Here is a 121,500-nt window from a genome sequence, read left to right as displayed (position 1 = left end):
CCTCATGTAGTGTTTCACGTCATTTTCTAGGTTTATCCTCAAGATTTTCTTTATCAAAGTTTTGATGTTTCTGTAGATAGCTTCTACCTGTCCATTAGCATTAGCATGGGCATAATATGGGAATGAGTGGATCAACTTAATCCCAAATTGTTACAAAGGCCACCATTTTGTCCACAATGAAATAGGGTTGCCATGAGCATGGGCGGGAGGGGAGGCCGGCTAGGGCTTCATTTTTTTAGATACACTAAAATTATTATTTTTACTTATTAGTTAGTATGATATACATATATTTCTTTTTATCTCGCTTTGATTAATTTTATTGAAAATATATTTTTAGATAACTTTGACTACGAATGAATTTTATGCAACAAAAAATGAAAAAAAAAAGGATATTCAAATAATTAAAATGGCATAACTTTATTGATTCGTCCAAAGTTTCAAAAAATTTAAGACTGACCCTAAGTGAACATAGCGTCTTGAATAGTTGTTATGATTTCCTGAGTGACATGACAAACATAGTATTTAATTGACTATAAGTGTAAAACTAATTTTCTCGGTTCATATTCTTAAATCCTTAAGAGGATATATGAAGCTAATTATTCTTCAAAAGAAAATATGAAGCTAATTATATAACCTTTATTTTTTTTTTAATGGAACATATAGTATACAATGTATTATTAGCATTTAGCATAGATGACAGAATGCGGATCTATTTCATTTTCTCCTAGTAAATAATTAATTAAGGTACGATGTTAGATTGTTGTGCCAAAATTGTAATTGTTGCCTATAATGGAAAAAACTACTGTTAACAGTAACACTCAGCATCATGGTCCACCATGTAGAAGTGCCCCACGCTTGCTTTGCAACAAAACAGCTAGGCTGGCTCAAACCCAGAGGCCAGAAGTGGTCCACTTGTGAGAAAAGAAGCATGCTTGGTTTGGTTAATTAGAGGGTCACAATCTTTAGTTACACTTTTGTAGTAAAATCTGTTGAGCAAGTCAGAAGAGAGAAAAATAGAGACAAGAGAAGGAAAAGGAATAGGCACCATCACAACAACCCTATGTAAAGCAAACATTGATTTTATTGCACCATCTAAAGCCAAAAAGATTTTTCCATTCTTCAGTTACATTATATTTTCTGTCACATGTGTACTCTACTTTTTGATGCAAAATACAAATGTCCTAAATATTGCTACAAGTCATTTTTCATTCCTAGTTGTGACGTGAAAAGTAATACCAACAATATGCTAAGTATCACAAGTGATTTTTTAGAACCCTACAATTACATAGCATAAGAACACTATACATGTAAGTGATTTTTTTAATGTAAAGGAGAGATTCTGGTCCCTGTTAAGGATATAGCAGATATTGGGAGGGGGAGAGAAATAAGTAGAAGTGTCATGTGAGTAGAGTGGTCCAAAGTTGCAGCTACTAAATGCACTCTAGTGTAAAGATGCCAATACCACATATCAACTTCCAAATTCCATTAGCAGCTAGGAGATTAAGTATCTGCTCTGAAACCCCATAAAACAAATTTAAATAATTAAGAGTACAAGCTGTCTGAAGATTGTGTCATTCTACAATGCTGTGTCCAATAAAAATCTCCCTAATTAATTGTTAATAGTTAGATTAGATGAAAAGGACACCAACTTTTTCTTTTGGTAAAAGATTAAAGAAGTGTCATTATGACATATACCAAATGCTGCATGTGAAAGCAAGTAAAAAATTAGATAGGATGAAATATAGAGCTTGATGGGTCATAATTATTCGTGACAATTAATATTATACTTGCTCCAAGCTAAGAGTCTAAACCAAGGTAGAACAGATTCATTTGAAATGCTCTCAGCATTTCAAAAATCAACCTGTTATAGGTTCATCCTTCCTTTCCTGCCAATGAACAACCATCCAAGACTATCTCACTTATTTTTCATCCTATTTTTATCCAACATGAAATAATATTATGTCTGGTCCAAATTTTGTCTATTAAATTTTAAAACTATACAAAGGTCTGTCAAAAATATTTACAGCTGATTCTTCAACACGAGAAGGCAAACATTGCATATTTGCATCTGATGCTCGTCAAAATATTTCAACAAAGTTGAGCATAAATCATATGCATCCGAGGAAACAATCATGCGTACTCTTATCAAATTTATTTCTAGAAGCAAAAATACAACCAACAAACCCATGGATATCTTGCTTGACAGTACAATTGTGAAAAAGAAAAGGATATGCTGCTTTGAACCAGCTTACAATTCAAGTCAATAAATTAATCAGTCCCACTTGCAGAATGTTTGTACTATATAAATAATTGTCTCAACACTTGCAACCTGAAAAGAGACCTAGCAACAAACAATTAATAATTGTCTCAACACTTACAACATGAAAAGAGACCTAGCTACAAATAAAGATCTCAATCAGATAATACTAGAGCCGCATGGATCTAAGTCTTAAAACTTTTACAAAAATACAACACAACTCGCTGAAGACTAAAACCTAGAAAGAAGAATTATTCTTGTGTAAGATGCAACACACTATAAAGAATGAAAAACTTTTATTCTGATAATATAATCCACCGGGAGGGACACTTCAATAATAGCTTGCCTAAATCTCACTAACATTTTGAACTTGTATGCGACTTGTGTGTCCAAGCAGCATTTCATGGATTTCTTCAGCTGTAGGTCGTTCATTTGGATTTTCTTCCACGCACCTATGAAACAAATCAACAAGGAACTTCAATGTATCTGCCTCAGCATCTGATTTTTCCAGCTCTTCACCAGATTGAATCATTGTGGGTTCATTCATTGAGCTCAATGCCTCTAGCTCATCAGTTAGTTGTGGTCGTTTACCCATCTGTATCAATCATTAGAAGAAATATTAAGTAAAACAGGGGTTGCAATGAACGAGCGTATGCCCGTAGAGTTCAAAAAACAACATCCATCTAGAAGAAAATACAACCATACCTGCAGACTATCATGGACGTGTGAATCAGGTACTCCAAAATATGGAATTTGCAAAGTTAGCATCTCCAGAAGTAAACATCCAAATGACCAAATATCAGCTTCCTGTTGCAAAATAAAGTAAATTAAGATCAAAGATAAATACTATGTCTGGTGACGGCAAAAAGAATTATTTTCACGATACAGCTATGCTTATTTGAGGACAAGAACAAGAGACAGATCAAATTACTCCTTTTCTAGACATAATAAAATCAATGGCAATAAGCAACATGAGCACTTATGCTTCTAACCCAAAAAAAAAAAAAAGGAACAGGAAATTTATATTGGTTAGGTATATATGACAAAATGACAAGGAGCACAATAAAGATCACAGTTTTGTAAACACGCCAAAAATTGTTTTTATTGAAACCAAGATGAAAAATTCTAAAATTATTTTTATTACTTTAGCTCTTCACCAAAAGTGATTTGAAATCTCTTCCATATTATTTACGTGCAATATGACCTGCCCAACCCATCCAATTTAGTGTTCAAAAACACACTCGAAATTATGCAATTGGGAATACAAGAATAAAAGAGGAACCAAAGATTATAGAATATTATCTACAGAATAAGAAACTGGAATAGGCATTTTATCTATAAACCCTAAGGCTTTGTTTGGGAGTTTGAAGGGGAGGGGAAGGGAGGGCTTTGGGGGGTGGGAAATAAAAGGGAAAATGGAGAAATCTTTCAAAAAAATTGGAAGTGTTTTTTTAAAGACTGGTAAATTAATGTTTATGATTAATATATTTTTTATTTTAACAATATTATAACAACATAGATTAAATTGGAAGAATTCATGTAAACCTTCCAAAATGATCAAATAAATGGCTGATAAGTTGAAGGATCTTACCAATCCATAAGTGTTTTTCTTGTACATAGTTCGCATGACCTCTGGAGCCATCCACCGAGGTGTTCCCACGCACAAAGAAGGAGGAGGTGTTCCTACATGAGCAATACAGCATGCATGTAGAGGTGATCTTAGTGGCACTGCACTATCAAAATCACAGAGCTTCACAGTGGGAGTTCCATCATCTCTCTTCCTATCACAATCGAACAGAATGTTTTCACTTTTTATGTCACGGTGAATTATGTGCTTTGAATGCAGCTCCAACAAAGCGCATGAGACATCTTTGGCAATATACAACGCTAACTCCACAGGAACATGCTTTTCACCAGCTTCTGACAACTTCTCTAGATAGGTCTATAAGAAAATGAAGTGTTGATTTAATAAAACAACCAAAAATACCTTAGCAATAACATAGAAATGATATAGAAAATCTTACTTTTAAGGAGCCCCCTTTCACATATTCCATAAAAATTGCAGATCTCAACACTCGATGCTTCGGATTACCATCAGCTGAGATAGTCCATATGCATGATATTTGGTGTCCATATATTTCCACTATACAGGGGTGTTTAAAAGCACCAAGAATTCTGATTTCTCCCAAAGAATTATATTCAAAGTTTTTTATTTTGTCTGCTGAATTTTCCTGTACTTCCAAAGTACGCACCTACAACACCATAAAAGATATTGTATAAAATTGCATTAAATTGCATGATATCCAAAAAATCAGAAGATCCGGAATAACAATTAAAATAAAATAAAACATTAAGGGAACCATGTTACTATCATTCATGGATAATTAAATACCTTCACAGCAGCCTCAACTGATCCATATTTGCACCGAACTAATGTAGTTAAAGCTTTTTTCTCAAGTTCATCACAATTAGAGAGAGATGGAAAGGAATTATCAGGACTGGGAAGAATGCTAGTTGAAAGAGGAATTTGGGTTCGACGAAGAGGAATGTACCTGGAAATACCAAGTCATCAGACCCTGAATAATCCCATATAATACTACAAAAATAGAAGAGTTTAAAATGCTTTCCGGGCAGCAAAAAAAATCTCTTGCAATGTTTGTTTCAGATAAAAATTAAAAGAAAACAGGAGATATAAACGAAAAATATCATTTTTACTCATTTAGTTGAAGAGGGAAAATAGAGAAAAGGGTGGGAAAACTGTCAGACCCAGATAAAACATCATCTCCATTGCAAGAAAGAAAACTAGGAAGGAATTTTGTGATGAAATGAAAATATATTCATCCACACATTCATAGCATGGCCATGGACTCATTTTCTTTCCTCTCATTCCATCTAGTCAAACAAGAAAAGGGAATCTATCACACTTCTTTCTTTCTTTCAATTTTCTGTTCATCCAATGAAATATATAAATTCATCCGTTCTTCAATTCCATTTTCTTCTAAACACTTTCTTTCAAACCATTTTTTCTATCATCTCATTTTTCCTCCCCGTCCAAACAAAGCATTAGTGTTACAGACGAAATTTAACTTAACACCAAGAATTCTTTTGAACACCTTAGATGCACTGACAGTTTGGAGACAACAACACAGTATTTAGAGTCACTAATATCTTTCTAACTTTAAATGAGGTTAGATTTCAAAATACTTTTTGACTAATTGGAGCCAGATTTGCCGTTATTGGTTTAGCATAAGCAATATTCTTTACATGGTACAATATGAGATGAGATCCAATATTCAAAAACAAACCCGGGTTCTAAATTTCTAAACGAATTTTGATTACTTATAAATAATAGGAGCAAAACTAATAACAATCTATATTTGAACAAGAAATCGAGCATAATTAAAGTGAACTTCATCAACTACAAAATCAGCATCCAATAATTAAGCAATATTCTTTGTATGCTACAATATGATATCAGATCCAATATTCAAAACCGAATCCAAGTGCTAAACCACCAAATGATTGTTGATTAATAATAAGGGAAACAGAACTAATAACGAAATATATATTTCAACACATCAACATATAAAATCAATATTAAATATGAAAGCAATATTATATAATATAACCAATTCAAATGATAGAAATGTTATAGAATGTAGCAAGCCAAGCTGCTTATTTATAATAAGAAAAGGACTAGCACATCCATTTTTACTAAGCGGCAGTAAATACCTGCAGAAATATTCGGTGTCTTTCTCTTCTCTAATATCATAAGGTCGGCAAGCATCAACAAGCATTCGAACCCATGTATCACTCCTCTTTATTAAAATGATATTCCAGGCATGTGGTGAAAAATCCAGGTAACCCCTAACTAGCTCGCAAGGTACAGGTGGCTCCATGTGATCACATAAATACTGTAAACAAAATAACTTGGATTAGATCCTTGCAATAAGAGGCAAAAAAGAAAAAGTTACACTAAAATATGTATATAAACAAAATTATATGATGAATATAACAACACTGCTCACCTTAAAAAGAAGAGCTCTGTGCCTACAGACCCCGTACTGAACAGAGCCAATTGGAACAATGATTGAATTTCGCCTTTTTTTAATAGAATCAAGAGATTTTTCAGAGACCATAGAAAGATTGATATCTTCTATGGCATTAACAACTGGTTCAGTTGCAGCATTTATACTCGTGCTGCTTCCGGTCGAACATGTACAGACAAAAGGCTTACTATAGTTTGAGCCAGAAACAGATTTGCGTGCCCTTTCTATAATAGCACCTCTATCACTTCCGCCAAAATGATCAGATACAAAGAGTGCAAGCAGTGATGCTGTCTGCAAGTTATCAACTTCATCCTGGCTCCCAGGTTTGTTTAAACCATTTAACTGCTTCAAATTAGAGACCAGTCCCTGAGCAGATAGCAGAATGGCATCCAATTCTTCATCCCTTTGTCTGAAACACAACAAAATAATCCAATCCAATCATATTATATAAAAATGAATCGCAAAAAAGATACCAATATATATTACTATGACTACTACTATTACTATTACTAATTTACTTGTACCCTCAAAAAGAATCACAAATATATATATACTAGTAGTAGTAGGAATAACATACCTGTCTAACAGGATGACTTCACGAGAAGCAAGACACTGATTTTGCTCGTAATTCTCAAGAGGCATAAACGGACGATCACGCCCCGCATCATAAAAGCCATCTGATAGATGGTCCTCAATGCCACAAAATGAAATTTTACTGTACTTGGAAGACAATAATGAGCCATCACCAATCGGTTTTCTAGACTTGCAGGGTTTAGGATTATCAAGATCCCGGTCTGAATGCCTCTTTGTTTTAAAACTACACTTCGAAAAATCTGAACAAGATGATCCATCCTGTTCACTTTGCCCATTGTCTAAGGAGCATGAGGATGCATCTCGTTCGTCTTTACTTTCTGCAGTGCAGCAATCTTCTTGAGAAAATTGCTTTTCAATGATTACCTCATCATTGTCGATATTATCAATTAAATTGTTTTGAGCTGCTTCTTCCGAGAATATTTTTTTATGATTGTCATCCAGGCTTCCATTGTCTGAGACAGTTTCTGTGCAGTTTTCAGAGACAAGAGTATCCAGATTTTCTGGTTCAGAAATTCTGTGGATCTTCTTGCTTAACAACTGGTCATGATCTATACCTTTCCACTTCCTGCTGTTATTCAACCGCTCTTGACGAGCTTTCTGCTCTTGACGAGTTTTATGCTGTTTACTGTGTCGCCGCTTCCACCGTTTACCTGATGACTTCCAGGCTGCAAAACATCTACTGTTAGATGAGGAGTTTGTTAATACGCTTGAAGAGATGGTATCAGGTCCTGCAAAAGAATGCATAGAAAAGTGAAACTCCAATTTAAACACATGAATTTAATCATCCACAATTCAGAAGGGAAGAGCGTACACAAAAAAAGGAGGGGGGCAAATATGGAAAGGTGCCTCACCATGAGAAAAGGTTTCCTCACTTTCCGGCAAATTGCTTTCATAGACATCCATTTCAACAGAAGAACTGCTATAACTGTCTTTGCATCCATCACCATCATTTCCTTCCATATTACAGCATATCCATGAAGGAATTTGAAAAATGCTGGGCAGCTTGTTGTGCTAAATGTAAAAACAAATATGTTAAAAACAACTTTACCATATGAAAATCATAGGAAATTTTCAAAAAATCCTGATCAATAAATTACACAGTTAGAACCTAATAACACAGAACAAAAGTTATGTAAAATAGAGATATATGTGCACGACTGCAAGCAACCACAATCATAATAGTTTAACCTACTCACACAGGCAAGCTACATCTACTAAATCAATACCTTGGATGCACAGAGGCACCTCCAACGCGGTCCCTCCATGAGAAACACTGTCAGATGTCACCAAATTAAATACATATTAAACGTACATTCAGGTAAAGGAAACAGAACATAGGTTGCACATCAGATTCTAGCAAACAAAATCAGCCATTTGGGAATGCACTCTTAAGGACTTTATTGACCCTTAAGGTATTTGATCAGACGAAGCCTTTTGTCTTTTCTAGTGCACTCAAATCCTAAATTGGTTGCGGTCTGTTTGGTCTACTATTGATTTGTTTCCTATCCTATTTGTATATATAGAAAAGGATGTGTTCTCGTCTCATTAGCATGTTCAACTACTTAACCAGCAAAACACTCTTGTTGGATCAATTTATGGATCTCTCAACCATTGCTATCGTGAACTCAGTCTATCATTTGCAATCAGCTACAACCCTGTGATCTATGTCTGTTTGGTCTACTATTGATTTGTTTCCTATCCTATTGTATATATATAAAAAAGGATGTTCAACTACTTAACCAGCAAAGCACTCTTGTTGGGTCAATTTACGGATCTCTCAACCATTGCTATCGTGAGCTCAGTTTATATAGCAATCAGCTCAACCATATTGCCTTCTCTTTGCCTGTGTCGGTATGCATGATCAACCCAAGAATCTGGCTTTTGTCATTTTTTTTTTTTTTAAAGTTTGATTAGTTCACCCTTTTAATTTGATATTTTCCCCTACAACACAGGTTTTACAGGCATCAGTTTCCTTCAATGTTGCTATATAAACAGCTTACAAACTTAATGTCATCTAGGATTCTGTTTTTATGGGATTCTCTATACCACAGTACTTCAAGAAATACATAGCACTTAATGGCTATGGTCCTTGGCACACCAAATCTAGATTGGTGCACAGTTTCTCATTCTTTCTCTCTTAATATTATTCTTCTATAAATGGTTATTGAACTTAATCAAGTTATATTTTCCCGTTTTACATTTCAACAACGTTATAAATGTCTCTCTCTCTCTCTCACACACAACAGAAGCATTAGTTGCTGGCTCGATGGTGTTGTTATAGGATGACACGTTGCACAAGAAAGGCAGAAAAATTTCATAAATATATACTATTTAATTAATTTAATTAATGGGGAGGAAGATTAATTAATTAATTTAATTAATGGGGAGGAAGATTAATACAAAAGGAAAGAACCAAGAAAGAAGAAGCAGCAAAAAGATCCTTGTGTCAAACGGACATTAGATCTAGGGGATAAAGTGTCACGTCATTACAAGAACAAGGGTGGCGAGTGTTCATTTCAAGTGAAATTGCACTCTAGTCCTCTCTTTATTCATTTTTAAACAAGCATTAATGTTATTGAATTTTTTCAGTAAAACTTTCAGTTTCACTCTCTTCTCTCCCAAGTCCTACTCCTACACTATACTCTAATCCACTCTAATCCCCCTCCCTCTTCACAACGAATTTGTAAAAGGGTACAGGGTTTTAATATATATTCTTCATCCCATGATAGAAGCGGGAATATTTAAGCAAAACCAGTATATACATAAAAACCCACACACAAAGCAAAGTCAGAAGCAGCAAAAGCACCATCTAAGAACGCAAATACTTAAAAAACCTCATTTTTGCAGAATTAGCACGATTTACAAATCAAAGCAAGGTACCTGAAGACTTAAGTTCTGAAGTCTATGCATTGAGCTAAGTTCAAGTGATCCTAACGAAGTCAACCTATTATTTGACAGGTCCAAACTCTCCAACCTTGATAGTGAGGTCAAAGCCGGCGGTAACTCCACCAACTTATTATTCGCAACTTTCATCGATATTAATGCTTTCAAAGAACTAATCTCTGAAGGCAATGTCTTCATTTTATTGAATGAAAGATCAAGATATTCCAGATTCGTTAAGCACCCAATTTCCGGAGGAAGATATCTACAGTCAAAAACAGAAGACAATCACAATGTAAGACACTACCGACATGTGAATTCTCCGTAAAAAACACATTTTTACAACAAAATTTATAACATCAATAACAAACACTAACTGGTAAACTAAAACCCTTCAAAAAAAAGTGAGACGGGTTAAATATAACATCATAAGAGGGCAAAAAAAAAAAAAACACAAACTTTATATCAAGGTGACAAGTGCAAACCTGAAATAACACATTATTTGCAACAAAATTAAGACACTACTGACTACACACAAGCTAATTCTCCTTGAACATTTTTTACAACAAATTTTATAACATCAATAACAAATACTAACTCAAACTAAAACCCTCCAAAAAAAAAGTGAAAGCAACAAACACAGTTAAGTTGAAACAAGTTAAAAACATAACATCATAAGAGGTAAAAAAAAAAAAACTTGCAAAAACAGGGAACAAGGTAAGACACTACACACAAACTATGTCTCCATAGAAGACACATTTTTTTGCAACAATATTTACAACATCAATACCAAATATTAACCTAAACCCCTTCAATAAAATTGAAAGCAACAAACACAGTTAAGTTGAAACAAGTTAAAAACATAACATAAAAGGTAAAAAACACAAACTTTATAAAAACAGAGAACAATGTATGACACTACACACAAACTACCTTCCAAAAAACAGAGAACAATCAAAAGGTAAGACACTACACAAAAACTAATCCTCTATAAAAAACACATTTTTCCAACAAATTTACAACATCAATAACAATTATTAACTTGTAACCTAAAACCCTCCCAAAAAAAAAAAACACAAACCTTATATTGAAGTGACAAATACAAAGCTTGGTCAAGCACGTGAGAGCAGCAATCTCAGTCAAAATAGGAAAAGCAGAAGGTCTAGAAGGACCCTTAGAAAGCTCAAGCTCTTTCAAACCCTTCAATTTATGCAACGGCAACCCACCAATTCCCGGCGACGATACCTTCATCTGCAACCTCTCTAACCTCGTCATGTTCCCAAACTCCGGCGCAAATAAGTTAATCTCATTTCCAAAGAATTTCAGCGTTTTCAAACGCATTAAACCACCCACCGACTTCGGAATCAAACTGTAAACGTTCTTGTACATATACAAACTCTCCACTGCATCATCTGAAGAATTCTCCGGTACCGGAAGTTCCAGATTTTTACCCGATACGTCGAGGGTTACACCTTCTTCGATTCCGGTAGGGTTTGGGGAATCATCGATCGGAGTGGTGGGGTTTTCGGGAATAGCGGCGGTTTCCGGTGGGGTTTCGTCGGAGGGGAGAATTTCCATGGCTCCGGCGATAGGGTTCCGATGAAAGTTTGAAAATTTGATAAGGATTGAAGAGAATTGGGAAGAAAGGGGAAAAGAGAAACCCTAGAATTTAGAGGTTGAAGTAGTGATGGGGATTTAGAAAGACGAAAATAGCCCTGGATTAGGCCGTTATTTACTACTCTAGGGTTAATATTTGCAAACAGGAACTTGCGTGTTCTTTACACGTGCTCTTAGTTTGAGTGAAGGCTTGGTCTTAACTAGGTTTTGCTTTTTAATAAATAAACTTTTGATTTTTTTTTTTTAAGGAAAATAAACTTTTGATTTAAATTTTGATTTGGTCATAAAGTATCTCTCCAATTATGGAAGAAGAAGAATAATATAATAGATTATTTTTAATCTTTTTTTTTGTCGAAGATAAATTTTAATCCTTAAAGGTGGTCATAAACTATCATTATCTTTTTTTTTGAATAAAACCATATATATAAGAGAAGAGAATTACAAGATCATATCTTTTTGGATATGATAGAAAACGGGCCTAGGGAAATTACAAGTCCAATATCTATCCGGTTCTATCCTAGCCCATCTAGCAGCTTCATGTGCCGCACCATTTCCACTACGCCTAGTCCACATAAATTCTATCTTTTCCAGACAGCTACACAGAACCACACAAGACCGAATCAGCTTCCCCCAAGGAGATTTGTCGAACTTCTGAGAGTGGATAGCTTGAATACAATTTTGAGAGTCTGATTCAATTATAACAGAGTTCAGATTATGATGTTGGATGAGCTTGAGCGCTTCATAGATCCCCAGAGCCTCAGCCATCTTTGCGTCTTCTCCGCTTCTAACAACCCTTGTAGCCACCGCAACCGTGCCCCCATCCTTCCGTCGAAGAATCATCCCCAAACCCCAACGGCCATCACCTATAAGGTGAGCATCCACGTTGAGCTTAAGAAAAGATAAACTATCATTATCTTTCCTTTTAAACAATCGTGGGATTCCTCAAAGAAAAGAAAAAAACCAATTGTGGGACTAATTTGTTAAGAAAAATAAGCTAATATATATTTTAAAAAAAAGAAGGAAAAAATAAAGCATATTTGCATAAACAAAATAGATGGAAAAAAAAGTACATAGTACATGAGGATCAACTCAATAACATATTTTTTTAGAAGATCAATAAAAAATATTATGAGACTATCTTTTAGAGCGGAAATATTTATATGATTTTGCTCTTTGATTTGTTTTTATTTTTTTTAAATTTAGAAACATTGTCGATAGAACTTCGATTATCTATAGTGTTCGACAGTTTTTTAAGATGTGCAAATCATGAACAATAATTGGATGTAAGACCTAACGAAGAGTAAGATGATTTTGAATATTGAATTATGCTTTAACATAATATCACTGCATGAATCTACGATACAAATTTTGGGATATTGATAATCATTTCTTTGTTGTTTTGTGTTAGTTAAATCATGTTAGTTGGATACAAATACCTAATTGATAACATTATGAGTGTTAGGAACACTCTATCTCTCTATAACACTTGTTTTTTTATTAGATGAAACTCATATGGTCTCTGATAGATATTTAGCAAGTGTACTAACAATATATCGAAGTAATAAAATTTATAAGTTCATATCCACAGGGACTGTTTCAATTTCTACTCGGCAAAAGCGTTAATATAAAGGATGTATTAAATTCAATGGTGCCCTAGGCAGTTGATTTGATTGCATAAAAATAAATAACATAAAATAAAGATTTGTTTGGAAAATATATGGAGAGATGAGACTAGGTCTTTCGGATCCTCTGGTTTCCCTAATTGGTATACTGCACCTACTTCTTACGAATGATTCTCTAGTTTCACGATGATTAACAAAATAGCCCTAATCAATCCCTTGACTTAGGACCCTCTTCTCAGATTACAGACCCTAATTCCTTAGGTGGTATAATATTCTTTGAAGGTTTTAAGAACGTTAACCTATTATCACTAATAAACGATTATCTATTCCTAGACTAACCTTGTTATCAGAACAATTCAATTAGGTCTAAGTTGAAAGCTATGGTCAGTAGTCATTCATTCTCACTAAATCATATTTATATTTGATCAGGATATAAAAAGTATTAAGAACAATTGAATTGAATAAAACTAGATTGTTATTCACAATAAATAGAGTTTCACATCAACGTGTTTCAATTAGGGTTACATCAGAATCATCTCAGACCTACTCTCTAAAAATTAGCTAGACATAATCAAAGGAATAAACAACATAGTAAAGAAAATAAACCGATAGAATTCCGTCGTTGCCGGCGTTGCTCTCAGTTTCTTCTCAATTGGTGTGGCTGTTGTTTTCCATATGCAAGCCTTATTCTTTTTCTCCTTTGCGTGAATGTCCTTCCAAAATTGATCCTGTCCAAATCGTGATTCCAAGATCCAGAACGTGATGCCCCTTTGTTTCGTGTGCTTCTTCTTTCTTTTATATCCCACAAAACCTAATTCCTTTCTTTATTTCTTACGGGTCAAACAAACACAATTGGCAAAGGCCCATATATTTAATTTAATTTTCTTCAACTAACATATGCAAAATTGTGCCTTTTCTCATAGACCAATACACCAAAGATACTTGCTGCTATGTTTCTATTCATGCCTCCTTTTCCTCATTAGATTAGCCAATTAGCACATTAATTTCTTCACATCCTCTGTAGCCTTAAAAACATGTTACACTAATTGACCAATAATAATAATAATAATAAAACATTATTTGACTCAATAAATCAAAAACGACAATTTATTCAAATTGACTCTAAATTAAACACTAAACTAAAAATAATAGACTAAAAACTTAACTAAAAAGACTCTAAAAATAGTGAATGACTGACTGTCATCAGTCTCACCGTTGTACATGAGACTCATTTCTAAAGTGTAATACTCACCTTGATTTCACCTGATAAAATAGTACTAGAAAGAGAGTGTTCATAACATACCATTTATAGAGCTTTGAGCAGTAAAGAAACTCACAATCTAATTTGAATCACTATTTATTACACCTCAACGTATGCGACTTCAATCAGTTGAGCACACATGTCTATTTAATTACGAACCGTGATCTATTTCATTAACATACATTCAGGCTTTTCTCGACGAAACACTTTCTCTTATTCACTTTTACATTAAACTTACAAGAGGATAAGTTATGACTAATGCTATGAAAATTTGAATAAAGAAAAGGCAAACTCTCATGTTCAACTTGCCTTTCAACCCAAACTTTATTTCTAAAGCAGACAAGTCAACATGTATTAAAACTGTAGTAAAATGGCCAAAATATCTATCAAAGGAACCCTTGCATGTAATAGCATCCAAAACTTATCGATGTTCCAAATCTATTAGCTATCGCAAAGAGAATTTTTGAATATCGGTATTGTTGAAAAACAAAGGCAAATATGCACGCACCCTTGGTGCGTTGAGTCATATGATCTTGACAGTTTTTCTGTACAATGAAATATGTGTTAGGGTTATTCCCTAAAAATGGAGAACTAAAAAATGATGTATTTATTGTGCTTGCGGTGTCAACTCTATCACTTACTATCATCTCATGTTTTGTTATGAATGTACTTACAAAAGTGTGACGACGAATAACATTTGTCCTTAAAAAAGATATCATTTCTTCTACATTTGATGTTCTACTATTGTCTAATAACTCTTCGAGTTTCCAAAAAATGTATTAACTTCTAGCATACATGAAAGAACTCCGATCAAGACTTACAATACCTGGCACACCGTGGGGCGAGATGAAGATTAATTCACTAAATGCAAAGCGTCCATTTATATGAATCAAGTAAACATAAAGCCTAATATTCTTATAGCAAATAAATGTCTTACCAATAAGGATGAAATTAGAAACAACAGTATGATAGTTGCTATTAACCCTATAAGATCGTTCATCACCAACCAACCCTGTTATAACGACTTGAGCAGGTGATGGGGACAGAGTGCGGTGAGGAAGATTAATCACATCTGCGTTTTGTAACTTCCTTTGATAATCGCTGAGCTCCAAATGTTAATTAAGAAATTGATTATTTCGTTGGTATTAAAAAATTAAAAGAAACTGAAAAGTAAATACTGACGAAACCATTCAGAAAATTTGTTTTATTGTTGGTACTACAAAATTAAGAGAAATTAAAAAGTAAACTCAAATGAAATTATTACAAAATATTATTTATTTTATCGGTACTACAAATATAAGAGAAACTAAAAAGTAAACATAGACAGAAATCACATCTCGCCTCCCTATTCTCTATCCACCTTTTGTATCCACAACCACTTATCATCGTCCTCTACCACCACACCATCCCCTTCCTTCTCAACTATATAGAAGAGAAAGACGTGGAGTATAGATCTGAACATGACGACCACAAAAGAGAATAAGTGGGATACTGTTATGTCTATCTCATTAATTAATTCTTTAAATTTATTTTAAAATTATAAAGTAAATAATTAAGGATTTGATACAAATCTCGTTTGGTATATTTTGCTTGCACACAGTTTTTTGTTCAAAGTTGAGCTAATTGTAAAACAACCACGAGTATATATAACATTCTTTTTCTTATAACCTTAATAGAGGGATATTGACAGTATTTGTCAAAAACAAAACAATAGAGGGAAAGAACGAGAGAGAGTAACAATATGATAAAGTATAGTACGAGAGAGTTGTTCTAAAAGTTGTTAAAAATTAGTTGTACAAATATGTAATTTTTTGTACAAACATCGTTTTATGTTACGTAAGCACATAATATTTGCAACGAGTGTGGTGCAAATATTGAACAGTGTTTTGCATGTCGAATAAAAGTTTATCTAATCGAAACACTACATTGATGTTTATATTTTGAAAATAATCATGAATTTTCAATATTTTATCGAACATCGTTTTATGCTACGTAAACACATAATATTTGCAACGAGTGTGTTGTAAATATTGAATAGTGTTTTGCATATCGAATAAAAGTTTATGTAATCGAAACACTACATTGATGTTTATGTTTTGAAAATAATCATGAGTTTTCAATATTTTATTATATTTATTGTCTCATCATAGCACTTACATGGTAGCAGCATGCCTAAACTATATATATATATTCACCAATACAACATAAAATAATAAAACCACAAAATGTTTCAATAAGGCTACAAGTCATCTCAAGTGTAGAATGTATTATATGTAAAACAAGATGCAAAATAAGACATCAATGTTAATTCCAATTTATTGTAGCGTGTCATAGACAGTTTTAGCTCTCCCTTCTTTTTAAGAGGATCAACATATTCAGCCACACTGTATTTTGTTTCTTCCCTCTCCTTTTCATTTATGTAAACATGTGCAATAATATAATTTTGTCTGTGTTGTTTAACCCATTCATACTCCCTCAGTGAGAGAAAAAACCAACATTTTCCTATTACATTAATGGACTTCACTTCAATATAAATTTTTGACTTATTTTTCTTATCAAAACCGAACAAATCGTAGGGTTGAAATGCTTATTTATGTTCATTCATCCAACGAACATCATCGTATTTGTTGGAGAAATATGTTTTTGCATGACTATCCCCTAATTCTCTAATACGCCGGGCTTCCTATTTGTTTTTATGGTTTTTTCCCTTAGCCTACAACAACAAAATAAATAAATAAATAAATAAGATTTTCAAAAAAGATTAAAATTGTAATCTCCACGTAATGAACGAGCATACAGTAGGTCTGACAACGAACTTTCTTCTTTTCCCAATTTTCTCTTAATTGTGCTACTTTCATGATCCAATTTTTGAATAAGTTTAGTTTGTTTTCGACAATACTTCAAAAAGCTTTGCCTCAATACGGTGTTAATGAAATAGCATTGGAACACAGAGCAATCATTTATTAACAAACTCTCATCAAACGTCAGTACACGTTTAAGTGTCAATTTCCCAGTTAACTCTTGGATAGGTAAGTAGTTCAGTTGTGCAACATAACTTAACAATCCACAAAGATTACCCATTATGTGAAAGTCATTCTCACCCGCTTCGATTAAAATAGGTATCTTTGATTTGAAGTTGAATAACATTCCAGAATGAACGATATCCACCATCAAATGATCCCCTTTACAACGACTCAATAAGTCCTGCCCAAAGATTTTTTTTCTTTTCAATATCAACTCGTGACTTGCATCTTTCAAATAAATGCACATATATCACAGTGATTTCAGCATGCTGCCAATTTAAGTCAAATTAAACACACAAATTCATAAAAGTATAAAATCTCATCTATGTATATAAAATTTGTTTATGCATATATAATCATTTAAAATCTGCAACGAGAGCGGCGTAAACATTGAACAATATTTTACATATAAAATAAAAATTTATATAATAGAAACACTATATTAATTGATATTTTGAAAAATAGTCACGAGTTTTCAAAATTTTACCATATCGACTATCACATATCAGTATGCAAAATTTTTCTTCTGCATATATAAGCATATAAAACCCTTCACGAGTGCGGTTCAAATATTTAACGGTGTTCTATTAAAAAACAACCTTTACTAGTCCTAATGTATTGGCACATATGATTCACTGTTGTTCATTTAACACATTTTGTGCATCTTGCAATGTAAAGTTATTTTTGAAGAACATTCTACAAACATGGAGAATCAAAAGTAGAAAACAATTAAAATACACAAAAAAGACACACTTAATTTAATACATTTTATGCATCTTGCAAATTTGCTTATGTTAAAGAACTTAAACACTTGCAAAGTATACATGTACAATTTTATTTTGTCTATGTATAAATTAAAACAGTGATATATGACAATTATAAATTGTTGTAGATAACATTAGAAATTATGGAGTTATGAAGTCTATTTGCAAATAAATGTTTGACAACAATAGTTAAGTTTAACAGTGATATGTTAGATTTAATTTTTGACAGTATATGTAATAATCTATTTTCCTTATTTACTAATACCAACTAGAAACTATATATTGAAGTGAAAATCTGTTATTTTAATAGTGTTGAATCAATTATATCTACATGTCCAAGAGATGCAACATACTCTTTCTTATAGAATTTTTTTTTTAACAATCTTTGACTCTTTTAAGCACTTGTATTAACAATCTCATAAAACATAACAATCTCACCTTTATCATAGGCAAATTAAACGACATTTACACATGTTTATCATAAGCAAAATTAAACACAACAATCTCACATTTATCATAAGAAAATTAAACAACTTTAACTAACTACAAAAAACATATTAAAAACCTCAGACAACTACAATCTCACAAACTCATTTTAAAAAACACAACAATCTTATAAACTCATTTCCGAACAACAACAAGAATGAGGTAAGATGGTGTACTTAATAATAATAATTTTAAGTTTAGTTTAATTTTTTTATTGTTTTAATTTTTAATTTGAGCCAGTAAAACACAACAACGAGCTAAAAAAATTTATGATGTACTATGTAAGAGATCCTTTTATCATATTATGTCTAAGACCCGTGAAACTCTAGGAACGACCACGTGTTTTCGGCGATGATGAAAGAGTGCACTGTTATTCTTAATATAATTTTCTATGTTGTAATTTCATATATGGAATTGATTCACTGGGTCGTCATGTGAGGCAAATTCCTATTTTTGCTAAACACCCTATCGTTTGAAAACATAATTGCAGCTAAAAATATGTATGACAAATTACTTTAAAATCGATGGACTATTAATAAGCAATTTGAACAATCACATTAAGCGATTTTGTCCAATCCATAATGCTTAACATAAAATTAATAGAAGATTAATATATTTTCTCTCTTTAAGTCTAATTAAATAACCAAATCTTTGAAAATGTTATGTGCGCAACAATCTTTGAAAACTGTAATTAAATAATATATCAATGGTAAAAAAACACATTTTTGTATGTTACACAAAAAGTTTCACTTGTGTGTCTTAAATGTCACTGTAAACAAAAGGTAAACTTACTCGTACGTTCGCGCACGGGTCACACACTAGTATTTATACAATATAACTATACTTATATGATATTATTGTTCTCACATAATTCATTCATTGCACTACAATAAACTATAAATATAATAAAAATTATAATGAAGCTATAAATGCAATAACACTACAATAAGAATTCTCCACTCAATCACCAAACCAACTTTATGTTTCCTCGTTGAGCTAAAAGTTATTTTTTTTAAGGAAGTTAAAAGTTATTTACAAGGTTTATGCCTTATCAAGAAACATTTATGTATTTCGTTGGAGCTTAGATAAAATGTTTAGGGTTCGGTGTTATAGATTTTTGTTGGTTACCTATGTAAGGAGATCAGTTTATGAAGTCTTTAACTTGCCTTAGTTGCGATCAACATTATTTTCTTTGGTTACATGTGTATCTGGAGCATGTAGAGTTGTGGTTTATATTATTAGATCATATTTTGTCGTCATCTAGTGTGTGTGTGTGTGTGTGTGAGAGAGAGAGAGAGAGAGAGAGAGAGAGAGAGAGTGAGTGAGTGTTAGCCTAGATTTTTGGAGTGTTTGTTTTCGATAGGTAAAGCTATAGTTGAAGAGGAGTTTCTTCAAGTGCAAAGTAGGAGCATTTGTATTCAACAAAGTCTAGCATTTGTAAACCATTTCAAGTCTTTTGAATTCAGCTAGAAAGAATTCAAATTCTCTCTGAAGAGGCAATATCATAGGTCCAAGTCTTTTGAATTTGACTAGAAAGAATTCAAAATGTCGAAGTCATATAGTTAAGGACCGTTGGTTTTTCAGTTATTTTCTTATGTATATATAGTAGTTTCTCATAAGGAAAAAGGGGTCACAAATAGCAGAATTCACAAACTCGAATTGATGCATCTTTAAAGTTAAGTTTTCTTTCATATTACTAAAAAATTGTTTGATTCAGTCGAATCAAGCATTGATCTTCATCTTCTTCGTATTTAATTTTATGATCATGATGAACATTCAAATAATTTATGGGAAAACATTGCATAACATGTCCTAAGATTTATAGTTTGATCCTGCAAGTAACCTTTTAAAACCATCACTTTTCATGTATCTCGCGTTGAAAAAAATGAGATGTGTCCACTTCTTTAAACATGGAAAAACACTTGTGAGTTAATTCACGCTGAGTATAACAACCGCTTGAGTTAACTCACGTTGGTGTTAAACATGAAAAAAACATCCGATTGAGTTAACTCACGCTATGTATAACAGTGCATGAGTTAACTTTCGGAAGTTTGGTTGGAAATGAGTAAAACGTGTTGGGAGAATAGCAGAATTCTCTTCCAAAAAAAAAAAAATGGGATTTGAATGGGCCGCAATCGTTATGGCCCATGGTTGCAGTCCTTAAAATCTAAAGAGAAATCACAATCACAAAGCTGAAGCGTCGGGGAATTGAAAAACCCTAAAAAAGAGAAGAACAAGGTTTTACGATCGGAGAAGAAGGTAGCGATCATGTTTCCAGGAATGTTCATGCGAAAACCAGACAAGGCTGTGGCTTTGAAGCAGCTCAAATCTCATGTCGCCATGTTTGGAACATGGGTTCTTGTTATTCGTGTCACCCCTTACATTCTTCATTTTCTCAACCGCGAGAACGAGGAACTCAAGCTTGAGCTCTAGATTCTCATATTCATGGTAATCTATCACCCAATTACGATTTAAAGTTTTGATTTTTTTGAATTATTTTGTTTGGTTTTGTATGATTGAATATTTTATGCGGTTTAAAACCTGTCAATAAAATTTAAGCTGTTCTGCTTAATTTGACTGTATTACTATCTATTAAGCACGGACACGGGACATGACACTGACTGACTACACCAGTCAAATTTGAATTAATTGATGTAATCGCATTTGTCGGTGTTGGACACCAGACGTGCTACATAGATTACTATAGCCGTAGTGTATTGCGGGTCATTTGTGTCTAGGTTTTGATATTGGTATTTGTGTAGAAATTATTAGGTGATAAGAGTTAAATGTGTTTGTTTTGCTGAGTCGAGGGAAAATCATACTAGCTATCGGAAATTCATATTGTCAGTGGAAGTTTCTTGGTTGTAGCCTTTTTTATTGGTCAAATTTGCTAGATTGGTAATCATTGAAGAAGTTGTGGAGACTTCCCTTTAAACCTAGCTATCAAGCCACTAAAATATTCTGCTGAGTATCTCGTACTACTTGATGTGGGATTTAGGCACCTCATAACATCCAAATCCCTATAAGGTTTGAGCATAGACTGTACTTGCTCCATGGAGCTTGCCGTCTTTTCTTTGTGATGTATTTCGTGTCCAAAGCATAATTTATGACAAATTTGCACCTACCTTTGCCAGACTACCTTGTTGGAAAGGAAGAATCTGAATCCATTCCCATTCCTGTAGGCTTAGTGATTTATTGAGTCCAAAATCAAGGCAGTAGCCGTCCTGTCTCAGTGCTGGTCAATTGATGATGTTGGACACTGGGCACTGTTGCCATCCTTAGAGAGGTAGAGTTTGGAAACTGAGGTAAGACTTTCATTCAAAATAGGGTGTAACCCCATATTGAACGGCACCGTGTTGTAGATGACACAACGCCAAACCCATAGTGAACGGAACTGTGTTGTATGTGACGCAAGACCAAAAATCAGCCATATAAACACGCCATTGCGACCTTTGGTGCCGCCATGGTGGACATTCCTTCACAGATTTCCTATGTCGGTCGTCCAAGAATCTGCCACACCATTCCACCGTGTCCACCATTTAACTTCACTGATGACACCAGATATATTGAGAAGGTTGACAGCATCCCTTTCTCATGCTTTCCCGGGTAATTTATTTTCAGTGACAAAATGGTAGTTGATTTATTGTTGGAAATGTTACTTGAGGGGAGTTGAACTAACAACCCTTATCCTCCTCCCCCAAATCACCAAATCACTCCTTTCCGGGGTAACTATTGAAGCTTCTTATCTGCTTGTTCTTTTAGCCACCTTTTGTCTCTTGAGTTGTCTCTGTTTAACGAGTTTTGTGGTCTGCTGCTTCTACAACCTGTCTTAGCGTCCTTAGGCCAGTTCACACTTCCAGATACAACTGTTCACTGTTCAAAGCAGTTTATTGGATTACCCGTTCTGTTTGCCATTGGCATGGTCCACACACTCATGTGATGTTTTAGAAGTTTCCTGTTCGACTGCGCCTGAGGGCCACATAGTGCATTTCAAGCCTTGTTTGGTGTTGCTATAACTGGTTTCATTCTTGCTCGTTAGTGCCCCCAGTTCACATTTTGCATCAATATGGTCATTTGTTGCAATAATTTCAGTTTTGTCTCGGTTGTGATTAGGCATTTGTTCAACTTTATCCCAACTCCCAAGTGCAGTCTAGATCCCCATATTTTGTGCTATTTAGGCCTGACACCATTTTTATTTGCCCAACATGCAATCTGACCCCAACATTTGTGTCAATTACCGTTTGGTGTTGGTGTCTTAGATGTGGTTTGGCCTCGATATTTGTTCCACACATGACATGCCTTGCTGGTTTTCTATATGTTACTTGATTTTTGATTCTCTGTCAAAGATTTCACTTATAACAAGCTTAAAGCTTAGTAAGCTTTGGCTTGAGGTAGGGTATTTAGATGATATGAAAATATTTTGATATTATTTGAGTATGTTGATTATCTTAGGGTTAGTTCTGTTCACTTTATTTAAATCCATATAACTTCAACACTAGTAACTGATATTTAGTGTATTTGCAGTCTCAATGTTGTAATACCGTATTTTCTTTTTTGTCCTCACTTTTCTGTATATTCCATTTTTCCTGGCAATCAGACATTTTTTCCCTCCAACCTGTGGCAAACAAAAAATATGCAATGTTTTTATTTTTAACCGGTTTTGCAAACTTATGTCACTTATTCTCTGATATTGTTTCTGTATATCCTTACACTTTTTTAATTGGTGCAGTGTTCGTCAGGAGGATATGTGCTGCTTGGGGGTTATGGAGAGATTTCGTCTAATTATGCTTTTATGTAACCCTGAGAATTGTGAGGACATGATACATTGTTAGTTTCTTGATATTACCGTTCATATGTTTCTACATTGACAAGCTTATGAGAAATTTTTCATGATGTTTGGTTCAGTTTGTTGTTGTACAATGATAAGCTGTTAGCCCAATTCCGAAACATAAATGCTTGTTTTACTGCCTTTATTTTTGTTAGTTGTAATGAGTGCTGTGAAAGACCTGCAAAATGAAAGTTTTAAAACGAAAGGACAGGTAAGGTGTTAATGTGACTGTAGAGTTATCTTGTTTATCAAACACAGCAAACCGAAGACATTAGCTTGAAAATTTGGGATAATAACGCTGTATTTGGGAGTTAGAGGAGAAGCGAAGTAAAGAATTTTGAGAGAAAGGAAGGAGAAAGCGAAGGGTTAATAGTCATCTATTTTGAATTAGTTTTATTTTTCTTCATAGAACTAAAACTCCTAATCTTTGGTTGGGAGAGGTACCTCACATTTGCATCAAATAAGACTACTTCAAGTGAAGGGAACTTATAGGAGATGAAAAATACTCCTAATAATGGGAAACTCTCAACACATCAGTAGGGAATTTTGACATTTAAAATCCTTCCTTTCTATTATATCAAAACAAAAGAATAATTGTCATAATCACTACAAAAGAATAATTGTCATAATCACACTCCTTATCTTTCCTTATAATAATCTTCTAAAATATAAACATGTATTCTTACCCGCAAAATTCCTTTTTCTATTATCTCCCAAACAACCTAAACCATACACAGGTCAAGATGTTACAGTGTTGTGTTGATTGTTTTTATTACTGAATGAAGTATATAGATTTTGGAAGCCGATATTTTGACACTGCATTAAGCACATGCAAGCAAAGCCTGGAGAATCTTGTAAAACACGTGTATTTGTGGTTTAGGTCGCATTTAATATCAGCCATTTCAGTTCATCACATGCCAATATATTTTCAGAACATTTCACCAGTAAAAAGAGACTGTTGTCTTAAACTGAGGCTATTTAGTTACAACAAATTACGCACCAATAAATCACCAGTTCAATCCATTCATGGATTCACTTATCAAAAAGATAATAAACAGTTATTTTACACACACGATCCTTTGCCTTGTAATAATCATTCTCTGAAGAAGAGGTATTCCTTGAATAATTGATATGCACAAGCGGGTGAAGTATAATATATCACACAGAGGATAGATAGATGTTGCAAAACTTAAGACTCTTCTTCAACCGAGAGGGCGAGACAAGATCCTTTGGATTGTACCATTATTCGGATGGAAGTGAAGTTAAGGAATCAGATACTCCTGGTACTCTTTGGGAAGGATCTCTGGCCGGTGTTATAGGTACAGAGGAATCAAATTGGCCCACTCTCAGTTTTTGAAGTGCTGCAAATGACTCTCTTTTGGCTGACATGGCTTCAAAGTACCGAGTGCAAGATGCCAATGCTACAGGAATTGGTCGAAGCATCTCCTGGAAAAAAGAAAAAGGATTTTCGTTTCAAATGCAAGTAGAAAACACAAACTTATTGTCTAATATTCTACATAGAGATGTCCTCAATGCAGTGCCTCTATGCACTTTGTTGCCTTTAAAAACACACTGAAATGTGGTACAAATACAATGCATATGGTTCTAAACAAGCAACGAATACCAAGTTTAGTTTCTAATATAATAAAATATAAAAAATAAAAACTAGAAGTTCACAGGATTATGTTTCACATGTCAAAGTTTCCCTCGTAACTATTTTCAAAATTCATTTGTGGTAGGCATTTGCAGGTTAACTGATGACTTAGAGCCATTTTAGTATGTCAAGTAAACTCAAATACAGATCCAATTATTCTCAGTTTTTCAAGTAATAAAGAAACAATGAATAAAAACTAAATCCACTGTCACTAAGTTATGTTATTGGTGCATCCAAGCAACCACGGACAGTAAGGGTAAGGCAACATACAGTAAGTGAAAAACTAGGTTCCAGGAACGAAAACTAGTTCAAGTTAAAATGGAAACAGAAAGTCCTAATATCAATATCAAGAAACAATGTAATGATCGTAGAAGCATACCCCCCAAACTGAAGGAGGTTCCTTAAAATTCTGACTCCATTGGAAATCTGCCACTGATGCTGTCAAGGCACCATAATCACTAGCTGCCTTCATCAGTAGTTCGGAGAATTGTTTCTGCATAAATTAAAAAACATATGACACGAGCATTACAATCTATCTTGCATTGACTGAAAATTACACTCAGAAATATTATAATAGTTTATCATTTACACCAATTTTCAACTAAAGTTCGGTGTAAGGATATACTGTAATATTTGAAGCAACTTATGCTTACCCCAAGATTAAATTTGTGTCCACTGGGAAAAATAGGTTGAGTAGCAGGGACAAAGAAGACTTCAACAGTAAAAATTCTCAGATTTCAGAAATAAATTTAAATATAATCCTCATATTAAATTTTGTTGTAGAAAACATTTTGCACGTGTAAATTTCAGTTCAACGGCTTAAGTTTTTTGAGAATGATTGAATGAAATCACGTAGATCAGTATCAGATACTGCATAGTGCATAAAAATATTTAAGCCTGTTTACAAACTACATAGGTATTATTTATAGCAGATGCCCTTTTTGTCAAAAGTTTTTTTTTTTTTTTTATAACAGATGCCCTAATTACACTTGGTTGATCTTCAATGTGGTTAACTGTATTCCTGATTTCCAATGTATAATAAAAATGGTGAAGCAAATAGAACAAATCCTTCAATTTACATTTTTTAATGCAGAGCATAATCTTTGATCTTCTTACTTCTAAGTCTAAGAGCTTCCATTGAAGTCATTTTATCAAGTTTTTATCTTGGACACCACATTTTATGGTTAACATACTTCATTCAAGCAAAGTAATACAATTATCACGCTATAGACTACATCTAGTAAAATCAAGAACTAAATACAACATAGAAAATGTTTACCAATGTGTAATGCCACTAACACAACCAAAATATTACATGTCCAAGCGTTCATCAAATCAACAAATTTGTGTGACTTTTCTAGTTTAAGTAGCTATTTTCAACAACAAACTATGTTCACCAACCTGATATTCTGCTTCAACAGGAATGCAATCCAGGGAATATGGCTGCTGCAGACGAGCAATTATGCGATCCTGCCAAATTTTAGAGTCACCAAAACAGGAATTAGGAACTAATTAAACAAAACAGAAAAGAAGAGGAAAAGAAACCATAAAATGAGACAATACTTTCTAGTCTAAGTAGCTTATTTCAAGAACAAACTATGTTCAACAACCTGATAATCTTCTCTTATTATTGTTTAATTTTTAATACGTAATAATAGCCGGAATTCAATGTTGTCAACCGTGAAACGCAAAAAATAGGAATTTGTTCAAATTCCACTTTGCTACATTGATATAGCTGCGATTTGGCAATACAACAGCAAAAGCTAGCCTTCTACTATTAAGTGGGATCGACTTCATGGGTCAAACGACGCTATAATGTTTTATCATATATCATATCCCTATCCAACTCATTAATCACCAAATCTTACTTAACAGTTTCTCTTATGGTTTTCTAGGTCTTCCTTTGCCTCTAATGATTTGACCACCCTCCATTTGATCTACTCTACTAAGTACTAACTACATAATCTATAGGTCTTTGCTCTCTGTGTCCAAACCATCGAAACCGATTTTCAACCTTTTTTTTTTCTTTCTAAGATAGGTGCTACGCCAAACTCTCTTTCTATTGTTTTCATTTCTAATCATATCAGGTCTAGTCTTACCATACATCTAACACAACATTCTCATCTCTATTACACTATATGACAATACTTTGTACTAAATCACATATCAAATAATATCCTGTTTTGTTAAAATTCTGCTAAGAAAATTAATCAACAACTGAAAAATGAGAACAATAATAGGAGGAAATTACCTTATTATGAATAACATCTTTAAGAATAGTAGTAATCCTATCCAAAGTCTCAATCTTTTTCTCCATTTCACTAACATGAGTCAAATGTGCAACATTTTTATCATCCTAAAAACACAAAAACAAAAACAAATACACAATTCAACAAAAAAAAAAACCCAACAACATAAAAATCCATCCAGATCCAATCCATACAAAAAACAAAATGCAGACCTTTCTCCCTTGAAGTTCAACTTGCAAATCAGCAATTTTTCTTTGAACAGAAGTTAATTCTCTCAAAACCCTGATCAAGTCTTCACCTTTTTCACCAGTTGTTGTTGTGGATGGATTATGAAGTGATTCGTGGGTTGAAGATGAAGGGGAGGAGACGGAGAAACCGAGATCGGCGGCGATTGAGAGAGCATCGGACATTCCACCAATGCGTTTGACGGCTTTTCTACCAACCCAACTTGATTCGTTTGTCATTGACATTTTTGAATTTTGTACACAAATTCAAACACCACTATAAGAACCAGAAGGAGAAGAAAGGGAACCAGTTTCAAATTCTCAATGTCTGTTTTTTTTTTTTTTTTGAGGGAGGTTTTGTCCTAATTTGTTTTTGATAAATGAAAAAACATTTTTAATGCATATGCCTTGTAAAACATTTTACTATCAACAAAATGATATTTATATAACTAATTTAAATTAAAGTAAATAATCACTTTGATCTATGACTAAGAATTAAATACAAAAAGTCTTTGAATGTGCATTTCCATTATCATTCTAGTTTTGACGTTAAAAACTTCTATTAACGGACAAATGACTTGCATGAGTTGTCAGATAGACTAAAGTGAAAGTAGAAAATGGTTACTTTGAAAGTATAAAATATTTAGAAATTTAGGAATTAAATTCGGAATTTAGGAATTTGAGATTTAATTTGGGGATATTGATTTTCGGTTCAGTGACCAAAGTTACCATTTTATACTTTCACTTTAGTCCCGTGACACGCCATACACGTCAGAGACTACTTTGTAATTTAATCATGAGTCAGCGACTTTTATAACTGCGAGGTGAATAGGAACCAAAGTGACCATTTACTCTTTAAATTAAATGTCTCAAACTTTTTCTTGAAAGGAATTCCAAATTATATTTTTTGAGGTATGCATTGATAATTGGTCAAGTTTTGACAAAATTGATCTTTTATAATTGGAGTAATTGTTGTGTGGTCACAACCACATATATAATTGTGTTAGACACATACAAATAGAAATATGTAAAAAGAGAAAAAATTAATTTATTGTTATTATTATTGAAAGCATTGGTTAATGTATATTGTTGTGTGTGCTTTAATAATTTGAATTTGTGTCTGTGACTATGTAAGAATTACCCCAACCTACATTTATACACTTAACAACGGTGTAGCTTGCGGCCAAGACTTACATAATCACATATTCCCTTCAGTCATATTTATAAGCAAAAAATAACTTTTTAGGTATATTGAATAATTAATGTATCCGGTCATATTTATAGGTTAGATACATTAATTATTGGATGTATCTAAAAAGTTGATTTTTGCTTATAAATGTGACCGGAGGGAATACGTAGTACAGTAACTATTTTACATTTAGGCACGCACATTAACAATAACATCATTCATTTATTTCAACAACAAAAATAAAATATTATTTTTTACCTTTTATTTTTACTATTAATGATTGTGGGACTAACTTAAAAAAAAAATTGGTTGTGTTGTGTCCAATCAAGTCTAGCTAGTGTAGGTTGTCTAAAAAAAGGGGAATCCAATGCATCTTTTATATTGGACTTATTTCTAAATTTTCCCTTGTATAAACTCAATACATCTATTGAAAAATGTCCCGACTGTTAATTTGGCAGTACTCATGTTATTTTAATAAAGTTTATTTTATTATAAAAGAAAAAACTCAACACATCCGTTGTATATTTCTTATTGGGCAAAAAAATAAATAAATTTAGATCTATATTTAGCTAATTTACAATTTCGGTCTCCCATTTTTAAGTAAGCAGTTTTTTGAAGACATTCATCGGTAATAAAAGAAAATTACAAGTTTCTTAACCATTAATGTAACTAAATATTTTAATAAGAATATATCGTTTGTTTATTTGTTGATCCAACAACACTTAAATAAGGTAGTTTAGATTGTTTCACTCTTGATTTGAAGTCTTGAGTTCAAATCTAACTTAAAAAACACAGCATAAAAAAATATTCAGTTGCACGTAAAGAATACATGGTTTATAATAATGTCATTGTTCCCTTCTAAATACACCCTTATCAATTTGTTTCTGATTTGCCCATGTGATGGGATATACAAAGTTATGTAAGCTTATTTCAAAAATAAAATAAAACATAAAGGTACGTAAGGTTCACCAAACTTCCCCAGCCAAAATAAATGCATAATGTGAATGGCTTGGTTACTCAAAACAGGCAAAGTCACAGAACAACAGAAATGAGGCTAATAATAAAAACACCTCAAAGAAAAATAGTTATATTCATTTCCAAAACGTAATGTTGGAATTTAATGCTTCAATTCACCTCAACCAACTCTGCTAACACCATCCCTTGTTAAATTCACTCATATCTATCTATCTATCTACTTCCCCACAGAGATAGACTTTAAGGTAACAAAAAAAAAAAACTTCATTTGTTGTTCATCATAGCTGAGAATCACAATGGTGGATGTATACACTGTGAAAGTGGAAGAAGCAAGAGCAGCAAGTCATGAAAAACCATCAGCAGGTCCCGTGTATAGATGCATCTATGCTAAAGATGGTTTGTTGGAGTTACCTTCTCATTTTCAATCTCCATGGGATTTTTTCAGGTACTGTATCAACTATAACTACTCTTTTTCTTTCTCATCAAATACAAAATTAGCATATGTAAAAAAAATTAAAAAAAGTGGCCCATGCAGGTTTCGAACCTGCGACCTTCGCGTTATTAGCACGACGCTCTAACCAACTGAGCTAATGGGCCATTTGTTAATCTTTCGATTTGTTTTAGTATTATCGTGAATCCTTTGATTTTGATGGTTCTTCTTTGTGCAGGGACTCTGCAGCAAGGTGCCCTAGCAAACCAATGCTGGGTCAGCGGAAAAAAACTGATTCAAAGGTAACTTTCATTTTTTTTTTTTTTTTTGCATAATTTGTTACTAAATTTACTTTGGTTAGAGTAGCTTTGTTTTGTTTTATTATGTTTTTTTTTTTTTTTATATATAAAAAGATTAGAGTAGCTTTAGCTCAGCTATTGTTGTTTAAAAGTGTATTAAATTTGCTTATTTGTGTATTATGTTCCAAAATTTCATTTACTTACTTTTAGGTAAACAATGACACCAAAAAATAGTAAATTAATTTTTTTTTTGTTACAAGTAAATACCTTTTGTGAAATAATAACTAATGGATCTAGTAATTAATTGACTTATATATTGTGATAATACATATTTGTTTGTATCAAAATAAGTTTATAATTAGGGAAACATACTATTACAATATAATAGAAGAGTGATTGAAAATTGTGTTGAAGATGTTTTTTGATTCAATATTTTTTTTGACACAAGCAATCTCAAGGCATTTGATTGATAATAATAGAAGAAATACAATCAAGAATGTAAAGAAAAGTAGTGCAAGGAAGGAGTGTAAGGGATAGATGCTCTACTACTCTAGCTAGTGAGTGAACACTAACATTTGTTGTTGGACAAATTTTACTATTGTGTTACATTTGTTGGATATATGTTTTTTTTCCCTTTCGAAAGAACATTTGTTGGATATATTGAATAGGCACATGCTGATTGCTGACACATTAATTATTCTAATTGATTAACACATTAATAATGGACCCATATAGAATTTATGACAAATAGCCCCCCATACCCCCACCACCACCAAAATCAGTTTTGTGTTGAATTAAGTAAATTATGAAAGAATTCAATTGAATTTGCAGGCTGGTCCCTATGAATGGATCACATATGAAGAGGCTTATGATGCTGCCGTCCGAATTGGATCCGCCATGAGGAGCCGTGGCGTCAATCCTGTAACTGTTCTTCCTCTATTAACAGACTATACTATGTATTAAGAAATTTATGTAGTTAATCTAACTAGTGTTTCTTGTATCACAAGGGTGACCGTTGTGGCATATATGGATCCAATTGTCCTGAATGGATAATTGCAATGGAGGTATAGCACTCTATCTTTGTAGGGACAATTACAATTAAGCAACCATTTAGTATGTTAAACATGTTATAAATATGATATGATTTGCCTTATTAAGTATTGCAATAGTACTTTGCTGAATTGATTCAAATTTGGTGTTTGCAGGCTTGTAATAGCTATGCAGTAACATATGCCCCATTATATGACACCCTAGGTTTGTGTTTTTGTACCTTTCCCTTATCAGTCTCAATAAACTTAATTTTACTATTAACTGAATTTAAGAACTCAATTTTTTTTTTTATAAGTGTCTCATATGTTTATGCATAAACAGGACCTAATGCTGTGGAGTTTATCATAAACCATGCTGAAGTTTCTATAGCATTTGTACAGCAAAGCAAAATTCCTTCTGTAAGTTTCATTCTATTTCATGGAGCACAATCTTTTCCATTCTGGCTCTTCATTATTGTTTCCTTGGAGCACAATCTTATGTTAATTTTTTAATTTATCCCATTGAATATTTTGAAGATAATTAGCTTATCATTTTAGACATCTTTCAGCATCTTTTGTTTAATTGTTATTTTTCCTTTTTTGTTTCCACAGATTTTGTCATGTCTTGAGCGGTGTACAAATCTTAAAAGTAGGTCTAACCTTTCTATGTTCTTTGTTACTAAGGTTTTTTTATTCCATCTTTTAATGGTAACTAACCAATTAACTTCTATGATAAAATTGATTAGCTATTGTGAGTTTTGGAAATGTTTCAACCACACAAAAGAAAGAAGTTGAGGAACTTGGTGCATCCTGCTTCTCATGGGAAGAGTTTCTTCAGTTGGTAGGAACTCTGATTTTCGGTTGGTTATTGATGTTAATAACTTATAATTAACAAGATGAACCATTGTGATCAAATAGGTGATTTTTCTATTTCGATATAATTTTATCTTGTTTCTGAATTTCTCCAGGGAAATCTGGATTTGGATCTACCATTGAAAAATAAGACTAACATCTGCACAATCATGTACACAAGTGGAACTACTGGTGAACCAAAAGGCGTCGTTATTAAGAATGAAGCTTTCATGTCTGAAGTGTTGTCGGTTGACCAAATGCTTTCTCTAACAGACAAAGGGGTCAGATATTTCATTTCCTCTATGATTCACTTGTTTCATCTAATAATACTTTTACAAGTCCTTCATTAATTATTTCATTTGTTTTTCGTTATTTATAAGTGTGGGAATCATGCTATGCGACGATAATCTTCACGTTTCAATTTCTATTGTAGAAGTTTCTCTAGACATCTAACATGTCATTCTCAGTATTGACTTACATGCTATGTACTATTTATAGGCAACCGAAGACGATGTGTACTTCTCTTTTCTTCCTCTTGCTCATGTATATGACCAGATAATGGCGACCTATTCCATCTACAGGGGCGCCTCAATTGGATTTTGGCAAGGCGTAAGCTTTGGATTCAGATTCAGTTCTTAATAGTAATTCCTGTCTCTTTCTCTAAAAGCATTTCCTTCATGGAATTTTTTGTGTTGATTCTTGCAGGATATCAGATTCTTAATGGAAGATATTCAGGCACTGAAACCAACTATTTTTTGTGGTGTTCCTCGAGTTTACGATCGTGTTTACGCTGGTAAGGCTAGAATGCTTCTCGTGCTGATGCCTACTGCTATAATCTTGTTGTACTTACCTTATTTAATAATGTTCTGAGCATTGAATTTATCCTAAATGTCATTTGAAAATTGACTATAAGCTTAACTTGCACTTGAAGGTATCAATAACAAAATTTCATCAGAAGGATCAATAAAAAAGGCGTTGTTTCAGTATGCATATAACTAGTATGTTTTGCCATTGAACTCTCTTCTGTGACACTTACCTTTATAATTTCTATCCTATTGTATAACTAATCTAGAATGCTTTGACAGCAAGTTGGGATATCTAAATAATGGTCTTCCACAAGACAAAGCAGCACCTTTCTTTGATAGGCTTGTGTTTGACAAGGTACCCCATTATATAACTGATTTCGACTTTTAGTTCAGAAATTTTGTTTGAAACTTGAAATGCTGATTTTACTGATAGATAAAACAAGCATTGGGTGGACGAGTTCGAATGTTGTTATCAGGAGCTGCTCCTTTGTCTAGGCATGTAGAAGAGTTTATGAGGGTTACTTTTGGATCTCCTTTGGCACAAGGATATGGTATACTATAGTATTTGAATCTTTGGTTAAATAGAGGTCGATTGTTTTATATCAGCGTGGTGAAAAGACTCAACACAGAATAACTGTTGTAGCATGATGATTTGGTTTCACTTTTTTATTCTCGAGGAGTGTATTCCATTGAAGTGGCTACATGATAATCCATTATTATCATTTGATGCTACAGGTCTCACCGAATGTTGTTCGGGGTGCTTCAGTGCAATATCGAATGTGTTTTCTATGATGGGAACGGTTGGAGTTCCCATGACAGCCATTGAAGCAAGGCTTGAATCCGTGCCGGAGATGGGATATGATGCACTCTCCAGTCAACCACGTGGAGAAATTTGCCTGAGAGGGAATACCTTGTTCTCCGGTTACCACAAGCGTCAAGATCTTACTGAAGAGGTTATGGTTGATGGTTGGTTTCATACAGGTAAGTCCTCATGTTGTCTTAGTAGATGTTTGAATTAATGGCGAGTTTGTCATGACCTTATATCTTTCCGCTTTTTTGTTCTCTCTCTAATAAAAGCTGCATTAGAATCGTAGATTGTTAAAGTTTGTAGTTTGCCTATAAATGCCGGGTGTTTTAGAATGCTTTGAAAAATCATTACAGGTGACATTGGAGAATGGCTGCCAAATGGAGCCATGAAAATCATCGACAGAAAAAAGAACATCTTCAAATTGTCTCAAGGAGAATATGTCGCTGTTGAGAATATTGAAAACAAGTACTTGCAGTGCCCTCTTATAGCTTCGGTATGTTTCTGCTTTATTAATCATATAATATTTAGTTTGATTGCAAGTTTTTTATGCGAAAAGTTTAATTAAGATTTAAGAATGATCAAATTCATGCAATTCCATTAATGTATGAAGTTTTTATTTTGCGCGCAGATTTGGGTCTATGGAAATAGTTTTGAATCTTTCTTGGTGGCAGTTGTGATCCCTGAAAGACAGGCCCTCGAGGATTGGGCAGTGAAGCATGAACTGTCTGATGATTTTAAATCTTTATGTGGAAATCTAAAAGCAAGAAAATATATTTTGGATGAACTCAACATCATTGGTCAGAAACATCAAGTATGTAAATACAATGTCCACCATGTGCTTAATTTCTGATATTATGCTACCTTTTTTATCTTAGTGATTATATTTGACATGTTTGATTTTCTCAGCTTAGAGGTTTTGAGCTGGTAAAAGCAGTTCATCTGGAACCAATTCCCTTTGATGTGGAGAGAGATCTAATAACTCCAACATTCAAATTGAAGAGACCACAGTTGCTAAAGCACTACAAGGTTTGTCTCTTATTCTCTGGTCAATATTGTATAGCTACTAACTTTTTATTTCATCATGGTTCAAATTTATCTTCATTAGAATTAGTGATATGATTCACAATTTTTACCAAAATATGCATTTTTTTGCTATTAGCAAATTAAATAAATTGTTACTCATGTACACAAATTAATAAAATGTTTTTCCTCGCCAACAATTTCAGGATTGTATTGATCAACTATACAAGGAAGCAAAGGGAGCAATGGTGTGAGTCAGGTGGCATGCAGGAATTCTATAAATTATACTGATATCTGGCCGTTTTTCAGAATCCATTTTAATTTGTATCAAGTGAAGTGAAAAAGCTATAAGCAAAACATGCAGTATATTATATGAACTGCATAATATGCTCATTCAGTCATTCCTATAAGATTACAAAATAAGATTATCTGAAAAAATTGAAAAGCAATATATTTTCTGGACCTTGCAACTACTGTTCTTTTACTTCTTTTGTTCTTGTGAAGTTACTTAGGCCCTGATTGTTTGTTTGTTTGTTCTGTCATCTGATCCATAATTTTAGCCATGAGAATATGACAGATTGTGGTACTGCAGAACCAAAACTTAATTGTATTTTCACGACTCAAGAGAGCCTACGCTTGTTAAAAATTCTTTGATTCTATTAGGAATCCAAGGAAGAGAAATGAAAACTAATTATCTTAAGTTAGAAGTTCAGTAGAAATTAAAATTTTAAATTGATCTAGATTCTAGTGCATACTAGAAACAAAATGTTGAATAATGCGCAACAGCAGGAAATACAAGGATCGACGCGAATCATCTATATCGTGCCAACATACAAGAAGCTATGAAGAAACTATGTCAATCCCCTTCATCATTCTTATTTCATAACATTCAATGAAGCCAAAAAGTGTCTCAATGAGACTTGATTCCATATTTTTACACATGCAAACGAAATAACAAATGTGATACATCAAACAATGACAGAGTAGTTGACATCAACATCTAAACAATGAATGATTACAGAACACACCAGGTTTAATTCACACTTAACAATCAAATTCAAACACCGGCGCCTAAAAAAGTATGGTGAGGAGTGCCCAAATGGGGTAGACTAACAGAAGAATTATGCCAATGGAATTTGATACGCCATTTGCTCTAGTGAAGGAATTTCTGAAACCACCAGATGCACGAATATGCTCTTGTAGCAAATAACATGCAATGACAAGACACACAATTACTCCAACAAGATCGTTTCTAAAGGTGCTTGCAACTAGATCAGGAGATACAACAATCAAAAGTACCAAAGCACCCGGCAACTCCAACCAATCTGCAGAAACAATCAGAGAGAGTTATCATGTATATTCAATATTTCCTCGTGCGTTTTTTTTATAAAGGATGAATCGAACCAACAATGGATGAATCTCAGTGGATCGTGACAACAAGGTCACTCTGTCACTTACATAGTCTGCCGAGTATTGAAGTGGATCGTGACAACAAGGTCACCGTGTCACTTACTTTGTCGCGTATATACTTAGTTTTAGCACATACTAGCATATATGACTGCTTAACACGAATGTGAGAAAGCAGCGCAATGTAAGTGAAATTTTCTTTATTAATAGTGTGACAATCAAATGTTAAAGTTTAATTAGCACGCACATTCAGTGTAAACAAGTTTTCCACATGCATCCAATCATATTTGTAGATAATGACAGGTATTTTAGGAGCTAATATAACTTTTCATAGAATCTATCTATTATGCCAAGAAGGACTATACTGTCAAGATTAAGTAAAAGTGTAACATACCAGGGAAATGCTTTGGAATAAAAAGCCTTAAAACAACAGCAACTAAAGCAATCCATTTTCCAATCTCTCCTCTGCGTAGCCATGAAAATAATATTAGACAGAAATGAAGGTACAAATTTGATAACATCAAAGTGTGAAAGATAAATCACCTGAATACAGCGAAAACAAAAGAAGGCAAGCTGAAGAAAATGTATGGAATGAGTAGCGATGTAAGAATGTTTGTCTTCCAGTTTGTGCGATCCAAAACCAACAAATAACTGCAGACAACATATTAACATAATCAGTGTAGTCATAGAAAGACTATAGTTTTCATTCTTTCTTAGTTTCTTGCACAACAAAACATGTGAAACTTTGACACTGATAAAATTTCAGTATCATTCTTACAGTATTATATTTTTCTTTTAATTAGAAAAATGACACTATTTTTAATTTATTTCATTCATTCTCATAGAACAGAACAAAATGAAAACATGGTGACTAGCACTAGCAGTAGCCGGTTATCCTAGAATCACTTGGTTGAAACTCGACCTTCAACCTTAGTGACCTAGGTTCGATACTCTTGCACACTGAAAAAAACATTGTGAAAAATGAATTATTCAAAGATGTTGGTCATAAAACAGTTTTCTTACTGCCGTTGGCAATTCAATACATTTTTTTTAACAGTGATAAATTCATCTTTTTGTTGGGACAAAGACAGTGACAAGAATTCAAGAGTAACCACTAAAAAAATAACATGACAACTACCAACTTTGTCATGAGAATAGGCTGGCTCTCCTACCCTACCATTAATATTAATATCTTGTCTAGAAATGGATCTTCTCCACACACCAAGATTAAGATCTATTGTCCACTTGTTTGTTTCTTTTAAAGGAAATTATATACTATAGGAGTATATACTTTTTCTATCATATCAATGAGGAAATATACTTTAGGCATACCTCTAGATATATATGTGTATAACTTTATATATATTTTTGTTACAGATTTAACTTTATATTGTGTGAAGGTGGAACTTGTCTTTGTATTATATTCGGACCAACTTCAAATTACCAACACCATATTTTATTTATCTCCTAACCAGACTAACAATAATTTGTTTCTTTTCAAATTTAATCTGACTTAATCTACAAAAAGATTATTAAAAAAAAAAAAAAAAAATCCATAAAAACACCGAGTACTTCAAATTTCTCAATAATAAAGGATAAATTTCTAAGGAAAGACAAACAGAAGAGAAAACAGTTTGATTAAAGTCTGAAACAAAGGTTTAGAAGCAAAAACAAATATCCAAAACACTTTAACTGAGAGACATGAACTTTAACACACAAACAACAACCTTAAACATACCTACGATGTTGGACAAGCAAATAACACAATCCATATATAACATCAATTCACAAAATAAAATTAAAATTGCAAATGATGATAAATGAACAGATAGAGTCTATGAAGCACAGACGACACGGACAACAGATACGTGTGATTCAGCGTAATTATATGTGTCGATGTCGGATAGATAGAGTTAAAGGGAACATACATAGCAGCAACAGCAGCAAAGAATCCGAAGAAAGAAGCTCCAAAGCCGCCTACACCAGCTAATTTGATGGCATGATTAGCGAGTTTACTAGCAGCTTCACTCAGGTCTTTGAAATCTGAGTTCATAATCTGAACTGCTTCTTGTTGAAAATTCATTCTGTTCCACATTTTCTTCTTCCCGATTTGTGATCAAGAAACAACAAAATATATAAACAATGATGAAATATCTAGGAGTACTGTGCAGTGTATGAGCTGGTATATTGATTGGTTCCGTTGCAATTTATGTTATTATTTTCAATGTATTCTATAAGTCCTGGTTGACCCATGGAAAACGATCTTTTATTTTAATATTTAAATTAAATTATTGATTAAAAAGATAATATAAATGATTTCATTTTAAAAAACAAATCAATGTTGATTAAAATTGAATTGAGTAAAAAGTAACTAAGCATATATTTTAGAAAATATAAGTTTAAAACTTTCTCCTTAAAAAAGAGTTTAAAATTGTCAAAAGAAAAGGCTAAAATTAATTTCAAAGACAAATTTAGTACTAATATGTGAAAAAAAATACTAAAATATATTAAAATTAATTTTATGGTTCCCTCAAAAAATTATAAGCTATTTTAACTAATTGAATTAGTGATATGATTCACAATTTTTTTACCAAAATATGTTTTTTTCTTTTTTTTGTTATTAGCTAATTAAATAATTTTTTTTTGACGTTAGCTAATTAAATAAATTGTTACTGCACACAAATAATAAAATGTTTTTCCTCGCCAACAATTTCAGGATTGCATTGATCAACTATACAAGGAAGCAAAGGGAGCAATGGTGTGAGCCTATGCTTGTTAATATTGCTTTGATTCTATTAGGAATTCAAGGAAGAGAAATGGAAACTAATTATCTTAAGTTAGAAGTTCGGCAGAAATTAAAATTTTAAATTGATCTAGATTGTAGTGCATTTACTAGAAACAAAATGTTGAATAATGCGCAACAGCAGAAAATATAAGGAAGGATCAACGCGAATCATCTATATTGCGCGAACACACAAGAAGCTACGAAGATACTATGTCAATCCCCTTCATCATTATTATTTCATAACATTCAATGAAACCAAAAAGTGTCTCAGTGAGACTTGATTCCATATTTTTACACATGCAAACGAAATAACAAAGGTGGTACATCAAACAATGACAGAGTAGTTGACATCAACATCTAAACAATGAATGATTACAGAACACACCAGGTTTAATTCGCACTTAACAATCAAATTCAAATGCCGGTGCCTAAAAAAAGTAGGTGAGAAGTGCCCAGACGGGGTAGACTAACAGAAGAATTATGCCAATGGAATTTGATACACCATTTGCTCTAGTGAAGGAGTTTCTGAAACCACCAGATGCGCGAATATGCTCTTGTAGCAAATAACATGCAATGACAAGGCACACAATTATTCCCACAAGGTCGTTTCTAAAGGTGGTTGCAACTAAATTAGGAGATACAACAATCAAAAGTATCAAAGCACCCGGCAACTCCAACCAATCTGCAGAAACAATCAGAGAGTTATTATGTATATTCAATATTTCCTCATACGTTTTATTTTTATTTATATAAAGGACGAATCGAACCAACAATGGATGAATCTCAGTGGACCGTGACAACAAGGTCAGTCCGTCACTTACATACTCTGCCGAGTATCATCTAAGTGGATAGTGTCCGTGACAACAAGGTCACCGTGTCACTTACTTTCTCACGTATATACTTCGTCTGATAGTTTTAGTGCATACTAGCATATACTGCTTAACACGAATTCGAGAAAACCAAAGGGTGTTAAGTGGCGCAGTGTAAGTGAATTTTTCTTTATTAATAGTCTGACAAACAAATGTTAGTTTCATAAGTATGCACATTCAGTGTAAAAAAGTTTTCCACATGCATCCAATCATATTTGTAGATAAGTACAGAGATATTTTAGGAGCTAATATAACTTTTCATAGAATCTATATATTATGCCAAGAAGGAATATACAGTTAAGTTCAAGTAAAAGTGTAACATACCAGGGAAATGCTTTGGAATAAAAAGCCTTAAAACAACGGCAACTAAAGCAATCCATTTTCCAATCTCTCCTCTGCGTAGCCATGAAAATAATATTAGACAAAAATGAAGGTACAAATTTGATAACATCAAAGTATGAAAGATAAATCACCTGAATACAGCGAAAACAAAAGAAGGCAAGCTGAAGAAAATGTATGGAATGAGTAGTGATGTAAGAATGTTTGTCTTCCAGTTTGTGCGATCCAAAACCAACAAATAACTGCAGACAACATGTTAATATAATCAGTGGAGGCAAAGAAAGACATGATGAAACTTTGACACTACATTTTTTTATATTTTTCTTCTAATTATAATAAGAGCAATGCTATTTATCAAGAAAGATTTTATCAAGAAATTGTCCCGAAATTAAGGTTAGCCAATAAAATCTCAGCCTGACCGGAAATCATGGGGTGGTGGGTGTTATGTATTTTTTTTTATGAAATTTTAATAAATAAGATTAAAATCTAAGGGTGATTATTCTGCCATGCCATTCTTGAATTCATCAAGTAAATCCATTCTTGATATCTAGCATTTTCCTTATAATAAAGTGACACTATTTTCAGTTTATTTCATTCATTCTCATACAACTACACAGTAAAAACACCGTGACAAGTTATCCTACTGGTTGAAAATCTACCCTTCAGCCTTCGTGGCCAAGGTTCGATACTCTTGTACACCGGAAAAAAACATTGTAACAGATGTATTATTCTAAGATATAAATTCATCGTTTTGTTGGGACAAAGACAGTGACAAGAATTCAAGACTAACCACTAAAAAAAACATGATGATAACTACCGACTTGGTCATGAGAATAAGCTGGCTCTCCTACCCTACCATTAATATTAAGTAGGGTTAAATATGTTTTTGGTCGCTATAAATATACCAACTTTTCGTTTTGGTCTCTCTAAAATTTTCCTTCAACTTTTAGTCTCTATAAAATTTTTAATTACTATTTTTGGTCCCTATTTTAAAGTTAATTTTTTTATTTTTTAATGAAATTATGCAGAAATGTGTAGAATATTGTAAAAAAAAAATCCCAAAAAAAATAATTTTTTTTAACAAAACATGAATTAAATATGAATTTTTAACCATAAAAAATGTAAAAATTCATATTAAATTCATGTTATGTTAAAAAATTCTAATTTTTTTTGGGAGAGATCCTTATAATATTATGAATTTTTATTCAAAAATATGAATTCTACATATGATTTTACATTAAAAGAGGGACCATAAGTGAAAAAGGAAAATTTTTAAGGGACTAAAAGTTGAAGTAAAATTTTAGAGGGGCTAAAACGAAAAGTTGATATATTTATAGGGACCAAAAACATATTTAACCCTGTTGAGTTATTAAATATCTTGTCTAGAAATGGATCTTCTCCACAGACTAAGATCTATTGTCCGCTTGTTTCTTTTAAAGGAAATATATACTATACTCTATAGGAGTATATACCTTTTCTATGATATCAAAGAGGAAATATACTTTAGACATGCGAGAGATGTGATATAACTTAATATATATTTTTTGTTACAGATATATTTTAAATTATTAAACTTGTGCGCGTGAAGGTTGAACGTATCCGAACGCCATATAAATAGAACCATACTTTTTTTTATGTAGTGGTCGGGGTTTGAACCCAGATCTTGCATATTTTATGCATTGTTCCAACCAGCTGCGCTAAGCTCACGAGGACAATAGGACCATACTTTATTTACCTCCCAACCAAACTAATTTGTTTTATTTTTTTAAAATTAATATAACTTAATCTACAAAAAGATTACTAAAAAAATATCCACAAAAACACCAAGTACTTCAAATTTCTCAATAATAAAGGGAAGATTTCTAAGGAAAGACAGACAGAAGAGAAAACAGTTTGATCAAAGTCTGAAACAAAGGTTTAGAAGCAAAAACAAATATCCTAAACATTTTAACTGAGAGACATGAACTTTAACACACAAACAACAACCTTAAACATACCTACGATGTTGGACAAGCAAATAACACAATCCATATATATCATCAATTTACAAAAATATAGCTGTAAAAAATGAAAGAATTAATACACACATGAATAAATTAATAGATAGAGTCTATGAAGCACGACTCAGGACACGGACACGGGATACATATAATGCAATGTAATTATATATGTCGGTGTCGGATAGAGTTAAAGGCAACGTACATAGCAGCAACAGCAGCAAAGAATCCAAAGAAAGAACCTGCCCAGCCTATACCAGCTAAATTGATGGCATGATTAGCGAGTCTGCTCGCAGCTTCACTCAGGTCTTTGAAATCTGAGTTCATAACCTGAACTGCTTCTTGTTGAAGATTCATTTTGTTCCACATTTTCTACTTCCCAATTTGTGATCAAGAAAGAACAAAATAAACAATGATGAAATTGAAATATCTAGCGGGAGGACCCAAAAACTATAGGACTGTGTAGTGGATGAGCTGGTTAATTGATTGGTTACGTTGCAATTTATGTTATTTTCAATGCATTGTATAAGTCCTGGTTGACCCAATGAAAACGATCTTTTATTTTAAATTAAAATTAAATTAAATTATTGATTAAAAAGATAATAAAAATGTTTTATAATATGAAATAAAGTAAAAAACTGAAAATAGAAAAATATATTAAATTCTATAAGAAATGTAATACTCGATCTGATTTAGAAAATATAAGTTTAAAGACAAATTTAGTACTTTTTTTTTTTGAATGGCACAAATTTAGTACTAATACAGTAATAATGCAAACAATTAATCTGTGCAAAAATACTAAAATATATTAATTTTATGGACTTTTTATAAGCTATTTTATGGACTTTAAATTACTTAAAGCATGTCGGCCAGGAAAAGCATATAACTAGTTTTTTGTTTTGTTCGAATCATCATTGAATTAGAGATGGGTTGAGACCACGTGGAGGTTTATGGATTGGCAAGTAATAGATGTGGATGTGCTGGCGTGTGAACCATGTCGGCTGGTTTAATTATCCATATTATTTTTTGGAGAAATGATATCTGAACATCTCTTTAGTGACTTTTGCAACAACTCTCTCTCATATTCATATTACTTTTTACTTTATTTCTTTTTATTGCTATGGTTTCCGTATCAATACCACTTTTTTCTTTGTAAAATATAGTTGTCAAATAAGTTGTCACCAAATTGGTTGTTCAAATAACACCCCTCTATTTTTTGGGAAGAGAATTCCTACAAGCAAGAAAACTCATAATCTATACTCCATAATCTATAAGATTAATAATATTCTTATATGCAGGAACCCAAAAATAAATCATATTTGTCCACCTATGTGGGTAGATTTAAGAGGGCATTCTTTTGATATTTTGGTTTGGAAAGGTTTGGTAAAAATTTAAAAGTACAAAAGAGGTGCTTCTTTTTCAAGTTAATGATATTGTTTAATTTATTTTATTTAGATTGACGAAATGATTAATAACCATTGAAATTTCATACACATAAATAGAGATTTGAGAGGTCGTTCTCGTGAGCATAGCTCAGTTGGTTTGGACACTGCATAATATATGCTATGGTTTATATTATTCCTACATATCTCATGAGATGTTTTCTAATTAATAATTTCTAGTCGGCAGTAAGGATGGTAATAAGAAACTCATTTGGGGTTGGTTTAGTAGTTGACTTGAGATCTTGGAGTTTGCTCTTTTCAATATCTCATGTTTGAGTTCCTCTGGTGTCAATTTCGGTGGACAAGTCTATACAGAGCTTTGCTCTAGCTTTAAATGGGGGATCCATGAATGGGTGGTGAGATTGGTCTATTCGGATACCGAGTTTTTAAAAAAAATGGTAATAAGAAAATCTATTGAATTTGAGAAGTTTGAAAGAGTCTTTACCAAAGCAAAAGAGACAGTGATATTGGTTTCAGAAACTTCACATATTTTAATATCAGCTCTTCTTGTAAAACAAAGGATGGAGACTTATCACTTATCTAGATTCCCTAATCAGCAAATGTCTTAAGACTAAGCATTATCCTAATTGTCATTTTCTTGAAGATAAAGTGGGAAATATACCAAGCTTTGATTGGAAGAGCATTTATATAGCTTCTTTGATATTAAACAAGGGAGGATGTTGGACGGTTGTAATAGCAACTAAATCAGGATTACCAAAGAACATCTTGAATATAATGCACCAAGATATCTCACGAATAATTTAATTACCCTCACGGGCAAGATCACGTCCCACATCAGTTTGACTACGAAAAATAAGTGTTGGAAGACATATTTGATGAGTGGCATTTCTACCATTTTAAGGCATATTATATTGTCAATTACATAATTCTTACTTTGATATAGAGGATTCCTTTAGTTGGGCTTTTGAACAGAATAAAATTTACAATGTAAAACTAGGTTATCACAAGTTCATAATCTGAGTTCAATATAACTGTTTTCGCAATCTTCGGAAACGTTTTATGGAAGACCGGTGGTCCCTCTATATCCACCTATTAGCAACAAAATCCTACAATTAGAGATAAATGTGAATCCAAGATTGAAATCCTATACCACACCTTCAAAGATTGTATTTGGACTTACAATCTGGTTTAACTCTTCACTTGAGTTTATTTTGAGAGTATTACTTTTCCCATCCTATGAGATTCTAGCGCGCCCTGCTTTTTTTTTCCCAAAAATGTCATTGAAGTTTTCAGATTTAATAATCCGGAACGGTGTTTTCCTTTGTTAAAGGGTGAAAAATGAGTTACGGATTTTTTCGGATTTTGTAATCCGGAAACTTCAAAAAATAGGGCGAGCTACATGATTTTTCCAAATTACATAATCCGAACACCCCCTAAACACCCTTTTTCAAGGGAAAAACAGTTCGGATTATATAATCAGCACAAATTTTAAACATGTTTGTAACATGGATAGTCATTTTAGGGAACAATATTAATCTTCCTAACTCTCATCCTTATGTTTTGAGTCATTGTTACCCGTTCTTAGTCAAAAATAGGGTTTTCGGGCTACTTGATTGAATTGCTCCGAAACTTCCCCAGAAAATCAGAAAAAATTCAAGGATCATGACTCCCGTCCTAAGGGACTCCATCCCTCAAAATCCAAAATTCTATCGTTTACACCCATTTTTAATTTTTTTAAAATTTTTATATTCTCAGAAAAATCCGAAAAAATTGGCATTAGTTTTATTTGATTTTTAGAATTTTTTGGTGGTATTTTTATGATTTTAATTGACAGGTTTTTAGCATTTTTTTACTTAATTTTTTTGTTGTTTTTAAAAGCAAAACTCAAAACTGCTGAAATGTGAGTGAGTCTAATGGCTGATTATACATAAGAATTGTCCAGATTATAAAATCCAAAATAGTAAACATGAATCCGGATTTTAAAATCCAAACTGCACAAGGGCATTTTTAGAAATTTTACAGGGTGTGGGAGAAGGCCATAGAGTGGGAAAAGTAATACTCTTATTTTGAGGATACACTGTGTAATGACATGGGCCAAAAAGATCCAACCCAATTATCCTTTGATTTTGCTCTTCTCACTTTTAAAATTGCTTATTCACACCTAAAATTTACGTTATCAACCCGAGCGGCAGTTCACTGCCGCTCTTTACCAACGGTGGTTAACTACGTGCCTACCGCTTTCTTTTGAAAAGGCATGAGAATGAGCGATTTTGAAAGTGAGAAGAGCAAAATTCTTTCTTTGGGTCACCCATAAGCAAAGCCCATTAAAGAACATGGAACAAAGGCCCAACAAATAGGTATATCTAAGGGGCAGCAAGGTGACCACCTCGTCAGGCCACTTGCAGCACATGATCCGACCTCCTGCACCTCCTTAGGAGAAATAGCACCTCAAAACGACGTGATTGATCCGACCTCCTATGCTCTATGCTACATGAGATAATTTGTGTATGGGAATTTCATTCATGTTTCTAAAATAATAAATGGTAGCCACAAAGGCTGAAGATTCTTTCTGCTTTATTCTGTAGGCGCCACATCTTCATGGATCAATGGTAGAAGCTGGGAGTGCTAAAACTTTTGCCTGTTGCCTCAAAGACCATAGATTATCCCAAACTTGGCGTTTGAATTGCAAAACTTATATACTTATTTGAAGGTCTGATTTAAGGATAATATTTTGGGGGAATTAACGACTTCAAGTTAGCATCAATCATAATTGACTCTCTAGCTGCCATAACTTTCATGATGTGTCTGCCTTTTCCCAATTACATGAGTTGTACCATAAAAGAATCAAGACACCTATGAAGTTGTCTATTAGAAAAGAAAGTGAATTAGAATGAATCAAATTAAAATTACAAAACCTTATCCAAACCATGAACAACTCACTCTAAATCCTCTAGAATGATCTCAAATGAGAAGACAAAGACTCCAAAACATAGCTAAAAACATCATACGATGAGGCATCATCATTAAATTAGAGAGAGATCAAGGATTTCATTCTCTCTATAAACACGAGATTGTTTTGCCTGAAGGTGTTATTCTGGTATAGACGATACATCGATTGATTTCCATCTCTTCAACAAACTCTATATACGAAACTATTACTCCCTCCTGTCTCGTGTATAAGACAAAATCGAATCAATGAAGGGTCTTGCTAACAAGTGCCCTAAGGGCATTGTTTAAGGAACCCAAAAAAAGAAACTATGTCTTGAAAATACAAGTCAAACACTTTTTAAAGTCATAACCGTACAATTTCCAATGCAAAAATTGCTACTTTTAGATGCTTAAACAATGCCCTTAGGGCACTTGTTAGCATTTTCCATCAATGAAAGTCGATAAACTTAGTTTAAAATTTAGACCAAATACAACAATTTTTGTTGACCTAACTTTCTCTTATATAAATGATAGGGAGCATATTATTTTTCGGTACAAGACCACTACAAGATAACTCGTATCCATAAGTGTAATACTCCATTCCATCCTTATTATTAGAAGATAAACAAACAAATGACAAAACCAATACATAATTGTTGTAATTTTCTTGACTTTTTTACAAATATACCCTTATAAAAAATGTGAAACATTATTAAATACACCCACTAATATTAAAAAGACAAACATTAAATAAGGGATAAAAAATTATTTTAAGCAACAACTGCACAATATAAGTTGTAACATTTTCTTATAAATAGGAGCAATTTTATTTTTAAAATCTTCTTATAATAAGGACCGGTTGGAGTAAATACAGAAGAAATACTTACTTAGACACACACACAAAACTAAATTTTTTTTTTGGTTCAATAGCCTAGTGGCTAGATCACACACTTTTAAAGTGTGGAGAAGTGGGGAATCCGGGGTTCGAACCCCGTCCCCTGCAAACATTGACCCTGGTAGCTACCAACTGAGCTACACTTACGGGACCACACAAAACTAATTTTTTTAAAAGAGAATAAAATAAAATGATATCAATTGATGTGACTAAATTATTTTTGTTGAATTTTGTTCATTTCATTTGTATTTGTTCAAATAATATTGATTTGGGGTTGTGCTTATGCACGACCTTCTCTAAAATAAAGTAACTAATGTTGGTACAAATTACTCCCTCCGTTTCAAAATGAGTGTCGCTTTAGCCAAAAAAATTTGTTTCAAAATGAGTGTCGCTTTCAGTTTCCAATGCAATAATAACTTTTTCTTTTCAATTGTACCCTTCAATTAATACTCTGCACACTACTTCCAAAATATTACTTTTAAAACTAACCAATAGTTAATAAGGATAATTTGGTAAAATAACTATTCTCTTTCTTTTAATCATTGCATTTCTTAATATGTGTGTAAACACCTAAAACGACACTCATTTTGAAACGGAGGGAGTACTATTAATAATGTAAAATTCATCGCATGTGGCAACCATAGTTGTTGCCAACAAGGTGTTAAGTGTGTGAAAATGAGTTTTTTATTATAAAGGTTATGAGTCGTTTTGACCATTTTATATAAACTAAGGAATATAATTAATTTTGTATGGAAAAGAGAAATTATGAGTTATTTTACAAAGGTATCATTTAGTTATGGTATGAGAAAGATAAATTAAAAAATTGAAAGAAGAGAATAATAAATAGTTAAGAGTACAATAGGAAAAATAAATTTTAATGTTTTATTGATATTGTAAAATGACTTATAATTTGAGACAATTTTTTTTCTTATAATTTGCGATGGAGGTAGAAATAATATATTAGCTAAACTCGCATACAATAAATGTGGAAAAACGAAGAATCTAATTTTCAAACCTCAACTTTTATCTACTAATGTTTATGGAACTAACACCAGAACTGCACTTGTTTGGCATGTATTATTTTCTAGGATATTGGGCAGAAATGATTAATATTCATTTAAACAATGTTTTTGTTGGACATGTTGTCATATGCTCCAATTCACCGAATCAAAAGCTTTCTCAAAATCAACTTTGAATAACAACAACTTGTTTTTTTAACTTCTGAGAATCATCTACTACATCATTAGCTATAAGAATATCATCTCGGATTTGTCTTCCATGGACAAAAGCTTATTGAAAATCAAAAGTTACAATTCCTATAACTTTCCTTAATCTGTTGGATAAGACTTTGTACATGCTGCCTACCATCGAGATCAGCCTAAAATCCGCAAGCCGCTGAGGGCTTTCAACTTTAGGAATAAGAGCTATAAAGGTGTTATTGATACCTCTTGATAGTTTTCCGTTGCGATGGAATTTTGACATGAATCTCATAAAATCATCATTTAAGTAAACCCAAAATTCCTTGATGAAACCAAAATTAATACCATATAGCTATAGACCGTTAAAACTATCACAATCACGCATAGCCTGCTTAACCTCCTCATGGCTGAAAGGTCTAATTAAATCTCCGTATTGAAGAAAATTCAAAGAATTAAATGTGAGATTATCAATACCCAAATGATTTGTAGAACCGGCTTGAAAATGGGAAGCAAAATGATTGAAAATTGCTTCACCGATGCCTTCCACCCCCTCTACTTGCTCGCCATTAGCAGAAAGAGAAATAATAGCATTCGAACGGTCCAAGTTAAAATTTGATTTGTTTATATTTTATTTGTTATATTTGATTTAATTATTATTTTAGTTTGCTTTGAAATTAGTATTAATTCAACTATTGGATTATGCTGTTTTTGACAGATTATTAATTAGGTAAAAAAAATGATAAAATTGTAATTAACAAATTTAATATTTTTTTAAATAATTAAAAAATTTAAATGAAAATCATATTTTAAGATGATTATATAATAATACCTCCGTTCCTTTTTTATTGTCACATTTTACATAAACCAAGACAATCAATAAATGTTACTACTTTTGATACTATTGATTTTACTTTTACTATAATGACCTTATTAAATTAATATTTCATTTCATATGTTTCTCTCTCCACAATAAATATCTAAGGGTAATATTGGTAAAACATCATTTAATGTTGCATTGAACTTTGAAAGTGACAGTTAAATAGGAACAAAATTTTTCTCTAAAAGTGACAATTAAAGAGGAACGGAGGGAATATTTGATTTAAAATAAGATTACGGAGTTGAAATTTCCTACGGTTCCATTAAATCATGCATATTATTGTCCTCGTGAGCTTAACTCAGTTGGTATGGACAATGCATAAAATATGTAAGGTCTGAGGTTCAAACCCCGGCCATCACCAAAAAAAAAATCATGCATATTATTGGACAGTTGATTAAAAATTAGACTATTACTTTTCCCATCCTACTCATTTCTCATGTGCCCTATTTATTTCCTCCGAAAATGCCCTTGAGATTTTCGAATTTTAGACTCCGAACTGAGTTTTTCCATTGTTATGAGGTGAAAAAAAAATGAGTTTTTCACCAATTCGGATTTTATAATCCGAAAGCCCCAAAAAAAAATATTTTTCGGATTTTATCTGACATGTTTTTATCATTTTTTACTTTGTTTCTGATTATAGAATCCAAACACCCCATAAACACCTATATAGGGCATGTTCATTGCTTTTTTCGGTTTATAGAATCCAAACACCCCATAAACACCCTTATTCAATGGAAAAACAGTTCAGATTATATTATCCGAACTGTATCAGCACAAATTCTGAACATGCTTGTAATATGGATAGTCATTTTAAGGATCATATTAATCTTCTTAACTCTCATAATTATGTTTTAGGTCATTGTTAACTATTCCCAGTCAAAAAACGATATTTAGGTTATTTGATCGGATTGCTCCGAAACATGGCCATAAAATCAGGAAAAAGTCAAGGATGAAGACTCCCGTAAAAGGGACTTATTAATCCTCTAATTGATATTCAGTGCATCACTCTCAATTTATTATACTTTCAATTTGTATTTATGATCATTGGGTGGATAAACATACTCCATCCCTCCCTTAATAAATGATCCTTTTGCAAAAAAAAATATTGTTATAAAATAACTGACTTATTTCACTTTTCAATGCAATATTAATTATTTATTTTTCGATTATAACTTTAATATCACTTTCATTACTCCTAATTCAATATATTTCACTTTACATTTATGATAATGAAAAATCCACCAATACTTGACAAGAACACTTAAAATTATTTTTCTCTCTCATTCACTTATACATTTGAAATGAGTAAACGACTCACTTAATTTAGAACGGAGGAAGTAGTTTGTAAAATATATTTTTTAATCCGTGTAAAATGATCAAATAAGACACTTATTTTGTGATGAATGAAGTAGTAATTAATAATTGAACACAAAAACTTATTTGTGTTCAATTTAAGATGGATCATGAGCAAACAACATGTGAATTTTACAACTTTAATTTACAAGTAAAATGGTACTCTTTCTGTCTCATTTTAATTATCATTTTATCATTTTTTTCTGTTTTAAAATAATTGTTATTTTAAAATATCGATACACAGGGGCGGATCCAGCTTGCAACCAGGGGTTGCACCTGCACACCCTGAAATTTAAAAAATTGCACTAATAATCATATATTTTTGCATTATGAACCCCCTGGATTATTTCCTTTGCATCTTCTGACCAAGTAAAAACAAAACATTTTGCACTTTAGGCCCAAGTAACAGCAACCCACTGTAGAAAATGGGACCCAGCACCTTAATAATAAAATAATAGAGCACTCAAGTAATGTTTGAATGTTAGCTCTCCTCTCCATTGGTTCCATATTTCCGATGTGGGACTATACTATCTATTATAGTGTAAAACTAAGGCAATGTTATATGCTTGTAACTTTCAAAGTGACTATTTTAGGCGTTTTTATTGCTATCACCACTTCCATTTCTTTCCTACCTTCTTAATCTTATAACATTTACCAAGATTATAGTTATACCTAAATTACTTAATGTCTGATTCAGGGTCTTTGAGGAGAAGAATGTGGTGCTTCTTAATCTTATAGCATTAACCAAGATTATAGTTAGACCTAAATTACTTAATGGCGTATATTATAATAAATTTTTTTATTTATATATTATAATAATTACTAAAAAAAAAATTCTGCACCCCCTGACCCAGGGTCCTGGATCCGCCACTGCCGATATAACTTTCTAGCAAATTTGGTGTATGTGAGTAACTTGGTTGTGATTCCTAATTTACCGTTAAATTACTCGTTGAATTATATAACTTTCTAGCAAATTAGTCCTTGAATTATATAACTTACTATTATATCAATTACGTCAAATTAGTCCCTATAAAAATTAATAGAAAGATAAGTTGTTCGACTTCATTCAAAATCAGAATTATTTTGCCCATTCATAAATTTCATAGGTGTAATTGCCTAACCTCTATGATTTCATGAGGTTAATTTGTGATTACCTATATGGAATGCTAGGTGACATTTTTTTTTTGACAAATGAATGCTAGGTGACATCTTTGTTGCTAATTAAGTACCGTAGGAATTTTGGCACATTGACATTTTCTAGTTGAATTATGATATTTGGACACCCTTTTTCTCAATATTCGTTAACTCAACATCTCATTTTTTTTTTCTTTCTGTCTTTTCTTCTTATCAAATCACCAATATATCATATCTATATTATAGGGTTAATTAAGTTTTTAATCCCTATAAATATTTTCAGTTTTGTTTTTAGTCCCTATAAAAATAAATCACACTTTTTAGTCCCTAAAAAATTTTCCGTTAGAGTTTTTAGTCCATACCGTTAAATGAGACTAACGGATGCTGACGTGGCAATGCCAAGTCATTATTATTATTATTAAAAAAACATGTCAGAATTTTTTATTTAATAGTATTTTTCCAAAAAATCAATGGTAAATTATGAAATAATTAAAATACCCTTAATGTTTAATTAAAAAACCCATATTATTTCTCCTTCCTTTCTTCACCAGCGAGACCTTCGTCTTCTTCCAGATTTCTTCTTCATCTTCAACTTCTTCATTCCCTCACCTTCTTCTTCTTTCCATCAAACCAAAACCAAAACCCAAATTCATTCATCATTTTCTTCTTCTCTAATTTAATTACTCCTGGTTCCATCATACAACAAATTTGGGGATTTTTATCGTGTGAACACCCGCACCCACCACTATGGAATCGAAAGTACCCAAACCTTAAATCGAAAACGAAAACTGAAACTGAAACGAAAACAAAATTGAATCGAAAAGAAATCGAAAATTACTAAACGAAGAAGATGAAATTAAAAGTTGAAACTGAACTGGAACGAAAACGAAACTGAAATCGAAGACGAACCACTACCAAAACACGAACACGAAGATGAAGAAGGTTAGGGAATGAATAAGTTGAAGATGAAGAAGAAATCTGGAAGAAGAAGAAGAAGAAGGTCTCGCTGGGGAAGAACGTAAAGAGAGAAATAATTGAGTTTTTTAGTTAAACATTAAGGACACTTTAGTAATTTCACAATTTACCATTAATTTTTTGGAAAAATACTATTAAATAGAAAATTCTGACGTGTTTTAATAATAATAATAATATTAATGACTTGGCATTGCCACATCAGCATCCATTAGTCTCATTTAACGGTAAGGACTAAAAACTTTAACGGAAATTTTTCTAGGGACTAAAAAGTGTGATTTATTTTTATAGGGACTAAAAACAAAACTGAATATATTTATAGGGACCAAAAACTTAATTAACCCTATATTATATCACTTTATATTTTTGGAATATGCTAGTTATTGTGACAGAATAACTCACCAAGCGCTTTTCATGAACCGCTAGGAATGTATAGCAACTAGTGTGCTGCCCGTGCGTCGCACGGGTGGAATCAACGACAGATGAAAACCAGGAACCTATACAACGACAAAGCATAGCAAGCAACGACAAAAATTCCCCAAAAAACAAACCACGCCACTACAGACTTAATCCAAAACAAAACCCAAAACACCAACGAAAGGAATTGGGTATAATATGAACACAAAACCACGTTGCTCATTTTTACGCGAAGGCGTAGTCATAGTCGAGAAAGAACCACACAGCATTCTCGAAGAACATGAAAATTATACAAAGCCTTGGGATAGTGTACACTTGAATGAAAACTCTACCACATCCTAATATTAGTTCAAATACTCCAAGAATAACAAAGTGGTAGTGACACAAAGAAGTAAATTACAATTTTATTTAACAACCTTACATAAAGCACACCAAATTAGTGAAACATCATACAAACTAAACGATGAATCTCCACCCTATACTATGACAAACAACAGGTCTAGAAGTTACACAGTGATACTTTTATTCCAATAATACTTAAACAACCATGTTTTAACACAACATACTACAGATCTGCAACTAACAACAGTCAAATCTTCTGGAAGACCTCATGGTAGACCACATTTGTCGTTGACGTCGATGGCTTACCATCATCATCTGTTATTAAGATTTTTAACCCATTCCTTGATCTAACACGGGACACAGCAACATAAAGTTGACCATGTGTAAAGACCGGCCTTGGTAAATAAAGTCCAACAGTGGACAATGTCTGTCCTTGACTCTTGTTAATTGTCATCGCAAAGCACAAACACAAAGGAAACTGTCTCCTTTGAAAAGTAATGGACACGTTTGCATCCGAAGGCACTAAATTCATCCGAGTGATATAGACTATCTCACCACTGTGAGGCCCGTTAACAACTTTTGCAGAAATAATATTCTTTCCCATAGATGCAATTGTCAACCGTGTACCATTGCAAAGTCCAGATGAGACATCAATATTCCTAAGCAACATCACTGGGACACCTACCTTCAAATGCAATTTATGGTTTGGCATCCCAGAACATTTGATATCATTTAAAAACTCGGTTGTGATCCACCTTTGATCAATTCCAACATCTTCATCGCATTTGCAAATGGTATCACAACTCAAGTATTCCTTTTCTTCTCCAGGTATAAGAGTCATCACAAAATCATTAACCCTTTCAACCAACTCAAGCGTAGGAGCTAGAATAGCTCGGTCTTGGAAAAAAGAAAAGTCTTGCATGTTTTGAAGTAAATGAGGATACGTTGCCCCAACGATATCAGCCAAAAAATCACCAGATGTCTTCACAAGCAAATCAGCAGGGATTTCAACAGAAGCCTCACCATCAATTTGTTCCCCAATTCTACCATCACCAATATTGAGAATCCATTGGGCAAAATCCCTCAGTGACTCAGTTTCACCACCATCAGAGGACCCTTCCAACCGCATGTTTTTGGTCAACTTCAAAACCTTGCACCACCGCCACAATAGAGATGAATTTATAGTAGCATGAACAACATCTGCACGACCTCCTTTAGGAACAACAGGAAGTATTTGTCGGAAATCACCACCAAACACTATAGTTTTCCCACCGAACGGTAAATTCAAGGCATCACCCCCATTCTTATTCATTATATCACGCAAGGTACGATCGAAAGCCTCAAACGCCAGTCTGTTAATCATCGGAGCCTCGTCCCATATAATCAAACTTGCCATTGCCAATAACTCTGCCTTTTTGCTATCCTTATCAATTTTACAAAACGACTCTTCAATTAGAACCAATGGTATTGCAAACTGAGAATGAGCAGTTTTTCCACCAGGAAGAAGCAAAGATGCAATCCCACTTGAGGCAACGTTGAGCACAATCTTACCCTCTGAACGAAGTTTGAAGGATAAAGCATTCCAAAGATACGTCTTTCCAGTCCCACCATACCCATCAACAAAAAACATCCGACCTAAATTTCCATAAACAGCATCTAAGATTTGATGGTAAGCAAACATCTGCTCTTCGTTCAAGTTCACAAATAAATCGTTGTGTTTTGAAAACATCTCGGCTGAGTCATACGATAATTCATTCGCCAATAAGATGTTATTGAATGGTTCATCAACATGAGAATCTAGCTTGGGCATGCACTCGAAATCTTCGAGTGATTTCCCATTACCTCGCAAAAGCTTGTCAATCTCAATCAAGCAGAGTTGCTTCAAATCATCAGAGGATATAGTCAAATCTGCGAAATTTTATTAACACAATAAGTTGAATTAATAACCATTATCTACACTCAAACAATATGAAAAAAATTGATACTCAATGGAACATACCAGGAATATGAAGCAACCTTCGCCTTTCATACAAAATTCCATCCGACAATATCTCCCATGTCTGCTCCCAAACATTCAGTGGATCACTAAGAGAATAACACAACAACAAATTTGCAAAAGTCTTTCGAACAGAGGACCCTGAACAAAGAACTCCTTGTTCAATAAGGGCATCAATAAATTCTCGATCATCAGCCAATAAACCCAATGCACCACATGCCTCACGATAAGAATCAAACACTTGACCGTCAACAGTTCTTACATCCTCAAAGCTAGTACAACCAACCTGAACATTCAATAATAACCTCATGTAGTATAATTCCCGTGAACATTGTGGCACAAACGTCAACCTCCCAACAGATTGTCCTTTTTTCCGAGGATTCCAAACACGATCTTCTGAATCATACACAAACGAAGACGGAAACTGCGTGTAGGTCAACAAACGTCCTGATTCATAGATCTTATTAGCTTCCATCCATGCAGTAAACATCGTATTTTTCTCTCTATTCCTGGCGAGAACCCCATCCAAGTCAGCATTTTCCTGGAAAGCAACCCTTTGTCCACCACTAACATGGAAAGTCAACCGTTGTACTGGGGGCCATCTACTGTGAATATCAAATTTGAATATCCTCCATATCGATTCACATGGGGAAAGATAGCGGCAATCATAATACTGCTGGATTTCATCGACACACCCTTCATCGGAAATTTGCAAAGAAGCAGTAACCCTGTCAACCCCTTTGGTGATGTATTTGAACAAATACTTAATGCAATTTGACCTATTGCAATACTCAATGTTCACATGGGCTTGATACTTCATAATAAGTGTAGGGTTATACGGAACAACACTACGATTATCCAACTGGATATCGTTCTTCACAACCTTAATTCCAAGATCTCGACGCCGGTAAACTGGGTACCCACTTTCATCAAAGGAGGTCCTATTAACAAACTTCTTTGGGTAAAACTTTGAACAATGACGGTCTTTCATGCAGGGAGAATTAGGTCTAACAAATCCACATGGACCGTGAATCATGAAACGTGTCACTGCTGCATATAATCTAGGGTATAATACATCATCCGGCAACTCAGCAGAAATTACAGAGTTGATGGAATTAGGGGTGTTTAATTTATTTCTTGGATCAAGCCACAACAGAATATGAGCATGTGGCAAACCGCGTTTTTGAAACTCAATGGTATATAGACCTAAAAAAAAATACTCAATTAAAATTTCATTTGCCAATACACATATAAATAATTTCTAAAATAGGGATGAAAAGGTATAAACCATAAACATAGTAAAAATATAATTGTATAAAAACAATTTAACATTAAAATTAAAAATAAGTAACTTACTTGCTATAACTTTTCCAAAAAATTCGCCTTTCCGAAAATCAGCCATCATCTCCTCCAATTTAATATGAAAAACTCTGCAACAAATATCTGGCCTATATGGAGCAAAGTTTCCAGTTTTTGATAGATGACGTTGAATCTCAATCCATTTAGGATTACATGTAACAGTGAGAAACAAATCTGGATAGCCATACTTCTTGCAAATAGCCATTGCATCTTGACAATTATTAAACATATATCTTCTTCCTCCTGTGAATGAAGCAGGCAAAACAACACGTGTTCCAATCGATGAAGCATCACAATCACCGCGTCTAACAGCCTCTTCAACACCACCCAAGAAACTTGACCGTATTGTACCTTGATTGTTCCGAATAAAGGATAAACGCTGGGACTCTATCATCGAATACAAATCAACAACAAATTGTTGGAACAAACGCCTACCCTGAAAGATAACTGAATTTTCAATGCTCCTTTCTTGAAGTCGAAAAGCTACAAACTCACGCACACTAACACGAACACGTTTCTTAACAGAACCAGTCGTTGTCAACTCATTCAATTCGATATGCTCCTGGTACTGATCCTCTCCAAATGGAAACAACAATGGATATTGCAACGGGATATACTTCGCATGGGTTTCATGTATACGTTGCAATAAGCCACCCCTTTCTTTAACAACAATGTCCCGACCTTCTCCCGAATCATCAAAATCTCCGACAATCAAAGCTGCAACCTCATGAACTTCTGGCACATTGTACGTGCGAGAATCAAACTCTCTGTTACGAAACAAACGCAAACTAACCGGTATATTTTCATTTGCCAAACGAAAATCACGCACCATCCTAAAACTTTTAACCAATCGATTGTGCTCATCAAATAGATTCAACAAATCTCTCACCAAGGATGGATCAAGACCGCCTCCCTCCGGCCTATCGCTACAAATAAAACACATCAACATTTATTATATCACAACGTAAAACCAAAAGTAAATAACTCTTATATTTTTTAAAAATTCAAAAACATAAACAATCAACCTGAAATGGGACAACCGATTGGACAATTCGTTTTGGGTGTCGTATATGTATAACTGACAAAATTTTGGCCTATCCCCGTCACTTGGAACCAAACTGCCAATCCTATGATAGTTTTGACCAGAAATAACAAATTGTGGAGGACCACGACCGTCATTACGTTCGGTTACAACCTTGCCTCCCATGGATGTGAAGGCAAACATATTGTTATAAGATCTGATGTTTGAGAGAAAATGGCCACTACGTGCATCCAATCCAGAAAACAAATTTCTTATCAAGGTGGGAGGCTCGAGCATGTAAGGTAGAGTAATTTTTCCTTTCATACAGCACAGTGAAACTTTAGGTAAAACCGCAACAAAATGCTTTTCAGTGCGCTCTGCATACCATACCATTGCACCACATTTTTGACATACTACATTCATTTCACCGCTATCCACATACACTAACAAACAAAATAAAATTGCATGGATCAATAACACATTCTACAACTTTCAAAAATTTAAAAAATAAGTTATGAAGCAAAACCATAACTAAATATAATATCCACAAATCGATGAAATTATTTACCCTGCTCCTCACTTCTTCGCAACAAATGCAGCAAGACATCATCGGTATCATCAACAACATCAAGAGGAGACAAATCATTGTTAGTGATTGCAGAAGACCCTGTGTCAATAAAATCATAAACCTTCAAGACAAAAACTTGTACAAAAATAAATAAGCTATACACATAAGAGGCAAACTCAAAGAAGAAAAGGCATGTTATGGCTAACTAAGCTTTTAGTACTTGCATTCTACCAACTTTTTTAAGCCTGATTTGCTTTGTTTTCATCTCCTGCTAAATTGTAAAGTTCGAAAGTGATGCCTCGTATTTTTATATTATATCTCTATAATATATGCACCATGTGTATAACATATAAATTCAATCTTATGCATATATGTTTGTTAAATTAAGGCTGCCCTCAAGACGTTCAACATGCATGATGAAATATGTTGACCATTATTTCAACATTCGAATTCAATTCCAAAAATAAGTTCAGCAAGCCTTTGTTAGTTACATCAAGATTTGCAGTTTACTTGTTCCTTTGCCAAGCTCATTTTATATTTCATCCTATCAGACATTCAGACCAAACATTGATGGACAAAATATAAGGTTTACCTGCACCAGAACTCCGGAAGGATTGGCCACTGAGATTTGTGTAAAATCGATTATGACGCCCTACCCTCTTGACTGTAAACACATAAACAAACAACAGATGAACAACGCAATCAACAACACATCGATTTGGATCTCAACAATTCCTTTTGAGGAAGTTATAACTTGAGAGAAATTGAGTGGAATAAAACTTACAGCCACCCATAACTGTGCGTAGATTCGGTCCAATAGACAATCTATTTCTACTTGCATTGAGTTTTAGCCTCCTCTCTAGACGCCTTTGTTTAGCCAAAATCACCGGATGGTTTTCATCTCCTCCTTCCATGGTAATAACTAATGAGGGACTGTGAGACACCCCTAAGGGAAGGCTTATTACGAAGGAATAAATTCCGGCACAAACATGGGAAAAATATATATTTTATAGTACTCTGTAAAACATGATCTTGGTTGAATGAACCCTGATGAACAGCCGGTGAGCAAAGTACAGATTTAGCAATGAATTAGACTGCATACTAACCTATATATAAACCTCTTAGTCTGGTCTGCTGTTGTATACCCTGTACCAAAAATCTCAGTCTGGTCCTAGACTCCTTTTATCAGTGTCTGGTCCTATTCTACTTACCTTGTCCTTCTAAGCAATATTATCCCATAGGTCTTACTCACATGCTGATTGCAAAGTACAAATTAAAGTAAGAATATGAGAATATGGACAAAGAATGTTTAGATATCATTCAGGGAAATCTATAGAGTGGAAATTCCACATCACCTAAAAGTTAAAGTATCCGGTCCAGAACACAAGCATGATACATAAACTCTCCACTGGCATTGGAATGTCTGAACTCTATAAAGATATAGGACCAGAGGTAAAACAGGAAGGATTTTCAGTTGCATTGGAAGATTCTGCCAGACCTAGAGCAGTATGCAGGTACAGTGGCATGGATGAACGTGGGCAACACATGAGACAAAATGCACTATCTTACACACACAGTACAACCTCTGAGCATAAGGTACACAGAAACACAGTGGAAAGGCATAAGGAAATTTACAATTCCCTCCTTCTCTAGAAGACATGTAAACTGCTGTCTATCTAAAGATGCATTCAGTGGGTTTATTCTACCTCATAGTTTGAAAAATTACATTATTGAATTCAATTTAAGCATATATAGCATCTCCTAAGTTGTGAATATTGGAATCTGAAACAATAATAAAACTAATGAGCATGTGAAAACTGCACAATGAAAACTGCACATTCATTTATACCAGATGCGGCGAGGCGAAAATGAGTATCTGTGGAGTAGTGTGACGGGAATTTTCAAAGCATATATCCACTTTAAAGTTTTAAAAACATATTAAGGGTCCATTATTGCAAAAGTAATCCAACTTTAGCCATATAATGTGATAAATAAAATATAATAAGTTAGGTGAATTGTATACTTTGATCACTTTGTTTGATGAGACAAAAAAAACAGCCCAAAGCATAGTTCATGGATACTAAATGTGTATGTGACAATGTTAGCAGTACCACATTAAACATAGTGTTCGTCTCAATCCATAACATACTCTTGGCATATAATCTGGTTGGGTGCAGAGAAGAGATGTCGGAGGAGATTAAGGTTACCGTGGCGTGACAGCTTTCCTGGGACTGTCGTTGTGCTGATATATGCTGCTGTGTTGGGGGTTTGATGCTGCTGTATGCGAGGGAGGCATTTACTTTGGGCCTGTTTTGGTGTTATTTTTTGGTCTTTTGTGTGCTTCATAGACCTGAACATTGATTCACTATAGTGTTATTTTAGATTTTTGTCAATAGTTAACAGGCTATCCAACAATGTCTTTAATCACTTAAAATAGCTTCTGTCACTATCCATTCTGGCTGGGATATTCACCCTTCAACAAAGCATATATGGTGTCTTGAATTAATTTTGGATTGAAGGCATTTATGATTGTTGATCCACCTGTAAGTTTTAAATATCACATATGATGTGTTGAATTAATTTCCTACATAGTTGTCTTTTTGCATCTTCCATGAAGGCGCGAGTAGATAGCTTAACATTCTTATTCAAAAACATTTAGAATAAGAAATCTAATGTCACTTTCAATGACCAATCCCCTTTTAAAAACACTGGATCAATTTATTTTGCTTGATATGTTAGCCAGCTCCTTTGTTAATTTTGTTCTGGACACTATATACAAAATAAATTACAGGTTGAATGGTATGGCGGTTCTGAAACCATGGTGGAAACCCCTGGGAGGATACATCAGAGAGGAGAAGCAGTAGTAAATCGTGAAAGAGCCATGGCTTATCCACTTAGAATAGGGTGGAAAACTCTTGTCAGAGTCTAGGTAGTTATGAGCCTTGCAAAGCTAGCTGGGGTTGGAACTGGAAGGAACGCTGGATCGCCGCTTGTCCATGAGAACGCCGTGTTGCTAGTATTAGCCCGAAGAAAGTTCAAAATAAGCGGTCATATAAGGTTCAAAAGATGAAATATACAGTTTTTGTGATGCTTCATCTCTACATTGGTTTATAGTTTACAATCTTTAGCATTTTTGTGTTACATTCGTGTTACCAATTTGCTTTCCAGTTATCTTTCATGTCATTGGTCAGACTCATGTATTTCTCAATGGTTTTATTGATGCAAAAAGGAACGCATCATGTATTTTCAGAGTTATAGAGCATTTGATTAGTTGAATGTTAAGCAAGTTTGTCTTGCATCCAAGCAATTATTATATTGTATGTGATTATATTCATCACGTCTTCTATATTAACAAATACCTTGAAAGAAAAAGAAAAACAATCATTAGCTCCTGAGCCAGAATTCGAGCCAACTACTGAAGTACTTTCTCCTTATAGCTATGAAGGCTGTGGAAAGACATTTATAGATGCTGGTCTTTGAGGAAACATTCCCACATCCAAGGGCAGTTTGTTTGCCATCATGAGGAGTGTGAAAAGGCAATGAAACTGTTTCTTCGGATTCACGCACTCACAAGCACAGAGATGGATGCTAAGCTTCCTATTTCGTGCTGCTTTTCTTCGGCGTGCACCATTATTTGCTTCTGATGTATACACATTGGACTAAACTGCACACTATTCATAAACATGTAAACTATCTCTGGTGTATCATCCAAAAGGTACAGGCATTGGACTCAATGGCACAATGGACCTAAAAATCAGAACCAACTACTAAAGGGTTATTAATGCAACTGCACATGAGAATAAGACATGGCAACTGCTGTTGTGCTCTCCTGCTACACCCAATCAGCTGCTATGCTGGATTGTTTAGGCCCATTGTATTTTACCCCATTTTACAGCGCCATAGGGACCTCTCTATACTATCTGTTTATGGCATGGGCTCTGTCCGAGGCTAGCTTCTGCTATCGCCGTGTAACTCAGTCAACGTCACCGGATTACGCTTCCATAACCTGCCACTGTTATAGCAGTAGGACTGCAGGGGGTGGGCTGCTCTTTACCTTTGCTTTGAGCTTTCGTGTTCCGTATAAACGTGGTTTCAACTGTCAGCTTATGTCGTGCAAACCTTGCGTCTGGCGAGTAAAGCGTTAATAAATTTTATCGTTTCAAAAACAATAATAATAAAAGCTAAACCTGGACAATAAGCATAGTCTAATACAAAACATAAACATCGCAGTCACATTCCAACAAATTACTTAAAACAGTTGGCCAAAGTTTCAGGCACAAGGAAGATGGAAATAATCAACATCAACCTCAAAACACTACATCACGATGCATAGTCTAAAAACATGCGGGCATAAAACACATCCCATCTAACGTAACAAAGAAATTATAAGCACATGAATGTATACTACAAAACACCGCACAACTTAGTCTAATTAAAACATCAAGGTAAATTACTTATAACACATTCAGAAGCTTGGACCACCAAGTTTTTGTGCCTATATAGGCATTGAGATAGCCTCTTGATCAGAAGTTCCAAGCTTGAGTGTCAAAGCCACATCCCACTCACCCAATGATTCTTCAGTTGAACTTGGAACACTCGAGGAAGAGGAACACGAACACGGTGGGCTGTCCAAACCCTTAACAGGTTCTCCAGGAACACCAATAACCAAATCAGTCGACAGTTGTCGTTGTGCAACACAGGAAGGTGTAATATCACTAAAAGCAGGCCTGAAAATGGCCTGGAAAAAAAAAACAATGTTGGTATATAATTACATATTTCATATCAAAACACACTTTGAGAACAAAGCTAGCTATTTTTATATGCAAATTTTCTTTTTCTTTACACAGAAGCCATAGGAAAGACACACCACCATGAATGCCCATAAAACAACTTTCAGGTACTCTAAAAATATATGCCAGAACTGCTACAAACCTTGATTGGAGTATAATTATTTCCGCAAGCACGGTGGCGTCTGATCGTTTCTTCGTCATCAGTCAAGCGGACAACCTCGAACAAATCTCCAGCCATGCTCTCCGAAAGCAATGTCTTTTGAACGATAAAAAGACATTTTTTATTCTTGATAGCTTTCATTCCATCCTCACTCAAAGCAGATTTTAGTCCCTAAAAAACATATCACAAAGGAAGAGATTTCAGAGAAGTGAGCTGCATACTGCAATATTGACAACATCCCAAAATAATAAACAAAGAACGAACCGTAGTTTTATATTTCAGAGAAGAAATTCCATCAAGCAAGTAATCAGCCATTCGGAACCTTCCAGTGGCTTCTCCATCACCGACGACAACACGCAACCTGGACAAAACTTGTGAGATAACCTTTGCAGACATAAACCATAGCAATGGTTACAAAGTTAAAATTCAATAGGAAGAGTCTTACTTCGCAGACACGTTAAAAGTTGTGCGATTACATTTAACACAAAGATAAAATCCATCGGCTTGACCCATTATCCTACCACAATCACACAATGGAAACCAACATTTTTCAATGTGATAAAGGCCAGTAATCATAGCACAAACAACGAATAAGCCATCCTCTCGAGCATGAATAAGTTGAGCAATTGTTTTCGTAGGAACAACACCGTCAAACTGAGAATGATCAGGTCTGACCACGGGCGGCGCATCGTGAACACGGTTAAGGGGACATTTTTTCCCTGAGAGCACTAACCTATACGACATATCACACAATGTTTTTAATAACAATATTCAGCCTATGAATAACACCAGAAAAATCGCATCACATAAGCACGTTAAACACCAGATTGATTAGTTTAGACAACCTAGATTTGAACTGAGCAACTTCAGCAACAGCAGGATTGAATATCATCCTTGTCATATACTCAGTGTTCTTCACCACAACAGAACCTAACAAAACATTCAAATTCATTAAACTCTCAAAACTTAACAATGAAATATATAAGAGCAATACACAACCCAAAGAATATGCCAACCTCCATCAATCCTAATTTTAGCAAACTGAATCACAACCACAGGTAAAGAGTTACTACAATTCTTTAACATCCTCTTGAAAGCTGCTACATAAGGACCAGTGAGTGTACAATCAATCCTTCCCCTACATAGTAATAAAATGCAGATAGTGAACTACTCAAGTCTCAAAGGCAATGTTTAAAAACAATGAGTAAAGGCAACAAACCTCTCGTCTGTTAACTCAAGTCTAACAACGGTAGACAAACTGTCACTTGCATCAACAACACATTCGTAATGCACAGAAGTCAATAGCCCCATAACATCTGTCAAAAAGCAACATTCAGAATCTAAAAAACAACCCTAACACAACCAATGGACAATCAAAGTCAAAAATAGAAAAAGGAAGGCAACAAAACCAGCTAGCTTACCAACCAAGTAACGGTATCCAAAAATACGCCTCCTGATCTGCTTAGAGGTAAAGAGGGTAAATCCATAGCGCGGAATGTAGTAATTATCGATCAAATAAACCCTTGTACTTGGAACAAACTCGATCCTGTAACTATGATGAGTAGGCCTAGAAAACCCAAAGTTTTCAAATACTCTAAAACAGGAAATAACACAAGCAAAATTTTCCTTAAGCATTGGCCTCTTAAAAAACTCTTGACATTCAGCAGGCACAGTTGCATGGATCTTAACACCCTACAAAGCCATACAAACAAATCAGATAAGCAACCATAATCCATTGTAACTACATGAAAGCAAATACCAGCAAAAGACAGAAAAAAAACCCCATAAGGAATTTATCAGTTCATGAATAAAGATGATCTCATTACATCAAAAATGATAATCACTTTGATCAAGAAAAATCAAATCTATTACATTTCAGAAACACATGAATGAAAATCATTTAGGAAAATCAACAAAAACTCTAGATATTTTTTACAAATTTATTATAAACTTTATCTATGGAACAACAATGGTCTACAAAAACCAAAGTATGGATGATAATCATTTTGATCAAGAAAAATCAAAGTATTACATTTCAGAAACTAATGAATGAAAATCATTTAGGACAATCATTTAAGAGTCTAGAGATTGTACACAGAGGTGTTATAAACTTTGTTTATGCAACATGCAAGCTTTATAAAATCAAAGTATTACATTAGAAAACCCAAAGTATCATCAAAATATTATATTTCAGAGAATCATTTAGCACTATACACTTTGATTTTATAACAGGCAAGGTTTACAACAAACATCTTGAGGCCCCTGCATCAGATCATGAATGGAAAGGATCAAAATACTCACATCACTATCAAGCAAAACCATCTCAGTTGAGATAACCTTGCCATGCACTATGCTACTCTCAACATTGACCAACCTAATAATCCTAGCCTTTATCCTCCAATCAATCTTTGGTGGTCTTACACTTGCCAAACAATCAAAGGGACGTTGCATGGCTGAAGTTCAAAACAATGATCAAGTACCCTTGTATGTTAACTTTGAAAATACAGAGTTGGTACTATACTTATAAAGAAACAAAGCTAGTAATGGAACTCTCTAAGTGTACGACATGAATAGTGAAAAAATAGAGACCCGGATTTGAAATGCAATTGTTACTACTTTAAGCACTGTAGCAAGCTGTCTTGTTTTGGGCAAAATTACACAACCCCATGTCCGCATTTAATTCTATTACTGCCTACAAATATTCTCAAGGATATGCAATGATGTTATGTAAAAAGTAATGTTTATCACTGATGTGGTACACCTAATATAGAAAAATCTAGATTAAGAACACTTATTATAATGGCCAATGAGACATCTTGGGATATGCCACAGCTTAATTGGAAAAATAAATGAACGCCCAATTTAGTGTAAAAATCACTTGATACACAATACTCCTTTCGGTCAAATTTATAAGCAAAAAAACTATTTTTTTATGTACATTGAATAACTAAATTATCTAATAGTTAAATGTGAACGAATACATTAGTTATTTAATGTACCTAAAAAATAAATTTTTCCATATAAATATGACCGGAGGGAGTAACGTTTATTCATATTATTTTAATAAAAGCAAAAAAACACCTATTATAAATGTAAAGGGTAATGCTAGCAACACACATTTTAACACACACTTTTCAACACACTCTCTTTGATTAATTAAAACTGACATAAGCAATGAGCAGAAATAGATATATAATATTAACCTAGCTCCCTACACATGACAACCTACATGACTTAAATACAATAACCAATTATAATATTAATATGATGAAGTATAAAATAACATGTAGAGGCAGTACTTTATCACGTTATAATATGTAGAGTACTACTTTACCGATTATAATATTAATATGAGCATCAAACAAAGTATATGATTGTATATGTGCTGAGGTACACTGAATGTAGGTGAAGATTAATTTCAAATGAAATGTGTCCTATATTATTTAAACAAAGTAAGAGGACTACTATTTCCGGTCACATTTATAAGGAACTTTTAGAGATTTAAATTCATTAGGTAAATAATGTGTCTATACTGTATACGTGAAGATTAATTTCAAATGAACTGTGTTCTAAACTATTTAAACAAAGTAAGAGGGCCACTATTTCTTTATTCACATTTATAAGGAACTTTTACCGATTTAAATTCGTTAAGTAAATAACGTGTCTATACTATATAGGTGAAGATTAATTTCAAATGAACTGTGTTCTAAACTATACAAACAAAGTAAGAGGACTACTATTTCCGGTCACATTTATAAGGATATACTATTAGTGTCTATACCATATATAAACTATGGATATACTATTAGTTATTTTGAAGAAGCTAAAAAAACAAAAGATAGGGCATTAGGATTAAAACTACCAGCAGTTATGGCAATGAAAAAGCAAAAGCTGCCTACAAATCTGGTAAGTACATATTTGATACCTAGGTCAACAGTACATAGAACCATATAGCCATAACCATTAAAATCGAAACTTCTATAGCCATAACTCAAATAGGATAAAATATAAATACAACATAATTTTCTTTCCATAACAATACACTGTCAGGTACATAAAACAATTTCTCTTTAGTAATTCAACACCAACAACACAGAAGCCAGCAAATACATCTCAAGAACTTTCTTATTTAAATACTTTGATCAACTTGCCACAACACCAACAATACCACATAACTTCTTTCACTACAAACTTAACTAAGCCAAAAATATAAGGTAAAAGAAAATAAACAACAACTTCAACCACACATGGGGTAAATTCACACTACAATAACACTTCTAAGCACCACAAACACAAATCATTCACTTTCAGCAGCCCTTCCATATGTCACACGAATAAGCGACTCCATGCCATCAACTTCCACATAAGCTTCCATGAATTTCCTCTTAAGGGCTTGTTTCAACTCCCCACCAGCAGATGTTCCAACTACACCGGAGTCCTCCCCTTCCTTAACATCTATACCAGCAGAGGCAGAGCTGTGAAAAGTATCATAAAGACAGTCAACAGCCTGAGCAACCTCGACACAGCGATCAATTTCATCATGAGAAGAATCAACAACTTCAGCAACCTCGACACATCCATCAGCTGCATCATGAGGATAGTCAACAAACTGAGCAGTCTCAACGCATTGAGCCCGTTCCTGCAATAAAAGCACACAACTGCAATCAACCAAAATTCTTTAATTGTGATCAATTACGGGCAGCAAAGCTAATAATTCGAGCAAACACTTACAACAGAGGGTGCCAAACCATATGCAGAATGAAACGGATTCAACCATATATCCATCAAGGAAGGACCAACAAACCAATCTTCCACCTCATAAAGCATACCAGAATTAGGACCATTCTTCATCTTCTTTGTCACCTTGAAAAGAAGTGGATCCCCAAAAAAGTCATCCATCTCAATAGGATACAAAGTAGATCCTCCATCCTAAGGGCACAATCAACAACACAACCAAACCCATTATAAGATTAAAACTCATGAAAAAAAGTGCGCAATAACCAACCATATGCCTTGTACATTGTACAATACTTACCAAGGACATCAAAAGATCGCAGGTATGGGGCGCAGCCTCCATCACAACACGATCACTAAGAAGGAAAATAGTTTCCTTCTCAACACTCCCAACACTTATCTTTAGTCTAAACCTACAATAACAAATAAAAATCAACATAGTAAGATTCATGTCATGTAATCAATCAAAGTCTTGTAACATATAAAAATACCAAAATGTTATATATGAAAACCTAGGATCAAAGTGAGTAGAATCCTCAGGTAACCACATATCAACACCCTCTTCAACCCCAAAGTAGCAAGCAATAACAAAGGAAACTCCTTCATCCTCTGAAGAGCAGAAATCAATAAATCTTGTTACTGCATGGTCTCCAACAAAATCAGCAAACCCTGACATTCTCAACCAATAGATGTCAGATCTATTCAATCAAGGCAAAGGTAACCAACAAATATTAAAGTGTGTTGTGGACCCTTACCATGAAGTGAACCTCGTGGGATATATATAGGAATGATAAGGCAGCTGGGAGGGAAAACAGAAAATTCAAATAATGCATATAAAGTGTATATCAAAAAATAACATAAATATTTCATAAAAAAAAAAAATCTGACAACACAAAACCCAATGGTGACAGCCAAACAAAATAATATAGTTACAAAATGATTGAATTAGCTAAATAAATTCTACAAATGATGCATATCTAATTTAAAGGACACATTAACTATATTATTAATCACTACAACTAAATGGTGCCTATGATTCACTCTTGAAGGAGCTTAGACTTTCTCTCTTAGTATCATTGTGGTAAGTTTCCGATATGTTATTTAAGAGTCAATTTATTCATATTGGTAGCAAACGGATCATTGCCTTATATGTGTCAACGCAATCCGGTTAAATTACGGCAAAAACTGCACTATTATTTCATGCCAATTACACCCTTTCCGAGATGCTCTCACCCACACATGTATTCAATTGGCAATTTATTATGATGTAATGCGATATTTTATTTCAATTGCCTTATATGTGTCAACGCAATCCGGTTAAATTACGGCAAAAACTGCACTATTATGTCTTATCTTATGTTTAAGTGAAATAAAATATCTTCTTCTCCTGGAACATAAAATCAATGTCTTGTATATAAATTCTACATATCTAAGGAAAACTACGTAGGTATATAGAAACAGAAATTTAACACAAACACATACATGCACCAGGTTTACTTTCAAGTTGAGGCCTAGTAATAGTGCTCAGAAAATTAAACACTGACAGTCAGAGATACACACCTGACATAGGATTTTATTCCTGTAATTTTCTAAAAAACAGAACTAAAAGACAAAGAAAGAATAGCAGAATCGTACCATGTATCACTCCTTTGCTCAATTCAAAGAACCCATTGCATTTCCAATATGAATCAAAAATAACAAATTAGTGATTTGAACCAAACTACAAATCTGCACTTATCCAAGACAAACTCCTTACAATACCCATGGCAGAATGGTAATCGAATTAGAAACTAACCCATGTAACATCACAGATCAACATGAAATCAATAACCCACTAAATCAAAAAATGATTGAAAACCAATAGTTTGGATATAAGATAAGACAATGAATCTCCCTAATATAAAAATGTTCAGAGTCCATGAAAATTGCACAAACATGTAAATGAAGAAGGTATCGCAGACTCTTCTATTCTACCTACAGGAACAAAAACCCACCAGAACTTGAACATAGTTGGAACGAAGGGGACTCGCGAGAAGAAAGGGGTTGAGCGACCAAACCTCAAGAAATAACTGAGAAGGGGACTCGGGAGAGGAGACCGGCTGTGCATATCTCATCCTTTTACATAAATGTGGCACCACACTGTCGCCATCATTTTTATATTATTGCAATCATCAACTGAACTTAACCTGGCCCAATTTAATAAATATGGTGCTAGCCCAACCCCCAACAATAAGTCCTAACCCCCACCAACATAAATAGAACAATAATATTGACTATTTTACTTAGTTTAGTTATCCATGGATTCCACTACTCTTTAAATTGGTTTAATTATATAACCCTCTTTATCATGGTAATTATAGCACAAGAACAATGAACGTCTTGGCTATTCTTAGTTCCGAGAATTAGCGTTATTATTGGATTAATCAACCATAAACGTTTTGGCTATTCTTAGTTCTCTCCATCTCCCTCATCCACAAAGAACAATGGAGAGCAATCAAAGGGATTCCACTACTCTTTAAACTGGTTCAATTATATAACCCTCTTTATCATGGCAATTATAGCATAAGAACAATGAACGTCTTGGCTATTCTTAGTTCCGAGAATTATCATTATTATTGGATTAATCAACCACGAACGTTTTGGCTATTCTTAGTTCTCTGCATCTCCCTCTTCCACAAAGAACAATGGAGAGCAACCTGAGTTCACATAATACTCACGGCTTAACCTTTTTTCATTATAACATAATACACGATGATGCACATCATTGAGGTGTTAAATAAGTTTATTAAACATCAAAATCATACTTTTATGCACTTCAAATGAAAAAGTGAAGAAAACTTTGGCAAGTGCAGCTGTACTGTACTTTACAGTGCAATTAGATGTAAAACTTAATATTTTCATGGTATCTAATTATTATTTTCTCAACATACAGAGGATCTTGGTGATCACAAGTGAACTTCGTACCTAAAAACTGCCTATAATCAACAAAATGCTCATTCATCTAACTTTGTGTGAAGCTAGAGAACTGACAGAGCTGCATTCTTTGCATTGCACACAAACAATTTCCAGTATTAATTAGTTTAGTTTCTGCCCATAACCGTCCACAGCAAAATTTTGAGGGGTGTCAGAAATAATTAAATGAACTCTATCAAGTTCAGCCTTAGCTACTAATTGGCAACTCAGAGGTGCTCTGCATAACTATCAAAGTAATTTATTCTTCACGGTAACATAGATACTCATACAATAGGTAGGACATCAACACTAAAAGTCCACAACTACATAACACAAGTGCCATAATAAACTCCCATAAACCCAGAGGGAGCATTTAGGAAATGGAACATAGAGGATAAGTTCTATAAATACTTAAACAATAAAGGATCATTACAAAGCATAAAGTCTAAAGGACAATTCAACACAGCATAGTAGACAACCACACAGTCTCAACCCTGCAGGTGAACTCAATCCAGATCAAGTTTGGTTGCCTTTGCTTTCTTGGTGGTAGCAGACTTGTCACGACCAACTGCGTCAAATGCCTTGCGCAAATTTCTCTTAGCTTTGTTGACAGCCCCATTTTTCTCCACAGCCGCAGCTCCTGACATGTTTGGACTTTTAAAGACACTACCATCATCCCCCAAACTTACGGCCTCACATCCAGGATCCACATCCAGGTTCTGCTGCAAATATAAGAATTTATGCAACAATTAAGGTCTACATAGAGGATTAAATGCAAAGCATCATCCACTAATACAATAAGTCTACTTCCTATTTAAATATGTACAAACCCAACCAAAGTTATAAACGCAAAATGATACCTCATGAAATGGAGCAGTATTTTCATATCCAGATGTCTCAGACACATGACCAACTGGAGTAACAACAACATTAGCCACGAAATCCTCAAATTGTGTCTCCTCAACAACCTCAGGGTCCTCAGCCAATTCACTCAACTCAGCATCCACACCATCAGACACAAACTGCACATTAAAATACCATCTCACTCACTTTGTTTGGATACTTTGGTCACTTAAAACGGATATAAAAGTGCATTATGTTGTTTCAATCAATTTATTTTTCAGAAAAGGCTTCATAATTATATTATTTATTTATTCCCATTAATGCACATAATCATAACTCCTTAACAATATTTTTTTGGAAATTTATTTCATTTTTGTAAAAAACTAAATTCGGGGCTTAAAACGTCTCTTTACTTTATGTCAAAAACATATAATTAGTTAATGCAACATCCATTTTCAGCAAATAAAAACAATGGTTAGCATACATGTGCTCTGGTTATTTGCTTTTGCCTAACTATTTCCCTTCTGCAAACAATTCATGGGTTTTATATGGTAAGGATGTCCAAGTTAATAAGTGTGCATAGAGTATATCATTAAATATTTCACCCTCAACATAAATCTAATACCTACACTACTGCAACCAAAAGAAATTCTCCAAGTTATTGTAAGGGAACTAAACTTGCTCCAACTAACATAAAATTTCCATTGATAGAATAAGTATACACACCTTGGCGGGTGTCTCTTCAGCAACATCTGGATCCTCTACCAAACCACTAACCTCAGAACCAACAACATCAGAGAAAACCTACAAATGGAAACCAACCGGTCTTAGGCCATACATCAAAACCCTTCTAAAGTGCCTAACAACAAATGCTAAAAAAAGACAACGGTTTACAAACCTTGGCAGAAGTGCAGAATTCCTCAATAATAGATGGATCAAGGCAAACCCTCTTCACCCTAAAAGATCCATCAAACATGACCCCTGCAGATGCAGTCTTCTCGACCTTAAACAACATCATCCTTCCCTTCAAACTAACAATCTCAGGAGGATAAAATCCCGCATTTTCAGCCTGACAGAGATACATCATCAAAACATTTACAAATTGTAAATAAAGACAAAAACCGGTGAAAAAACACAGCAACATCACCAGGGAAATCATCTATAACAAACCTTGGCTGCAGAAACTAAGTTGCTACACTGCTCACCAAGCAACATTTGCATATCACCATCAAACACCACAAACACTGCATCGGATGTAGAATCACTCACATTGAGCTTCACCTTATACCTACAACACATAACTACAATAAACAAAAAAACCCCATACAAAAGAGTTGAATGACAATGACAGGTTTAATCTAATAAAACCTTGGAACCATATGGAACACATGCTTCACACATCCCTTGCAGTAATATGCACCAGAATCAGGAGTAACACTCCTATGACAACGACATGCAGGATACCACCAATCTTCCCCCTCAACCAAACCTTCCACAACAGCGCAAACAACATAAATCCCATCCTCCACAATGGCATTCAACTCATAGATATTTTTCTTGGGGTGATTTCGCAAGAAATCCTCTTCAATCGAAGGCCTAATGCGAGGACCAAGCGAAGGAACAACACCAGAAGGTTCAATGCCATGGATTGCAACACTGATATTGACATATTAACATACAGTTTACACATATTAAATAATAGAATTATATAAAACCAAAGTCACACAACAGAGAGAAAAAAAATCAAACAACAAACAAACCCTTCTCTAAATTTCACAACTTCTTCGAAAGGAGGATTCACCCAAATTCTAGTTGTGTTCATAACATTCTGGATAGAGACCCTCTCTGCATATAAACAAACCGGACAGAAAATTTATAGGAATAGGACAGAAATGGTTGAACCAAAACAACCTTGGTTACCCATAAATTACAAAATGCAAATAAACGGGCAAACAGGACGGAAAATTTATACCTCGGAATATTTTAATTTTCGCAAATTGAACCACAACAACCGGCAATCCTTCCCCAGCTCTCCCCATCATCTCCTGGAGAGAATCAACATAGCTTCCAAACAACGCACACTCAACCTTACCACTGAGTGAAACACCAAAACAGGGTTAATATAATTTAATAATTGCAATTCACCTACATAAATCACTGCTATCTAAAAAAAAAACTACCTTTCGTCAGTTAACTCAAAAACAACCATCTTAGTAACCTTCCCATCCCTAACATACTCTCTCTCAGCAGAAATCTCCGTCATCAAACCAACAACATCTGCACAGAATTTGTTGAAACGAATTTAAAAATTAAAACTGGCCCTAAACAGTCAAGACATTAAACCACACTGGACTCACCAACCAAATAATCATAATCAGCAGTGTGGGCACAAACTTCTTGGATCTTAATCAGAGAAAGTCCATGCACAGGGATAAGTGAACTCTCAACCCTCTCCACCTTTGTCTTCATTTGAAATATCAGCTTATATGGATGAATGGTAGTACGGTATGAACCAACACCAGGGGCAACTGCAAAGTATGACATCTTGTACACTCCTCCTTCTACCAACTTCTTCTGAAAAACATACAACAACTGCCTTCTAATGGTAGCATGAATCTTCCCACCCTACGAAAGGAAGGAAAATGGAGCATTCAAATATGAATTTATCAATAATGCAAAATTCAAACATAAATTTCTCAATAATACAGGATTCTGAACATAAAGAATAAACCAAATAGACAAAATAAATAATAAATATACCTTCTCATCAATCAAAACCATCTCAACAGAATTAGCCTGATCAGGTTTCAAAAAGGTTGGGACCTCCCACATTCTAAGCACACGCACCTTGATCCTCCATGACTCTCTACCAGGAACAATATCACACAAACAATCAATGGATTTATCCATCTAAGCTGCAACCTCAGAAATGTATTGGATTAAGCTTTGACGCTTTGACAATAACCACACCAGACTGAACAAATTTATAGCACCAAGTCAAGGGTAAAAGGGACAAATAAACCCTAAACCCATAGAGTCTAGAGCAACCTGCAACATGGTACAACAAACCCATACTAAAGATCTGCAAAATCTGCAAATACCTGCAAAAATCTGCATCATAGTACAACAAATCAATGGAATCTAGTCAGATTATCCCTGTCCACCTGCCACAAAGCCACTACCCAACAAAAATTTGAAGCTATAGATAGGGTTTTGGCTGGGCAATTTGAAGCTAGCAATGCAATAAAGTAGAAGGATACATACCTCACAAACCCTCCTGCGCAAATCCCAGCCAAATCAATTTAATCTGGACCTGACATACAAAACAGCATAGTACAGCAGATAACCCAGCCGGCTGTCATCGATTCGGACAAAAACGCGTCATGAAGAGGGAGAAAGAACGGAGATCGCGAGAATTTTGAATCAACCTGGAACGATTTCGCTATTCTCTTTTGTAAGAGTTATTGATGCTCTATAGTGTAGAAGAGATATTTAGGTGTCCATAAATTATTTTTCTTTCATTGCTTATGCAAGTGCAAGATGATTCTCAACTGCGCCAGGTTCTCAACAAAAAGTTGTAAAAATTCAACAATAAAGCACTATAATCTTATTAATTAAACTTGAAAAATATCATCAATTATCCTAATGGCAATAGTGACCTGAAATATAGTTGAGATGATAATTTGGTCCAAAAATCTCGAATGAAACACTCATTTTTCTGATTAAAAAAAGTTGAATCTAATGAGAATGAATAAATAATATTTCAGGAAAACAATTTAGTAACCATAATGTAAACATGTCACTCTGCAAAATATAAATATAGCAGTCAATAATGTACACACAATGCAATAAATAAATTAAACAAACCCAGCGATCGTTCCCACCCAGAAAAAGAACTTTATTTAATGTAACTACATGATTAACATTAACATAACATAAAAAACATTACTCAACGCACAGAAATGCTGGTAGGTCCTGTAAGGATCAATGATCACTGATCAGACGGTAGATGAAGCCTTAACAAGCGACTTGATGGTAATAGTGGGACCCAAAACAGATGGTTTAAAATCAAAGGTAAAAGTATCATATTGCAGGAAGAATTCCACCAAATACAACCTACACAAGAGCACCACCAGATTCTTAGCTGGACAGATCTTATTATCAGGTGTAGCCTCATCAGTCTCACGTCCATTGGACCAAAACACATGTTTCAACAGCTTCTCTCCATCACCAATAAATCTCTCAGCAATAAAATCCTCAGGCTTCTCAAAGATCTTACCATCTTTTGTAGCGAACGGTTGATATCCAAAGAGCATTTCACCTTTCTTGATCTCAAAAGATGCATCATGACTTGACACCACTAGATCCTCCCTAGCTTTAGCATATTGATATGGAACAGCAGGTTCAATTCTTAAAGCTTCGTACACCGTTGATTTAGTCAAAGTCATCTTATCCAACGCACTGAAATTAACCCCACCTTCTTCTCTAACAACGGCCCTGATTTCATCAGCAAGTTTTTTGTGTAAGTCAGCACCAGCTAATCCAACCCACTTGATCAAGATCGGAAACTGGTTTGTTAAACCACCAAAAGCGTTGAACCCTAACGTGAAAACAAGGTTGTGACAAGCTTCTTCTCTTTTTATGCCCATTTTTTCAGCTTCATCAAGTACAGTTGTTCCAGCTTCCATTAAACCTTCATAGAGTTTGTTGTAGCTAGACTTCACTGTCCATGCTGGGATCGGAATAGTTCTGATGAGAAAATCTTCAAGGTAGTTGAAGATTTTTGGTAAACCAGCTGTTGCTAAAGGAGCTAGCTGAGCTGCAAGCCATGTTTGAACTAGGGTTGGACCAGAGTCACCGATTTTAGTTTCGCTAGGTTTTTTGTCAGTGATGAGTTTGAAGAGGAAGTCGAAGGTTATACCTCCAATGGAAGTGTTGAAGCTAGCTTTCTGATGTTTTCCAGCGAGTTCTTTTTCAAGATCGGTGAAATGTTCAGAGAGATTAGTTTGAAAGAGAGGAATGAAAGTGTCGTGTTTTGATGAAAGGATGTGAAAGATGAAGCGTTTGAGGAGGCTATGGGAAGGTTCAGCTGTGTCTAGAAAAGCACAGGTACGGTAACCACCGAAGAAATCAGTGGAAGGCATGAAAGTACCGTCGAGGACATCACGTTTTTCGACTTTAGCGTTGTCGAAGAGGATGGGGAAGGAAGCACCGTCGAGAAGAGCGATGACTTTAGGGTCTGGTGCTATGAAACCACCTGGTGGCATGTTGAGTTTGAGGACAGTGGAATTGTATTTTTCGATTCTGCTTTGGAAGTATTTGTCACGTCCTTGGTTGTAGAAGTAGTCATGTCTGTCATGGAGGGGTCCGATGATGGGAAGACCGTAGCTTCCTGGGATTGGTTTCAAGGGGAGGTTGGTTGAGGAGGTTTCTGATGAGGAAGCCATTGTTGGAGTGGTTTGTGTTTGGTCAAAATATGGTTGAACTTGCTTGTAACGTAACTAGGTTGTTTTCAGAAGTGAGAATGAGACATCATTTGATCGGATTTTAAAGGATTTTATTTGGATTGTGTAAAAAAGAAAATATATTATCTCACCATTAAAATTTATTAGCCCCACCTATGATTTTATAAAGGGAAATGTTGAATAATTCCTTGGGGTACTCGATAAATAGTAATATTGCGTTGAAAAGTGGTAAAAATGGTCAAGTCAACTTGAAAAAAATTTATAAATTATTATTTTTAATGTAAAGCTACTAACAAGGGCTCTTTAAACATTTGTTAGCATAATCCTTTCATAAATTATGAGAAGATTAATAGGACTGTATTTATTTATTTTAGCTTTGTTGCATATGAGATGATCTAAATCCGATTTTAAAAGAGAATTTCTGCAGTACAGTAATAAATAAAATTGATATATTTGTTTTCTAAATCAATATATTAACGGCCATTTTTATAAAATAAAAAGTCATGTGTTGATTTTTATATTTAAAATATATCATTTAATAAAAAAAAAACATCATCTCATTGTCTATAAAATCATACTAAACATTTTATATTTTATCCAAAAAATATTAAATTTTCACTATTATATTTAATAAAATTCATAAAAATTATAATTTATTTTGTCGACATTTTTTGGTAGATAATTTTGTCTCTTTTGATAATTTTCATAAAAGGGAATTAAAAATAATGATTGTAATTGTAGATAATATAAAATATATTTTTTTCTCTTAAAAAAACTCATCTATCATCTTTGAAAGGGGATAAATAATAGAGATGGAGAATTGTTTGGAGCGTGGCTTTGGCATGCAGAACATGTATACAATATAATATTCAATTAATAATCAATGGCGGGCTCCATGCATGATGGATGTTAGTGTGTGACTACTGTGTGTTTCACATGGAGCTTTCTTTTGATATTAAAAAATGTGATTTGTTTTTATATAAAAATAGGAAAAAGATGAAGGATCTATGACACCTATGCCGTATGATTTACAACCCGACAAAGTCAAGATGCCACATTAACTTCGACTTTGTTTTAGAGAAGAAGACCAGAGTTTTGGAGTGGGAGATATAGGAAAATATGAAGAATTTTTTTACATTTTTAAAATATACATTTTTTTAAAGAATGATATATTAAGGTTTGTGATTACATTAACAATATAGATTGAATTTAAAGAATTCATATAAACACTCTTGAACTCTCCAAAATTTTTCTCTATCACAATTTTTAAAGTCCTCCGAAATAGGAATATTTTGTATTACAAAGAAAAATGAATTCCCAAAGTCTTTCTATCTGAAAGTCTTTTATTTCCTCAAATTATTTCTACCTTTTCAAAACACTCCCCTCACGTCCCCCCTATGAACTCACAAACAATGGCTATGGGTCACATATGATGTTCAAAATAGAATACTTACTTGGATACAAGCTAAATGCGCGTACACACAAAATCAAAAGAAATTAAAAAAAGAATAAAATCAATTAATTTTTTGAGGAAAGAATAAAATCAATTAATTGTTTTTAGAGTTTTGAGACTTTATCTAATTCTAGCGAGTCACCGAAATACAACAATACTCCTTGGCAACGTCAATTAGCTTCTCCCAATCACTTATGTTTGGTAGGCATGAAATAGGCAAGAGAGAAAGAGAGTAGAGAGAAGAAGGGGAGAAGTGTGCTCTTTCTCTCGTTTGGTGCAGAAGAGAAATTGCTGCGACAGATAAAAAACCTGTGGGTCCCACCGTTTTTTTCTTCTTCGCTCATCTGCGGAGAGGGAAGAGAAACAATATTTGAATGTTATTCCCATTATACCCTTGTCTCCTACCAAGTTTTTTTTATCACATTCAAACCTCAGCTTTTTTTATTTGTTGAACATCCATCACTGGCGGAGCTACATAGAGCTCAGGGGGTTCAAGTGAACCCCCTCAATTCTTAATTATACATTTAAATTGTTATGTTTTTATCATGTTGAATCCCCTCAAATTTAAACATTGCACCACATTTGCACCAGCTACATCACTTTTTCCCTGGCTGTGTGGTTTAAGTATGTTGAGATGACACATAGCTTATGACCGACAATTGCAATAGCATGTGACCTATAACAACAAGTATTATAATATATCTTGTAGCATGTTATTAATTAGTTTAGTGAATGGCCAGTATGGTAATATTATTATCTTGACAGCATGTTTGCTTTAATTTGGTGAATGGCTAGTAAACTTTGAATTAATTAATTAGTGTAGCATTCTCCTAATTCCTTATATTAATTAATTCATAGATAATTCTTTATATTAATTAATTCATAGGTTCTAATTCAAATTCAATTCAGCATAAGTTTACTTGTGTGGAGTCGAAGTAGGTTGTGATGTGAAATAAAATCATGTAGAAGATAAACACAACCCAAAAAAATAGTATAAAAAATGAGGATAAACGGACAAGTTATGCCCGATTTCCGCTAGTGATATATAATACTAGATAATTTTTAAATTATTAGTTATATATAGTATAATTGCAATTAAAATTTAAAAGTGTGAACCCCCTGAGCCAGGGTCCTGGCAACGCCACTGACATCCATTGTATTTGTTGAACACATTCAAACTCAGCTGTTCCAATTCAAAGGTGTATTTGTATATATGGAGAAAGGTATTGCGATGAAGGTGATGTAATTGGCAATATTTAACTTTTACTTTATTTCAAAAAATGAAAATCACAAACTGTATTTTACAAGAGGAACATGAGAAGATTATTTTTCTCTTTTTCCTTTGGACAAAATATGAGAAGCTGGGTCTAAATTGTTTAGAAGGGTGTTTCAATTAATATGTAAATGCAGATGATGAAGTGGAACAACCGAATGAGTTGTTGTGTGGTGTGAGTTTTTTTTTTTTTTTTTACACTGGTGTGAGTTTTTTTGGTGTGGTGAGTTACCAATTAATTGATAAAATCATAAATTAAATTAGATATGAGTAATCTAAAATTTTTACTCGTGGGATTAGGAAAGGGAAAGTTTTTTTTTTTTTTGAGAGGTAGGAAAGGAGAAGTCGTTGAGTTGGTCTAATAAAACTAAAATATTAAATTACTTAAATTAATTAATTAATAATAAAATAATGAAATTATTTTAATTAACAATTAATTAATTTATTAAGTAATATAATAATTAGTTCAATTATTCCAATTATTTAAACTGCTCATAATTAGATCAAGTAATTGAATTAATTAAATCATTTTAATGTGAGATTTTTATCTCAAGGGTATTTTTGTATTTTTTGCTATAATCCACACTTCTCTCTTCTCTATTTCTTTCATATCTCTCTTATACCAAACAACCCATCAAATCTACTCTATTTCTCACCTTTTTCTCTCTTCTCATACTCTCTCTTACATTCTTATCTCTTCACAATTTCTCTTCTAAACCAAACACATAATAAATCAGGATTTGGATATTATTCTACTGTAATTGGACGGTGCACATGTCCTGCTGGGTTAAACAAAATTAGAGAGAGAGAGAGAGAGAGAGAGCCATTTGATTTATACAAATAAAATCAATTATTTGGATGTAATGATTCCACACGTGCTGTACCTTAGATTATTCCTACACCAAAAATTGTACGATGTTGTGACTTGAACTCTTGCAAGAGTTGTGTTATTTTTTTACTAGTACTAGTATTTGTCTGTTTGATTGAAAACGCGTAACTTTGAACATGAAGAAACTCCGTGCAGTGTCCACGTGCTGCGATTAAAAGTAGAGGTACACTGTCAAACTGGACAGATACATTAATCGAGGATGAATACGAGAGACCAAGGAAGAAACGTACTATTTAAATATCTGCTTTTATCATCAATCTTCAATACAGATGAATGATGATGTTAATATGTTATAGTTGAAGAGTTCATTGAGGTTAGAAAGGAGAGTCACACCATTGATGAGGAGGGATTATTGAAGGACAGGATGGAGGATTAATAGGCTTGGCCACTTCAAAACAAATTTAAGAGTTGGCTATGATGGCTCTATACACTCGTCACATTATTCAAAAATTTCTTAAATTTATTGGATCATAACTCCTGATGATATAAAATTTAGAGAATTAAAATCTGATTATCATTTTTTAGACCGAATTGTAACTTTCAATCAAGTTTATTAGGGATGTTCTTTTTGATATATTTATATTTAGACCGGTAAAAATATGCGAAGAAGTAGATGTTTGTGAGCTTGTTAACCTACCAACAAGATGGAAGATCGACAATTAAGTTAACAAATATTCTGGTGTACAAATGGTTATAAGGGAAACATGCATATGCGAATTTGACTAGGGTCTCCCCTCTTATGGGATTAGGGGCCGGGGATTTTACCGTGGGACAAGTAGCCTCAAAGCCGCTTCAAACAAAGTAGTCAAACAAAAATAAAACGTGTTATGACAATCAATATGTTTTTATATCATTGTGTTTGACACTTTTGCTTTCCAGCAAGAGACAGTTGATCTTCTACAAATAGTTTAAAGTGTCATGCATAACAATGTTGTGTCACTTAAATCTATGAACGTTTGTCTTAAAGATGATTAGTGTTGTGTCATAACAATGTTGTGTGTATGTATTATTAAAATATAAAATTTAATATATTGAGATGAAATAGTACATTTAAATTTTAAAATTAATAAATTTGCATTTGTGTACATAATAATATATTTGATTTTTAAAACTAACATAAGGGACACACGGTACTGCAATCACAATTCAGTTGATAGTAGTAATTATAACATTATGCATGAGTTATGATTGAAATTTTGAACTCTCAACTTCATTTCATTTAAAATGTATGAGCTCGCGCCAGTAAACTATTTGACAAAAAATATAAGAGACACACTTGTGATTTTGGCCAAAACCATCTCTTTTGTTATACTTTTCTTCCACCAATATGAGAGGATACAAAAAACATCGGTGTAGTTTTCTTTTTCTTTTTCTTCCTTTCTCTTCACTATTTAGTATTTATGGTTTCCCCTCTCTTCACATATCATCTAAGTCATAGATGCCAACAAGTTACAAATATATAAATTCCTCAAAAAAATCAAGTTACAAATATAACTAAACATCGCCAATAGAGTTCGAGGAAGTGCAGCAAAAAGAAAGGGCATTGTGAAACTTCTTTTATCAATATTAAGAATGTCGTGCAAGATACAATGAATAAAAAAGTAGAAGTCTTGGAAAAACTAGCATAACTTAAAGAGGAAGAAAGTCATTGTGACAAACTAGTCGTTACTCAAACTAATTATTGGTCAAATATAAAATATTGTCACAATTATAAGTATAGAAATTTGACTTCTATAAACATGCATTAGCTTTTGTCAAAAAAAAAAAAAATGCATTAGCCAATGTTTTGGATGCATCTACTTCAAATCAAATCTTACACCGACTTCAAATCAAATCTCAAAAGAGAAAAGTAAGATTTAGAAGATTATCATAACATGATACAAAAATGTTGATGTTAATTTTAATGATTCACTTGATAATAATTTTAAGTATAATGTGAATGATAATGGTGATGAAATACTTGATCTAAGAAATTGAGATAAAATGATTGATTTATAAAGATAACTCTTTTTGATGTTATTGATGTTATTTACAAGTTTTTAATGTTATTTAAAATTTAAATATATAGGGTGACTCTTTTTTAGTTTTTTGTACTTTTTTTTATTAAGGACCTAATTTTTAAGATTAGAACAAAACCACCAAATTGTTTAAGATGAACCGTTGTTATTCTTACCAAATTTAGCATTCTGCTCTCATATTTTATCAAGTTATGCAGTTTACCTTTATTTATTTATTTTATTTTCTTTATTTTATTTTATATATTTAGAAAAAACTATGCATTTTACGCTCAATCTCATTCATTCAATCATCTATTAAATCTAAACACGTCAAATAACTCAAAAAATAGACTCTTTTGGGAATAGATATCCATATGTGGACACTATGTGAAATAGATTTAAAAATGTTATTAAATGTAAAACCTACTTAGTTTTAATGCACCACGCAAACATTTCATTTGTCATTTTCAGTTTACGTGTATAAAAAATAAAGACAAATTTTGGAAAAATAATAGATTATCCAAAATACTTCTAAGTTAGGAAAAACATTTGCATATCAAAAGGACAAAATTAGGAAAACTAATTAGGAGTAAGTAATTTCTTAAATATAATTAGGACAAAATATATTATCCAAAATACTCCTAATTTAGGAAAAAAAGTAATTTCTTTCTTAAAAACTTTTGCATGTCAAAAAGGGAGTAACCCATGCGAACAAACTTGTCATACGACTAAATTAGGAAATCTTCAGCAAAGTATACTTATCTGTCTCATTTATTTCACTTCCTAAGTTTCTTCATTATTTTCATTAAAAAAAAAAAAAGGTTTCTTCATTGTTTCTATCATTACATGTGTTTGTGCTGGGGTATCTTTGGTCCCACAGGAACCACCTAAGACAATGTCGATAAGTGTTGTGGTGGCAATGCAAAAACAGTGATATAGATAGAAAGTGACGGTCCGGCGGAAGAGCCCAAAGCTTACAGCCTTACTTACAACAAAGATAACTGTAGGGTCGTGTTTGAATGTCCTATTTAATTTGGTTTCTTTAGAGCAATATGCTTGTTTTTAAATCCACATTAAATTGGGTCTTCCACACTCCAAGAGTTGATGATTGATCTATATTGCCGGTTAGGTTGTTCAACATTTGAAAAAGTTCGATCGAAAGATAATTTTTGATGTAAAAAAAGCTGATAAAAAAGTATTTAGCTTTATTTTTTGAGGGAAAGTATTTAGGTTTATGTCATCGAAAACTATCTGATAATCTAGAGTTTAATCGAGATGTAAGTAAGGTCAGTCAAAATATTATTCTATCTAGAAATCGAATTAAATTATTTTATCTAAGAATCGAACACTTGAGATCAATTGTTTGGTTATATTTTTAAATGCTTAATTGTATATATTGATACAACTACATAATATATTTATATTACATCAAATAACATATTAGTACAAACTTAAAAAAATTAAATAGATCTAAATGCATTTTTGATCCATCTAATTTTGTTAATTCTCGAATTTGATCTTCAATTTCTAAATTCAAAAATATAATCCACCAATTTTATAATTTTTGAAGAAAAACAATCCACCACAAAACTTGAGGTTGACTTTTTTTTTTGTTGAATTTTTATGTTGAATAATGAGCTAACAATTCACTCGGTTACGCCCTTTCAAAAAAAAAAAAATTCACTCGGTTACGTGTCAATGCATAGCTTTTTGGAAAATATGTTTATTTTAGGGTTTTATATTTTCCCAGCTAAAGTTTTATTTTTTTAGACAATACTTTGAAGATATAGAAAGTAAGAAAAACAAAGATTTAATGCACATATGCATTGTCATAACCATTATGTTTTTTTTTTAATGGTTTGTGATTTGCCAACTTATTATTTAACTCGAATCCATCAAGATAGTAGTCTATAAACTGTCACACGTTCTCTTATTTTAAAAGAAATTGAGACTACTTAAACCCAAACTAAAATAAGACTCATGAAGATGAAGCTAAGAAAATGCTGGCGACAAACCAACTTGTCACACACAAAAACTAGTAGGAGGGTAACAACGTGGGGAGGAATGGTCATATGAGTTGACAGGACACCCATAGTAAAGTAAACCCTCTCCACTCGTCTGCATGAATCAAAATCCAACCTGTACCTGCTTGCCTGTGTACATGCATAGCATCTACTGTTTGAATTTTATTTATTTCTCACGTACTCATAGATATATGTTAAAATGTAACAAACTAAAATAACAGTGATAAACTTTGAAAACAAAATACAGCATTTACATATTAAACAAGTATTCATGGGAAACAAGGATTCATCTTTACACTAGATAAATATTCATTAAACAAAATTCATCTTAACTAATGTTTCAGAGACGCATGTTAGCATTTTCATTATAAATAAAGTTATAATAATAACATAATACTAGTTCATAAACAACAAAGTGATAGTACAATATTATGACTTTTTTTATTTTATTTTTGAGTAATGCTAGCATGAGGTGCTTTGACACTCTCTTTAAGCACTCCCTCATTTAGTCGTCCACGTCATACTATTCTTTTAACTTTTGACTTGGTTACCGGTTCACCAAAATCAACACATTTAATTGTTTTTATTTTTTTTTTAATGGATATCCCAAACGACAAGCATTTTCCCGCGCCTAACAATACCTCTTTCCTTATCTCACACATCTGCTGTTTCAACTATCAGAAGCTCTGCCATTCAGCCACCGTTTCCTGCAAAAAGTCCCCAAAGGATAAACACCACCACTCTGTCACTTCTTGGTGTTTTTTTTTCCTCACAATTCCAACAAAAGAGTAAGAGTATTTCACCTTTTAAGGTACACTTTTGTTCTCCTCATTGTCAATGCATGTGATTCCCCTGTTTGTTCAACATGAATTTGGTACTATCACTTTATCATTCTAAAATATTTTATTGAGTTTTTTATGTTTGTTCAACATGTATTGATAATTAGTTGTAACTATTTGTATACATATTTTAGGAATTAATGGAACCCATTGATGAAAATGAAGAGCATGTTATAAATGAGACCGTCAATAATGAATCATATGTTCATGATTTAGAGGCTAACAATGTTCAACAACCTTCTCTCAGAATGGAATTTGAGTCACAAGAAGATGCTTATTCTTTCTATGTTCAATATGCTAAAAGTGTCGGATTTGGTGTATCCATTAAAAGTAGTCGCCGTTCTAAAATTTCTAGAGAATTTATTGATGTGAAATATGCTTGCACGCGATATGGGAAAAAGCGAGAGTCAACCGCACAAAATCCACGTCCTTGTTTGAAGGTGGAATGTGAGGCTGGCTTACATATTAAAAGAAGATGTGATGGTAAATGGGTGGTCCATGGCTTCATCAAAGATCACAATCATGAACTTTTCCCAACATATGCACATTATTTTCCTTGCCATAGAACCATCAATAAAGCTCAACAGAATTGTATTGAAACTTTGCAACATGTTGGAGTGAGAACAAGCAAAATCTATGCCACAATGGCCAAACAACACGGAGGATATGAGAAAGTTGGTTGCTTGGAGAAAGATGTTAGAAGTTATTTAGATAAGGACCGTCGTTTGAATTTAGAATCAGGAGATGCAAATGCAATGCTGGAGTATTTTATGCGTATGCAAGAAGAAAATTCAAGATTCTTTTATGCATTTGATTTGGATGATGATGGTCGTGTGAAAAATGTATTTTGGGTGGATGGAAAGGGTAGAGATGATTATCAAGTGTTTGGAGATGTGATTTCCTTTGATACTACATATATTACAAACAAATATAAAATGCCATTTGCTTCATTCATTGGTGTGAATAATCACTTTCAGTCAAGATTACTCGGTTGTGCATTACTAGCAAATGAGACCTCTGAGAGTTTCAAATGGTTGATGAAAACATGGCTTAAGGCAATGGGTGGGAAACCTCCAAATGCAATAATAACTGACCAAGACAGATCAATGAAAGTGGCTATTGAAGAGGTATTTCCAAATACCCGACATCGTTTTTGTCTCTGGCATATACTTAGAAAGGTGCCTGAGAAGCTTGGTCATGTAATAAGAAATAATGAAGATTTCATGGGATATTTTGACGCATGCATATACAAGTCTCTGTCAATACAACAGTTTGAATTTAAATGGGCAGAAATGGTAGAGAAATTTCAACTATTAGACTCAGAGGATGGGTGGATTCAGTCTTTATATGAAGAACGTAAACATTGGGTTCCTGTTTACATGAAAGATACCTTTTTCGGTGGCATGTCAACAACTCAAAGATCAGAGAGCATCAACTCTTTTTTTGACAACCAGTCCTTAAAACTCCATCACCTTTTGAGAAGCAAATGTCAATGATTTATACACACGAAGTATTCAAAAAGTTCCAAGCTGAAATTATGGGATTATCTGAAATTATGGGATTATCTGGACTCCATCACCTTTTGAGAAGCAAATGTCAATGATTTATACACTTTCTTAACATATTATTATTTAACATGATTTCTGATTGTTGTGATTTTTGTTCTATGATTATGTGAAATGAAGGCTGCAATCGTTGAAAAAGAAGCAATATTTGTCACTGATGAAGTTGTGGCTGCATTAACATCAATGGTATAAAAGTTCATATTATGTAGGTGACTTTATAGATTTCAAATTACGTGGCTGCACTTTGAGTACCATGTTAATTATCTCCCATTTTCTGCTCATTTGTCAGGCAAAACAGTAGAGTTCAAGGAGTTGAAGAATCTTCAAGATATTTATTTTTAAATTTTTAGTTTTACTCAGCAGTACTCTCTTAAGTTTATATAATTATGTTTCATTTGAGACTAGAAGATGTTTTCATTGGAGAAAACAAAATGGTAGCTAGGTGTTTCAGATTTTTCCTCGTTAAGGTGGGAAAGAATTAAAATGGTTCTTTTGTCTTTATATGAGGTGAGAAGTGGTGTTGAATTCTTCAACGGAAAAAAACAAAAAAGAGAAGTGAAATAAAATAAAAAAATAAATGCAATTGAAGCAGTTAGCAACTCAACCGATTCATCCGGTAACAAGTAAAGGGGTTGAAAAATAAGGCGACGTGGCGACTTGTACGGGAAAGTGTTGAAAAGCTTTTAAGGAAGTAAACATAGCGAATAATATCCATGATCCGGATTCATGCTTACTCAAATGTACATGCTAAGTCACTAACCCATTAATAATGTATAGATTAAAATATCTATTTATTTTATTTGGGAGGAACTTTCTATGCCTCCAACATCACGTTGAATATACACTTGGTGCCCTTAGAAAGTGCCTAATGTATGACTTTCAATTAGTTCTGTGGAATGATGAAAGGAGACTTTATAAAGGGAGGCTAGGTACTGCTCAAAGTTTTGAGTGGTTGCTCTTTTTATGTTGTTTTCCATTTTGGTCTGCATTCTTCATGAAATATCCATTTTGATTTTAATGTTTCATAAAATCTTGATCTTGCCCTAGTGGATACATTGGTCGTTCTTTTTGTTGTTGATAGAAAATGGTGAGATCAGTTTTAAGAAGATGGAGTCTAGGTTTAGTGTGAAAATGCAGCGATGTTGTTATCAACTTCGTTAACTTAAAACAGAACCATTGCAAATGACAAAACAAAACTGAGGGATTTATAGGATGTTGGGAAATCAATTGAAGAGACTTCAAACATATGTTTGAGCCAATCCATCTCTTTAAAGTCTCGAGCGAATTTCCTTGTTGATTTTCAAGACGCAACTATGTGGTAATTCACGTTACAAGTAAGGAAAAAAAAACAAAACTAACACTGCTAACATGCTTTAGAACCACAAAAGATGGACAGTAATATCCAGTTTAGGCCATAATTTAACTATACGAATTACATCAACCTAATATTAGAAAATGGACACATCTGGAGGTGGTCCATATACAGACGTCCAAGAAAGCGGAATTCGCCACTTGCCACCTTCAATTCCTGAAAAATGCGATTATCAGAAAAATTACCAACAAATTTCGATGATTTTTTGCTGGCAAGGTGCAAACATGTCAATTCACTAGTTAATAGTTACATTTAAATCTGTAACTTGAGACAAAGGAGACAGGGACATGGATACGAGATGAGACAAATGCCATTGTAATAATATAAAACATCATCAACTTCACGGGGAATTTATTCAAACGAATGCTTTGCTTGTTTATAACTTAATAACAAACAATAGATCAAAATCAATATTAAAAGAAACAAAGATCTATAAAGCTTACCAGAATTGGGGTGACTAAGCCTTAGAAGTTTGCATGCTGCATCAGCTAATTGAAAAGCATCAGATGTGTTATCTCCTTCTGAGCAATAACATAACAAGCAGGTAACCTTCAAACCTTTAGCCTGATACATAAAACCAGAACCTTTTAATCAATCCATATTTCTGCAATTTCACAAAACAAGGTAAGCGCAGTAACCAACCCTGTTCCTCTAATTTTCTTAATTTTTTCAACTAAATAAACTATTATATCCATCATTCCCATACACACTAGTGTTTCTACATATGACACTCACATCCCCTATTCATTAACGGCATGTAAATCTCTCAACATGAATAAAAAAATCTACAGCCCACTACCTCTGTTCGTCACTTTAATCCCACATATTCATTCACCTAAATGCTTTGTTCGATATGTTTGTTTAGTCCCTCTTGCCTCACGCTCATTGTTCTCTCTGTTTCATTTATCGAGGCATGTTGTAATTGTTCCATCTGGCAACAACAAAGACATACTGATTCTGCAACATCAGGGGAGATCTTATTTCTGGTATTGTGTTTGGCCGTGAGAGTCGTTTTTTACATACTTTATTTATCAAACAGAGTTTTTGGTAAAATTACATCTTATGCTGCAGTAAATTTTGAATATCTCAAGTTTGCTATATTGCACATTTGCCACCACAGTCCACAATAAATGATGATCCAATTTGGTAAAATTAAGTAGCCTAAACAAGAAATTCCGTTCAATTGGCTTTGCAATTATTACAAAACTTCTTACTGAGAAAAGATTTTGGAGGGTATCCTGGCAATAGAGAATTGTTGGGCTTTTTCTTTTTGCCTTTTTCTACTGTGTTTGCATAGTACTCTCATGACTGCGTGAATTGGGGGTCTCTTAATTTCTTATTTTAACGGAAAAGAAATGGTGTTAACAAGTAAGGAAGGTCTCAGTTAGAGCAATAAATGAGTCGATGTTTCTCAATTTCTTATGGGAGGCGAATGTAATTTCCCCATAAGGTATGTTGAACAGCTTGAGAGGTGGCCACTCAGCATTTAGTACTTTTATAGTGAAAAACCATAAAAAGAAAATCCCACAATTACAGGGATTAAATCTATCCTATTTCTTTGGTCAAAAAAAAAAAAAAATCTATCCTATTTCTACCTAATTAAATTAGACATACACACAACAAAATCGGGAATATTTACATAGAAGAAAGTAATGAAGAAAACATATCAATCAATTATTCTATTTAGAGAAATACTAGCTGTTAAGTGTCCCACATCGGTTAGGAGTTGGCCTGACAATTTGTTTATAAGTGGGGGCAATCCTCACCTCACAAGCCGGTTTTGTGGGGTTGTGTAAGGCCCAACCACGATTTCTAATATGGTATCAGAGCCTCTTTACGATTCTCTTTGGGCCACCTGTTATCAGGTTTTCCGTTATCGGGCCACCCGTCATTTATGTTCACGCTTCAGATGTCTAATCCTGAGCGTGAGGGGGTGTGTTAAGTGTCCCACATCGGTTAGGAGTTGGCCTGACAATTTGTTTATAAGTGGGGGCAATCCTCACCTCACAAGCCGGTTTTGTGGGGTTGTGTTAGGTCCAACCACGATTTCTAATACTAGCAACACTCTTTTTTTTACACTCTCAAACACTCACTCTCTTATTGGGTGAAATCAACGTATGTCCCACCACTTTATGTGGGTTTCATTTCCAAATTGGAGGACCCACAATGATTTAACCCAATCAGAGAGTGAGTATTATAGAGTGTTCAAAAGAGAGTATTAGAGTGGTTTCATTTATTACATATATCTCAACATTCAGAATATCAAAACCAAATCCAATTGCACACACCTACCTAACTTTTAGTAGGGCATACAATGAAGGAATAGAGCCCTGTATTATTAACATATGATGTAAAGAAAACCACTTCAATTTGTAAGTTTTAAAGCAAACTTTAGTACATGACAACAGCCACTATATATCAAATGTACCACGTGATGAAAACCTTTTTTGTTCCTTCCATGTTCCTACGCTTAAATATGACATCATCAAATGTAAAAGCAAATGCAGTACCTTGAGAAAAGAAAAAAGTGCAGCGAAAGGCAAGCTAGCATAATAATTTTCTTCTTCTAGTTCATCTTCAATAGATGTAGTATCTTCAGGCGTTGCATTTCCTTCGGCTAAATCATTAAGATATTTCCAATGTTTTTGAGAAGGGTCGTACTCCTGAAGTTTCTTCCACCCAAGCTGTTCACAGTTTTCATCTGCTCCGTTGCTGTTGGCACTAGATAGGTAATAAATCTGCAAACCACTGATATGGAAGCCCACAGACGTATTAGAATGGAAAATATTCCAAACGAATTGAATTCTTGCATTTTACAAGACTGTCAAGGTGAGATATTTTCATGCATTATATTTGAAAAAAAGTGACAATCAAAGAAAAAAATGAAAAAAATATCTTAATCATAAAGAAGTTTTGTGTGACTAGAAGGTCACGGTCAAGTAACGGAACTAGGCTCTTGAAAATGCAAATGTTATATATATAAAAGGTAATGCGGCCTATAATAAACCCAGAGTGGCTTTGAGCCTACCATAGCAAGAGCTTTGAATAATCGGAACTATTTAAAAATATCACTCCCTCACCTTGACATGTCGACCTTTTGCCACTTTCCAAAATCTAAGCTGGAGAGAATAATGATATGCTTCTTTCCACTTCCAGCAATAAAATCAGCCATGTTTTTTGCAAACTCGAGCATCATACCCTATCATATGTTATTGTATTAATTTCAATTTATTCTTCCAAATTAAAAATTAATAGTGCCGATTTAAGCATAAAAAGTAATAGAAACAAAAATATACTTCTAAAAGAACACTTAAGACAGGAATAGAGTGATTATTTGATATTTAAACTATAATAATAATAATAATCTATTGGTCACTTCCGAAGGTGAAAGTGATATGCATCGAAACAGGGACAAAAAATTAGGAGACAAGAAGCAAAGAAACTCAAGAATACAAACTGCAATGACAGAAGAAGGGGGACCTAAGTTAATGCTCATGCTATGCACACGCGAAAAAGCTAATAATGTTTAAGCTTGTACTACCAGCAACCTAGGGCTTGTTTGGATTGTTTTATTTGAGCTTACCTACTGACATAAGCACTTGTGAAATTGTTTGGAAGAGCTTATGGAAACAACTTATGACATGTCCACAGTATTAGCGAATGTGGATGGTGGACCACGGTGGTTGTAAAAAATTTACCACCGCAATCCGCCAAAGCTGATATTTGACAACGTTCAATGTTCATAAGTCGTTTTCAATTTATTTTCATAAGCTCTCCAGGATTATTTATGAAAACAACTCATACCTAACATGAAACAATTTGTCTTTATTTTATCTTTCATTGTAGAAATAACTTATACATAAGCATTTAATAAAGTTGTTTATTCAAATAACATTTCAGAGATCACAAAACTCTAATAACACCCTAAATCACCTATGTCAGATTAACGAAATCAAGAGAGCAAATACTGACACAATGGATACCTTAATAACTGGGGACCTCTGCTGGATAACAGTAAGACCATTAGAAGGAGAATCATAAGCTGCAAAGAAGTAAAAAAAAAAAAAATCAACATCCAAACAAATCATTGCAAACAAAACAAATTAAGATTAAGAATCCAAATAACCACCTTCAAGAGGAAGTGCAAGGTCTCCTTGAGGAAAAGGTCCATAAGCATCATTGCCAACACAAGGAAGAACATAAGGATCATCCAAGTAACCAACTTTCTCAGAACCCATTGATGAAACCAAAAGGTCTGCTGTTAACTGCCCAACATTCCCAATTGACACAGCAGGCTGAAAAACACACAAAAATCACAAAATTGAGCCAACCCCATTATTTCTGATACAGCATTGAACTATAAAGTTAATTTTTTTTGCGGAATAAAGATACTTTGAATTTAAGATATATGAATGAATTGGGAAAATAAAAAAGAGGTGAAACCCTAGAAAATTATACATACCAAAATCAAAGTGGAGCAATCTTCGTGAAGGTGCTTTCCTTCTTCGGGAATGAACTTCATACTTTAATGTGAATGGTGAAATTTGCAACTTTGTAAACCCTGGTTCAGCTTTTTTTTTTTTCTGCTTTTGCTATTTCTTAACTTCTCTTTTCTTGAGGAAGACGAAGCTGAAAATCGCTTATTTGGGCTTTTGGATACGGGCTACTATTGGGCTTGTAAGCGGGTGTTTTTTGGCCCAAGTTTAAACTTTGAATAAATCATAGGTAGTTTCTTTTCCCACCAGACTCTCCTCTCATGCACCCTCCTATATCTCGAAAATGTCTTCATTTATATTATATAATCTGAATTCCTATTGGGGGTATTTTGGATTATACAGTCCAAAAACTACTAAAACCGATAAATTTTATTTTAATTGATACAAATATATCTACTGACCCCGTCTAATCCCTAGATAAAATGCATAGTAATTTTGGAAGAGCGTGAGTTGTCAGCAAGAATTTTGTTGTTTTTTTTTTTTTTTGGTCAAAGCAAGAATTTTGTTGTTAATAAAGTCCACTTAGACAAAAAATATATTAAACTTTATTTTAAATTTTAATGTCTAAGTATGATTTATATTGTTAACAAAGGTATTATTTGTTCGTAAAGCCTAGCTAAATTGGGTCTCAAATTTTTATATGGTTTAACTCATCTTTACAAAATTGACTTGTAAGGTGACTACTTTATAAACTCTTATCTAGAGTCCTAACTATTAAATATGGAAATGAGTTTTTTCGAATACATCCTCTCACGTGCAGTACTATTGGACTTGATGCGTAAATATAAATGGTGGGTGGCTTGATTGCAAAAATTTAATAGCAGGTGGCTTAACAGATCTTATAGGAAGCTATAATACCATCATAGTAATCGAGCTAGGCCTAACACAACCCCCACAAAATCGACTTGTGAGGTGAGGATTGACTATCGGTGGGCCACATGCTATCAGGTTTTCACTATCGGGTCACACATCATCTATATCCAAACACCAAGTCCAATATTGTTAGACGTGGGGGTGTGTTAAAAAGTCCCACATATGTTGGGAGATGGCATGAACTCAAGACAACCCTCACTTCATATGCCGATTTTGTGGAATTGTGTTAGACCAACCACGATTTTTAAGATTGACAAATGCCGATATTTTTAAACTGAAAATCTTCACTTGAGTTTAAACCGGAACCACAATTGTGCGTGAATTTTTTGTGATTTTTGTCACTTCGTCTACGATTCAAAGAAAATGTCCAATTATCATTTCATACGAAGTTTCTGCAAAATTTCTCTGATCATTCTTCACTGTCCTATCATATCTCTATTAATATTTCACGAAATTTTCTTCACCTTGAATCCCACATTACTTTCATTTTCTCATCTCCACTTGACATAATTTCAACTCATAGTTTGGATTGCAACCGCAATTAGCATCCTTTATTATATCAAGTATATATTGATGATGGCTCTAGACATCTCAATTATTGGTTTAATCAATCTATCTCCACTATGTAGTTTTGTACAGAACCATAAGGGAACCAGCTAACACAGTGACACGTATTGTAACACTTGTCAATGTTGTCGTACTAGTAAGAATTTCATAAATGAAATCAATCCATAATCCTATCATAGAAGATGATTATATAGGAAGTCAAGTAAGAAATGGTCGGTAAATATCTCATAAGTCATGCTTATCCTTTAATCTTAAAGATTATTCACAATAAATTATGATTACGTACTATGCTGATATAAAATAATTTTTTTGATGTAGATATAGGGATGAAGTTACACCAGTCCTTAGTCCATGATTAATTGATCAAATATTGGAGATGTTTGTACGAGGATGAAAGAGTAGGAAGTTTACTGGGTCTATCAGAGACACTCTTTATAGGATATTTGTTTGTTCAAGGTGTAGTGTCCTGAAGCAAGCCATGTGTATAGCACTAACAATGGTTAGTATCTACCATTTTGGTTTGTTCATGTTAGACTATTTTTGTCTGTTCTAGACTCTAGTGTCCCTCATATTTGGGCATTCTCAATGCCAATAATATGATTCAATGTTATTGTAATACATGCCAAGTGTACACCATTTATATCTATACTATATATAAAAAAAACTACCCCTTTCAGCACACTTTTGGGTTGGAATTTTCTTTCCAAAAATACCCTTAATTTTAAATACAAATAGTCAATTATAAAATAGCACGTGGATTAGTAATCCTTTTAAATACAAATAGCCAATTATAAAATAACACGTGGATTAGTAATCCATGTCACTAATCGTCCCCGTTAACCCTCTTTTACTTCCATTAACCAAAGATCAAACTCACAAAAAACTAGCACAAAACAAAAACTCATGTTACTTTTTTATCAGCCGCTTTTATATTGTACATATGTGTTGTTTCCCTCAATACAACCTACAAATATTGCCAAGTATTTTCATATCCTTTCCACAAAAAACAATATTTTCATATTATTTTATTAATATAAGTTACTCTTCCGTAGCCGTTGATCAATTGTAACAAACACGTACAAAAAATAATGGTAAAGATTGGACTTTAAACCCACTAAAAAAAATATTAGTAACAAACGTGAGCTAAAAATAATGTTAAAGGTTGGACTTTAAATCCTTTAAAAAAATATTAGTAATAAACGTGAGCAAAAAATATTGTTAAAGATTGGACTTTAAAGCCTCTAAAAAAATATTAGTAACAAACGTGAGCAAAAAATATTGTTAAAGATTAGACTATAAATCCTCTAAAAAAAAATATTAGTAAAGAGCAAAAAATAATGTCAAAGATTGGACTTTAAATCCTCTAAAAAAATATTGTAACAAACGTGAGAAAAAAATAATGGTAAAGATTGGACTTTAAATCCACCAAAAAAAATATTAGTAACAAACGTGGGCTAAAAATAATGTTAAATATTGGACTTTAAATCCTCTAAAAAAAAAAGATTAGTAACAAACGTGAGCAAAGAAATATTGTTAAAGATTAGACTTTAAAGCTTCTAAAAAGTTATTAGTAACAAACGTGAGAAAAAAATATTGCTAAAGATTAGACTATAAATCCTCTAGAAAAAAATTAGTGACAAAAACGTGAGCAAAAAATAATGTTAAAGATCGGACTTTAAATCCTTTAAAAAAAGATTTGTAAGCAAAAAATAATGTTAAAGATTGTACTTTAAATCCTCTGAAAAAAGATTAGTAACAAACGTGAGCAACAAATAATGTTAAAGATTGTACTTTAAATCCTCTAAAAAAAGATTAGTAACAAACATGAGCAAAATATAATGTTAAAGATTGAACTTTAAATCCTCTAAAAGAAAGATTAGTAACAAACTTGAGCAAAAAATAATGTTAAAGATTGGACTTTAATTATCATTCAGTTTCCATGAGAAGAAAGTACTTTGTTGTCATTTGGCGAGGTTGAAGGGGACACTCATAACTTATATCAACATGAATTCTTAAATTCAATTGCTCAAGGAAGTATCCCACCACATATTTTAAAGGTAAAAAAAAAGGTGCACCTTTGATGTTGTTGCGAAACATAGATCCTAGATATGGGTTGTGTAATGGGACACGATTGTTATGTCGTGGTTTATTTAAGAATATGTTGGATGTGGAAATCCTAACAGGAAGCAATGCTGGAAAAAAGCATTCTTTCCCATAATTAAATTAAAAACAAATGTGAGTTCATAACTTCACTTTGTGCTTAGTAGAAAACAGTTTCCCATTAAACTAAGTTTTGCTATTACCATAAATAAGTCACAAGGGCAGACCATTCCCAATGTCGGAATCTATCTTCCACGACATGTTTTCAGCAATGGTCAATTATATGTAGCTTTATCAAGAGGAGTTTCTCAAAATTCAACAAAAGTTATCATTAAAGAAGGGAAAATAGAAGGAGAAGATGGAGACTTTACGAAAAATGTAGTTTTTAAAGATATTCTTTTATCACAATCATAACAATGTTTCTTTTACATAACATGTAATTTATACATTTATGTTATGATGTTACTAATTACTATTAGAATAAACAATAAAAGATCACTGTTTTATCTTTATTTTATATGCAGACAAACTAAAATGTGTTGAGTTCATAAATAATTGTTATATGCCTTGACAATATTTTGTTTATAAATCAATATATCAATAATTTTCTTTAATATTTAAAAATTTAAAAATTTAAATCAAAATTATACAAACAAACATAATAAAATAATCACCTGCGTTAGAGCAGTAGAATGAGCGGACAGACGGGCACGATAGTGCCCGTCTTTCCGCTAGTAGTTTATAATGTTCATGATTGGCCTTCTAGAAATGAAATTCTAGATCTCTTTTCTCATACTTTTGATATATTTTTTTTATAACATGATGATAGCAATAAAGACCAATTATAGTTAGGCCTACTTTGAAAAATAATTTGTCAATTTTGGGACACATGTATAATTATTAATTTATATGTATACTACTATTACTCTCTTAAAAATGTATACTACTATTACAACTTCATATCAAACAAATAATAACAATATTATTAGTATTCAGTTCTAATAAACAGAACTATGTACACAAAAGGAAAAGTGGGATAATGCCAAGAGGGACATGACACATGATGGAAATCAATAATTGTGTTGGGGGGCAAACAAGAAGAAGAAAAGAAATAACCACTTTATAATCATCGGCTATAAAAAATTTCATGCAAATTTAGGAAAATAGTGAGTGCCACCACATTGTCGACATTAACATCATTTTCCAAGCATTCAAAGCAATTGATATAGTACTATTTTTTTAAAGAAGGCATTAATGTATTTGATACATGCACATCAACTTTTAAAATTGGCTAGATATTATAAAATAAATAAAGTCAATATTTCAAAATATCTCTTTTGAAAAGATGGATCAAAGAAGCACAAAAGATAAGATAATGAGGTGCATATGAGGGGGATCAAAAGTGGAAAATAAGGGATAACAAAGGTTGATAGTGAGGCAGAGGGACAAACTAAGAGGAGCAGGTGGAAATAAGTGAAATATAAGAAGAACACTATATGTGTTGCTTAATGACGAAGAACTGATATTTAGATATGAAAACCCTCATTCCGAACTGACAAACCATAAACTTTGTTTTGAACTCAAGTGTCATTTATGAGGTATTGTCCGCTTTAAAATCTTGCGCAAAGTTCTCACGATTGTCATTGTAAAACATTTCTCAGTGAATCGAGGTCTAGAGGATTTTGGGTGTGTTCATGAATTAGCTTCGATTTTCAAGTAATGTAGAATTATTTTGGTGTACCGGAACCGTAACCACCAATCGAGGCTAAGGGACAAAAGGGTCTGTCAATCTTCGTACGTGGGTTAGAACCTTGTTATCCATATATAATGTTAGTGTTCCGAGCTACTGCCATATTTCTAAGGTATCCTCTTTGGAATTTCATGCAAAGCTCTTGTGGCAACAACTCCATTGCTACATCAACAAACAACTCGCCACATCACCAAATTTCTTGATTTTCTTTCAACCCCTCTAGTGTACGGAGAAAATTCGTCAGAGAGAACTCATTTTGTGTGTCTCATGAGTCTTAGAGTTGAACTTATGTCAGGGTCGATACGAGGTCTACATCTTGACCAACTGAGCTAGAGAAACATCTCATATTCTTTTTTTGGTTACTGAAACATCTCATATTCTATATTTATACTAAATTAAAATTTTACGTCTTAAAAGAAACTAAATTAAAATTTAATGAGAGATTTTCTAGGGTCCAAAATTTTGAAATAAGTTAGGTTCTTGAAATAAGACGACTTATTTCGTTGTTCCTAACAATAACTCTTGATAATGGGTCTGGTTATGGTGCATAAGCAAAATTTATGCACCATGCATAAGCCCAAACCGGATCCGGCCCAGTAAACCAAGCCCAGACGAATATTGCTTTCTCCACCCGCGAAATTACTTTCTCCACCCGCGAAACTTGCTTTCTCCACCAGCGAAATTACTTTCTCTACCTAGACCAAGACAAAACAAAAAATAACGGACACTTTTTTATTCAATGCGCCTGTAACAACTTCTCCGACGCCTGTAACAACTTCCGGCACCGGCGTTACCAACTTCAAACACACCGTCGACGTTTTCCACCATCATCATCACCGTCGTAGTTCACATTCATCATCTCCGTCGTCCTTTTCTGCAAATTTCATCATCACCGTTCGCATTTCCTACTTTTTTCACCGTAAGTTCCGTAACCGCCACCGTAACCGTTTTCATCGAGAATCATCACCACCGCACTTCATCTTCTTCAACATAAACTTCGTGCAGAAACTGAACTTCATGAAACCATCTTCTTCGTCATTACGGTTTTGAAACTGAACTTCAAAATCAACAAAACTCATCAAAAATGAAATATAAACAGGTTAGAACTTATCTTGTGCTTTAAAATAATTAAAATGTGTTTTGAAAGAGATTTTGTTAGTTGAAAACCATTTCTGTTTAGTTTGGAAAGTAACTGAATCTGTGAAACCCTAAATTGACATTCTAATTTTGAATTGTGGAAAATGAAATAATATTAATGGTTTCAGAGTGATTAAATATGCTGATTATAGTATGTTTTGTATAAAAAATATGCCAAAACCATTTGCCTGTGGAAATGGTTTCTGCGAGTTTCACTCTGAAACCATTTTCCTGTGGAAATGGTTTCAAAGTGTCATGATATAAATTGTGTTGTAGATCTTGTTCAATTATACTGTTGTTGTTGTTTGTTTGTTCATGATATAAATTAATCATGTAGATCTTGTTACTATTGGAAAATTGTTCATGTAGATCTTGTTCATGATGTTAGTTGTACTTTGTAAGCACTTGTGATGGGCAAATGGTTTTGGTAAACTCTGGAAAATATGTTAAAACCATTATGCTGGGCAAATGGTTTTGGTCCGTTGTACTTCAAAACCATTGTGCTGAGCAAATGGTTTTGGTCAGTTGTACTCCAAAACAATTGTCTGTATTTAATGGTTATATTTGTTCATCCAGGTGGAAAAAACTACAGAGGAAGATACAATTCCATCATTCAGTTTAGGGATTACACAAATGCAGGAGGAAGAGGAAAAGAATATCAATGACTCATCATCTGCTGGGCAAAGTGCAAAGAAACAAGAGAGTAAGGGCAAAGAAAAGAAGGAGCACATAACCAGGAGTAACAAAAAGAAACAAGAGAGTCAAAAACTATTGGAGGATAAACCAAATAATGTGACTGGTTCATCATCTGGTGGTTCACCAGCCACCATCTCCTTTTGACGAGTTGTCATTAGATAATTCTTTAAATCCGAAAACCGAAAAGGAAGATTTTCCGTGCCTCCAACTCCTTGGCCCATAACTTCATAAGCAAACTTCCCTTCTTGAATCCTTCTTTGTTACAAACATAACGCAAATAATGTACCTTATCCGATTTCTTATTGTTTGAATTGTTCTTAGACTTCAAAAAACTCCTAACAGAAAATCCAGTATTATATGCATAATCAAAATAAAAATCTTCAATCTCCTTAATAGATGTAAAGACCAAAGACTTCCATGATTCTTTATCATTATAGGAATGACATCGAGAACTATCCGCATCAATAACTGAATTTTCAACCGTCAATTGTCCACTCTCAGATGAAGTTGATATCAAATCCATTTAAAACAGCACCAAACACTAATAAGAACAAAAAAACCATTAGATAGGATAGATTGAAACTAATGAAAACTCTGAAAAACTATGCTAAAACCATTGGCCCGTGGAAATGGTTTTGATAAGTTTTACTCTAAAACCATTGGCCTGTGGAAATGGTTGTGGTGAGTAATAAGCTAAATTCATACTGCATCATTAATTTTAAATGATTCAATCATCAGTTTTATAGCATTGAGTTAAAAATTCAAAGATTGAATATTCAAATTGAGTTAAGAACATCACAGATTGAATCAAATTAACATTATTGATCATTTACTTCAGTTGATACAAATGCAGTAATCAAAAAAAGTAAAATATCAAATATTGCAATGATTCAATCAAGTAAAATTCAGTTTACTTCAGTTTTATAGCATAAGTTTTATAGAATCATTTTTCAATTCAATGATCCTTTACATCAGTTTACTTCAGTTTTATAGCATCAGTTTTCAATTCAATGTTTCAACAGTAATTTTATATAGTCAACATTAATTTTCAATGATTCAACCATAAGCTTTGTATGTAAAAATCTATTCTAAAACCATTGGCCTGTGGATATGGTTTTGGTAAGTTATACTCAAAAACCATTGCCCTGTGCATATGGTTTTGGTGAGTAATCATCAGTTTTATAGCATTGAGTTAATAAATCACAGGTTGAATATTCACATTGAGATAAAAACATCACATATTAAATATTCACATTGCATCAGAGATTGAATGATTCAAATCTGTGATTTAACCTCACATTGAATGAGTTAAAAATCACAGATTAAAACATCATAGAATCATTGCAATGATTGAATGAGTTAAACTGATGATTACTCCAAAACAGTGAGAATAGTGAGAATAGCGGTGCCGGCGATGGATTTCTGTGATGAATCAAATTGGAGAGTCGGAAGAATCGGAAGAATCAGCGGTGCCGGCGATGGATTTCTGTGATGAAATCAGTGAGAATCAGTGAGAATCGGAAGAATCGGAAGAATCAGTGAGAATCGGAAGAATCGGAAGAAACAGTGAGAATCAGAAGAATGAAGATGGAGAAAGCGAGTAAGGGTGAATGACGTCGAAGAGAAGGAGGAGAATCACGTCGCAGAAGCAAGCGACGCTGAGAATCACGTCGGAATGGCAGGAAACCGGTGAGAAACCGGTGAGAATCTTGATTGCGCCGGCGACGGAATCTGAAAACGGTGACAATCGGAAAAAAGAGACGAAACACTGTAGCAAACAGAAAGCATAAGATTAAAACACGTGTACAAAATCTGACGGTTATGATATGTTTGAGCTGAAGCATCAGATTATAACATCTGTCCTTAATCTAATGGTTCAGATTGGCTTATGCATGGTGCATATAAATAGGCTTATGCATAATAACTTTTGCCCTTGATAATAGTGTCATATTTCATGGTGCTGATAGGTTATTAAAAAATGGAGATGATTTTTGTTATTAAATTAATATAGCCATAAAATTTAGGAAATCATATACAGAAAGAAAAAGAGTATCATATATAAAATTGAAGATTAAGAAAACAAATAAATAGAACAGACAAGCAATTTTTGTTGTTAAATTAAGGATTAATTAAGTAAATAATCCTTATAAATATTCAGAATTTTATGTTTAGTTTATACAAAATAAAATCGCACTTTTACTCCCTGTAAAATTTTCCGTCATCAATTTTAGTCTCTCTAAAATTTTCCATTAGCATTTTTAATTCATGCAAAAAATTTCTGTGAATATTTTTGGTTCCTAAAATGCTAAAGGAAAATGTCACAGAGAATAAAAAGTGTGATTTTATTTTGTAAAGATTAAAAACAAAATTTTAAATATTTATAGGGATAATTTACTTAATTAACTCTTAAATTAATATATCTAGCATACTATTTATTAAGGGATGAACATAATGGTATATCGCTAAGTAGATGGAATTGTAACCCTAGAGCGTTTAGATGTGATGACACAGGTCTCCTCTAGCTTAACCTTCAATTCGAATCCGGTTTTGGAAATGCAACAACGTTAAAACTCTTAGGGAGAGTTTGTCACCCATTTGAATTTTACAAGGCTCGAGAAATTAGTTTCTGCAGTTGCACACATGGAGGATAATCGATTTACACAAAAAAAATATCACTAAGTTTGGTTGAGTAATATACATATCATTCAATTGTTGAATCCCATGTTATATTTTTGTCTTAAAATTCTGCTCAAAAAAAAAAAATTTGTCTTAATTTTTTTAAATATTAAATTTTAAATAAATTTTACCTTTGGAATATTGGTAGCCTACCAAACTTGGGGCATCCAAGAATTTATCTTTATTAAGACGTTTAACTAAGACTTATAAATTGAATGAGTAATTTATTTTTTTATTTTTGAAGTTCTTATATCCACACTGACCGTTTAAAGAATATCACCAATTAAAATAATTGATTTTTTTTGGTGGCGGTCGGGATTCGAACCCCGGACCTTGCATATTTTTATGCATTGTCCATACCAACTGAGCTAAGCTCACGAGGACAAAAAAAAATAATTGATTTGAATACGCAAAAAAGGTCATCGAATTTAATTTAAATTATCACATTTGTATAGCTAAATACATCATGCCATCTCCAAAGAAAAAAAGAAGATAGATGCATCATGCAATGAATCTATGTTTGATTCTACTCCAATTGGCTTATTTAATTAGGTATTAGTTAACAGGTGGCAAATATAAGAGTATTATCTTACAACATCTGGCTATATAGGGAAATTTAGATTAGTCAATCTCCCAAAAAAAGAAAATACCAAACTTTGTTTATGTAAATAAATTGCTCCGGCCAAATATCCATAACACTTTTTCGAGTATGCTTATGTAATCTTGGTATATTTGAGATTTTTCTGATTATGTTTGAAGATTATGAAACAAAGTTAAAAAAATTATTGTATAACACTCGTACGTCATACATACAGTATATCTTAATATAATTTCGAATCACTGTAACACCTGCTCTTGTTTAATTGCAATAGAGAGCTCAAATCTTTTGCTAAAACATTTATAATTCTCATTGTTTTTTTAATACTCCTTTTAGCAAAAGTATCTTTGATTAAAAAATATTACTGATAGATTGCATATTACGTAAGAATTAATCATGCTTTCAATTAGCTAGTAATAGGATAACGTGTTTCAAGATTAGCAGACACGAAGAAAAGCAAAGAGTAAAGGGAAGTTCTTAATTTAAAAAAGTATTTGCCCAAAAGTTTAAAATTAATTAATGTATCTGGTTCTAGTACTAGTATTATTTTTAGTTTGTAGCCCTAGATACGGTAAGTTCACTTGCATATTACACATGTTGAATATTGGCATGGCAGTTGAGTGCAACTACGAGTAATTGGTAAGGTAAGTAAAGAGAAACACTTGTCTGGATCAGGATCAAAAATTTTGGTTTGGTCACACACAAATAGAGAAGAGAGAAGAGAGAGAAGAGAGAAGAGAGAGAAAATGGAGAAGAGAGAAGAGAAGAGAGAGAGAAGGCAAATTCTTATGTGTGTGACCAAACCAAAATTCTTAGTCCTGGTCCACACAAGATTTTCTCGGTAAGTAAATGCCCATGCAAGAAAGGAACTACTAGCTAGGCTAGTAGGCAGTTTTAGCCAAATGAAATTTGTTTTGGTCTTGCCAAGTGTTCCTATGACAAATTCTTTGCTACAGTTAGGTGAGACTTTGAGTTGGTGTGCCGTAGCTCTGACACGTATATTTTCCCTGTCTTATTAATATAAATAAATAAACGAGTACATGAAGCCTCATATCAATAGTTGTATTGGTTATTTAAAAAAGTCTACAAGTCCTAGTTTTTTTTTTTTTTTGAGAGAACAAGTCCTAGTTTATTAACTAGAAAATGTCACAAACTATTAGATGTCATGACCCGAATTTAAACCAAGTATCTCTCATTTATATGTGTGAATTTTTAAATGTTGATTATCATTATTTATACTATCTAAAAACTTACATTATAGAGTTGTCTAAAAACATATATGCTCCACTATTATTTTTTCGTTTTATTTTGAATTTTATATATGTTTCACTTAGTTGGAGTGTGAGTGATTGATTTTAATTAATTGTGGATAATTTACCTACAATTTTTAAATGTAACCTAAGTCTTTCATTAGGATTTCGAGTGCATGAATAAGGTATGAAGCAATTCGTCAAGCTCAATCATAAATGAATTTAACCAAACCTCTATTGAGTTCAATCGTTAGTTATATTAATTTCACATCGACAATAAACGAGTTTAGAGTTTTTAAACATAAAAATGAGTTTAGATTTAGATATAAGGTTGACAATGAACCGAACCAACTCGAAAATAGTTCGAGACTTGATTCGACAATTGAATCATTGAATTTGGTTCATGAACCAAATGAGTCGAACTTGAGTTAAAAATTAAGCTCGTTAAATAAAACGAGATAAACTTGAGTTAAATATGATTCGATTCGTTTGGTTCATCAGCTTGATATATATATATATAGGGGAATGCTAATACACATCCACTTCAATTTTAGAAGGTGTGCATTAGCAACCTACACCCATTTGCTTTGGACAAAAAATGCCCTTTCTTTCCTTTTTAATTGCTATTAATTAGATGTCCTTTATAGTAATTTGCCATATCCATAATTTCTCTCTTTCACTCAAAATAAAGCTTTCACGTGGTCCAAAAAAAAAACTTCACATGGCTGGTTTTTTGTTTGAAACGGAAGGTGGAGAACATGGAAACAAACAGAGATGGTGAACCATGAAAACCAACAAAGAAACTTGCTTGGTTGTGGTGGTGTCGTCAAAAACACCCACCGCACACCGGCGTCGGAACACCGAACTGCATCCCGACCCTTCCATCCACCTTCCGCCGAGTCGCATCTCAACCCTTTCATCCTCCGTTTCAGCACCGCCCTCAAATGGGAACCCTTACCGGAAAGCTTGCAGACGGTGGCGTGTGCTGGAGAATTTGAACAATCTGTGTTTAGACAGGAGCGCGTGGGGAGTTTTGTTGGCATCACTGAAATCCTGTAAAGGACATGGGCGCGTGAGGACATTTTTTCTAGATAGAGAGAGAAATAACATGATGAGATGGGGATGGTTATGCAAATTACTATAAAGGACATCTAATTAATAGCAATCAAAAAGGAAAGAAAGGGTATTTTTTGTCCAAAGCAAATGGGTGTAGGTTGCTAATGCACACCTTCTAAAATTGAAGTGGGTGTGTATTAGCATTCCCCATATATATATATATATATATATATATATAAACACCATTTTTTACAATATTTTTCTAATAATTATGTATTATTTTTTACAAACTTCTCCCAATATTTATGTGCTATTTTTTTTATATAAATTATTACTAATTTGATTAACAATTAACGAGAATTATAATAAAAGAGAGGGGGAAAAGCTAGTAATTGTACATGCTTTTAAACAAATATGTGCACTAAATAAATTTCACATCGGAGAGTTTTGAAAACATTGGAGAGGAAGCGCATATATATAAAATAGAAGTGCATATCACCATGTAAAACATGTATGCGGACTGTGCTAGTTGATATGCTCCATAGTTTAATTATAATTATACGTTAGCCCTTTAAAATAAAAACTTTTAAAATATGTAATTTGAACAAACAAGTTGAACCTAACCAGCTAATGACTGAATTTTTCGTGAATTTTAAACGAGATGAATTCGAGATCAGACAAGTTCCACCCAACTCTCGACTCATTTTCAGTCCTAGTTCGATATTAAAAGTGAAGACTAGCACTGACTCATCGTTGTTATCACGTCGATTCACCAACACTTTCACAAAGTAGTTTGTTGTGGAGATGTAGCTAGAGTGATGTACAAGTTTACTCGGCCATTGATTACTTTTGGAGCTGAATCAGCTGATGCCAACTTGTTGATATGATATGGCCTCTTTAGTTGATTGTATGCACACAAAGGCTCCCGATCCCTAACGCAGTTAATTATAGTAATATATATGTATTGAAGTCAAAGTATAGGTAAAAAGGTTTGGTCACATTTTGAAGAAAGCTGCAGCAAGAAAATTGTCTTTACCTACCAGCAATAAAATAATGATCTCTATACATATATATTTAATAAATTCTGCAAACAAAATTATTCTAAATAGATTTTTTCTGGACCACGTCTACACGCTAAACCCTAAATATTTCAATATATCCATTAGAGAGAAACATTTGTGTGGACCAGGACTAAAGAATTTTGGTTTGGTCACACACACAAGTTTTTTCCTTCTCTCTCTTCTCTTCTCTCTTCTCCATTTTCTCTTTCTTCTCTCTTCTCTCTCTTCTCTTTTTTCTCTTTGTGTGACCAAAGAGAACTTGTGTGGACCAGGACCACACAAGATTTTCTCTGAGAGATATTATTGTTTAACTTAGTCGATACTGGCTAATTCCTTGCTAATAATTTTTTTTAATATACCACTGTATTAATATTTGAATGTGATAACACTTGGAATCCTCACAACCTCACATGTCAACTCACACAGATACTTATATTATATACAATTGAGAAGATTTACTTAAAAATTATGAACTTAATAACGATTTAGAAATTTTAAAATCATAGAACATTCATTTAATCATTACTTTTTCACCATAACCCACAGGAGTACTTGTAAAGAATCTATACATCAAATTTGTAAGATGATATTCTTCAACAAAAAAAAATTGTAACATGATATCTATATTTGGCTCATGCTATATAAATTTAATATTTCTATGCAATTCTAAATTGAAGAGCTAATGAAAAAGTTGAAATGATTGATGATGATCCGTGTCTCCTTAGAGGCCACGTGTCATTCAAATTGACCAAAAACTGATAACGCAATCTTTGTGTAAGTTTGGTCCCTCTTCCTACATACGTCATGCTTATGAATTGTGATCTATACAAAACCTCTATATATTGCTATTGTTAACTCCTCGAGCACTTGTTTATCACAAGTGATAATTTAATATGATGAAACCAGTGTCTCGGAACATTAGTTAAAGAATCAAAAGTAGAAAGAAAAGTCAAATTTTGCATTGAAAAAGCCACTTTTTTACCATTCAAAAAGTAAAATACACAATTTTCAAGAGAATTTTTTTTTTATAATTCCTTAACCAGTGCCCGGGGCACTGGTTAACATTTCCCTTATATCATGGCTAATTGATGAAGTAAATATTATTAGCTGCATATACCACTTAGTTTTAAAACTATTTAAATTAAAGATGTCATTTAGCTCAACTGGTAAAAATATCCAAATTGTTAGGCCTAATGTCATGATCGGTGAAAGAATCCCGACACTTCCACTGTGTGTGAGTTTATGATAACTTTGTCATTTCGTCTCTCTAAAAAAATGTCATTTACATCAACTATGTATCCATCTAGCTAAGTTACCATAAAAAAAATGCATTTAACTAAGTTTGTAAGATCAATGGTTACGTACTCAACCAAATCAGCTGAACTATTTGCATCAATTGAAGATCTTTAGACAAGGCCGTTTTTTAATGAAGAGTACTTAAGATGGTCCTGAAGAAAATTAAGTTTGAACTTTGATTGCAATAGTAATGACGCAGATAGTCAGCTAGCCAGGTGCCATTTTATGAAGAGCCGCAGACCTCCAAAGAAGGATATGAAACCGCGCGCGGCTCAACGGTTTGGCTAGTTTTGGATAGAAGACCATATATATATATATGGTTCAACAAACTTTTATGACTTTCTTAGCCAACATTTTGGCTCTTTTTTCATGTGAACTTTCTCAATGTGTAAATTCATCCGTACTATTTTGTCTTGGCTAGCTAGCAAGTAGTAGAATCGGGCATGAATTGAATTACTCAGAAATAACTTTACATTTTTTTCACATGCAATGGATAAAGAGACACTGGCATAAAAATGTATATATTTTATAGGCCTATTTTATACTAATTATTTTTATTATAAGATTTTAATTACATCATATTAAACAAATAATTTTAAAAATAGTAACTATAGAAGAGAGAAAATATTATTATATTACTTAAAGTTACATATTAGTGACATTTTATAACTGTCCATTGAATTTTGTCCTTTAATGGTTGGGCAAATTATTTCCGAGAAGGTAGAAGTAATTATAATTATAGATTCTTGTATTTGTTTTTTTTTTTTTTGAAAGAAGATTCTTTTGTTTGTTTTTTTTTTTTTTTGAAGAGATTCTTTTGTTTGTTACTTTTGGTAATATTCTTTTCTTTCTTTCTTTTTCTTTCTTTTGTTTGTTACAATGTTAAAGAATTAACTCCAAAATAAAACATTTCCATGATGAAGAAAAACAACTTTCACTTTCCTATGATTTTTTTTTGACAAGACTTTCCTATGATTTTATTGCCAAGAAAGTGGGTGGAAATAATTCGTGTATACAAAAATACAAATGAAGTGACTATCCATACACCCACTCTTGCAAATAATAAAACCAAACACATTTTTTTAAAAGATATTCAGGAATAAGATGTTCAATATTAGTTCCTAAAAAGTTATTCTTAGGAGTGGAATTCTCAATTATAAACGCCACCTAAAGTCTACGAAGTAATTGTAGTAAACCTTTTCATCAACACTAACCCTGAATGATGATCGATCATATACGTAGATTTAGGTGATCTTTTGTTTGAATTTAACACAAGGTCGTAGTGTAAAAGCTGTCTGTGTACGATGCAATTGAAATTTTGTATGACAAGTTAATGCTACAATCAAAAGTCAAGCGCTGAAACGTTACCAATAGAGACAAGTTAATCAACTGGGTGTGGATATATAGAGGAGTCAAATATCTACAAAAATGAACTTCAAATTTTAGATTGGCAATTGTTCAGCAATCCTTAGCTTAATGTGGTTAATTAGGATATATACTATCATTGAAAAATATGCTAGTAGCATGCACGTTCATTTTTTTCATTAAAGAAACAGTATTCAGATAGAACGTTTGTAACGTTGTGTTATTAAATATTGTGAAGAAATAACACATGCATTAAGAAAAGAATAATGATTACTTATTTATTAGGAGTATGAAATGAAGCTCAATTTGGATTATTCTCCTTTAACTACTCAATGATTCTTTCCAAACGTTTAGATACATTATAAAACCGATTATGGAATTACTACTCTATATAGAATAGAATCCCTTGGTAATCCAAAACCCAGTCAAACCGTCCACACCATAGGACCACAATAATTTACAAGGCGCGTTAATTAACATCGTTATGAATATGCTGAAAAGTGCAATTTTGACGATGTTATAGAAGGTCAAATACATTACACAACCTTTCCTTAACTCCATTGTACATAGAAAATTCATTGAAGTCAAACATAACAATCTCATTTCACAAATCGCATTCTCACTTTCGAGAATACAAAAAAAAACACGCACTCTACTCAAAACGAGAAAATCTTGTGTGGTCCTGGTCCACACAAAGTGGTCTTTGGTCACACAAAGAGAAAAAAGAGAAAATGGAGAAGAGAGAAGAGAAGAGAGAGAAGGAAAAACTTGTGTGTATGACCAAACCAAAATTCTTGGTCCTGGTCCACACAAGTGTTTCTCACTCAAAACTCAATAATAATAACATTACGTGCCACATATTCTATTTTCAGTTTCCACAATTACCGGTTCAACCGGTTCACGGTCCCCCACACCACGTGTCCTCTCTAATAACTCTTCCATTCCTCCACCTCTCACTATATATACACACATCCCCTAAAATCTCTCCTAATTTTTCATTCCATTCTCTTCAACCACACAACACAAACCCTCAAAATATTATCTTCTCTCATAACCAAAAAAACCTTGTGTTCTCCGAAAAACCTTTGCACCTTCGAGTTTTTACGTTTTTCATTGAATGACAAACACAAAAGGTGGAACCATGTTAGTAGAGAGAAACACCAATAATAATAGCACCAATAAAATACATAGACCAAAATTTGGTGCTTTTCTACACTCCGAACCCTCGTTATTTCACACCACCAACAATGACGATGATCAAGGCCGTATCAGCAACGCCTCGGCAGCGAGTCCTAGAACATATTTCGGCGACAGCAGCAGCAGTAATAATGCTTCTCCTAATTACATGTTATCTCCATGGAACCAAGAAACTTCTTCTCCTCTCAACAAATCACCATGGTTAATGCCATCATCAGAAGCAATCAACCTCTTCCAATACCACCACAGCCACCGCCACGACAACAATTATAACGACAGCTATTTCCCGGAAAATGGCCTCATCGGGTCACTAGCTCGCGAAGAAGGTCACATCTACTCCTTAGCCGTTTCCGGTGACATGTTATACACCGGTACCGATAGCAAAAACATAAGGGTGTGGAAAGAACTTAAAGATTATACCGGTTTTAAATCAAGCAGTGGTTTGGTCAAAACCATTGTTATCTCCGAAGGAAACATCTTCACCGGTCACCAAGATGGAAAAATCCGAGTTTGGAAAATTTCTTCAAAAAATTCTAGAAATCATAAGCGTATTGGAAGCTTACCAACTTTCAAAGACTATGTCAAAAGTTCGATGAATCCAAAGAACTACGTAGAAGTCCGGCGACGTAGAAACACGGTGAAGGTGAAGCATTTTGATGCTGTTTCGAGTCTGAGTTTGGATCAAGAAGGAGGGTTGTTGTACTCAGGTTCGTGGGATAAAACTCTCAAAGTTTGGCGCGTTACGGATTTCAAGTGTATGGAATCGATTATAGCTCATGATGACGCAGTGAACGCCGTGGTTGCAGCATTTCAAACCTACGTTTTCACCGGCTCAGCCGATGGAACAGTGAAGATGTGGAGGAGAGACATCGACGGAAAAGGGAAGAAAACGAAGCATGTTTTGGATAGGATTTTGTTGAAACAAGAAAACGCTGTGACGGCTTTGACCGTTAACCATTCATCAACGATTATTTATTGCGGTTCTTCTGATGGATTGGTAAACTTCTGGGAGCGTCAGCAGAAGAATAACCTCACTCACGGCGGTGTTTTAAAGGGACACAAACTCGCAGTCCTATGTCTCGCTGCGGCAGGGAATCTTGTTTTCAGTGGTTCCGCCGATAAGAATGTTTGCGTGTGGAGGCGCGACGAGAGAGGGGCTCACATTTGTCTTTCCGTTTTGACGGGACACACTGGTCCCGTCAAATGCATTGCCGTTGAAGAACACGAGGAGGAGGATGATCGCGATGATCAACGGTGGATAGTTTATACTGGTAGTTTGGATAAGTCTGTTAAGGTCTGGCGCGTGTCTGAACATGCGCCAGAGTTAAGGTTGATGCAAGGTTGGAATTCTCCAATTGCACCTATTGGCAAAGGATTGAATTATTCTTCCCCAGGAACAATCAATGTCAGCAACAATAGTAATAGAAGGCAGTTGCAAAAATAAAATATTTAGATTTTTTTAGTTTTATTTTTAGATTCATGCATACACATGATTAATTAATTAATTATGTGTATTAATTTCTTTGTGTATGATGATGACAATTAAGGTTGAGAAAGATGGATGTGTGGATATACTAGTATTGAATGTACATACAAAAAAGAAAACTGATAATTAAAGAGTAAAGTTGAAATTAATTGAATGAATTGGTGGTGCCTACTGGAATGGGCCCATGGAAAATGGACGGTTGGGATTAATAGTGACAGGAGGGTGTGGTTGTACCTGAAGAAATTGAAGGGACCAATTGGTTTCCCTTGTTGCAAGAAAAGAGATGTGTTTGATTGAAATTGAAGATTGCTTGTTTGGGTGTGCTATTGAGGGAGATGGGAGTGGACAGTTACTTATAGCAGCCAGCATACCCTCAATGGGAGGGAGTAATGGTGGCCTTGACTCATTAGAGGACATTTTTACACATAATTGGTATTGGACAAGGTTTCACTTTCTGTTATGCTGAGAGAGCAAGAGGACATTGAATCTTTTTGTTGTTATTGTTAAAATGAATATTAAAAGGTTACCTTAAATTTGTAATTTTATTGTGGTTTTAAGGTACTAAGATTATGTCATCAATCAAGGTTCCCGTTTCTTTGGGGTACTTGGATTTGGAGGGAGGGATCAATTAGATTCTCTAGTATTTTTTTGGCTTGTATATATTTGTATACTTTTTGTAGTTGTGACTTTTATATATTTCAAGTTGTTTAAGCTTGCTCAAGATAGATGTATTTTTCCCTTCTCTTGTACTCACAATTAAGGTTGAGAAAGATGGATGTGTGGATAAAAAGAAGTATCAGTTTCTTTTTTGTTACAATATATGATACAATGTAGTTTTACAGGCCGAACACAACGTTCTTTTTTGTATTAGAGGCTGAAAATGATAATTACATTTGCACTATTTTTCTAAAAGAGGTAGATGAAAATTTTGTTTTGACAAAAGTAGTATAAAATAAAATGCAAGAACAAAAGATGATTGTATCAGTTGGTGAACAAATTGATCTAGGGTTTGTAAATTGTTTGGTTGAAGAGATAAGAAACCGTTATGAGAATAAGAAAGAGAGAAAGAGAGATTAAGAGATTGAGAGAAATATGAAAAAACTGAATGCATTAGCTTTATTGATCGAGGAACCAAGTATATTACACAATGTTCTCGCTATAGCTTGCATTACAAGTAAACTGATAACTGTCTAACCAACTAGGCTAAAAACAAGGAAAGTTAGTTACTTAGGAAGCAAGATAACTAACCCTAAAACAAACTAAACAAACTAAGAGTTTGAATTACAATTTAACGGTATCAAGGAGACTCTAATACATTTATAATCAAACAATTATCAACGAATTTACTTATATTCAGTTTAGCTCTACCTTTTTTAAAAAACAATTAACTAAGCGATATACATAACCGATGTGACACTCAAAACCAATTACTTGGGTGATTTAGATCATGGAACTCACCAGAATAGGTCTCATGGCTCAGTAAACTATGAAACATATAGTCTTTAACGAATGTGATAATAGCGGTAATGACAAATAATTAAGCATAATTGATTTTGATAGTAGCTTAACTTTTTAAATTTTTAGTAAAAAAAAAAAACTTTTTAAATTTATTTGATTTCAATATTTGATCATATAAGAATTTTTCTATAAACTATATGCAAATATAAGGAGGGAATGAGTGTAAAAACTATGTGGGAGTTGATGATGAAAATAAATTAACAATATTGGTCTTATAAAAGACTTTTCCAAAATTAATACTTACTTAAATATTTATATCATAAAATGACTACAAATAAATTATTCTAAACAGCTTATGATTGATTATAACATGAAAATTGATATTACAGAAGTGATTACAATTACTTATATAAATAAGATGTTTAAAAAAAAATCCAACTTTAAAGTGACAATTTCAGATATGATTTTTCATTAAATAAAGAATAAATTATTCTAAAAGGGAGGCATCTTGCTCTTTGGCACAGGCCCCTTTTATTGGACATACAGCAAACCAACGGGCAAATATACACGGGTGTCAGAGACAACAAAATCACCATGACCACATCATATATGCGAGTGAGAAGGGGCCAGAGCAGGTGTGATGAATTCAGACCATCTTAAGTGACAGAGACATAGCCTTTTTTTTTTTTTATCAAGCAAAGAAATTCTAAAAGACCTGGAGAGGGCCAGAACCCTTAGCAACAAAAGTGCTTACAACAAATTAAACTAACAAAGCAACTGATAAAAGAACAACACCAAAGAAATGGCATAAGCTACTAGCTAAACACCAAGGTTCACAAAGATGCTTTGAACACCTAATGAGATAGAATCAACATAATCATAGAATATGTCTTGTTGCCTGAACAAGATGTGGCAAATAACACTTCCCATGAATTCTTTTACAACTGAACCAACAATTCGGTATATGCCAAGGAAGCTTTGGAGGTACCCTTTTGGGCACGAGTCCTCATTCCGGCTGAGTTGAAGCTAGTAGGCTTCACTTTGCTCACCTGCTTCTTCTGCTTTCTCTTTGCCTTAGTGCTCTCTGACAGACTTGGATAGTGCTGCTCAAAGATTGATGGGATGACTTCATCATTGTCCTCTTCCACAACTTTATGAGTCTAACACAATTCAGATTATATAATCTAAGATGTTATTTTTATTTTTTTTAGATCATGTTTACAAACAGAACTATTTTAAAATAAGAATTGGAGGAACTAGGGTAATTTGTAGGTGTTTTTACAAGGTATCTATTTCATCAAGCTTCCCTTTCACCGATATTTTGGTCGTTCGTAGCTCAAACAACTCCCTATCTTATTAATTGCCTTCCTACACCGACCTTAAAAAGGAATTCACCATTTCTCACTCTTTTTCAACCCAAATGGAAACATCCAATGAAATATGTATTTATGGCTCTTATGTACAATAGAAAGTTGTTGCTCCAGCGACACATTTTATTGACAACAAATGAGTTTTTAGATTGAAAAGAAATCTGAATGGTTCTATCTCTCGCTACAAAGCAAGACTTGTAGAACAATTCTCCCACAATGACTTGGGCCAATCAAGCCAAATTCTTGGAGTTGAGATAATACCAATCAGCCTGCATTTTTCTTACCCAACATTCTTCTTCTAGCAAACATGTGTCAACTTATATGGCCATCTTCTTCTGCTCACAACCTAAGCCAAACGACACAACATGTGACAATAAGGAATTTCACAGTATACTTGGTTCCAAAGCCACTTACAAGAGGAGAAATGAAATAAAAACGTTACTCTAGTTGAAATGTTGGAATGTGGAACTTTTTGATTTTTGACAACGCAATGAACAAATGAATATTACGATATTACAGAGACTACATAATTTTGTATGTATAGGTATGTATTATGTATACCCCAAACAAAATATATATTAAAAAAAAAAAACATAAAAAATATCTTAATCTTTGAGACCCTGGTTTTTTTTAAGAATGGACAAATATCTTCCGAGACCAAAGAGCACTTTATCAGCAATAATATTTTTTAGCATCTGAACTTTTATGCACATTAAAAATCAAAACCCTATGATAGAAAAATCCCTAGTGCTGCTGGGTGTATCCATTTTAATTAATTATTACTGCCATTGAATTGGACTACCAAAATAAAAATAAAAAATCAGCTTTTATGCATCATATAAAATTGTACATGTCAAGAATCATTTCAATTATGGGTAAGGAATGGATTCAATAACATGAATCCATGCAATTTTTAATATTGGCACAAGAAAGAGAAGTGCATTTAAAAAGAGAAGTGAATTTGCATATTAAGTCTCACGGACTATAAAAATTAAAATGCATTGATCGATCGAGTACATATACAATACAAACCATGCATCTTAATTAATCTGGTAACAAAAAAACACAAGCTACAAAATATATATCATCACCAAGGGACAAATCGATTCATAAGCAAACACACGGTTTCCTCTGACATAGAGTGTGAGGTAGAGGTGTCTCTACGGGGAACTCCAACGTTGTCCTTGATGTTTTGATCCGTTGCTTGTTTGGATTTTGAGAACAAAGGATTGCTGATAGGAAGAACTTTTTCTCTAAGCTTTGAAAGTTTACCAACCCATACCTCTACAATTACAAACATTTTTCTTAGCACTAAGTAATTATGTGTTTCTCTTTTTCTTTGTTTGGATTTGTGTTTTTCTTCAATATATGAATGAATCAATGGGGCATATATAATAAGGTTATGTTGGAGGTGTTTGTGATTTAATGTGAGAAACTAAACTAGGGGCATTACATTGGGTGCACCTTGGAATGTGGTGGCACACAGTAAGCAAAGAAACATGTTTTTCGTGTATTGGATTGGAAATAGTCTAAAGTTTGCGAGGAATATTCTATGGGACATTTCTTATGTAGTTTTGCCTTTTACCGCTATGAAATACTTCTTCAGGTCTTAAATATAAGAAAATATTTTTTTTTAGATTTATTAAATAATTAATGTATCTAAACTAGGGGTGTTCAAATCCAAACCGATCCAAAATAAAACCGCAAATCGATCCAAAAAAAACTGAAAACCGCAAAAAATCGAATATTTTTGGATGTGTTTGCATGTTGTTTAGGAAAAACCGCTATGATCGGATCAGTTTTTGGATTGCCTTTTCAAAACTGAACCGAACCAAACCGAACCGCAAAAGTAAATTTTTATACTTATTCATTATTTTATTAGTATTATATATTGCATTAATATATTGCATTAATTTAATCTATATTATTACTACTTAATCTATTTCAAATATAATCAATCATTTTCATTGTGTAATGTTAACTTTTTTAATAAATTTGTGTCATATTTTGTATCAAACATATTATTTTATGTTACCAAAAAAAAAATTATTTTATTGTATATGAGTAATATTAATATTAATATTAATAAAAAAAATTAAATGTTACACTTTCGATATCCAAAAACCGATCCAAATTAAACCGCATATATCTAGATCGGATTTTTTTAACATAATCATCTAAACCGAACTGAACCGCACGTGATTTTTATTTTGGATCGATTGATTTTTCACCTCAAAACCAATTCAAACCGAACCGCGAACACCCTTCTAAACTACCTTCTCTCATATTTAGAACCGGAGAAAGTAATTATTAAGAGTTGAAATGATGTCTTTTGGGAATAATTCGCTTTAGATTCCTATCAAACATATCACAATAATTAACTTATCAACTTTGTCTTTTCAGCTATGATGACTATTTTAATCACCAATTGATTTTTTTTCTTTCAGAAACTATTTGTTGCTAGCGTTAAGATGAGCACGTGTTCGTCTTTAATTCTGTTTTTATTGTCAACAAACAATATTATGCCAAAATAACATTTTTTTTATACAAAGTCATAAGGTTTTTTTATAATTTCTAAAAAAAATTCTATTATTGTAGATTAATTCTATTTTAATGAAATTTAAATAAGTTTTTAATTGATAATTAAAATAATATTATAAAAATGATAAAATAGTTTAGATAAAGGGTAAAAATAGGAGAGAAAAATTCAACCCAAAAGGGTGTTTCTCCTTTATATATTGTTATATAATAGATAGATTATAATAGGCTTAATAGGTCATTTGGTCCTCTAATTAATTATCAGTTTTCATTTTGGTCCCATAACTAATAAAACTCATGTTTTGGTCCCTCAAGTTAACCTCCGTCGGTCAAATAAATCCCCGGCTGTTAAGTTTAATCCTAAATGTCTATGGTGGACCAACCTTAAAAATTGTCCACCATAGACTTCATTAAATTTTTTAATTTAAATCGTTTGATCTTTTTTATTAAAAGATGGCTGTTAGATAATGCATATCTACTGTATCCTATAGTGATCCAACAACATCTAACAATATATCCCATTCTTCATCTTCTTTCTTCCCCTCATTCATCACCTTCATAAAAAAACTCCATAAAAATATCAGAAAACACAACAAACATAAGTTTGTCTCTTTTAAATCCATTAATCTCTTCTTTCTCTCGTTTCCATTTCCTTTCTCTCTCTTTTCATCTTCCAATTTTCCCTCTTCATTTTCCTTCACTTTCTCTCGTTTTCTCGCACAAAGATAAAAAAGGGCTTAATAGGTCATTTGGTCCTTTATTTAATTTCAAGTTTTCATTTTGGTCCCATAACTAATAAAACTCATGTTTTGGTCCCTTAATTTCCCCTCCGTCTGTCAAAAAAATCCCTAACCGTTAAGTTTAACCTCAAATGTCTATGGTGAACCAATCTTAAGAGTGGTCCACCATAGATCCTATTAATTATTTTAATATAAACCGTTTGATCATTTTTATAAAAAGAGGACCGTTTGATCATGCATGTCTACTGTATCTTACGGTGAACCAACAACATCTAACTTTATACTCTATTATTTCTTCTCTCTTTCTGGAACAACACAACAACACAGTACGCTGCTTCTTCTTCTTTTTCCCCAAACCACCACCACCAACTTTCAGCAACTGTTGCTTCTCCGTTCCATCTCCTTTCACAATTCTACCACCACCATTGAATTCCTTTATCTTTTCTCTACAAAACCGACTATTTTATTGCTCAGATTAGAGATGTTGAAAATTCCAAACCACCTCCTTTTCTCATGTTTTCCGGCCACCATGTGCTGCCATTGGAAAAACTAAAATAATCATCTCCTCCCTTGTAATGTCTGCAACAAAACCCCTATGTTTATTTTGCAATCGAAGCAAATTTATCGGCGACCACCGCGCCGGAGTTCACCACCGCGCCGGAAAAATTGTTCACAACCTTCTATTATAAACGAATGGGTACAAATGAATGGGCCTTCTATTCTATTCACGGACATACATATGTTGTTAACTTTCTGCAGATTTATGGAAGATGGAATGATAGTTTCTTATGGTGAGAATAGATCTGGATCAAATGGCGATGGAATGATAGTTTCTGCAGATTTAATTGTTGTTGTTGATTTTTTTTTCTTTTTCGTTTTCTGGGTGTGAGTGATAAAGTTTTTGTGTTTTATAAAGATGCTTAATCATCATCATCTTCGTTTCCCCTTTTCATAGAATACAGTTTGATGATAGGAGCATTGTGTGTGTTTTTTGCCTCTTTCTGAATTCTTTAATTCATAAGAAAAAAAATCTGTTTTTTTCTTTTTTTCTTTTATGGGTTTATGAGTTTGAATGTGTTTTTGAAGTTGAGTGATTTGGATGTTGTTGTTGTTATTTGGTTTTATTTTTTCTTCTGGATTTCTTTTATGAAGATTGATGATGAAGATGGTATGAAAATGAGGAAGAAGATGAAGGAAGGAGATGAAGATGGCAAAAACTTACGGAAGCCTTTTTTTTTTGACAGAAGAGATTTTTTTGACAGACGGAAGCGAAATTAAGGGACCAAAACATGAGTTTTATTAGTTATGGGACCAAGATGAAAACTTGAAATTAATTAAGAGACCAAATGACCTATTAAGCCATAAAAAAGACATGATCTTCATTAAACCCAGTAAAAACAACAAACTTGCCCAGAAAAAATCAACAAAAAAAATTACAAAATCCAAAATCATCCAACAACAGCAACTTCATCGTGATTCAAACAACAACAAACTCTGAATAATTGCAATGATTTCAATTTTAATAAATCTCAAATTTGCTTCTTTCATTCCATTCCCTGCAACATCAATTTGCTTCTTTCATATGTTCAAAATAATTCCAAAATCAATCTATTCAAGCAAAAAGCCAACATATAGTTCAAATTCAGATTCATATTTGATTCAGATTTTAGATCTGAAAATCAGAGTTCATCAATGCACCAAATCAAAAAACACAGTCACGCTCAAGAAGATTCAGGAGAAGAACGGTTCCGCCGCTTTAAAGGTTCGAAGAATATTGGCTTTTTTTGTTTTCCTATTCTCCAACATTACAAAATTGAAAACCTATGAACTAATATCAACTGTAAAAAAACGAACGACAATCGCGAGAGGGATTAGGAACGAAAAAAGACCTTCTCATTCGACACAACAAAATTGAGAATATGAATTTCTCTGTTTTATTTCATTCTAGCTGTGGATAAAGAATTAATGAGTTGTTGGATTTGGGTTGAAATTAGATGTGTTTCTGAATTTGGGATGGAGTGTTGATTTGAAGATGATAAGATCTACATGAAAATGAAGATCTGTGGGTTTTTTTTTTTTTTTTTTATATTTTGTGATGAAGGGCATGATGGTGGTGGTACTGGAAGAAGAAGAAGAACACGTGAAGAAGAAGAAAATGAAACAACTTCAATAATATAAAAAAGAATTTATCAATTTTGATATTATTATGGAAAAAAAACTGGGTTGTTTATGAGTGAGTGATGAAGAAGATGATGTTGAATATATGAAGAAGAGGAAGGAAGAAGATGAAGAAAGGGAAATATAATCCAATGGTAGCCTTTTTTTAATCCAATGGTAGTAGTTGTTGGATCATTGTAAGATAAAGTAGTCCTTCATAATCCAAGGGTAGCCTTTTTTTTAAAAGATCAAACGGTTTAAATTAAAAAAATTAATGAAGTCTATGGTGGACCATTTTTAAGGTTGGTCCACCATAGACATTTGGGGTTATACTTAACAGTCAGGGATTTATTTGACCGACGGAGGTAAACTTGAGGGACCAAAACATGAGTTTTATTAGTTATGGGACCAAAATGAAAACTGGTAATTAATTAGAGGACCAAATGACCTATTAAGCCATTATAATATGTAGATGTCTCCTGCTCCTCCAATAATGCTTTT

General features: G+C 33.4%; 13 protein-coding genes, 1 non-coding gene and 2 pseudogenes across 18 annotated transcripts; 4 read left to right on the top strand and 12 right to left on the bottom strand.

Moving 5' to 3' along the window:
• Positions 1-2,211: 2,211 nt before the first annotated feature.
• Positions 2,212-11,420, bottom strand: LOC146930944 (Leucine-rich repeat protein kinase family protein). The gene is made up of 11 exons (XM_085702410.1): positions 10,862-11,420; positions 9,781-10,045; positions 7,752-7,911; positions 6,884-7,628; positions 6,286-6,715; positions 5,990-6,171; positions 4,650-4,809; positions 4,282-4,509; positions 3,849-4,199; positions 2,963-3,064; positions 2,212-2,852 (listed from the first exon to the last, which is right to left on the bottom strand). Exons 1-11 carry the CDS (start codon positions 11,356-11,358, stop codon positions 2,604-2,606), a joined length of 3,369 nt encoding a protein of 1,122 aa, XP_085558536.1. The 5' UTR covers positions 11,359-11,420; the 3' UTR covers positions 2,212-2,603.
• Positions 9,728-35,388, top strand: LOC146930940 (putative CoA ligase CCL6). 2 transcript variants are annotated; one of them, XM_085702412.1, is made up of 20 exons: positions 9,728-9,741; positions 29,946-30,117; positions 30,341-30,404; positions 31,233-31,322; positions 31,409-31,465; positions 31,607-31,655; positions 31,773-31,849; positions 32,042-32,078; positions 32,176-32,270; positions 32,398-32,562; positions 32,780-32,890; positions 32,987-33,074; positions 33,213-33,279; positions 33,367-33,442; positions 33,521-33,638; positions 33,823-34,068; positions 34,249-34,388; positions 34,524-34,706; positions 34,802-34,921; positions 35,122-35,388. In XM_085702412.1, the coding sequence occupies exons 2-20, from the start codon at positions 29,969-29,971 to the stop codon at positions 35,167-35,169; spliced, it is 1,980 nt and encodes a 659-aa protein (XP_085558538.1). In that variant the 5' UTR covers positions 9,728-9,741; positions 29,946-29,968; the 3' UTR covers positions 35,170-35,388. The 2 variants fall into 2 exon arrangements, with proteins under 2 accessions (XP_085558538.1, XP_085558537.1); XM_085702411.1 differs by lacking the exon at positions 9,728-9,741 and having other exon boundaries at positions 29,892-30,117.
• TOM6 (translocase of the outer mitochondrial membrane 6) lies at positions 20,748-23,457 on the top strand. Its single transcript, XM_085702416.1, has 2 exons — positions 20,748-21,001; positions 23,283-23,457. The coding sequence occupies exon 1, from the start codon at positions 20,822-20,824 to the stop codon at positions 20,984-20,986; it is 165 nt and encodes a 54-aa protein (XP_085558542.1). The 5' UTR covers positions 20,748-20,821; the 3' UTR covers positions 20,987-21,001; positions 23,283-23,457.
• On the bottom strand, positions 24,282-27,925 carry LOC146930942 (AUGMIN subunit 2-like). The gene is made up of 5 exons (XM_085702414.1): positions 27,497-27,925; positions 27,287-27,391; positions 26,437-26,505; positions 25,415-25,528; positions 24,282-24,827 (listed from the first exon to the last, which is right to left on the bottom strand). The coding sequence occupies exons 1-5, from the start codon at positions 27,752-27,754 to the stop codon at positions 24,624-24,626; spliced, it is 750 nt and encodes a 249-aa protein (XP_085558540.1). The 5' UTR covers positions 27,755-27,925; the 3' UTR covers positions 24,282-24,623.
• TRNAI-AAU (transfer RNA isoleucine (anticodon AAU)) lies at positions 30,196-30,269 on the bottom strand. The gene has a single exon. It is a non-coding gene; the product is annotated as a tRNA-Ile (tRNA).
• Positions 35,389-35,765: 377 nt separating the features above from the next.
• Positions 35,766-38,429, bottom strand: LOC146930939 (cold-regulated 413 plasma membrane protein 1-like). Its single transcript, XM_085702415.1, has 4 exons — positions 38,251-38,429; positions 36,866-36,973; positions 36,717-36,787; positions 35,766-36,240 (listed from the first exon to the last, which is right to left on the bottom strand). The coding sequence occupies exons 1-4, from the start codon at positions 38,415-38,417 to the stop codon at positions 35,987-35,989; spliced, it is 600 nt and encodes a 199-aa protein (XP_085558541.1). The 5' UTR covers positions 38,418-38,429; the 3' UTR covers positions 35,766-35,986.
• Positions 38,430-39,313: 884 nt separating this feature from the next.
• On the bottom strand, positions 39,314-42,788 carry LOC146930938 (cold-regulated 413 plasma membrane protein 1-like). Its single transcript, XM_085702409.1, has 4 exons — positions 42,518-42,788; positions 40,450-40,557; positions 40,301-40,371; positions 39,314-39,789 (listed from the first exon to the last, which is right to left on the bottom strand). The coding sequence occupies exons 1-4, from the start codon at positions 42,679-42,681 to the stop codon at positions 39,536-39,538; spliced, it is 597 nt and encodes a 198-aa protein (XP_085558535.1). The 5' UTR covers positions 42,682-42,788; the 3' UTR covers positions 39,314-39,535.
• Positions 42,789-54,079: 11,291 nt separating this feature from the next.
• Positions 54,080-58,643, bottom strand: LOC146930937 (uncharacterized). Its single transcript, XM_085702406.1, has 4 exons — positions 58,213-58,643; positions 57,185-58,113; positions 55,832-57,034; positions 54,080-55,740 (listed from the first exon to the last, which is right to left on the bottom strand). Exons 1-4 carry the CDS (start codon positions 58,629-58,631, stop codon positions 54,080-54,082), a joined length of 4,212 nt encoding a protein of 1,403 aa, XP_085558532.1. The 5' UTR covers positions 58,632-58,643.
• A 4,628-nt stretch (positions 58,644-63,271) lies between these two features.
• On the bottom strand, positions 63,272-66,177 carry LOC146930936 (uncharacterized). The gene is made up of 9 exons (XM_085707619.1): positions 66,028-66,177; positions 65,148-65,418; positions 64,946-65,042; positions 64,743-64,864; positions 64,572-64,656; positions 64,172-64,459; positions 63,991-64,087; positions 63,709-63,897; positions 63,272-63,514 (listed from the first exon to the last, which is right to left on the bottom strand). Exons 1-9 carry the CDS (start codon positions 66,175-66,177, stop codon positions 63,272-63,274), a joined length of 1,542 nt encoding a protein of 513 aa, XP_085563745.1.
• Positions 66,178-67,722: 1,545 nt separating this feature from the next.
• On the bottom strand, positions 67,723-70,748 carry LOC146930935 (uncharacterized). 2 transcript variants are annotated; one of them, XM_085702407.1, is made up of 6 exons: positions 70,455-70,748; positions 69,216-69,259; positions 68,973-69,129; positions 68,762-68,873; positions 68,458-68,655; positions 67,723-68,365 (listed from the first exon to the last, which is right to left on the bottom strand). In XM_085702407.1, exons 1-6 carry the CDS (start codon positions 70,565-70,567, stop codon positions 68,024-68,026), a joined length of 966 nt encoding a protein of 321 aa, XP_085558533.1. In that variant the 5' UTR covers positions 70,568-70,748; the 3' UTR covers positions 67,723-68,023. The 2 variants fall into 2 exon arrangements, with proteins under 2 accessions (XP_085558533.1, XP_085558534.1); XM_085702408.1 differs by having other exon boundaries at positions 68,973-69,069.
• An 898-nt stretch (positions 70,749-71,646) lies between these two features.
• LOC146930933 (uncharacterized) lies at positions 71,647-77,775 on the bottom strand. Of its 2 annotated transcripts, none has more exons than XM_085702402.1 (12): positions 75,520-77,775; positions 75,016-75,366; positions 74,613-74,880; positions 74,436-74,532; positions 74,228-74,349; positions 74,016-74,100; positions 73,624-73,911; positions 73,426-73,543; positions 73,154-73,324; positions 72,982-73,059; positions 72,273-72,434; positions 71,647-72,134 (listed from the first exon to the last, which is right to left on the bottom strand). In XM_085702402.1, the coding sequence occupies exons 2-12, from the start codon at positions 75,163-75,165 to the stop codon at positions 71,919-71,921; spliced, it is 1,755 nt and encodes a 584-aa protein (XP_085558528.1). In that variant the 5' UTR covers positions 75,166-75,366; positions 75,520-77,775; the 3' UTR covers positions 71,647-71,918. The 2 variants fall into 2 exon arrangements, with proteins under 2 accessions (XP_085558528.1, XP_085558529.1); XM_085702403.1 differs by having other exon boundaries at positions 71,647-72,131.
• LOC146930934 (allene oxide synthase 3-like) lies at positions 76,133-77,775 on the bottom strand. The gene has a single exon (XM_085702404.1). The coding sequence runs from the start codon at positions 77,700-77,702 to the stop codon at positions 76,254-76,256; it is 1,449 nt and encodes a 482-aa protein (XP_085558530.1). The 5' UTR covers positions 77,703-77,775; the 3' UTR covers positions 76,133-76,253.
• An 8,391-nt stretch (positions 77,776-86,166) lies between these two features.
• LOC146930932 (protein FAR-RED IMPAIRED RESPONSE 1 pseudogene) lies at positions 86,167-87,798 on the top strand (annotated as a pseudogene).
• Positions 87,799-88,948: 1,150 nt separating this feature from the next.
• LOC146930931 (clast3-like protein) lies at positions 88,949-93,902 on the bottom strand. The gene is made up of 7 exons (XM_085702401.1): positions 93,595-93,902; positions 93,262-93,427; positions 93,116-93,174; positions 92,213-92,331; positions 91,643-91,880; positions 89,576-89,696; positions 88,949-89,288 (listed from the first exon to the last, which is right to left on the bottom strand). The coding sequence occupies exons 1-7, from the start codon at positions 93,652-93,654 to the stop codon at positions 89,209-89,211; spliced, it is 843 nt and encodes a 280-aa protein (XP_085558527.1). The 5' UTR covers positions 93,655-93,902; the 3' UTR covers positions 88,949-89,208.
• Positions 93,903-100,917: 7,015 nt separating this feature from the next.
• Positions 100,918-101,274, bottom strand: LOC146930930 (uncharacterized). The gene has a single exon (XM_085707618.1). It carries the CDS (start codon positions 101,272-101,274, stop codon positions 100,918-100,920), a length of 357 nt encoding a protein of 118 aa, XP_085563744.1.
• Positions 101,275-111,018: 9,744 nt separating this feature from the next.
• Positions 111,019-113,535, top strand: LOC146930929 (protein JINGUBANG pseudogene; annotated as a pseudogene). Its single transcript, XR_015006536.1, has one exon. The product of XR_015006536.1 is annotated as a protein JINGUBANG pseudogene (transcript).
• The last annotated feature ends 7,965 nt before the right edge of the window (positions 113,536-121,500 follow it).

This window comes from Medicago sativa, chromosome 4 (assembly GCF_051527215.1).
Source record: "Medicago sativa cultivar Bolivia chromosome 4, Bolivia_mono, whole genome shotgun sequence".
In the NCBI taxonomy this organism is placed as follows: domain Eukaryota; kingdom Viridiplantae; phylum Streptophyta; class Magnoliopsida; order Fabales; family Fabaceae; genus Medicago; species Medicago sativa.
This window is presented reverse-complemented; position numbering and strand designations above follow the sequence as displayed.

Excerpts from the sequence above, each read along its gene's own strand:
- LOC146930944 (XM_085702410.1), bottom strand. The coding sequence starts at position 11,358 with ATGGAAATTCTCCCCTCCGACGAAACCCCACCGGAAACCGCCGCTATT. Across the intron at positions 6,172-6,285 it reads ACAGAGCTCTTCTTTTTAAG|TATTTATGTGATCACATGGA; the intron begins GTGAGCAGTGTT and ends TTTTGTTTACAG. Across the intron at positions 4,810-5,989 it reads GACACCGAATATTTCTGCAG|GTACATTCCTCTTCGTCGAA; the intron begins GTATTTACTGCC and ends TGGTATTTCCAG.
- TOM6 (XM_085702416.1), top strand. The coding sequence starts at position 20,822 with ATGTTTCCAGGAATGTTCATGCGAAAACCAGACAAGGCTGTGGCTTTG.
- LOC146930942 (XM_085702414.1), bottom strand. The coding sequence starts at position 27,754 with ATGTCAATGACAAACGAATCAAGTTGGGTTGGTAGAAAAGCCGTCAAA. Across the intron at positions 26,506-27,286 it reads AAGATGTTATTCATAATAAG|GATCGCATAATTGCTCGTCT; the intron begins GTAATTTCCTCC and ends AAAATTTGGCAG. Across the intron at positions 25,529-26,436 it reads CTGTTGAAGCAGAATATCAG|AAACAATTCTCCGAACTACT; the intron begins GTTGGTGAACAT and ends TAATTTATGCAG.
- LOC146930940 (XM_085702412.1), top strand. The coding sequence starts at position 29,969 with ATGGTGGATGTATACACTGTGAAAGTGGAAGAAGCAAGAGCAGCAAGT. Across the intron at positions 33,280-33,366 it reads TTTCAGTATGCATATAACTA|CAAGTTGGGATATCTAAATA; the intron begins GTATGTTTTGCC and ends ATGCTTTGACAG. Across the intron at positions 34,707-34,801 it reads TCATTGGTCAGAAACATCAA|CTTAGAGGTTTTGAGCTGGT; the intron begins GTATGTAAATAC and ends TGATTTTCTCAG.
- LOC146930939 (XM_085702415.1), bottom strand. The coding sequence starts at position 38,417 with ATGTGGAACAGAATGAATTTTCAACAAGAAGCAGTTCAGATTATGAAC. Across the intron at positions 36,974-38,250 it reads TTTGCTGCTGTTGCTGCTAT|TTATTTGTTGGTTTTGGATC; the intron begins GTATGTTCCCTT and ends TGTTGTCTGCAG. Across the intron at positions 36,241-36,716 it reads TATTCCAAAGCATTTCCCTG|ATTGGTTGGAGTTGCCGGGT; the intron begins GTATGTTACACT and ends TTGTTTCTGCAG.
- LOC146930938 (XM_085702409.1), bottom strand. The coding sequence starts at position 42,681 with ATGTGGAACAAAATGAATCTTCAACAAGAAGCAGTTCAGGTTATGAAC. Across the intron at positions 40,372-40,449 it reads TTTGTTTTCGCTGTATTCAG|AGGAGAGATTGGAAAATGGA; the intron begins GTGATTTATCTT and ends ATGGCTACGCAG. Across the intron at positions 39,790-40,300 it reads TATTCCAAAGCATTTCCCTG|ATTGGTTGGAGTTGCCGGGT; the intron begins GTATGTTACACT and ends TTGTTTCTGCAG.
- LOC146930937 (XM_085702406.1), bottom strand. The coding sequence starts at position 58,631 with ATGAATGTAGTATGTCAAAAATGTGGTGCAATGGTATGGTATGCAGAG. Across the intron at positions 58,114-58,212 it reads AATCGGTTGTCCCATTTCAG|CGATAGGCCGGAGGGAGGCG; the intron begins GTTGATTGTTTA and ends TTTTATTTGTAG. Across the intron at positions 55,741-55,831 it reads AAGGTTGCTTCATATTCCTG|ATTTGACTATATCCTCTGAT; the intron begins GTATGTTCCATT and ends AAAATTTCGCAG.
- LOC146930936 (XM_085707619.1), bottom strand. The coding sequence starts at position 66,177 with ATGCAACGTCCCTTTGATTGTTTGGCAAGTGTAAGACCACCAAAGATT. Across the intron at positions 64,865-64,945 it reads CTTGAGTTAACAGACGAGAG|GGGAAGGATTGATTGTACAC; the intron begins GTTTGTTGCCTT and ends ATTACTATGTAG. Across the intron at positions 63,898-63,990 it reads CTCTGAAATATAAAACTACG|GGACTAAAATCTGCTTTGAG; the intron begins GTTCGTTCTTTG and ends TATGTTTTTTAG.
- LOC146930935 (XM_085702407.1), bottom strand. The coding sequence starts at position 70,567 with ATGCACAGCCGGTCTCCTCTCCCGAGTCCCCTTCTCAGTTATTTCTTG. Across the intron at positions 69,260-70,454 it reads CCAACTATGTTCAAGTTCTG|CTGCCTTATCATTCCTATAT; the intron begins GTGGGTTTTTGT and ends TTTCCCTCCCAG. Across the intron at positions 69,130-69,215 it reads CCCACGAGGTTCACTTCATG|GGTTTGCTGATTTTGTTGGA; the intron begins GTAAGGGTCCAC and ends TGAGAATGTCAG.
- LOC146930933 (XM_085702402.1), bottom strand. The coding sequence starts at position 75,165 with ATGGATAAATCCATTGATTGTTTGTGTGATATTGTTCCTGGTAGAGAG. Across the intron at positions 73,544-73,623 it reads GTGTTCCATATGGTTCCAAG|GTATAAGGTGAAGCTCAATG; the intron begins GTTTTATTAGAT and ends TATGTGTTGTAG. Across the intron at positions 73,325-73,425 it reads ACTTAGTTTCTGCAGCCAAG|GCTGAAAATGCGGGATTTTA; the intron begins GTTTGTTATAGA and ends TATCTCTGTCAG.
- LOC146930934 (XM_085702404.1), bottom strand. The coding sequence starts at position 77,702 with ATGGCTTCCTCATCAGAAACCTCCTCAACCAACCTCCCCTTGAAACCA.
- LOC146930931 (XM_085702401.1), bottom strand. The coding sequence starts at position 93,654 with ATGAAGTTCATTCCCGAAGAAGGAAAGCACCTTCACGAAGATTGCTCC. Across the intron at positions 91,881-92,212 it reads CAAAAGGTCGACATGTCAAG|TGGTTTGCAGATTTATTACC; the intron begins GTGAGGGAGTGA and ends CTTCCATATCAG. Across the intron at positions 89,697-91,642 it reads CACTTTTTTCTTTTCTCAAG|GCTAAAGGTTTGAAGGTTAC; the intron begins GTACTGCATTTG and ends TTTATGTATCAG.
- LOC146930930 (XM_085707618.1), bottom strand. The coding sequence starts at position 101,274 with ATGGATTTGATATCAACTTCATCTGAGAGTGGACAATTGACGGTTGAA.